The sequence below is a fragment of the Pelophylax lessonae genome (assembly GCF_965119305.1).
Source record: "Pelophylax lessonae genome assembly, chromosome: 13".
Taxonomy (NCBI): Eukaryota; Metazoa; Chordata; class Amphibia; order Anura; family Ranidae; genus Pelophylax; species Pelophylax lessonae.
In genome coordinates this window covers 4,456,083-4,582,299 of record NC_138780.1, presented here as the reverse complement: position 1 = coordinate 4,582,299, position 126,217 = coordinate 4,456,083, and the positions used below count along the sequence as shown (strand labels likewise).

Here is a 126,217-nt window from a genome sequence, read left to right as displayed (position 1 = left end):
TTTTTAAATCAAAAAAAAAAATGTAAAATGATATATACACTGTGCACACTTGTCCAAATGTGTTCACTTTTCAAGTCCCTTAAGTATATATATATATAGAATTGTTTTTTTTTTTTTTCTAAATCAATAAAAAGAAAAAACATATCTATAAAAAATATAAAATAAAATACAATGGTGTGGGGAAATCTGGACACATGCATGTTGCAACCTCCGTGTTAAAAAGTGCAACAGCGCAAATAGGCCCTAAAAGGAACACGCACATTACCGCACGCATTACCACAGCGCAGGGTAATGCGCAGTACATGTGTTGACTCGGCGCTGCGATTTGGAGTTGAGTGCAGAGGATGATGGGAGAGCGTCTCTGAGTGATGGCCAATCGGGGATGGCGGATTAACCATCTTCAATAGACATCATGCATTTAAACCTGGAATTACGGAGATCAATTAGCAGGAGGAGGAATCGATGGCAGAGGATCTGTATTTACACATTCTATTGTCTGCCGGAGATCCTCCGATCTATACCGGTAATGCAGTGCCGGGACTTCATACAGGCCATCTGTCAAGAACCTTCACTCCGACCCCACTCCGGAAGTTAAATCCTCCCTCCATCCTCTAGGTGTACCGCCTCCCCCCCCCTGGACTGAAATCCTCCCTCCATCCTCTGGGTGTACAGGCTCCTCCCCCTGGACTGAAATCCTCCCTCCATACTCCAGGTGTACCGGCTCCTCCCCCTGGACTGAAATCCTCCCTCCATCCTCTAGGTGTACCGCCTCCCCCCCCCTGGACTGAAATCCTCCCTCCATCCTCTAGGTGTACCGCCTCCCCCCCCCTGGACTGAAATCCTCCCTCCATCCTCTGGGTGTACCGGCTTCTCCTCATGGACTGAAATCCTCCCTCCATCCTCCGGGTGTACCGGCTCCTCCTCCTGGACTGAGATCCTCCCTCCATCCTCTGGGTGTACCGCCTCCCCCCCCTGGACTGAAATCATTCCTCCATCCTCTGGGTGTACCGGCTCCTCCCCCTGGACTGAAATCCTCCCTCCATACTCCGGGTGTCTTGGCTCCTCCCCTGGACTGAAATCCTCCCTCCATCCTCAGGTGTACCTGCTCCTCCCCCTGGACTGAAATCCTCCCTCCATCCTTCGGGTGTACCGCCTCCACCCCCTGGACTGAAATCCTCCCTCCATCCTCAGGTGTACCTGCTCCTCCCCCTGGACTGAAATCCTCCCTCCATCCTCAGGGTGTATCGGCTCCACCCCCTGGACTGAAATCCTCCCTCCATCCTCAGGTGTACCGGCTCCTCCCCTTGGACTGAAATCCTCCCTCCATCCTCTGGGTGTACCGCCTCCTCCCCCTGGACTGAAATCCTCCCTCCATCCTCAGGTGTACAGGCTCCTCCCCCTGGACTGAAATCCTCCCTCCATCCTCAGGGTGTATCGGCTCCACCCCCTGGACTGAAATCCTCCCTCCATCCTCAGGTGTACCGGCTCCTCCCCTTGGACTGAAATCCTCCCTCCATCCTCTGGGTGTACCGCCTCCTCCCCCTGGACTGAAATCCTCCCTCCATCCTCTGGGTGTCCTGGCTCCTCCCCTTGGACTAAAATGTCTTCCTCTGATTTCACCGCACACTGCAAGCTTCCCATAATGTGCATCAAAAACTGCAGCAGAGCCCCGCCCCATTTTCTGACTGGAGAATGTCCAGCCCCTGGCTCCACCCCCTTTCATTCATTGGATTTCAGTGCAGTCATGAAGTCATCACATGTGGGCATTACCTATGCGCATACAGCCCACCTAGGAACGCCCACTCCTCCAGACTGACTCCTGCCAATCAAGGCATTTTGATATTTGCATAACTCCTCCCACTGCTTGCAACAAGCTGCGAGCTCTTCCTTTTCAGTCATTGGATTTCAGTTCTTCCAATCATGGAGGCTCAGTATAGAATGTGGGCTTTACCTATGCAAATACACGCCCACTCCTGCTTTAAAAAAAATACACGCCCACTCCTCCAGACTAACACCCGCCCATCAAGGCATTATGATATTTGCATAACTCCTCCTCCTGCTGGCATCAGGACTGAGGGCTCTTGAGAGGAGTACTGAGGCGGGGTGCTGTGATGTTTTCAGTAAGCTATGTACTGCCCCCTGCTGGCTCCTCCCACCATCCCATGATCTGCCTGCATTGCATAGAGAAGCACAGGGATCCAGTGATGACCTCACCGGGTATAAAATAAGACGTGTAATTAAAACAGGTTTTATTTAAAAATGTTATTAACATGTTGATGAGGGGGGGAGGGGGAACCAGGGAAGGCAACATACAAACAATATGCATTGTGTGGAGCAACCAACCAGATTTGGGGAAATGGCGGGCCCTGGGTATTATCAATGATCCGGATTTACACCCGATAGAGTTCAGAGGTCACACATCTAGAACACACAGCACACCTCGGGTGCACTCGTGTGAACGGGCCCGACACGCCGGGTGTCGCTCGGCCTTTCCATCCCCCGAAGTGAGCGTTATATTCTACAAACATCAGAAGTCTCCACGTTCGGCTTCATCTTCTGGTTTGGGGGGGGGGGGGTCATCTGGTTTGGGGGGGGGTCATCGTCTGGTTGGGGGCGGCTCATCTGGTTGGGGGCGGCTCATCTTCTGGTTGGGGGCGGCTCATCTACTGGTTTGGGGGGGGGGGTCATCTTCTGGTTGGGGGCGGCTCATCTACTGGTTTGGGGGGGGGTCATCTTCTGGTTGGGGGCGGCTCATCTACTGGTTTGGGGGGGGTCATCTTCTGGTTGGGGGCGGCTCATCTGGTTGGGGGCGGCTCATCTGGTTGGGGGCGGCTCATCTTCTGGTTGGGGGCTGCTCATCTGGTTGGGGGCGGCTCATCTTCTGGTTGGGGGCGGCTCATCTACTGGTTTGGGGGGGGGGGGTCATCTTCTGGTTGGGGGCAGCTCATCTACTGGTTTGGGGGGGGGGGTCATCTTCTGGTTGGGGGCGGTTCATCTTCTGGTTGGGGGCGGTTCATCTTCTGGTTGGGGGCGGCTCATCTTCTGGTTGGGGGCGGCTCATCTGGTTGGGGGCGGCTCATCTACTGATTTGGGGGGGGGGGTCATCTTCTGGTTGGGGGCGGCTCATCTTCTCCCGGATCGTCGCTGCCAACGTCGGGTCTGTGAAATAATCTGAAAAGCAAAATCATTGGTCAGCGCTCTCTGTGCTCCGCCTAAATCCCGCCCCCTGCTAAAGTGGACCACTGAACAAATAAATTCCCGACATAATATACATCTCCCAAAAAATGTCAGTGACTCCGCCCAGGCTGAGATGATGTCATCAGTCTGCTGCAGGCAGGAGGCGGCATTTCCTCAGTCTCCCCTCCCCCAGTGATCAGACTGTACATTGTAACTTTGTAGAAGGGGGAGGAGGCATTTCCTCAGTCTCCCCTCCCCCAGTGATCAGACTGTACATTGTAACCTTGTAGGAGGAGGAGGCATTTCCTCAGTCTCTCCTCCCCCGGTGATCAGACTGTACATTGTAACCTTGTAGGAGGAGGAGGCATTTCCTCAGTCTCCCCTCCCCCAGTGATCAGACTGTGCATTGTAACTTTGTAGAAGGAGGGGAGGCATTTCCTCAGTCTCCCCTCCCCCAGTGATCAGACTGTACATTGTAACCTTGTAGAAGGGGGAGGAGACATTTCCTCAGTCTCCCCTCCCCCAGTGATCAGACTGTACATTGTAACTTTGTAGAAGGGGGAGGAGGCATTTCCTCAGTCTCCCCTCCCCCAGTGATCAGACTGTACATTGTAACTTTGTAGAAGGGGGAGGAGGCATTTCCTCAGTCTCCCCTCCCCCAGTGATCAGACTGTACATTGTAACTTTGTAGAAGGGGGAGGAGGCATTTCCTCAGTCTCCCCTCCCCCAGTGATCAGACTGTACATTGTAACTTTGTAGCAAGTCACAAGGCGAGAGGCTTCATGTTATAGGCATGGGTGAATTTTGCCCGCTCTCTGGCAGGCTGGGGGTTAACATCATGTAATATGGATGAAAAGGGTGAGGGGCGTTCTGTGGAAGAGACGGGTGAAGTGCCGTTTGACATTTATGGAGTGAACAGGTAGAAATGGGACTAATACCCCCCATGCCTGGCTCACACGGGGTTAATGCCTCCTTGTACCCGCACCGATGGGGGTGAATGCCACCTGGACTCTGGTGCTTGCAGGGTTACTGCCGGCTGCTCCCTGGTACAGCTGGGGTTAACGTTGGGTGCTGGGAAAGGCGCTCTCTTCTCGCTCTCGTCGCCATGGTAACAGGTGCCTGTGCGTTCCCATATAACCGCATTACATGCCTATAATATGATTTAATAAGGGGCCCCTATTGGATCTTCTGGGGCCGTCTGGTTTCTGTCAGCAGGCGCAGCTCGTCACCAGCTGGAGTCACCCTTGGTCGGGGGGGGGGGGGGGGGGTCGGTCAGATACGGCCTGAGGAAAGACCCCGGCTGCGGTCAGGACCTCCCAGAAAGGTGATTTACTGACGCCTGTAACACGCAACGTCAGTTATTTCCTTCGTAGGTCTCCAGGGACAATTATCCAGATGCAACGACCACTCCCCCCCATCCCCCCACCCGCGCTCTGTACAGTGTGCCAGTGCAGTCACCCCCAAATTTGATGGGAGCATGTGATCGTCATCATTAGTATTAATTCTAGTCATGTGACCCATCCCCCATCTCTCTATAATTGGCACATTATCTAACACCATGTTCCAAATATAAAGCCATTCACGTCACCTTCTCTCCTTCTGCGTTCCTAATCTTTTTTAATGACCATCCTTTCAGGATTTGCTCGCATCCTTCCAGCCCCGCCCTCTTTTCAATTTTTTTTATAGGGTCTGACAGCACCACTCTTGTCTGTCCAGGGACTCATACCATTGGATCTAATGCCTCTTTACATTGGAGCAAATAGGACTATTGGACTATCTACAGCCCTGACAAAAGTGGATATCTGACCACAAAACATGTCGGCTTCCTCTCCTAATTTTTTGTCACGTCCTGATAGTCTTACCTACAGCCCTGACGAAGGGGGATATCTGACCCTGAAACATGTCGGTTCTTTCTTTTAATTTTTTGTCACATCCTTATAGTCTTACCTACAGCCCTGACGAAGGGGGATATCTAACCCCGAAACATGTTGGCTCCCTCTTTTAATTTTTTGTCACATCCTGATAGTCTTACCTACAGCCCTGACGAAGGGGGATATCTGACCCAAAAACATGTCAGCTTCCTTTCCTAAATTTTTGGTCACATTCCAATAGCCTTATCTACAGCCTTGACAAAGAGGGATATCTGACCCTGAAACATGTCAGCCTCCTCTCCTAATTTTTTGTCACCTCCTGATATTCTTACCTACTGCCCTGACAAAGGGGGATATCTGACCCCGAAACATGTTGGCTCCCTCTCCTAATTTTTTGTCACGCCCTGATAGTCTTACCTACTACCCTGACAAAGGGGGATATCTGACCCTGAAACATGTCAGCTTCCTCTCCTAATTTTTTTGTCACGTCCTGATAGTCTTACCTACTGCCCTGACGAAGGCGGGATATGTAACCCCAAAAAATTTTAGATTCCTCTCCTAATTTTTTGTCACGTTCCGATAGTCTTACCTACAGTCCTGATGAAGGGAGATATCTGACCCTGAAACAGGTCTGCTTCTTCTCCTAATTTTTTCTCACATTCCAATAGTCTTATATGCAACCCTGATGAAAGGGGATATCTAACCTTGAAACATGTCGGTCTCCTCTCCTAATTTTTTGTCTCGTCCTGATAGTCTTACCTACTGCCCTAACGAAGGGGGCTATCTGACCCCAAACATGTCGGATTCCTCTCCTAATTTTTTGTCACGTTCTGATAGTCTTACCTACAGCCCTGATGAAGGGGGATATCTGACCCCGAAACATGTCGGATTCCTCTCCTAATTTTATGTCACATTCCGATAGTCTTACCTACTGCCTTGACGAAGGGAGATATCTGACCCTGAAACATGTCGACTTCCTCTCCTAATTCCTTGTCACTTGCAATTAAGACTTGAGTGGGGTGCTTTCATCCTTATTTCCATTTTTTCAGACTACTCCAGGGACCCCCAAGGTGCCCTGGTTGATAGAGCGCTGCCTATACAGTTTTGATTTTAGGCCCCCTCTGAGAACCCAATCCCTGACAAAAGGGGGTGTCTGACCCCGAAACATGTTCGCTTCTACCCATTTCTTGCCACATACAAAAAAAGATTTGAGGAGCGCTCTCATCTTTCTTTACATTCTTCATACCATTCCTGGGACCCCAAAGGCACCCTGGTTGACAGCGCTGCTTATACAATTTTCGTTTTAGACCCCCATATATAATAATCTGAGCCCTAATGATCTACAGCCTTGACGAAGGGAGATATCTGACCCCAAAACGTGTCGGCTTCTCATTTCTTGTCAGAAGCAGTAATGACTGGAGGGGCACTGTTATCCTTGTTTATATTCTTCCGGGCACTCCAGGGCTCCCCTAAAGTACCCCAGTTGTCCAAGCGCTGCCTATACAGTTCTGATTTTAGGTCCCCTCTGAGAATCTCAGCCTTGAAGAAAGGCGGTGTCTGACCCCGAAACACGTCAGCTTCTCCTAATTTAATGTCAGATGCAGTAACAACCTGAGGGGCGCTCTCATTCTTGTTTACATTCTTCAAACCAGTCCAGTGCCCCCCCCCCTCCCCCAAGGTACCCTGCCTATAGTGAGCTCATGGATGAGATTGCCCCTACCTGATAAGCCGTGCACAGTTCAGTCTACAGCAACCTCAGGGAAACTGAGTCATATTAGGAAGGAAATAATTGAGACATGAGGTGTAGATGCCTAGAAGGTCTATGGAAGAACTAAGAAGAGCACCCAATGATCTCCAAATGGGCCTGGCTGCTATTGAACCCGGCCTGCTACTCCATCAATGGCCGACGGGCACACTGTCTGAGCGTCGAACCAGGAAGATGGGCGATTGCCCAATTTTTCAGGAACAGCAGACCCCCCCCCCCCCACCTCCCAGTCATAATTCCTGTGTTATTAGACAGCAAAGGGCAATCAATATTTACCCAGCAGCTACTCCATTCCAAGCAATCCTGACTGACGATGAAAAAGGAGCTGCTACACCAAACACATAGCGGGTTCTAGCCGGACAAATCACTGCCATTCCTTTTCCCGCTTCTTCTTCTGGCTCCGAATGTTCTCCGGATCTAGGAAAAGTTGAAGCACGATGGCGGAAAGCAGACAAATGACCAAAAAGAGGAAAAAACTGAATTACGCCAAGTTACCACCATTACCCCAATGCTGCCCTCCACTGGAGCTTTCTTCTTCTGGGTCACAACCCCAGGACTTCTCCCATGCTGCACTTCTCTGGAGCTCTCCTCTTCTGGGTCACCACGTCCCAGTCACAACCCCAGGACTTCTCCCATGCTGCACTTCTCTGGAGCTCTCTTCTTCTGGGTCACCACTTCCCAGTCACAACCCCAGGACTTCTCCCATGCTGCACTTCTCTGGAGCTCTCCTCTTCTGGGTCACCACTTCCCAGTCACAACCCCAGGACTTCTCCCATGCTGCACTTCTCTGGAGCTCTCCTCTTCTGAGTCACCACTTCCCAGTCACAACCCCATGCTGCCCTTCACTGGTTCCTTCTTTTCCGCAGGTCAACACTTCCCAATCACACCTCCAGGACTTCTCCCATGTTGCACTCCTCCAGATGTCTCTCTCTCACCCCAAGGACGTCTCCTTAGCCGCCTTTCTTCTTTGGATCTCTCTTTCTCCAGGTCACCTTTTCCTAACTACAACCTCAGGACGTCTCTCATGCTGCCCTCCTTTTCTGGATTTCTCTTCCTCTAGGTCGCCAATTCCCAATTCACACCTCCAGGATTTCCCCCATACTGCACCCCTCTAGATTTGTCTTTCTCTGGGTCACCATTTAACAATTACCCCCCCAAGGATGTCTCCCATGCTGCTCTCCTTCTCTGGATCTCTCTTCCTTTGGGTTACCACTCCCCAGTGACACCTCCAGACTTCTCCCAATCTGCACCCCTCTAGATTTGTCTTCCTCCGGGTCACCATTTAACAATTACCCCCCGAAGGATGTCTCCCATGCTACTCTCCTCTGGATCTCTCTTCCTCTGGGTTACCACTCCCCAGTGACACCTCCAGACTTCTCCCAATCTGCACCCCTCTAGATTTGTCTTCCTCCGGGTCACCATTTAACAATTACCCCCCAAGGATGTCTCTCATGCTACTCTCCTTCTCTGGATCTCTCTTCCTCTGGGTTACCACTCCCCAGTGACACCTCCAGACTTCTCCCATGCTGCCCCCTCTAGATTTGTCTTTCTCTGGGACACCATTTAACAATTACCCCCCAAGGATGTCTCCCATGCTGCTCTCCTTCTCTGGATCTCTCGTCCTCTGGGCTACCACTCCCAAGTCACACCTCCAGACTTTTCCCATGCTGCACTCCTCCAGATTGCTCTTCTTATGGGTCACAATTTCCCAACCACACCCCAAGGACATCTCCAATGCCTCCTTCCTTCTCTAGATCCTCCTTCCTCCAAGTCACCACTTTCCAATCACAACCCCAGGACTTCTCCCATGCTGCTCTCATCTGAATCTCTCTTCCTCCAGGTCACCCCTTCTTAATTACAACCCAAGGACTTCTCCCATGCTGTCCTCCTCTGGATCTCTCTTCCTCCAGGTAACAAATTCCCAATCACAACTCCAAGGACTTCTCTATTGCTGCTCTCCTCTGGATCTCACTTCCTGCAGGTCATCACTTCCTAATTACAACCTCAAGACTTCTCCCATGCTGCCCTTTTCTAAATCTGTCTTCTTCTGGTTCACCATTTCCAAATCATACCCCAAGGACTTCTCAATAGCTGCCCTCCTCTTAATCACTCTTCCTTCAGGTCACCACTTCCCAATCACAACCCTACAACTTCTCCCATGCTGCTCTCCTCTGGATCTCTCTTCCTCCAGGTCACCACTTCCCAATCACAACCCTAGAACTTCTCCCATGCTGCTCTCCTCTGGATCTCTCTTCCTCCAGGTAACAAATTCCCAATCACAACCCCAGAACTTCTCTCATGCTGTTCTCCTCTGGATCTCTCTTCCTCCAGGTCACCACTTCCCAATCACAACTCCAAGGACTTCTCTATTGCTGCTCTCCTCTGGATCTCACTTCCTCCATGTCACCCCTTCCCAATTACAACCTCAGGACTTCTCCCATGCTGCTCTCCTCTGGATCTCTCTTTCCAGTCACACCTCCAAGACTTTTGCAATGCTGCTTCCTTCTCTGGGACTTTTCCCCTCAGGTTACTATTTCTCATTCACACCTCCATACTTCTCCTATACGGCTTCTTTTACCTCGTACTTCTCACTGACCTCGGAATTTGGCACTCACACGCCCATAGTTTCACGGCCACAAAACTACTCCAGTCATGTCGTACCTCTAGCACTCATCACCATTCCATTTAGACTGTAAGCTCTTGGGGCAGGACTCACATCAGTACCTTCTTAATTCTCATTCCCTATCCCAGTCTTATAGTTTTGCTGGCACTATTTATCCTCCAGACATGGAGAAGGCCATACACACTCCAGTCAGTCAGTGTCCACGCTGGGATCTGACTCTGGGACCCCAATGCAGAACCGCATGGCTCTCCTGGATGTGCGCCTGCACACGCCCACCGGACGCCGTGTTTATCCTGCCCGCCGTCTCCTACACAGAGCCCAGAGCTGTGTTCTGCCAGTAATTGAATTCATTAAGGTTAACATCCGCCTTCCTCGCCGGGCTCAGACGGAGAGATGTCTATTTTTTCCACTCGCCGGCCTTCCCTGCGGACGTGAATATAATACCCACCCAGCGCCCATGTCTCCTAGCCGGGAGGACTTAACTGTGTCTCTGCCAGGGAGGTCCTTGGGCTGTGTAAGGTCATCTGCAAGGAAATTGGTCACGGCTGGGCTTCTGGAGGAACCTTACCGGTAAATTAGACTCAACCTGGATCACCAATATTTCTAATAAGCTTGAATGTCATTTTCAGTCCCTTTTTCTTAATATAATGCCTGGTGATTCGTCATGAAGGTCCTTGCTCCTGTTATAGGGTGACAACGCTCTGTCCCTGACTCCCATTGTGCTTCAGGGTTGTCACACGGGCTTCCAAATGGAGCTCTTTCAACACACATTGCACAGACATGGTCCACTGTTGTCACAGCCAGGAAACCGCCCTGAGAAATGCCATGCAGCCGTCACTGACAATGCCGGGACAAGATCATCTAGAGCCCAGGGCGAACACGCCAACCTGAGCCCCGCCCCCAAGATGTATGATAACCATGTGTCAGCACAAATCCCCCCACAAAACCATGGAGCACTAATCTGCATGATTACCCCCGAAGCATAAATTCCCCCTCCTCCCATAGTGGATAAATGTCTTTTTATGACTGACACCTTAAGAATTCCCTTCAATGTAACTAAGGGGCCAAGCCAAACCCCCTGGAAAACACCCCCACACCACAATCCCCCCCCAACCCAATGATTTGGACCAGTGCACAAAGCAAGGTCTATAAAGACATGAATGAGTGAGTTTGGGGTGGAGGAACTTGACTGTCCTGACCTCAACCCCATAGAACACCTTTGGGATGAATTAGAGCAGAGACTGCGAGTCAGGACTTCTCATCCAACATCAGTGCCTGACCTCACAAATGCATTTCTGGAAGAATGGTGAAACATTCCCATAGACACTCCTAAACCTTGTGGACGGCCTTCCCAGAAGAGTTGAAGCTGTTATAGCTGCAAAGAGCGGAGCCAACTCAATATTGAACCCTACGGACTAAGACTGGGATGCCATTAAAGTTCATGTGTGTGTAAAGGCCGGCGTCCCAATACTTTTGGTAATATATATATATCATTTTTTTTTTACTAGCCACTTGCTGACCGGCCCATAGTAAAAATACATCCTTACTTTGACGTTAAATCCCAGGGTATGGCAGCTGCCAAAACCCTGGTATTATTTTTGACTATGGCCGGTTTTCTTTTTTAATAAATTTCTGGTCCCGGGGGGGCGGATCACTTCTAGAAGCGGTGGGATGCCCCTCTCACCACTTCACGGTCGTTCCCGGGCTTACGTGACCCATCGGTAAAGCCTGGGAGCGATCCGATGCAGCCGTTAGCTGGGTATGAGTAAGGCCAAGATGGCCGCCACTCATCTCTATGCCCTTGGAGGACTGGAGCGACGTCTGACCTCACTTCTGGTTCCTGGGCCATAGTAAATATTTTTTTTGTTAAAGCATTTTTTTTTTGTGATCTTTTGCTTTAAAAAGGTAAATGAGAGATTTGGGGTCTTTTTGACCCCAGATCTCTCCTTAAAGGGGACCTGTCATCTTTTTTTCTATTATAAGAGATGTTTTCATTCCTTATACGCCACTCGTCTCTTAGACGCCACTCATCTCTATGCCCTTGGAGGACCGGAGCGATGTCTGACCTCACTTCTGGTTCCTGGGCCATAGTACATTTTTTTTTTTTTTGTTAAAGCGACAGTTCAAAAAACTTTTTTTTTATCTTTTTCTATTAAAAGGTAAATGAGAGATTTGGGGTCTTTTTGACCCCAAGATCTCTCCTTAAAGGGGACCTTTCATCCTTATTTCTATTATAAGGGATATTTACATTCCTTATACGCCACTCGTCTCTTAGACGCCACTCATCTCTATGCCCTTGGAGGACTGGAGCGACATCTGACCTCATAGTAAATATTTTTTTTGTTAAAGCATTTTTTTTTTTTTTGTGATCTTTTGCTTTTAAAAAGGTAAATGAGAGATTTGGGGTCTTTTTGACCCCCAGATCTCTCCTTAAAGGGGTCCTGTAATACTTTTTTCTATTATAAGGGATATTTACATTGCTTATACGCCAATCGTCTCTTAGACGCCACTCATCTCTATACCCTTGGAGGACTGGAGCGACTTCTGACCTCACTTCTGGCTCCTGGGCCATAGTAAATATTTTGTTTGTTAAAGCATTTTTTTTTTTTTTGTAATCTTTTGCTTTTAAAAGGTAAATGAGAGATTTGGGGTCTTCTTTGACCCCAGATCTCTCCTTAAAGGGGGCCTGTCATCCTTATTTCTATTATAAGGGATGTTTACATTCCTTATAATAGGAATAAAAGTGATTAAAAAATAAATAAATAAAAGAGACAGTGTAAAAATAAAATGTAAAATAAATAAGATAAAAAAAATGTAAAGCGCCCCGTCCCTCCGCGCTCGCGCGCAGAAGCGAACGCATACTTAAGTCGCACACCCATATGTAAACCACACATGTGAGGTATCGCAGCGATCGTTAGAGCGTGAGCAATAATTCCAGCACTAGAACTCCTCTGTAACTCTATGCTGGTAACATGTAAAAAAAATGTAAAATGTCGCCTATGGAGATGTTTAAGTGCCGTAATTTGTTGCCACGAGTGTGCGCAATTTTAAAGTGTGACATGTTAGGTATCTATTTACTCGCCGTAATATCATCTTTTATATGTTACCAAAAAAATTGGGATAAATATTGTGTTTAGTTTAATTGATTAAAGTGTGTTTTTAAAAAAAAGAAATTGCGCAAATACGGTGCAACATAAAATATTGCAGCAATCTCCATTTTATTCTCTAGGGTCTCTGCTAAATAAAAAACAATGATAATTGGGGGTTCCAAGTAATTTTCTAGCAAAAAAATACAGATTTAAACTTTTAAAGAAAAAGTTCCAGAAAGGGCGTGGTCAGCAAGCGGTAGAACTGTAATGATGTAAGACGGACTCTTCAGATTCTTGCCTAGGCCCAGCCATGACCGGTTCTCTTGAACCCGCCGTTGACACAGATGATAACCCCCTCGCTCACAGCTCTAACTTACATTCTGATGAAATATCAGCACACACTTGTCAGCGAGATTAATTTCCCAGACGTCTCCCATTTCTTAATTACTTTTTGTTTGCGATCTTAATAAACTTTTCATTCCTGCCGGGGACGAGCGCGCCTTCTGTGACTCCGATTCCGAGCAGAGCCTTAGTTAAGACTGAGATTGGATGGAGGGAACTTTCCGACGAATGCTGTTTGTAGTGGAAACAATTTAATGTGCCGTTATTAGAAAGGTTTACTCTTGTTTCCTGTCCCGGTGACACCAGGATAACAGAGGATGTGGGTGTCACCAGAACAGGAAGACAAGGTGAGCATTTAAATCCTGAGGGATGTTCTAAACCTTCCCCTGATGTGATTTTTTGCTGTCTCTGTCCCCATCAGAGGGATATCCAGTCTCCTCCTGTTCTTGTGACACCCTGTCATTGGGACAGGAAGTGAGGGAAAGTCTCCCCAATGAACAGTCAAGCAGAGTGCTGGAGACCAGTGAATGATGGTGGAGAGTTCTGAAGACCAGTGAATGATGGTGGAGAGTTCTGGAGACCAGTGAATGATAGTGGAGTGTTTGGAACCCAGCGAATGATGGTGGAGAGTTCTGGAGAGCAGTGAATGATGGTGGAGACTTCTGGGGACCAGTGAATGATAGTGGAGTGTTTGGAACCCAGCGAATGATGGTGGAGAGTTCTGGAGAGCAGTGAACAATTGGTAAGAATGCTGGAGACCAGCGAATGAAGGTGGAGAGTTCTGGAGACCACCGAATGATGGTGGAGAGTTCTGGAGACCAGCGAATGATGGTGGAGAGTTCTGGAGACCAGCGAATGATAGTGGAGTGTTTGGAACCCAGCGAATGATGGTGGAGAGTTCTGGAGAGCAGTGAATGATGGTGGAGACTTCTGGGGACCAGTGAATGATAGTGGAGTGTTTGGAACCCAGCGAATGATGGTGGAGAGTTCTGGAGAGCAGTGAATGATGGTGGAGACTTCTGGGGACCAGTGAATGATAGTGGAGTGTTTGGAACCCAGCGAATGATGGTGGAGAGTTCTGGAGAGCAGTGAACAATTGGTAAGAATGCTGGAGACCAGCGAATGAAGGTGGAGAGTTCTGGAGACCAACGAATGATGGTGGAGAGTTCTGGAGACCAGCGAATGATGGTGGAGAGTTCTGGAGACCAGCGAATGATAGTGGAGTGTTTGGAACCCAGCGAATGATGGTGGAGAGTTCTGGAGAGCAGTGAATGATGGTGGAGACTTCTGGGGACCAGTGAATGATAGTGGAGTGTTTGGAACCCAGCGAATGATGGTGGAGAGTTTTGGAGAGCAGTGAACAATTGGTAAGAATGCTGGAGACCAGCGAATGAAGGTGGAGAGTTCTGGAGACCAACGAATGATGGTGGAGAGTTCTGGAGATCAACGAATGATGGTGGAGAGTTCTGGAGACCAACGAATGATGGTGGAGAGTTCTGGAGAGCAGTGAATGATGGTGGAGACTTCTGGGGACCAGTGAATGATAGTGGAGTGTTTGGAACCCAGCGAATGATGGTGGAGAGTTCTGGAGAGCAGTGAACAATTGGTAAGAATGCTGGAGACCAGCGAATGAAGGTGGAGAGTTCTGGAGACCAACGAATGATGGTGGAGAGTTCTGGAGACCAGCGAATGATGGTGGAGAGTTCTGGAGACCAGCGAATGATAGTGGAGTGTTTGGAACCCAGCGAATGATGGTGGAGAGTTCTGGAGAGCAGTGAATGATGGTGGAGACTTCTGGGGACCAGTGAATGATAGTGGAGTGTTTGGAACCCAGCGAATGATGGTGGAGAGTTCTGGAGAGCAGTGAACAATTGGTAAGAATGCTGGAGACCAGCGAATGAAGGTGGAGAGTTCTGGAGACCAACGAATGATGGTGGAGAGTTCTGGAGATCAACGAATGATGGTGGAGAGTTCTGGAGACCAACGAATGATGGTGGAGAGTTCTGGAGACCAGCGAATGATGGTGGAGAGTTCTGGAGACCAGCGAATGATGGTGGAGAGTTCTGGAGACCAGCGAATGATGGTGGAGAGTTCTGGAGACCAGCGAATGATGGTTGAGAGTTCTGGAGACCAGCGAATGATGGTGGAGAGTTCTGGAGACCAGCGAATGATGGTGGAGAGTGCTAGGAACCAGTGGAGGATCCAAGAGAGTGCAGGAGGCAGGAACGATCAGGGAGAGTGCTGGAGAACAGAGAACAATCAAAGAATGAACAGTCGGGGAGAGTACTGCACACTAATGAAGAATCAGGGAGAGTGCTGCACACTAATGAATGGTCAGGGAGAGTGCTGCACACCAATGAACATTCGGACAGAGTGCTGCACACCAATGAGCGGTCAGAGAGAGTGCTGCACACCAATAAATGGTCGGGGAGAGTTCTACACACGAATGAACGGTCAGGGAGAGTGCTGCACACTAATGAACGGTCTGGGTGAGCGCTGCACACAAATGAACAGTCTGGGAGAGCGCTGCACACCAACGAACGGTCTGGGAGAGCGCTGCACACCAACGAACGGTCTGGGAGAGACTGCTGCACACCAACGAACGGTCTGGGAGAGTGGTGCACACCAACGAACGGTCTGGGAGAGTGCTGCACACCAACGAACGGTCTGGGAGAGTGCTGCACACCAACGAACGGTCTGGGAGAGTGTTGCACACCAACGAACGGTCTGGGAGAGTGTTGCACACCAACGAACGGTCTGGGAGAGTGCTGCACACCAACGAACGGTCTGGGAGAGTGCTGCACACCAACGAACGGTCTGGGAGAGTGCTGCACACCAACGAACGGTCTGGGTGAGCGCTGCACACCAACGAACGGTCTGGGAGAGCGCTGCACACCAACGAATGGTCTTGGAGAGTGCTGCACCCCAATGAACAGTTGGGGAGAGTGAGCGCACCAATGAAGAATCAGGGAGAGTGCTGCACACCAATAAAGAATCAGCGAGAGTGCTGCACACCAATGAACAGTCCGAGAGAGTGCTGCACACCACTGAACAGTGGGGGAGAGTTCTGCAGACCAATGAACGGTTAAGGAGGGTGCTACACACCAATGAATATTTAGGGAAAGTGCTGCACACAAATGAACAGTTGGAGAGACTGCTGCGGACCAATATACAGTCAGGGAGAGTGCTGCAGATTAATAAACTCTTGAGGAGAGTGCTGCAGACCAATTAATGGTCGGGGAGAGTGCTGCAGACCAATTACCTCTTAGTGAGTGTGCTGAAGACCAATTACCTCTTGAAGAGAGTGCTGCAGACCAGTGAACAGACAGAGAGAGTGCTGCAGACCTATGAACAGTTGGGGAGAGTGCTGCAGACCAATGAATGGTCGGGGAAAGTGCTGTAAACCATTGAACTGTCGAGGAGAGTGCTGCAGACCAATGAACAGTTGGAGACAGTTGTGCAGATCTATGAACAGTCGGAGAGAGTTGTGCAGACCTCTGAACAGTTGGGAAGAGTGCTGCAGACCAATGAATGGTTGGAGAGAGCGCTGCAGACCATTGAATGGTCGAGAAGAGTGCTGCAGACCAATGAACGGTCACAACCAATGACTGTGCAGGGAAAGTCCTGGAAACCAATGAACAATCAGGGAGAGGTCTGAAGACCAATGAGTGTGTGGGGAGAGATCAGGAAACCAATGAATGATCAGGCCGAGTGCTGGAAACCACTGAATAGTTGGAGAGAGCTCTGGATTCCAAGGAGAGCGCTGCTGACCAATGAGCGATTGACGAGAATGCTGAAAACCAATAAATGATCAAAGAGAGATCTAGAGACCAGTGAACGTTCTGGAAAGCCCTGGAGACCCAAACAATTTTTTGGCTGGCATTTGGCTATAAGCTCAACTGACGCTGGAGAGAAGCCGGGAATCGGGTTTGCTTCCTTGGTGGTTTATGAACGCCGACGTTCGTAGCGCAGACCAGAAGGACATTTGTGTCCCTGCGTTAAATACAATTCCTGAAAATTACAAGGCCCCCGGGGAACGCAGGAAACGCATTCTCCTCCGTCTCTCCCGGGATCAATATGGACAGACGTCTCCCTAATCCATGAGGATCCACATTATTCCTGCTATTTGTCTTGACAGCTTTACGATACAAAGTATCCGTCATTGACGCGCCGCTGCGAGCGTGATGGACGAGGTGTGAGCGGAGATAATGTGTTTCTGTCCTGTCGTTCCGCGTCCTTCCGAGTGATGAAGTGCCTCTACCCCCCTCCTAATCTCGAGGACGGTACGTCCCTCCCTCCGCGTCCTTATTAACGGGAGCGCAAACGTATGCGGGGACTGGTCTACCTGGCAAAAGATTCATAACGCAATAAGCGCCGTCTTGTGATTGGCTGAACCCTTTCTGTGCTATAGAGAAGTGGAGGTCAACGTACTAGATATAAGGGGGGCTCTACTGCGGCCCCTGACATCCCCACGGGAGATACACATAATATTCAGTCTATGTTGTGCTATAAAAGATTGTCAGAGACTGATGTCATATTACAGGAGACAGTCAGAGACTGCAAACATCCTACAGGAGATGGTCATTGGTCAGAGACTGCAAATATACAACAGGAGATGGTCAGAGACTGCAAACATCCTACAGGAGATGGTCAGAGACTGCAAATATACAACAGGAGACGGTCAGAGACTGTAGGTGGCATACTACAGGAGATGCTTAGAAACTACTCACATACTACAAGAGAGTAGGAGAGACTGCTGTCATACTACAGGTGACTGTCAGAGACTGCTGACCCACTACAAGAGAAAGTCAGAGACTGAGCACAAGCGTTGGTGGAGACTGGAGCAAGACGTAGACATTGTTTCATAAAACTGCCAGCACAGGCCTTTTACCAGTAAATGGTCACAACCCCCCCCCCCCCCCCCGTACCCACTGCTGGGGCCGTCCGCCACACAGTAAGTACCAAGGAGCTACTTGCAACCCAGGGGAAGAGTGCTGACAACCAATGAATGATTGGGGTGAGTGCTGAAAACCAATCAGTGATCAGGGTGAGTGCCAGAGACCAATGAATAACTGAGGAGGGTGTTGGAGATCACTAAACAGTCAGGAAGAGTGTTGTAGACCTTTGACTCATCTGGGAGATTGTTGTAGTCCAGTGACTGATCAGGAAGAGTGCCGCAGACCAATGAATGATTGGGAAGAATGCTGAAGACCAATGAACAATTTGGGAGAGTTCTGGAGAGAGTCAGAATGATCAGAGAGAGTGTTGGAGACCAATGAAGGATCAGGGAAAATGCTAGAAACCAATGAACGATCGAGAATAATGCTGGAGACCAATGAACGATCGAGAATAATGCTGGAGACCAATGAACGATCGAGAATAATGCTGGAGACCAATGAAGGATCAAGAAGAATGCTGGAGACCAATGAACGATCGAGAAGAATGCTGGAGACCAATGAAGGATCAAGAAGAATGCTGGAGACCAATGAAGGATCAAGAAGAATGCTGGAGACCAATGAAGGATCGAGAAGAATGCTGAAGACCAATGAACGATTGGGGAGAGTCCTGGAGACCAATGAAGAATCAGGGAAATTTTTGGAGATGGATGAAGGATTACGTAGAATGCTAGAGGCCAATGAAGAATCAAGAATAATATTGAAGACCAATGAACGGTTGGGGAGAGTGCTGGAGACCAATGAACAGTCGGGGAGAGTGCTGGAGACCAATGAAGGATCAGGGCAATTGTTAGACGGGGATGAAGGATCAGGAAGAGTGCAGGAGACCAACAAAGGATTGAGAAGAATGCTGGAGACCAATGAACAGCTGGGGAGAGTGCTGGAGACCAATGAAGGATCAAGAAGAATGCTGGAGACCAATGAATGATGAGGGAAATTGTTGGAGATGGATGAAGGATAGAGAAGAATGCTGGAGACCAATGAATGATCGAGAAGAGTTGTGGAGACCAATAAAGTTTAAACAGAGTGCTGGAAACCAATTAACAATTGGGGAGAATGCTGGAAACCAATGAATGATCAGAGAGAGTGTAGGAGACCAATGAATGATCAGAGCCATTGTTAGAGATGGGTGAAGGATCAGGGAGAATGCTGGAGACCAATGATTGATGAGGGAGAATGCTGCAGACCAATGAATGATCAGGGAGAGTGTAGGAGACCAATGATTGGTCAGGGAGAGTGTTGGAGATGGATGAAGAATAAGGGAGAACGCTGGAGACCAATGATTGATCAGGGAGAATGCTGCACACCAATGAATGATCAGAAAGAGTGCCGCAGACCAATGAATGATCAGAAAGAGTGCCGCAGAACAATGAATGATTGGGAAGAATGCTGAAGACCAATGAACAATTTGGGAGAATTCTGGAGAGAGTCAGAATCGTCAGAGTGTTGGAGACCAATGAAGGATCAGGGAAAATGCTAGAGACCAAGGAATGATCAAGAATAACGCTGGAGACCAATAAACGATTAGGGAGAATGCTGGAGACCAATAAACGATTGAGAAGAATGCTGGAGACCAATGAACAATTGGGGAGAGTCCTGGAGACCAATGAAGAATCAGAGAGAATGCTGGAGACTAATAGAGAATCAAAGAGGGTGCTGGAGACCAATAAATGATTACGTAGAATGCTAGAGACAAATGAAGGATTGAGAAGAACACTGGAGATCAATGAACGGTTGGGAAGAGTGCTGGAGACCAATAAAGGATCAGGACAATTGTTAGACATGGATGAAGGATCAGGAAAAGTGCAGGAGACCAACGAAAGATCAAGAAGAATTTTTTTTTTTTTCTTTAAAGCCCGTGGTGTGTGAAACACACTCAAAAGACTTAACACCCGGTGCATAAAAAAGTGCACACACGCAAACGTGGACACACAAAAAGTGCACAAGGCGTACACACATGGCCCTCCTCCGAAGAGGAAGGGCCCTGACCCTGATCCCCCGGGGCGCGAAGCTCCTGACAGGGACTGAGGTACTCACTTAGGTCCACCCAGCCGAAACCGGGCGGACCCCATTCTTCAGGGGGACTGCCGAAACAGCCCACCCCGAGTACTAGGTAGGGCTCCCCCGAAGGGAGACCCCATGGGAGAGGGCGAACTAAGCCAAAAGGCCATATCCACCCCCTCCCAAGACTTACAGGGCAGGCCCGAGGACCTACGCCATCAAAGTCGTGCAAAGTGCTCAACCAAAAAAAGGGACAAACGTGACACACAACAAAGAAAAACAGAGTGGGGAAAGGGGAAGTGGAGAAGTGCAGGGTAGTGCCAAAGTGAAAAACCTTGGCAGGCCCCCCGGCCAGGAATAAAAAATTCCTCTGGTGTTGGCCAAAAGGCCCACCCCAAGAGGCAGGTGCTTGAAAAAGTGTGATGGTGCAGTGACCAAGGTGCCACAAAACTCAGGTGAGCTGCCCCTCACCAGTGAGATTGAGGCACCCCTGGGCTGCCACCCCAGGGGCACGTACACCACAGGCTTTTTCGGTCTCAGCCCCCGGCCAGACCCAGTGTAGCCCTATCCCATCAGGAGGCATCAGAACTTTAGACAGCTTAGGGTGAGCCTGCCTTCAACTGGGGACAAGCCTTTTGCAAGGCCAGATTCAACCCAGGAGGAAAGGTTCCCCCACCACCATCCGCCATTCCTTACCAATCACATCCAGGAGCAGTACTAACCGTGGTCGCCCGGCTTTCCCACTCCCTTCAAACTGACAGGGGCGGACCCATTCAAATCAGAAGGCAACAGACCCATCCGGCTTTCTCTGACAGTGCCTACTTCCCGGTCCTCCAGTGACGTCCAGAGCGCCCCGGTTCATTTCAGCCCCTGCCGATACTAACCCTCAGGGTCCATACCAACTGATAAGAACAGATACTACACTTGATCTTAGCCAAAAGGCCGAGAAGCGAAAGATCAAGAAGAATGCTGGAGATCAATAAAGGATCAGGGAAATTATTGGAGGAGACGAATGAAGGATCAGGGAGAATGCTGGACACAATGAAGAATCAGAGAGAGTGCTGGAGACCAATGAAGGATCAGGGAAATTGTTGGAGATGGATGAAGGATAGAGAAGAATGCTGGAGACCAATAAACAGTTGGGGAGTGTATTGGAGACCAATGAATGATAAGGACAACTGTTGGAGAGGAATGAAGGATCAGGGAGAATGCTGGACACAGTGAAGAATCAGAGAGAATGCTGGAGACCAATGAAGGATTGAGAAAAGTTCTGGAGACCAATAAAGGATCGAGAAGAGTGCTGGAGACCAATGAACAATTGGGGAGAATGCTGGAGACCAATGAATGATCATAGAGAGTGTAGGAGACCAATGAATGACCAGGGCGATTGTTAGAGTTGCGTGAAGGATCAGGGAGAATGCTGGAGACCAATGATTGATCAGGGAAAGTGTTGGAGACTAATGATTGATCAGGGAGAGTGTAGGAGACCAATGATTGATCAGGGAGAATGCTGGAGACCAATGATTGATGAGGGAGAATGCTGGAGACCAATGATTGATCAGGGAGAGTGTAGGAGACCAATGATTGATGAGGGAGAATGCTGGAGACCAATGATTGATCAGGGAGAATGCTGGAGACCAATGATTGATGAGGGAGAATGCTGGAGACCAATGATTGATGAGGGAGAATGCTGCAGACCAATGAATGATGAGGGAGAATGCTGCAGACCAATGAATGAGCAACGAGTGTAGGAGACCAATGATTGATCAGGGAGAGTGTTGGAGACCAATGATTGATGAGGGAGAATGCTGGAGACCAATGATTGATCAGGGAGAGTGTTGGAGACCAATGATTGATCAGGGAGAGTGTAGGAGACCAATGATTGATCAGGGAGAGTGTTGGAGACCAATGATTGATCAGGGAGAGTGTAGGAGACCAATGATTGATCAGGGAGAGTGTTGGAGACTAATGATTGATCAGGGAGAATGTAGGAGACCAATGATTGATCAGGGAGAGTGTTGGAGACCAATGATTGATGAGGGAGAATGTAGGAGACCAATGATTGATCAGGGAGAGTGTTGGAGACCAATGATTGATCAGGGAGAGTGTTGGAGACCAATGATTGATCGGGGAGAATGTAGGAGACCAATGATTGATCAGGGAGAGTGTTGGAGACTAATGATTAATCAGGGAGAATGTAGGAGACCAATGATTGATCAGGGAGAATGTAGGAGACCAATGATTGATCAGGGAGAGTGTTGGAGACCAATGATTGATGAGGGAGAATGCTGGAGACCAATGATTGATCAGGGAGAGTGTTGGAGACTAATGATTGATCAGGGAGAATGTAGGAGACCAATGATTGATCAGGGAGAGTGTTGGAGACCAATGATTGATCAGGGAGAGTGTAGGAGACCAATGATTGATCAGGGAGAGTGTTGGAGACTAATGATTGATCAGGGAGAATGTAGGAGACCAATGATTGATCAGGGAGAGTGTTGGAGACCAATGATTGATGAGGGAGAATGCTGGAGACCAATGATTGATCAGGGAGAGTGTTGGAGACCAATGATTGATGAGGGAGAATGCTGGAGACCAATGATTGATCAGGGAGAGTGTTGGAGACTAATGAACAACCATGGAGAGTCCCAGGGACCAATGAACAATCGATGAAAGAAGCATGCTTCCCATTCCCCACCCCCTGTAATCACAGTGATGTCAGTCTTACCTGCTGCAAACTCCCGGATGTTCTCAGGACGGTGGAGCAGAACCTCCCTAGAGAGACACAGAGAGATGTGATTGGTTGGGGCCCTGGTGTTATCAGACTGTGTATGGGGCAGATGTCGGTGTTGATGGAATTATAATCACCGTATAAATGCAGACAGGAGAAGGCGCACTTCCTGGTGGCTTCGGAGGTAGCTCTCATTACTGATCCGGGTCTGGATCTGCGGGAGGAGAGATCACATACATAGGGATCAGAGATCCAACCAATGACAGGAGACTACAGATGTCACCATAAACCACCGATCAAAACATGACCATGGGAAACAACCAATCACATATCAGTGACGTCAGATGGCTTGTTTTAGATGACTGATTGATCAGATCATGGGGGGGGATCAATGGGTATATTAGAGATGACTGATCAGATCTGTCTGCATTATTGGAGGGGACGATGGTTATATTGGTTGATTGATTGATTGATCAGATCTCTCCAAGTTACGGGGGTGGGGGGGATCAATGGGTATATTAGATGATTGATTGATCAGATCTGTCTAGATTATTGGCAGGGACAATGGTTATATTGGTTTATTGATTGATCAAACCTTTCTGAGTCATGGGGGGGGGATCAATGGTTATATTAGATGATTAATTGATCAGATCTGTCTAGATTATTGGCGGGGACGATGATTATATAGGTTGATTGATTTATCAGATCTCTCCGAGTCATTGGGGGGGATCAATGAGTATATTAGATGGTTGACTGATCAGATCTGTCTCGATCATTGGAGGGGACGATGGTTATATTGGTTGATTGATTGATCAGACCTCTCCGAGTCATTGGGGGGGGGGCGGGGGGGGGAATCAATGGTTATATTAGATGATTGATTTATCAGATCTGAGTCAATAGGGGGGGCAATGGTTATATTAGATGATTGGGGGAGATGTATATTAAATGATTGATTGATCAGATCCCTATAAGTCACTGGGGAGGAGGGGTATATTAAATGACTGAACAGATCTCCCCGAGTCATTGGGGGAGGGGGGGGGGTCATATTGGGTAATTGTATTGTGGGGTGTATAGCCGGCATTATACAGGAATTGGGGTCTCTCTGCACTCAGCTGCTGACTGGTAGGCGTGTCTCCACCAATCAGGGGCTCAGGAGTGCAGAACACACAGCTGGTGGGGGTTTCTGCATTGCACAGACCCCTCCCCCCTATCCTGGGCATAAACCCCTCCCCCCCGGGGGCTGAAACAGGAAATCTTATATATAACAAATTGCAATTAATTTCATGGGGACACCACAACTCTCAGCATGCTCAGTGATCAGTCAGGTGACACTACAACTCCCAGCATGCTCAGTGATCAGTCAGGTGACACTACAACTCCCAGCATGCTCAGTGATCAGTCAGGTGACACCACAACTCCCAGCATGCTCAGTCAGGTGACACTACAACTCCCAGCATGCTCTGTGGTTAGTCAGGTGACACCACAACTCCCAGCATGCTCAGTCAGGTGACACCACAACTCCCAGCATGCTCAGTGACCAGTCAGGTGACACCACAACTCCCAGCATGCTCTGTGGTTCCCCTCTCACCCTCCAGGCCCCCAGTTGGATCTCCTGTTCGGGGTTCAGGGCCCCCGGATCCGCCTCCGCCATCTTCCTCTCCTCTCAGGGACGCTTTCCTGGTTGCTAGGGGCGGGGAGTCACGTGACTGGGTGAGGCCCCGCCCTGTTCTCGGTGAGAATGTTACCATGGAGACGGCCGAGCCAAGGGGAGCCCCGCGTGTGACGTCAGTAACAGGTATGTGGGCGGAGCCTGACTATCGGCGCCTTGTCCTGGGACAGCCAATCAGGATTGTCCTTCAGATGAATGTGGTTACCAGGGGCAACAGAGGAGGAAACTCAGCCGTCTCCATGGTGACACCACAGAATCCGGTCACATGATTGTAGTGTCCCCTCCCCCTATACATTATATGCTGTGCTGTCCCCTCCCCCTATACATTATATACTGTGCTCTCCCCTCCCCCTATACATTATATACAGTGCTGTTCCCTCCCCCTATACATTATATACTGTGCTCTCCCCTCCCCCTATACATTATATACTGTGCTGTCCCCTCCCCCTATACATTATATACTGTGCTCTCCCCTCCCCCTATACATTATATACTGTGCTCTCCCCTCCCCCTATACATTATATACTGTGCTGTCCCCTCCCCCTATACATTATATACTGTGCTCTCCCCTCCCCCTATACTTTATATACTGTGCTATCCCCTCCCCCTATACATTATATACTGTGCTGTCCCCTCCCCCTATACATTATATACTGTGCTCTCCCCTCCCCCTATACATTATACACTGTGCTGTCCCCTCCCCCTATACATTATATACAGTGCTATCCCCTCCCCCTATACATTATATACAGTGCTCTCCCCTCCCCCTATACATTATATACACTGCTGTCCCCTCCCCCTATACATTATATACAGTGCTCTCCCCTCCCCCTATACATTATATACACTGCTGTACCCTCACCCTATACATTATACACACTGCTGTCCCCTCCCCCTATATATTATATACTGTGCTGTCCCCTCCCCCTATACATTATATACAGTGCTGTCCCCTCCCCTATACATTATATACAGTGCTGTCCCCTCCCCCTATACATTATACACAGTGCTGTCCCCTCCCCCTATACATTATATACTGTGCTCTCCCCTCCCCCTATACATTATATACTGTGCTGTCCCCTCCCCCTATACATTATATACTGTGCTGTCCCCTCCCCCTATACATTATATACACTGCTGTCCCCCTCCACCTATACATTATACACTGTGCTGTCCCCTCCCCCTATACATTATATACTGTGCTCTCCCCTCCCCCTATATATTATATACAGTGCTGTCCCCTCCCCCTATACATTATATACAGTGCTGTTCCCTCCCCCTATACATTATATACAGTGCTCTCCCCTCCCCTATACATTATATGCTGTGCTGTTCCTTCCTCCTATACATTATACACTGTGCTGTCCCTTCCCCCTATACATTATATACTGTGCTGTCCCCTCCCCCTATACATTATATACTCAGCTGTCCCCTCCCCTATACATTATATACTCAGCTGTCCCCTCCCCCTATACATTATATACTGTGCTGTCCCCTCCCCCTATACTTTATATACTGTGCTATCCCCTCCCCCTATACATTATATAATGTGCTATCCCCTCCCCCTATACATCATATACTGTGCTCTCCCCCTATACATTATATACTGTGCTGTCCCCTCCCCTATACATTATATACAGTGCTGTCCCCTCCCCTATACATTATACACTGTGCTGTCCCCTCCCCCTATACATTATATACTGTGCTCTCCCCTATAAATTATATACTGTGCTGTCCCCTCCCCCTATACATTATATACAGTGCTGTCCCCTCCCCCTATACATTATATACTGTGCTGCCCCTCCCCCTATACATTATATACTGTGCTGTCCCCTCCCCTATACATTATATACTGTGCTGTCCCCTCCCCCTATACATTATATACTGTGCTGCCCCTCCCCCTATACATTATATACTGTGCTCTCCCCTCCCCCTATACATTATATACTGTGCTGTCCCCTCCCCCTATACATTATATACTGTGCTGTCCCCTCCCCCTATACATTATATACTGTGCTGACCCCCTCCCCCTATACATTATATACACTGCTGTCCCCCTCCCCCTATACATTATATACAGTGCTGTCCCCCTCCCCCTATACATTATATACTGTGCTCTCCCCTCCCCCTATACATTATATACTGTGCTGACCCCCTCCCCCTATACATTATATACACTGCTGTCCCCCTCCCCCTATACATTATATACTGTGCTGTCCCCCTCCCCCTATACATTATATACTGTGCTCTCTCCTCCCCCTATACATTATATACTGTGCTCTCCCCTCCCCAATACATTATATACTGTGCTGTCCCCTACCCTATACATTATATACTGTGCTCTCCCCTCCCCCTATACATTATATACTGTGCTGTCCCCTCCCCCTATACATTATATACTGTGCTGTCCCCTCCCCCTATACATTATATACTGTTCTGTCCCCTCCCCCTATACATTATATACTGTGCTCTCCCCTCCCCCTATACATTATATACTGTGCTGTGCCCTCCCCCTATACATTATATACTGTGCTCTCCCCTCCCCCTATACATTATATACTGTGCTCTCCCCTCCCCTATACATTATATACACTGCTGTCCCCCTCCCCTATACATTATATACTGTGCTGTCCCCCTACCCCCTATACATTATATACTGTGCTTTCCCCTCCCCCTATACATTATACACTGTGCTCTCCCCTCCCCCTATACATTATATACCGTGCTCTCCCCTCCCCCTATACATTATATACCGTGCTCTCCCCTCCCCCTATACATTATATACTGTGTTGTCCCCTCCCCCTATACATTATATACTGTGCTGTCCCCTCCCCCTATACATTATATACAGTGCTGTCCCCTCCCCCTATACATTATATACTGTGCTGTCCCCCTCCCCCTATACATTATATACTGTGATGTCCCCCTCCCCCTATACATTATATACAGTGCTGTCCCCTCCCCCTATACATTATATACTGTGATGTCCCCTCCCCCTATACATTATACACTGAGGTGTCCCCTCCCCCTATACATTACATTCAGTGGCGTCCCATTCACCTATACATTATATACTAATGTGTCCCCTCCCCCTATACATTATATACGTGATACATTGTGTCCCCATATGTTGTGTCCCCATACGTTGTGTCCCCATGCGTGGTGTCCCCATACATTGTGTCCCCATACGTTGTGTCCCCATACATTGTGTCCCCATACGTGGTGTCCCCATACATTGTGTCCCCATACGTGGTGTCCCCATACTTTGTGTCCCCATACGTGGTATCCCCATACATTGTGTCCCCATACGTAGTGTCCCCATACGTGGTGTCCCCATACATTGTGTCCCCATACGTGGTGTCCCCATACGTGGTGTCCCCATACGTTGTGTCCCCATACATTGTGTCCCCATACGTGGTGTCCCCATACATTGTGTCCCCATACGTGGTGTCCCCATGCATTGTGTCCCCATACATGGTGTCCCCATACATTGTGTCCCCATACATTGTGTCCCCATACATTTTGTCCCCATACGTTGTGTCCCCATACTTTGTGTCCCCATACGTGGTGTCCCCATACGTAGTGTACCCATACGTGTTGTCCCCATACATTGTGTCCCCATACATTGTGTCCCCATACTTTGTGTCCCCATACGTGGTGTCCCCATACATTGTGTCCCCATACGTTGTGTCCTCATACATTGTGTCCCCATACTTTGTGTCCCCATACGTGGTGTCCCCATACATTGTGTCCCCATATGTTGTGTCCCCATACATTGTGTCCCCATACGTTGTGTCCCCATATGTGTTGTCCCCATACATTGTGTCCCCATACATTGTGTCCCCATACGTTGTGTCCCCATACATTGTGTCCCCATACGTTGTGTCCCCATACGTGTTGTCCCCATACATTGTGTCCCCATACGTGGTGTCCCCATACTTTGTGTCCCCATACGTGGTGTCCCCATACATTGTGTCCCCATACGTAGTGTCCCCATACGTGTTGTCCCCATACATTGTGTCCCCATACTTTGTGTCCCCATACGTGGTGTCCCCATACATTGTGTCCCCATACATTGTGTCCCCATACATTGTGTCCCCATACGTTGTGTCCCCATACGTTGTGTCCCCATACTTTGTGTCCCTATACGTAGTGTCCCCATACGTAGTGTCCCCATACGTGTTGTCCCCATACATTGTGTCCCCATACATTGTGTCCCCATACGTTGTGTCCCCATACGTTTTGTCCCCATACATTGTGTCCCCATACATTGTGTCCCCATACGTGGTGTCCCCATACATTGTGTCCCCATACATTGTGTCCCCATACATTGTGTCCCCATACATGCTGTTATTGTGTTTCCTCTGTTGTCACCACACTGAGTCTGACATAACAATGGAGGCCGATCCTTTGTCCGGGTTGATAATACTTTTGTCCCCTTGTCACCATGTCCCCAGTTGACCCCACAATCCCCCTCCCCCCCCCCCCACAATCAGCAGCTGGGGTCTCTTTGTAGGAACATTTCCTCCCCCCTCCTCCACCTGCCTTCAGTGTTAACCCTCTCTGCCCCAGGACAGGGCTACTACGGGTGCAATTAATGAACTGGCACTCTCAATTAGAGACAATTTATGGCAGCTATATTATCCCCCCTCCCCCCCTCGCCGTCCTGTCCCCTCCGCCATGTCTGCTGCGCCAGGGACGGTGTATCGGTAGGGGGGGAGGGGGTGGTTTGTTCTCCGGTTGTGACCCTCATATCTTCATTGTGTTCCCATATGTGATGTCCCCATATGTGGTGTCCCCATACGTTGTGTCACCATATGTGGTGTCCCCATACATTGTGTCCCCATTCGTAGTGTCACCATATGTGGTGTCCCCATACATTGTGTCCCCATTTGCAGTGTCACCATATGTGGTGTCCCCATACATTGTGTCCCCATTTGTAGTGTCACCATATGTGGTGTCCCCATACATTGTGTCCCCTTTTGTGGTGTCACCATATGTGGTGTCCCCATACGTTTTGTCCCCATACATTGTGTCCCCATTTGTGATGTCACCATATGTGGTGTCCCCATACATTGTGTCCCCATTTGCAGTGTCACCATATGTGGTGTCCCCATACATTGTGTCCCCATTTGTAGTGTCACCATATGTGGTGTCCCCATACATTGTGTCCCCTTTTGTAGTGTCACCATATGTGGTGTCCCCATACATTGTGTCCCCTTTTGTGGTGTCACCATATGTGGTGTCCCCATACGTTTTGTCCCCATACATTGTGTCCCCATTTGTGATGTCACCATATGTGGTGTCCCCATACATTGTGTCCCCATTTGTAGTGTCACCATATGTGGTGTCCCCATACATTGTGTCCCCTTTTGTGGTGTCACCATATGTGGTGTCTCCATACATTGTGTCCCCATTCGTGGTGTCACCATATGTGGTGTCCCCATACGCTTTGTCCCCATACATTGTGTCCCCATTTGTGGTGTCACCATATGTTGTGTCCCCATGCATTGCGTCCTCATATGTGGGACCCTTTAGGGGTGTTGTAGGAACACAAACATGAATATTTTTATTACTGCAACGCGCATGCGCTGCAACGCATAATAACACAATATAGGAAGAGTTCTACACCACGTACGTATTTTTGTTGCGTCAGAACCTGATTTATTTCAACGGGCCGCGCATTACAGTGTGACGTAACGTACGTTGCATAAGAAGCAAATTTATTTCAATAGACCGTTCATTACTGTGCGACGTAACGTGTGTTGCGTCAGAAGCTGATTTATTTCAAATGTCTTGCGTGTTACGGGTGTGACGTAACGCACGTTGCGTAAGAAGCCGATTTATTTAAACATGCTGCGCATTACAGTACGACGTAACACGCGTTGCGTAAAAGGCTGATTTTTTTTTAAATGGCCGCGCATTAGAGTGCAATGTAAAGCACGTTGCGTAAGAAGCCAATTAATTTAAATGGCCCGCGCACTACAGTGGGAGGTAACGCACGTTGCGAAAGAAGCCAATTAATTTAAATGGCCGCGCATTAGGGTGCGACGTAACGCACGTTGCATGAGAAGCCAATTAATTTAAATGGGCCACGCATTACGGTGCGACGTAACGTTCGTTGCGTAAGAAGCCGATTTATTTAAACGGGCCGCGCATTACAGTGCAATGTAACGCACGTTGCGTAAGAAGCCGATTAATTTAGACGGCAGCGCATTAGAGTGTGACGTAACGCACGTTGCATAAAAAGCCAATTTATTTAAACAGGCTGCGCATTACAGTGCGACGTAACGCATGGTGCGTCAGAAGCCAATTTTTTAAATGGGCCGCTCATTACAGTGCAACGTAATGCACGTTGCGTAAGAAGTCGATTTATTTAAATGGGCGGCGCATTACACTGCGACGTAACGCACATTGCGTAAGAAGCTGATTTTTTTTATAAACGGCCGCGCATCAGAGTGTGACATAACGCACGTTGCGTCAGAAGCCGATTTATTTAAACAGGCCGCGCATTACAGTGTGACGTAACGCACGTTGCGTAAGAAGCCGATTTATTTAAACAGCCGCTCATTACAGTGCGATGTAACGCATCTTGCATAAGAAGCCGATGTATTTAAATGGCCGCGCATCACACTGCGACGTAACGCACGTTGCGTAAGAAGCTGATTTATTTAAACGGGTTGCGCATTACACTGCGACGTAACGCACGTTGCGTAAGAAGCCAATTAATTTAGACGGCAACGTATTAGAGTGCAACGTAATGCACGTTGCGTAAGAACCCAATTCATTTTAACGGCAGCGCATTAGAGTGCGACGTAACGCGCGTTGCGTAAAAAGCTGATTTATTTCAACGGGCTGTGCGTTACAGTGTGACGTAACGCTCGTTGCATAAGAAGCCGATTTCTTTCAACATGCCATGCGTTACAATGTGAAGTAAAGTGCGTTGCGTCAGAAGCCGACTTCTTTCAACGGGCTGCACATTATAGTGCGACGTAACGCGCGTTGCGCCACAAGTCATTTCATTTTAATTGTCTTGCGTGTTTTAATGTGACGTAACGCACGTTGCATCAGAAGCTGATTTCTTTCAACGGGGCTGCACAATATAGTGAGACGTAACGCACGTTGTGCCACAAGTCGATTAATTTTGCGTTACATCGCGTTGCGTCAGAAGCACATTTATTTTAACGAAGACTGAGATGTAACACACGTTTCTTGAAAAGCCGATTTCTTTCCTTGGGCTACGCGTTTCAATGTGACGCAACACGCGTTACTACATGCCGAAAAACATAAGTGACCCCTTAACGCACCGCAAAAGAGAACACTCAAATTGGTCGGGAACGATCACATCTGTCGTCTATACACGCCGTGACTTTATCCCTTCCCAAAGCGTCCCCAGACGGCGCCAGCGATGAAGCGGTCGGTCGGGATCGCTATTTATTTTCAGGATCTCTGACTCCAGCCGCGCGCGTTTGTACAACACGAGGAAAAAAAAATCTTTTGCGTAATAAATTTGCCTATAATGGCGTTCAGGCGCCAATTTTTTTTTTTTTACGCCTCTTTGTGCGGCCGTCCCGTTCCCTGGTTGCGTGTTTGCCTTCGGCCCTCTTATCAGGCGCTGTGTGTGTACCGATCTCTTGTCATCCTAAATGTGTGATCAGAGCGGACGGGGGGGAAGGGCCGGCAGGTGTGCACAGGCCCCGCTCGCTCCTGCTCGCTCTCCCCACTCAGTAAACACAAGTGTTCTTGGGGGATGGAAAACAGCAGATGGCTTCTAATCTGCCATCACGTAGCAACCATCATCCAGCATCATCATCGGGCTCCGGGTACCATCCGCTCCGCCGTGTCCATTATACGCCGCATACCGCCGCACAGAGACTTAGCGGAGACCACCCTCCCCCCCACCCCCTTCCACATCACAATTATCCACTGCTGGGCAATTAGAGGTCTGTTTTCACTGCGGGGTCACCTAATATCGCCCGCTGACGAGTGACCTGCGCAGAATAGGGCCCATTATTTCTTCCGTCTCTGGCTTATTATATGAAAATGAACTCGACGTGGGGGGCGGGGCTATAGAGGTACAATGTATAGAGGGAGATGCAAATCATTCATCTTAAAGGGGAGATCCACCCCAAAATGAAACATCAGCAACCAGGAGCTCAGTCACCTTTTATTTTCTAAGAATGTTGTAGGACTTCAATCTCACAGTAGTTTGTGTCTCCACCCCTCCCACAATGCTAAGATTTGCTATAGTATTTTGTGTCTCTGCCCCTCCCACAATGACGAGATTTCCTCCCAGTAGTTTGTGTCTTTGCCCTCCCACAATGCTATAATTTCCCTGTAGTAGTTTTTGACTCTACCCCTCCCACAATGGTGAGATTTCCCTCCAGTAGTTTGTGTCTCTGCCCCTCCCACAATGGGGAGATTTCCTGTAGTAGTTTGTGTCTCTGCCCCTCCCACAATTAAAAGATTTTCTATAGTAGATTATCTCCCTGCCCCTCCCACAATAGTAACATTTTCCCTATTAGTTTGTGTCTCTGCCCCTCCCACAATGCTAAGATTTCCCCTGCAGTAGTTGTGTCTCTGCCCCTCCCACAATGCTGAGATTTCCTATAGTTGTTTGTGTCTCTGCCCCTCCCACAATGCGGAGATTTCCTCCAGTAGTTTTTGTCCCTGTCCCTCCCACAGTGGTGAGAGTTCCCTGCAGTAGTTTGTGTCTCTGCCCCGCCCACAATGGTGAGATTTCCCCCAGTAGTGTCTCTGCCCCTCCCACAATGAGGAGATTTTCTGCAGTAGTTTGTGTCTCTGCCCCTCCCACAATGGTGAGATTTCCCTAGTAGTTTGTGCCTCTGCCCCTCCCACAATGGTGAGATTTCCTCCAGTAGTTTGTGTCTCTGCCCCTCCCACAATGGTGAGATTTCCTCCAATAGTTTGTGTCTCTGCCCCTCCCACAATGGTGAGATTTCCTCCTATAGTTTGTGTCTCTGCCCCTCCCACAATGATGAGATTTCCTCCAGTAGTTTGTGTCTCTGCCCCTCCCACAATGATGAGATTTCCTCCAATAGTTTGTGTCTCTGCCCCTCCCACAATGGTGAGATTTCCTCCAATAGTTTGTGTCTCTGCCCCTCCCACAATGAGAAGGTTTCCCTTCACACTGATCTCTCCCGCCTGAAATGTCTCCTCCTATAATTAGCGGATCATAACAAAAAAAATCTTTTTTTTACAGAGAGAACTTTTTGTGATCACATTTTTAGCGACCAATCAGATCCCTCCGATCGCCAAATACTTCCGCTGTGGCCAATCACAATTGGGTTAAAAAGAGATCATCAGATGGCGTTTTGGGTCTTCATAAACCAACCAACCAAACCAACCAAAGATCGAACGATCTCCTCTGAAGGCCCCTGGATGACTTCCAATTTCTGAGTCTGAAGTCTTCTCTCTATAAAGTCACAAATCTGCCTCCAGGCTTTTACCTGAACTCTGCCTGACCTCTGTGTGCAGACCAATCACCAACACTGATACCTGGGGAGGAATTGGCAGCGTCCTGAGAGCTTCTACAGTCCAATGGAGACTCATAATGGGCACAGCGGGGGTACAGACCCGGGAACTCAGCACAGGGATGGTGGGAACCCCTCATAATGAGCACAGGGATGGTGGGAACCCCTCATAATGGGCACAGCGGTGTACAGACCCAGGAACTCAGCACAGGGATGGTGGGAACCCCTCATAATGAGCACAGCGGGTGGTGGGAACCCCTCGTAATGAGCACAGGGATGGTGGGAACCCCTCGTAATGAGCATAGGGATGGTGGAAACGCCTCGTAATGGGCACAGGGATGGTGTGAACCCCTCATAATGGGCACAGGGATGGTGGGAACCCCTCATAATGGGCACAGGGATGGTGGGAAGCCCTCATAATGGGCACAGGGATGGAGGGAACCCATCATAATGGGCACAGGGATGGAGGGAACCCCTCATAATGGGCACAGGGATGGTGGGAACCCCTCATAATGGGCACAGGGATGGTGGGAACCCCTCATAATGGGCACAGGGATGGTGGGAACCCCTCGTAATGGGCACAGGGATGGTGGAAGCCCCGCCTAATGGCCACAGGGATGGTGGGATCCCCTCATAATGAGCACAGGGATGGTGGGAACCCCTCATAATGGGCACAGGGATGGTGTGAACCCCTCATAATGGGCACAGGGATGGAGGGAACCCTTCATAATGGGCACAGGGATGGAGGGAACCCCTCATAATGGGCACAGGGATGGAGGGAACCCCTCATAATGGGCACAGGGATGGTGGGAACCCCTCATAATGGGCACAGGGATGGAGGGAACCCCTCATAATGGGCACAGGAAAAGAGGGAACCCCTCATAATGGGCACAGGGATGGAGGGAACCCCTCATAATGGGCACAGGGATGGTGGGAACCCCTCATAATGAGCACAGGGATGGTGGGAACCCCTCATAATGAGCACAGGGATGGTGGGAATCCCTCATAATGGGCACAGGGATGGTGGGAACCCCTCATAATGGGCACAGGGATTGTGGGAACTCCTCGTAATGGGCACAGGGATGGTGGGAACCCCTCGTAATTGGCTCAGGGATGGTGGAAACCCCTCATAACAAACACAGGGATGGTGGGAACCCCTCATAATGGGCACAGGGATGGTGGGAACCCCTCATAATGGGCACAGGGATGGAGGGAACCCCTCATAATGGGCACAGGGATGGTGGGAACCCCTCATAATGGGCACAGGGATGGTGGGAACCCCTCATAATGGGCACAGGGATTGTGGGAACTCCTCGTAATGGGCACAGGGATGGTGGGAACCCCTCATAATGGGCACAGGGATGGAGGGAACCCCTCATAATGGGCATAGGGATGGTGGGAACCCCTCATAATGGGCACAGGGATGGTGGGAACCCCTCATAATGGGCACAGGGATGGAGGGAACCCCTCATAATGGGCACAGGGATGGTGGGAACCCCTCATAATGGGCACAGGGATGATGGGAACCCCTCATAATGGGCACAGGGATTGTGGGAACTCCTCGTAATGGGCACAGGGATGGTGGGAACCCCTCATAATGGGCACAGGGATGGAGGGAACCCCTCATAATGGGCACAGGGATGGGGGAACCCCTCATAATGGGCACAGGGATGGTGGGAACCCCTCATAATGGGCACAGGGATGGGGGAACCCCTCATAATGGGCACAGGGATGGTGGGAACCCCTCATAATGGGCACAGGGATGGAGGGAACCCCTCATAATGGGCACAGGGATGGTGGGAACCCCTCATAATGGGCACAGGGATGGTGGGAACCCCTGATACGTTTGATCGATGGTCACACTGATATTGAGAGTCACCCAGGGATGCCCCTCTCCTCTTGCACCCCCATGGTTGGGAAATTCGCCATGCGTTAGGGGGAACGCACAGTTGGGTGCCATCTTGAGCAATACTGGTCAGCGTCTGGCGTTGGGATAGGAAGGCGTCTCGCGTTAATTAATTGATCCGGTAATTAAAAACATGTTTCCGACCAGCTGCAGTTACCCCCTGCCCCGGACAGAGTTTTGAGGGTTTTTGCACATTCTCTAAAAGGAAAGCGAACGCACTTTCCCTCAGATTGTGGCCGGCGATTTAGTGAGAGATGTGGGGGGGGGTTGTATCTCTAGGGGTCCGAGCGTTCGGTGTCACTTCATATCCGTCAGAGCTGACGGCTGTAATTGCCGATAATGACAGTTGTCCAGCTGTCTCCCCGGACTGTAAAGGCCCCCCTCCCCCGCACGCCAGAAAGAGACCCTCCGCGCCACTGAGCTATTAATATCTCATCCCCCCTTCCCCCGGGACCCCTCTAAGCCTTAATACTACACATTGAACTTGAATTAGCGCTTGTCACGGCGGAGCGGTGACGGCAGGAAGGGCCGCGTCCGGGAGGAATATTTTATTTTTATTGCCACCATCCACCCCAAAAAGATCGAGGGCCGGTGCTGAACCCCATTCCAAGAAGATTGGGGGCCGGCGCTGAACCCCATTCCAAGAAGATCGGGGGCCGGCGCTGAACCCCATTCCAAGAACATCTGGGGCCGGCGCTAAACCCCATTTCAAGAAGATCGAGGGCCGGCGGTGAACCCCATTCCAAGAAGATCGAGGGCCGGCGCTGAACCCCATTCCAAGAAGATCGGGGGTCGGCGGTGAACCCCATTCCAAGAAGATCGAGGGCCGGCACTGAACCCCATTCCAAGAAGATCGGGGGCCGGCGCTGAACCCCATTCCAAGAAGATCGGGGGGCGGCGCTGAACCCCATTCCAAGAAGATTGGGGGCCGGCACTGAACCCCATTCCAAGAAGATCGGGGGACGGCACTGAACCCCATTCCAAGAAGATTGGGGGACGGCGTTGAACCCCATTCCAAGAAGATCGGGGGCCGATGGTGAACCCCATTCCAAGAAGATCGGGGGCCGGCGGTGAACCCCATTCCAAAAAAACGCTCATCGCTATTAAATTTCTAAAATGATATAAATATCTAATAAAATTCAAAACTGCGAATGTTCCAGATCTTCGCTGGCGGTCTGACGGCGGTGAAATAGTGACAGCGCGATTATCGATCGGGTTCCCTGTGCAGGCTCGTGAAGTTTTTTTCTGTTGGAGAGTGCCGGGCGTAGGCCAACTTTCCGTAAACGAAAGTTTATAAAAATGCACATCGCCGGTCCCACCGGTTCATTAGCTCTGATAATATTAGTAAAAATGTAACTGTATGGAGGTGCGGAGAGCCGCACCTGTTACAATGTACGAAGGGATGTGATTGGATGATACTACAGTACATAAACTTTACAACAGCGCCGATCCATCATTCAACCAATCACTCTGATCACAGACGGCCACCCATATTGGGGCACTCTTTTGCAAACAGGTTTTTTTTTTGTTTTGTTTTTTTTAATCACAGCTGTGAGACCGGTCCTCTATAGTGCACAAGATATTCAACTGAATCAGGAAAGTAGCAAATAAAAAGTACATATATATATATATATAGATCGATAGATATTTATTAATTAATTAATTAAATTTAGATATACTTCAAAATTTCCTTCCTATGGAATGTAATTAAATAAATATATTTCATCATTTCAGTGTAATCTATGAAGAAAAATGGTGGTTCTGATCACAGCGGAGCAGACCCAAGCATTTTTTTTTTACATTTTATATATATATATATGTTATTATTATTATTCAGGATTTATATAGCGCTAGCAGTTTACGTAGCGCTTTACAATATAAAAGGGAAACAATACAGTTACAATACAATAAAATACAAGAGGATTAAGGGGGCCCTGCTGGGAAGATCAAAAGAGCTTACAATTACAAAATAATGGGGTGGAAATATATATATATATATATATATATATATATATAATTTTTTTTATTATTATTTTCTTTTTTAATTTTTACAGATAGATAGCTATACTGTGTGTCTGTGTGTGTATATGTATATATTATTTATTTCTATTTTGTTAAATTGTCATCCTCCACTCCACAATGTTTTTCCTATAAAATGTAGTTCAATGAATATATTTGATCATTTCAGTGTAATCTTTGAAGAAAATTGGTGGTTCTGAGCACCGCGGAGCAGACCACAGAATTTCTTTTATATATATATATATACATACATATATATAATTTTATTATTATTATTTTCTTTCTTCATTTACATTATATTTTTACAAATAGATAGCTAGCTATATATAGATTTTTTTTTTTGTTTAAATAAATTATTATATTAACTATAGTAAATTGTAATTTTATTTTAAATAATGAGTAAAATTATGAGGAAAAAAGTTTATTCAAATAGTATCTAGTTACATAGTTAGTCAGGTTTAAAAAACGATTTAAAAAACGAAAAAACAAATCTATCTAGTTTAACTGATAGAAAAAAAATAAATAAATAGAAAGTTATATAAACAAAAATAAATATATTTTTTAAAAAAAGGTTATATTTTCTCACCAAGATTGTTTTTTTTTTTGTTTGTTTATTATTATTATTATTAAGTTTTTCAAACAAAAAAAAAACAACTTATTTTCAATCTCTCACAGGATGTTTTTAAATACAATGAACAGAGCTGAAGATCAATATAAAAATATATATACAGTATATTAAGAGATTTTTATATATATATCTCTATATATATATATATATACATGTACAGTGTATGTATGTATATCTGTGTATGTATGTATATATACAGTATATATATATATATATAGAGATATATATATATATATATATATATATATATATTTATATATATACATACATACATACACTATAATATCCACAGTCCAGCGTGGGAGTTGAAGGGTTAAGGGGAGGCATTGTCCTGAGCAGGACCCTCTCTCCTCTCTGGCCTGGTGCTTCATTGATGAGAGATTAAACCTTTGCATGAATGAATCCCCCCCCCCCCCCCCCCCACACCCAGCAGATGGTGACCCTGGAGAATTTTGGACCCTCACCATGTGCGTAATTAATGTCAGTGCCTTCCAATTCTGAAGTGGCCCCCAGTATGCAAATGACCCCCAATTAGTGTAGGGGGTGAGGAGACGGCTGTGTTCTGGGGGGGCTCTAAGCAGCTCAGAGTCTGCAGACGTTTCTGTTGGCTGTCAATAAACATGAAAGGAATTTGTCTGTCTATGTGTGACACCTTATACCTTATTATACATTTTTTTTACTATGCGGCATATATATATATATATATATAATATTTTAGATTCCATATGCTTTATGTTATTTTTTTAGGTTATTTACTTTTGTATTATTTATTTCATCATTATTTTGTTTTAGGGCATTTTTTTAAATTATATTATGATATTTATTATTTTTTTTTAATTATTTAAATTATTAAATTATTTTTTTAAGGTGTTTGTTTGTTTATGTGCGACATGTTATACCTTATTATATATTTTTTTATATTAGAATAAATATGCTTTATTTTTAATTTATTTAGGTTATTTATTTTTGTTTTTTATTTCATTATTTATTGTTTTAGGGCACTTTTTAAATTATAATATTATATTTATTATATTTTTAAATTATTTTTTAAGGTATTTATTTGTCTATGTGCGACATGTTATATTTTATTATATATTTTTCATTATATAAATATATGTACACTGTGTGTGTGTGTGTGTGTATATACTGTATATATATATGCAGCATGTAATACCTTATGATATATTTTTTCATTATATATATATATATATATATATATATATATATATATATATAATATATATATATATATATACACTGTATGTATACAAATATATATGTATGTATGCTCTACAAAGTTACAATGTACAGTCTAATCACTGGGGAGGGGAGACTGAGGAAATGCCTCCTACAAAGTTACAATGTACAGTCTAATCACTGGGGAGGGGAGACTGAGGAAATGCCTCCTCCCCCTTCTACAAAGTTACCATGTACAGTCTGATCACTGGGGGAGGGGAGACTGAGGAAATGCCTCCTCCTCCTTCTACAAAGTTACAATGTACAGTCTGATCACTGGGGGAGGGGAGACTGAGGAAATGCCTCCTCCTCCTTCTACAAAGTTACAATGTACAGTCTGATCACTGGGGGAGGGGAGACTGAGGAAATGCCTCCTCCCCCCTTCTACAAAGTTACAATGTACAGTCTGATCACTGGGGGAGGGGAGACCGAGGAAATGTCTCCTCCTCCTTCTACAAAGTTACACTGTACAGTCTGATCACTGGGGGAGGGGAGACTGAGGAAATGCCTCCTCCTGCCTGCAGCAGACTGATGACCTCCATAGAGGAAGTCACTGATTGGAAAGTAAGGTGGAATTTGGGTCCCGGTGGATCTGGTATAATGGGGGGGGGGGGGGTATTTATCAGTGGATTGGGGAGACGGCTTTGGTGGCGCCGATTCCCCGGAAAGGTTTCTGCCATGTTGGCGTGGATGGCGGCGCGCGGTGACACAGTAATGTCTGCACAGCTTGTGAGCTCAGCCGTCTCTGGTAAGGTGGCGTCCCCGAGCCCCAGGCACAGCGCTGTCACTCCCCCCCCCCTCCCCCTCCCCCCACACGCGGCTGCGTGCCGGATTATTGCTTCCTAATCTTTCATTTTGATGCAGGCCGGCATCCTCGGGTCTGGGGACCATCCTTCAAATGTCATGTTTATAAGTGTTTGTCAATGTCACACAGCCGGTCCCCGGGGGGCGCCACTCGCAGGACGCACAGCTGGTGGAGAAGGCCGCGGCGCCCCCCCCCCCCCCCCCCGTAACCTTTACATTCATAGATCTCCCCCCAGCACTGCATCACCTGGGGTTAAATAAAATCCCACCCCAACCCCCCAACCCTATACGTAGAAAATATTCACTGATTTTCCTCATCATTCCCAGCACCCCAAAACTTGCTCATCCTTACAATAATATCCGGGTGATCCCCGATAATGAAATGGAATACACTGATTGGGTAACACACTCACCTGTCCTCGGGTAGCTCAACTGTCCTCGGGTACCCCAATACCAGCTCATCGTAGTCCTAAAATTCAGGGGATCCCAGAATACAAAATAGAATGAACATATTGGGTAGTACCCAAATTCTTGGTCTGTCCCGAGAACCCCCAAACTGCCCTTGAGTACCCCAAAACTATTTAATCAGGGTAATCCCAGACTATAGAATTCATTTATTGGGTAGATACCCAAAATTTTCAGGCTCCATGAGAACCCCCCAACTGCCCTCAAGTACCCCAAAACTAGTAAATCAGGGTGATCCCAGACAAAAGAATTCATTCATTGGGTAGATACCCAAATTCTCTGTCCTTCCTAAAATCTCCCAAACTGTCCTTGGGTACCCCAATACCGGCTCATCGTAGTCATAAAATTCAGGGGATCCCAGAATACAAAATAGAATGAACTTATTGGGTAATACCTAAATCCTTGTTCTCCCAAACTGCCCTTGAGTACCCCAAACCTAGTAAATCAGGGTAATCCAAGACAATGGAATTAATTTATTGGGTAAATACCCAAATTCTCAGTCTTCCCTAGGAACTCCCAAACTGCCTTTGAGTAACCCAAAACTAGTATATCAAGGTGATCCCAGACAATAGAATTAATTTATTGGGTAAATAACCAAATTCTTCACTAAGAACCCACAAACTCTCCTTGAGTACCCTAAAACTGACTGATCTTAGTAATAAAATTTGGGTGATCCCAGATAACGAAACAGAATTAACTTTTTGGGTAATACCCGAATTCTCAGTCTTCCCGAAGAACTCCCATACTACATTTGAGTACCCCAAAACTAGTAATAACAGGGTGATGCCAGACAACGGAATTAATTTATTGAGTAAATACCCAAATTCTCTGTCTTCCCTAAGAACTCCCAAACTCTCCTTGAGTACACCAAAACTGGCTCATCGAAGTCATAAAATTCGGGTAATCCCAGATAACTAAATAGAATTAACTAATTGGGTAATACCCAAATTCTCTGTCTTCCCTAAGAACTCGCAAACTTCCCTTGAGTACCCTAAAACTAGTAAATCAGGGTGATCCTAAGCAATAGAATAAATTTATTAGGCAATACCCAAATTCTCTGACCTCAATGAGAACTCTCAAACTTCCCTTGAGTACCCCAAAACTAGCTTATCATAGTAATAAAATTCGGGTGATCCCAGATAACAAAATTGAAATAACTTTTTGGGTAATACCAAAATTCTCAGTCTTCCCTGAGAACTCCCAAACTGCCCTCAAGTACCTCAAAACTAGTAAATCAGGGTAATCCCAGACAATAGAGTTAATTTATGGGGTAAATACCCAAATTCTCTATCTCCCCTAGGAATTCCCAAACTGTCTTTGGGTACCCCGAAACTGGCTCATTGTAGTAATACAATTTGGGTGATCCCAGACAATGAAATAGAATTAACTTATTGGGTAATACCCAAATTCTCAGTCTTCCCTAAGAACTCGCAAACTGCCCTTGAGTACCCCAAAACTAGCTTACCGTATTAATAAAATTCGGGTGATCCCAGGTAACAAAATAGAAATAACTTTTTGGGTAATACCCAAATTCTCAGTCTTCCCTGAGAACTACCAAACTGCCCTCAAGTACCTCAAAACTAGTAAATCAGGGTAATCCCAGACAATAGAGTTAACTATCTTCCCTAGGAATTCCCAAACTGTCTTTGGGTACCCCGAAACTGGCTCATTGTAGTAATAAAATTTGGGTGATCCTAAACAATGAAATAGAATTAACTTATTGGGTAATACCCAAATTCTCAGTCTTCCCTAAGTACTCCCAAACTGCCCTCAAGTACCCCAAAACTAGTAATAACAGGGTGATCCAAGATCATTTATTATCTACATATTTATTGGGTAGATACCCAAATTCTCCATAAGAACTCCAGAATTGTCCTTATGTACCTTAAAACTGGTATTTCAATAATATTTGTCTGATTAAATACATGGTTTTCTAGGGTAAAAAGATACCTTAACCCAACATTTCTACTGTCATCTACCTGTACCCCCAAATTGTCCTCAAGTCAAGGTTACGGATAGGGTTAATTATGGGGTTATGGTTAGGGTTGATGTTGGGGCTAGAGTTAAGGTTATGGTTAGGGTCAATGTTGGGGTTAGACTTACTGTTACAGCTAGGTTTAATGTTGGGGTTAGACTTAAGGTTACGGCTAAGGTTGATGTTGGGGTTAGAGTTATGGTTAGGGTTGATGTTGAGGTTAGAGTTAAGGTTATGGGCTGGGTTGATGTTGGGGTTAGAGTTAAGTTTATGGCTAGGGTTGATGTTGGGGTTATAGTTAGGTTTATGACTAGGGTTGATGTTGGGGTTAGAGTTAGGGTTATGGCTAGGGTTGATGTTTGGGTTAGAGTTAGGGTTGTGGCTAGGGTTGATGTTGGGGTTAGAGTTAGGTTTATGACTAGGGTTGATGTTGGGGCTTATAGTTAAGGTTACAGCTACGTTTAATGTTGGGGTTAGAGTCAAGGTTACAGCTAGGGTTGATGTTGGGGTTAGAGTTAAGGTTATGGTTAGGGTTGATGTTGGGGTTAGAGTTAGGTTTATGACTAGGGTTGATGTTGGGGTTATAGTTAAGGTTATGGTTAGGGTTGATGTTGGGGTTATAGTTAGGTTTATGACTTGGGTTGATGTTGGGGTTAGAGTTAGGGTTGTGGCTAGGGCTGATGTTGGGGTTATAGTTAAGGTTATGGCTAGGGTTGAAGTTGGGGTTAGATTTAAGGTTATGGCTAGGGTTGATGTTGGGTTAGAATTAAGGTTACAGCTAGAGTTGATGTTGGGGTTAGAGTTAAGGGTATGGCTAGGGTTAATGTTGGGATTAGAATTAAGGTTATGGGTTGGGTTGATGTTGGGGTTAGAGATAAGTTTATGGCTAGGGTTGATTTTGAGGTTACTGTTAGGATCAAAGTTGGGGATCAAGTTAAGGTTAGAGTTAGGGTTATTGTTGGGGTTAGAGTTAAGGTTATGACTAGGGTTGATGTTGGGGTTTGAGTTAAGGGTATGGCTAGGGTGATATTGGGGTTAGACTTAAGGTTATGGGACGGGTTGATTTTGGGGTTAGAGATAAGGTTATATTTAGGGTTAATATTGAGGTTAGAGTTAAGGTAATGCCTAGGGTTGATGTTGAGGTTACTGTTAGGGCCAAAGTAGGGGTTAGGGTTAAGGTTATATTTAGGGTTAATGTTGAGGTTGGAGTTAAAGTTATGGCTGGGGTTGATATTGGGGTTAGAGTTAAGGTTATGGCTAGGGTTGGTGTTGGGTTAGAATTAAGGTTACAGCTAGAGTTGATGTTGGGGTTAGAGTTAAGGGTATGGCTAGGGTTAATGTTGGGATTAGAACTAAGGTTATGGGTTGGGTTAATGTTGGGATTAGAGATAAGTTTATGGCTAGGGTTGATTTTGAGGTTACTGTTAGGGTCAAAGTTCGGGATCGAGTTAAGGTTACAGTTAGGGTTAATGTTCAGGTTAGAGTTAGGGTTATTGTTGGGGTTTGAGTCAAAGTTATGGCTAGGGTTGATGGGGTTAGAGTTTGGGGTATGACTAGGGTTGATGTTGGGGTTAGAGTTTGGGGTATGACTAGGGTTGATGTTGGGGTAATAGTTGTTCCAAAAATAAGAGAACAAATGTTTTCCCCCTCAAAAATTGGAGTTTGCAGAAGAAGAGGGTGCAGCGAGGGTCTGGAGATCAAATGCTGGGCAGATTTTTGGATGTTCCCTCATTACAAAATTTCTGCATGGCCAGAATTTTATTCCGCTACCTCCCTTCCACCCCCCTCCAGTTACGCAGGTAATTGCATGGCTGTCATCCAGCACAGTTATTAGCTCCCTCCAGTAAAAAACTGATTTGCGCTTATGAAATATTAAAAGCATTTCCCTCCCCCCTCATCCTTCAGGTACCTGTTCCCCCCCCCCCCCCAACAGGGGGCTATTACTCGGGCTGTTTATTAAGTTCAAATATGGTATGTAACACAGGAATATTGACATAGAGGGCACAGATAAGACGAAGGTGCCTAGGACTTTTATCCCAAGAACTTGCAATCTAGGGCAGTGCTGGGACATAGTCATTGGGAGCCCAGAGTGAACATGCCAAACTGCCCCCCCCCCCAAGATGTATGAGTATTATGTGCCCCCCCCCCCACACACACACACACACACAAAAACATTGAGCACAAATCTGCATGCTTACCCCCTAAGCATAAATTCTTCCTCCCAGTACAAATCACCCCCCCTGCTGAAATCCCCCTAGGTCAAATGCCCCCCCCCCCCCACCACACACACTTCAAACCTCCATCCCAGCGCAAATTCCCCTTCCTAGCAAAAATCTATGCCCCCCATCCCCCATATCCCCCCAGTTTAAATGCCCCCCCCCCAAAAAAAATTTCTACACCTCCTAGCACAAATTCTCAACCCCTAAAATGTCCCGTCTCCCCCCCCCCCCATCAAAAGAAATCCCCATCTCCCCTCTGAGCACAAATCATTGTCCTCCCCCTGTTCCCCAAATTCCTTCAACTTAAAATTCCCCCCCCCCAAAAAAAAAAAAAAAATCACCCTCATAGTACAAATCCTCTACCCCTGAAATATCCCCTCTTAGTACACATCTCCCCTACCAAGTTCAAATCCCCCCTCCCAGCACAAATTCCCCCCAAATCCCCCCTCCTAGAACAAATCTTCTCCCCCCCTCCCAACACAAATCCGCCTAAATCACCACTTCCCGGCATCCCCCCTCCCCAAATTTCCTCTCCTAAAATAATACCGCCCCCCCAAATTCCCTCTTCCAACACAAATCCCCTCCCCCCAATCTCTTTGTCATAGACCCCCCCCCCCCTCACTGCACATGATACCACAGTGCCCAGCCGCCCCTCCTGTCCACCACTTTTCCCAGCCAAGATCTAGTGATATAAGAGGTCCTTGTCCCCAGAAGCTTACAGTCTAGCAATATAAGACAACCTTGTTCCAAGGAGCTTGCAATCTGAGAGGACCCTGACCCCCAGAAGTGTACAGTGTAGGTGTATAATTTAACCCCATCCCCAGGAGATTGCAATATAATAGTGTCTGCCCCCCCCCCCCCCAGGAGCTTACAATTTAGGGGTCAAAAAAGTCTCTTGCCTCAGGAGCTTGCAGTTTAGGGGTGTAATGAGTCCCTCGCCCCTGGAGCTTACAGGCTAGTGTTATAATGGGTCCCTGACCCAAGGAGCTGGCAATCTAGTGCTATGGTACATTAGTTGTTCCCAGGAGCTTACAATCTAGTATAGTATAATTTACAGTTTTGTGATTTAATGGCAAAGCTCACGGTAATTAGGTTTACAGTCTGTTAATGAGTGGCTCAATAAACCACCCTCTTATAACTGCCACAGAAAGGTTACGATGTATTCTACGACAAGCCTGTCTGAGAAGCCTTCCAGCCTGGCTGGTTTCACCGATTTGCCAAACGCCAATTTTATACATGGGATTGCATTTCTGGTTTGTAGCTATGTCATAGTCTTACATGAGTCCTTAGTTCTAAAAGACTCCAGCTGGACGCCAGACAGAGCTCTCGGTGTAATGACAGGTCCTCATTCTCAACAGACCCCAACTGGACCATGGGCAGAGCTGTGGGTGTGGTGATAGGTCCTCATTCCCAAAAGACGCCAACTGGACCCTTAACAGAGCACTGGGTGCAGTGGCAGGTCCTCAACTCAAGCAGACCCCATCTGGATTCTGGACAGAGCTCTGGGTGTAATGACAGGTCCTTATTCTCAACAGACCCCAACTGGACCATGGGTAGAGCTCTGGGTGTGGTGATAGGTCCTCATTTCCAAAAGACTCCAACTGGACCCTTAACAGAGCACTGGGTGCAGTGGCAGGTCCTCAAGTCAAGCAGACCCCATCTGGATTCTGGACAGAGCTCTCGGTGTAATGACAGGTCCTCGTTCTTAACAGACCCCAACTGGACCATGGGCAGAGCTGTGTTACATAGTTACATAGTTAGTGAGGTTGAAAAAAGACATCAGTCCATCCAGTTCAACCCATGATGCGTGTGTGTGTTTGCTTTTAACCGTACATTGTATACCCCTGTATGTTGTACATTGTATACCCCTGTATGTTGTACATTGTATACCCCTGTATGTTGTACATTGTATACCCCCTGTATGTTGTACATTGTATACCCCCTGTATGTTGTACATTGTATACCCCTGTATGTTGTACATTGTATACCCCTGTATGTTGTACATTGTATACCCCTGTATGTTGTACATTGTATACCCCCTGTATGTTGTACATTGTATACCCCTGTATGTTGTACATTGTATACCCCCTGTATGTTGTACATTGTATACCCCCTGTATGTTGTACATTGTATACTCCTGTATGTTGTGGTCTTTAAGGTGTCCATCTAATAGTTTTTTGAAACTATCAATGCTCCCTGCTGATACGACTGCTTGTGGAAGAGAATTCCACATCCTTACCGCTCTTACAGTGAAGAACCCCTTACGCATTTTAAGGTTAAACCGCCTTTCCTCTAGTTTTAGTGAGTGGCCCCGTGTCTTATTGTATCCCCTTTCTCTGAATAGTTTGTTCCTTATGCTAGGTTCGCCAGTACAGTATTTGTACATTGATATCATATCCCCCCTCAATCGTCTCTTCTCCAGAGAGAATAGGTTCAGTGCTTGTAGTCTTTCCTCATAGCTGATGTCCTCCATTCCCCTAATTATTTTTGTTGCCCTTCTCTGGACTCTTTCCAATTCCAGCACATCCTTCCTGAGGACCGGTGCCCAGAACTGGACAGCATACTCCAGATGTGGCCGGACCAGAGTCTTGTAGAGCGGGAGAATAATCTCTTTATTTCTGGAGTGAATCCCCTTTTTTATACATCCCAGTATTCTGTTGGCTTTGCTTGCAGCGGCTTGGCATTGCATGCCACTGCCAAGCCTGTTGTCTACCAGTACCCCCAGGTCCTTTTCCATCCTAGACTCACCCAGAGGTTCCCCCCCTAATGAGTAGCTTGCTTTCTGGTTTCTGGCCCCCAAGTGCATTACTTTACATTTTTCAACATTAAATCTCATCTGCCATGTAGTTGCCCACCCCGTTATTTTGTTCAGGTCCGCTTGTAAGGTTTCCACATCCTGCATAGAAGATATTGGCATGCCTAGTTTAGTATCATCCGCAAATACAGAGATTGTGCTGGATATCCCCTCCTCTAGATCATTTATGAATAAATTAAACAGGATTGGTCCCAGGACAGAACCCTGGGGGACCCCACTTTCCACACCCGCCCAATCCGAGTACTCCCCATTAATCACCACCCTCTGGACTCTCCCCTGGAGTCAGTTCTCTATCCAGGTACTCACCTTATGGTCCATACCTACCTTCCTTAGTTTGTACAGTAAGCGTTTGTGGGGAACGGTGTCAAAGGCCTTTGCAAAGTCCAGATACACCACATCCACAGGCTTTCCTTTGTCTAGGTGGCAGCTCACTTCATCGTAGAAGGTTAATAGATTGGTTTGGCAAGAACGATTTTTCATGAATCCATGCTGATTACTACTTATAATACCGTTTTCATTACTAAAGTCTTGTATGTGGTCCCTTAACATCCCCTCCAAAATTTTGCAGACTACTGATGTTAGGCTGACCGGCCTATAGTTACCCGGGATATATCTCAGCCCCTTTTTAAATATTGGTACCACGTTGGCTTTTTTCCAATCAGCTGGCACCATACCCGTCTGTAAACTATCCTTAACTGTGGGTGTGGTTATAGGTCCTTATTCCCAAAAGACCCCCCAACTGGACTCTTAACAGAGCACTGGGTGCAGTGACAGGTCCTCAACTCAAGCAGACCCCATCTGGATTCTGGACAGAGCTCTGGGTGTAATGACAGGTCCTATTTCTCAACAGACCCCAACTGGACCATGGGCAGAGCTGTGGGCATGGTAATAGGTCCTCATTCCCAGAAGACCCCAACCAGACTCTTAACAGAGCACTGGGTGACAGGTCCTTAACTCAAGAAGACCCCACCTGGATTCTGGAAAGAGCTCTGGGTGTAATGACAGGTCCTCATTTATATCAGACCCTACCTGGACCCTTAAGAGAGATTAGGGTGTTATAACAGGTCTTCACTTCTAGCAGACCCTACCTGGACCCTTAAGGGAGATCATAATGTAATGACAGGTCTTCATTCCCAACAGACCCCACATGGACCCTGGACAGAGCTCTGGATGTAATGACAGGTCCTCATTCCCAACTGACCCCACCTGGACCCTGGACAGAGCTCTATATGTAATGGCAGGTTCTCATTCCCAAAATACCCCAACTTGACCCATTATAGAGCAATGGATGGTAGTGACAGGTCCTCACTTCCAGCAGACCTCATCTGGATTCTGGCAGAGCTCTGGGTGTAATGACAGGTCCTCATTTTTTGAGAACCCACCTGGACCCAGCACAGAGCTCTGAATATGACAGGTCCTCCTTCCCAACAGACCCCGTCTGGACCCTGGACGGTGCTCTAGATATAATGACAGGCCCTCCTCTCCAGCATACCCCACATGGACCCTGCACAGAGCTCTGGGTGCAAAGACAGGTCATTTTTATGAGACCCCACCTAGACCCTGCACAGAGCTCTTGGTGTAAAGACAGGTCCTCATTTTTTTGAGACCCCATCTGGACCCTGCACAGAGCTCTGGGTGCCATGACAGGTCTTATTTTCTAGCAGACCCAATCTGGACCCTGGACAGAGCTCTAAGTGTATTGACAGGTCCTCGCCTCCAGCAGACACCACCTGGACCCTGGACAGAGCTGTAGAGTTATTGACAGGTCCTCATTCCCAGCATTCTCCACCTGAACCCTGGACAAAAGATTGGGTGTAGTGACAAGTCCTCATCTCTAGTAGGCGCCATCTGGATTGAACTTTGGATACATTGGCAGGTCCTCAATTACCGCAGACCCAACCTGGACAGAACTCTGGGTGTAATGACAGGTCCTCCTTCCCAACACAACCCATCTGGACCATGAACAGAGCTTGGGGTGTAATGACAGGTCCTCATTTTTATGAGACCCCCACCTGGACCCTGCACAGATCTCTGGGTGTAATGACAGGTCCTCATTCCCAACATTTCCCACCTGGACCCTGCACAGATCTCTGGGTGTAATGACAGGTCCTCATTCCCAACATTGCCCACCTGAACCCTGCACAGATCTCTGTGTGTAATGACAGGTTCTCATTCCCAACATTGCCCACCCGAACCCTGCACAGATCTCTGGGTGTAATGACAGGTCCTCATTCCCAACATTGCCCACCCGAACCCTGCACAGATCTCTGGGTGTAATGACAGGTCCTCATTCCCAACATTGCCCACCTGAACCCTGCACAGATCTCTGGGTGTAATGACAGGTCCTCATTCCCAACATTGCCCACCTGAACCCTGCACAGATCACTGGGTGTAATGACAGGTTCTCATTCCCAACATTGCCCACCTGAACCCTGCACAGATCTCTGGGTGTAATGACAGGTTCTCATTCCCAACATTGCCCACCTGAACCCTGCACAGATCTCTGGGTGTAATGACAGGTTCTCATTCCCAACATTGCCCACCTGAACCCTGCACAGATCTCTGGGTGTAATGACAGGTTCTCCTTCCCAACATTGCCCACCTGAACCCTGCACAGATCTCTGGGTGTAATGACAGGTTCTCACTCCCAACATTGCCCACCTGAACCCTGCACAGATCTCTGGGTGTAATGACAGGTTCTCCTTCCCAACATTGCCCACCTGGACCCTGCACAGATCTCTGGGTGTAATGACAGGTTCTCCTTCCCAACATTGCCCACCTGGACCCTGCACAGATCTCTGGGTGTAATGACAGGTCCTCATTCCCAACATTTCCCACCTGGACCCTGCACAGATCTCTGGGTGTAATGACAGGTCCTCATTCCCAACATTGCCCACCTGAACCCTGCACAGATCTCTGGGTGTAATGACAGGTTCTCACTCCCAACATTGCCCACCTGAACCCTGCACAGATCTCTGGGTGTAATGACAGGTTCTCATTCCCAACATTGCCCACCTGAACCCTGCACAGATCTCTGGGTGTAATGACAGGTTCTCATTCCCAACATTGCCCACCTGAACCCTGCACAGATCTCTGGGTGTAATGACAGGTTCTCATTCCCAACATTGCCCACCTGGACCCTGCACAGATCTCTGGGTGTAATGACAGGTTCTCACTCCCAACATTGCCCACCTGAACCCTGCACAGATCTCTGGGTGTAATGACAGGTTCTCCTTCCCAACATTGCCCACCTGGACCCTGCACAGATCTCTGGGTGTAATGACAGGTTCTCCTTCCCAACATTGCCCACCTGGACCCTGCACAGATCTCTGGGTGTAATGACAGGTTCTCCTTCCCAACATTGCCCACCTGGACCCTGCACAGATCTCTGGGTGTAATGACAGGTCCTCATTCCCAACATTTCCCACCTGGACCCTGCACAGATCTCTGGGTGTAATGACAGGTCCTCATTCCCAACATTGCCCACCTGAACCCTGCACAGATCTCTGGGTGTAATGACAGGTTCTCACTCCCAACATTGCCCACCTGAACCCTGCACAGATCTCTGGGTGTAATGACAGGTTCTCATTCCCAACATTGCCCACCTAAACCCTGCACAGATCTCTGGGTGTAATGACAGGTTCTCATTCCCAACATTGCCCACCTGAACCCTGCACAGATCTCTGGGTGTAATGACAGGTTCTCATTCCCAACATTGCCCACCTGGACCCTGCACAGATCTCTGGGTGTAATGACAGGTTCTCCTTCCCAACATTGCCCACCTGGACCCTGCACAGATCTCTGGGTGTAATGACAGGTTCTCCTTCCCAACATTGCCCACCTGGACCCTGCACAGATCTCTGGGTGTAATGACAGGTTCTCATTCCCAACATTGCCCACCTGGACCCTGCACAGATCTCTGGGTGTAATGACAGGTTCTCATTCCCAACATTGCCCACCTGAACCCTGCACAGATCTCTGGGTGTAATGACAGGTTCTCATTCCCAACATTGCCCACCTGGACCCTGCACAGATCTCTGGGTGTAATGAGAGGTCCCCAGTTTTATGAGACCCAACCTGGACCCTGCGCAGATCTTTGGGTATAATGACAGGTCCTCACCTCCAGCAGATCCCACCTGGACCCTGGACAGCGCTTAATCTAGAAGAGCCCCCTCCCCCCCATCCCATCCCATCCCTGCTCCACCTGTCTGTGTACTCATCAGCTGCTCTCGGCACACAAAGGGTTCATTAACTCTTGCAAATCCCACTTCTATTCAATTGCAATGTTCTCCCCCTCCTCCTCCTTCTGAGACCCCCCTCCAGGCTTGTCATCCTTTGGACCCCCCTCTTGATTTTTGCATTACACACCTTGCCCCCCCTCCTCTGTGCCTTCCCTGCCCTCCCCTCCCCCAGCTAGATAGCTTCAGCACCAAGGATAGCTCAGAACAATGGCCCAGCCAGGGAGCGTGTGCAAAGTCTCCTCTCCCACAGCAGGAGCAGCTCTCTCTTCCTCTCTGTGGCCCCTCAGCTGGTGTGCATTGTGGCCCCCCCTCCTTTCCCATCCCAACAATGCAGCCCTGGGGGGGGGGGGCAGTGTGCAGGCTCTGTCCCTATCCTCTACAATCTGGGACACAAAACCTATCCCCTACTGAGCTCAGAGCAAGCAAGATGCTCCCTACAATCCCCTGCTAAACATTTAATAGAGAGAATGCTGATGGACAATCCCAGAGAGCCTGTAAAACCGTCATAGGGGTCCCAGGGAGCCATCTGTCCTCTATATGTGTTTAACAGCAGGAAGGGTCCATCCAGAAAGAGCGAGTTGCGTGCCATTGGTTGGCAGCCCCTTGGCAGAGGAAGGGTTAAAGGACCTGTTTAGTCTCCCTGCATGGGGCACAGCTGCTGCCATCCAATGGGTAGACTGTCAGAATCCCTTTAATCTACCCCCCCCCCTCTCCACCTCCTTTCATCCAGCCTTGTGTACGTTTGTGGGCGTGTGTGTCTTTTTATCCCCGGCCCCTCACTCTGACATCATTGAGAGTCAGGTTGGGGCGGGCATTGGGCACCCAGGGAGGGGGCATCTGTTGGGAAAGAAAAGATTTTGAATCAGACCTCAAGATTCACTAAAGGAAGAAGGAGCATCTGGGTCTACAGGAGGGGAGGGGGTGAGGGTACCGACCGCTGTCCCCCCCAAAAAAAAAAAAAAAAAAGAAGAAGAAGAAGAGGGGAAGAAGACTTGAAGTGACCGCCCCCCCCTCCAGGCTCTGGGATCGATACTCTAACTGCATCACACAGGAGCACAGGGGCACTTCTTCAGCTGGCCTGGCATTCATCAAGTCCTCGGAGTGGCACCGGTGGCACAAGGCGAAGAGGAACCCCCCCCTTCCCCCCCCCTCCCAGTCCACCCCAAAGAAAACACCCCTGTTGGACAGGTTGAGCCGGGTGGCACCTTCGAGGGGGGAACTCCACACCTTGGCCGTCGAGTCTTGGTTATTTCGGGGCACAAGTGCCTTCTGCCACCCTCCCCTTTCCCCTCTACCCACCTCCTCGCCCCAATGAAGGAGCCGGATGCCATTAAACTCTTCATTGGGCAGATCCCCAGGAACCTCGAGGAGAAGGACCTCAAGCCCATCTTCGAGCAGTTTGGCAAAATCTATGAACTCACGGTCATCAAAGACAAATTCACCGGGGTGCATAAAGGTAAGGCCAAGAGGGTTCTACATTGAGGTGGGTACGAAGAGTTTGGGGGAGCTGGGGCTGGGGGGGGGGGCATGGACTACTCCTTTATTTTATTTTTAGGGTCCTACAAAACCATCCACCCTACTTTCAGATCTTGGTTCACGGTGGCACCCAACAGCACCCTTCAAATGCCACCAGTTGCAGAGTTGGGTTGCCAAGGCTGGTAGTTGAGTTTTTAAGAACCGGGGGGGGGGGTATGGAAAAGGTGGTCATGTCTAAATGGGGTTCCAAAGATAAATGTTCCCTCAACACCTTCTAGAAGAAGAACTCTATCCAACTGTCTGACCAGGTCGAAGGATGACAGCTGCCGCCTCATCTCATGGTGCCTCCAGGAAGGTCAGGCAGAGAGGGGAGAGGTTCCCAAGGTGAAGAGGAAGCAGGCAGGCAGGGGAACAAAGAAAAATCCTGAGATCCAGGAGAGGGAGAGGAGATGTTGAATTCCCAGATGTCATGAGTGATAATAACAGCACACTGGATGGGGAATAGCTGGAGAGACTCGGGAGCAGACAAAGGGATGGAGAGCTTAGCTGCTTGGAGAACAATGGGGGCTGACTGACATTGAATACAGGAGATGTAGGGCAGCAATGGGGGTAAAAATGACCCCTTTTTTCACATGGCAAATCGGAGAAACCGGGCTTCGGGGGTTTGCTGGTGACGTTGGGGGCAGGGTGATGTGTGATATTTGTGGAAGATGGTGTGACAGATGGCAGTGGGGAGGGAGGGGGGGGGGGTTGTTGGTGGGTGGGAGATCAAGGGACACTTAATGAAGCGACACTGGTTAAGCTGAGCCGGGGGAGGGAGGTTCACATCCCTGGAACTGGGGGCATGACAAGGGGGGCCTAAACCTCCGAGAGGGCCCTCAAACCCAACCAACCCACCTGTCCCAACTCCAAGGTCCACCTAGAATTATCCCAGATAACCCCCTTGTCCTCCCACAGTATTCCAGAAAGGACGACCATTTTCCAGGCTTGTTTTGTCTGTAGATTGCATGCTCTTGGGGCAAACCCCTATTGTAAGATCAATATCTATGTCTAGATTGCAAGCTTTTCGAGCAAGGCGTTTTATAACATTACCAAAAAAAAAATCTTATCAGCTTTTTCGGGATGCTACAAAATTTGAGAGCCTGTGACAATGTCTCTAGATTGCAAGCTTTTCAAGCAAGGCTTTTTATAACATGACCAAAAAAAAAAATCTTATCAGCTTTTTCGGGATGCTACAAAATTTGAGAGCCTGTGACAATGTCTCTAGATTGCAAGCTTCTTGGGCAAAGCCTTTAAACATGTTTTAAAATGGTTAGCTGGGTAAGGGATACAGTTAAAGAGTCAGCCCCTCGGACAAGCCCAATGCCTATAGGTAATAAGCCTGCTTAGTTTGTGCTGTCGCTACTCGCTAGAGTGCAAGCTTCTTGCGCAAGCGCCTCCCTTTATTCATAATAATGTCAAGTTAGCCCTTAGTGCTAGAGTGTAAGCTTCTTGCCCAAGCACCTCCCTTTATTCATAATAATGTCAAGTTAGCCCTCAGCACTAGAGTGCAAGCTTCTTGCCCAAGCACCTCCCTTTATTCATGATAATATCAAATGAATCCTCGGCACTAGAGTGCAAGCTTCTTGCTCAAGCTCCTCCCTTTATTCACGATAATATCAAATGAATCCTCAGCACTAAAGTGCGAGCTTCTTGCCCAAGCACCTCCCTTTATTAATATTAATGTATAGTGAATCCTTAGCGCTAGAGTGCAAGCTTCTTGCGCAAGCGCCTCCCTTTATTCATAATAATGTCAAGTTAGCCCTTAGTGCTAGAGTGTAAGCTTCTTGCCCAAGCACCTCCCTTTATTCATAATAATGTCAAGTTAGCCCTCAGCACTAGAGTGCAAGCTTCTTGCCCAAGAACCTCCCTTTATTCATGATAATATCAAATGAATCCTCAGCACTAGAGTGCAAGCTTCTTGCTCAAGCTCCTCCCTTTATTCACGATAATATCAAATGAATCCTCAGCACTAAAGTGCGAGCTTCTTGGCAAAGCACCTCCCTTTATTAATAATAATGTATAGTGCAAGCTTCTTGCACAAGTGCCTTAATTTTCTCACGATAATGTCAAGTGAATCCTCAGTGCTAGAGTGCAAGCTTCTTGCACAAGTGCCTTCATTTTCTCACGATAATGTCAAGTGAATCCTCAGTGCTAGAGTGCAAGCTTCTTGCCCAAGCACCTCCCTTTATTCATAAACATTTCAAATGAATCCTCAGCACTAGAGTGCAAGCTTCTTGCACAAGCGCCTCCCGTTATTCATAATGTCAAGTGAATCCTCAACGCTAGAGTGCAAGCCGTTTTGCGCAAACACCACCCTTTATTCATGATAATGTCAAGTGAATCCAGAGTGTAAGCTCCTTGCACAAGCGTCTTCATTTTCTCACGATTATATCAAGTGAATCTTCAGCGCTAGAGTGCAAGCTTCTTGCGCAAGCCCCTGCCGTTATTCATAATGTCAAGTGGATCCTCAGCGCTAGAGTGCAAGCTTCTTGCGCAAGCGCCTCCCTTTATTCTTGATATTGTCAAGTGAATCCAGAGTGTAAGCTCCTTGCACAAGTGTCTCCATTTTCTCACAATAATGTCAAGTGAATCCTCATCGCTAGAGTGCAAGCTTCTTGCGCAAGCGCCTCCCTTTATTTGCGATAATGTCAAATGAATCCTCAGTGCTAGAGTGCAAGCTTCTTGCACAAGCGCCTCCCTTTATTATTGATAATGTTCAGTGAATCCTCAGCGCTAGAGTGCAAGCTTCTTGCGCAAGCCCCTGCCGTTATTTATAATGTCAAGTGGATCCTCAGCGCTAGAGTGCAAGCTTCTTGCACAAGCACCTCCCTTTTTTTTCATGATAATGTCAAGTGAATCCAGAGTGTAAGCTCCTTGCACAAGTGCCTCCATTTTCTCACGATAATGTCAAGTGAATCCTCAGCGCTAGAGTGCAAGCTTCTTGCACAAGCGCCTCCCTTTTTTTTCATGATAATGTCAAGTGAATCCAGAGTGCAAGCTTCTTGCACAAGTGCCTCCATTTTCTCACGATAATGTCAAGTGAATCCTCAGTGCTAGAGTGCAAGCTTCTTGCACAAGCGCCTCCCTTTATTCGCGATAATGTCAAGTGAATCCTCAGTGCTAGAGTGCAAGCTTCTTGCGCAAGCGCCTCCCTTTATTCATGATCGTGTCAAGTGAATCCAGAGTGTAAGCTCCTTGCACAAGCGCCTCCATTTTCTCACGGTAATGTCAAGTGAATCCAGAGTGCAAGCTTCTTGCACAAGCGCCTCCCTTTATTATTGATAATGTTGAGTGAATCATCAGCGCTAGAGTGCAAGCTTCTTGCGCAAGCGCCTCCCTTTATTCATGATAGTGTCAAGTGAATCCAGAGTGTAAGCTCCTTGCACAAGTGCCTCCATTTTCTCACGATAATGTCAAGTGAATCCTCAGCGCTAGAGTGCAAGCTTCTTGCACAAGCGCCACCCTTTATTCGTGATAATGTCAAGTGAATCCAGAGTGTGCTCCTTGCACAAGCGCCTCCCTTTATTCGTGATAATATCAAGTGAATCCTCAGTGCTAGAGTGCAAGCTTCTTGCGCAAGCGCCTCCCTTTATTCATGATAATGTCAAGTGAATACAGAGTGTAAGCTTCTTGCACAAGTGCCTTCATTTTTTGTCACGATAATCTCAAGTGAACCCTCAGCGCTAGAGTGCAAGCTTCTTGCACAAGCGCCTCCCGTTATTCATAACGTCAACTGAACCCTCAGCACTAAAGGGTAAGCTTCTTGCACGGGTGTCTCCCTTTTATCACGTTAGAGTGTAAGCTTCTGGGGGGAGTTGGTGACTTTTAAATGTATACAATGTATCTATAGTAATTCTTTTTTTCAGCCCTTACCCTTCGAGTGCAAGCTCTTGTGGACCTGTGTCCTGCTGCTTCGGCTGGTAGATTGTAAGCTGCTCGTCACACTGGGTCATCGCCCCCCAATCACAAAGCTCCCCACAAATGAGAGCACCCGACCAAGCAATTATTTTATAATCACATAAAACAGCTGACGCGTTTCGGAGGCCAACTTTCACCTTCATCAGGGCTTCAGAATTTTTATTAGAGAGCCAAGTGTGGCCCCCCCATAACAGTCAGCCAGTTTCACGCTTGAGGCAGGCGGTGGGTTGCTGATCAGTTGCCATGGTTACTGTGCCTTGCATGTCCTCGCCGCCTTTCGCCCGTGGCTTGCAATGTTGTACACTACGCCCATATGGGTCTCCTTGGCAGATGTACCTTCAGGAACCTTAAAAAAATCTATAGATCTATTTAAAAGTGCCATAGATTGAGGGACTACAAGCCTCAACATGACCTGACCGGGGTGAGGCCTGCTGGGACTTGTAGTTCTTTGCCCGCTCTCCAGGTGGTCGCCTGCCTCTTCCACTTCATCCTTTCGGATTTTCACTTTTTTTTTTTGTAGGCTAAAGCCGATCTCCGAAATGGATTGTGGATTTTGTAATTGGCTTTAGGCTTAACTCATCAGTGCCTGAAGGTGCATACATCGACTGGAGGAGGAGGGGGGGGGGGTAGATACATGGGGCCACCTGAAAGGAAGAAGAGGGTTACTGAGGGGTGCCGGAACTCGGCCAGGTGTGAAGGGTGTTTCTGGCCCCCCTTGTCAGGTGCTTGGGCCCTCGACATTGAATCTCAGGTGAGGTGAAATAAGAGAACCCATCGTGTCTTCCAAAGGTCTGAAAAGCTCATGAATTATTCCGTTCCGTCATTGTCTTCTCACTGACAGCGCCCCACCAGTGTCACACCTTACAGCCCGCCACCAGGCCCGCTAGAGCGCAGATATTCTAAACCTTACTCCCCCCCCCCCACCACCACCATCACCCCCTCCAAACTACTACATTTTTGTAGCCCTCGCTGTTTTATGATTTCGCCCATGACATGCCCAACTTTGGCCAAAAAAAAGGAAGAATTTCGTAGTGGGAAACAAAAGGAAAGTGGTGGCAAGTTCTAAATTTCCTAACACAAAATTTAAGGGGCGGTTCCAGGATGGCCGCCGGTGTTCCACGACGTTGGCGGTCGGAGATCTTTAGCCGTAATGCACTGGGAGAGCCGAAATGTCAATGGCAAGATGGCTTCCGACAAAACAGGTTTTTGTATGTTGAACCGTGTCAGGGGGATGCTGGGAGTATCCAGGGAAGACGGACGCGGCTCGTCAGAGTGACATCTTCCCGAGTCTGATCAACACCAAAAACACGTTCATGTCCATTCTCCGAATCTGTGACTGAATTACTAATAGAACATTCCGTCACCAGATATTACCGCGATCTTAACTTCTCTATCTATCTATCTATCTATCTATCTATCTATCTATCTATCTATCTATCTATCTATCTATAATCTATCTATCTATCTATCTATCTATCTATCTATCTATCTATCTATCTATCATCTATCTGTCTATCTATCTATCTATCTATCTATCTATCTATCTATCTATCTATCTATCTATCTATCTATCTATCTATCTATCTTTCTTTCTTACTAATTATCTCAGTTTTGGCCTCCCTATCAATGATGGATAGACCTCCAGTCTTGGAGAACTGTGGGCGGAGTGTTTGGTTGGGGGTGTCCTAGTCTGTCTATCTGTCTGTCTGTCTATCTATCTATCTATCTATCTATCTATCTATCTATCTATCTATCTATCTATCTATCTATCTATCTATCTATCTATCTAATTATCTCAGTTTTGGCCTCCCTACCTCCAATCTTGGTAAATTGTGAGTGGAGTATCTGGATGGGGTGGCCTAGTCTGTATATCTATCTATCTATTGATCGATCTATCTACTCATCTAATTTTATTCTATCTTTCTTTCTTTCTTTCTTTCTTTCTAATTATCTCAGTTTTGGCCTCCCTACCAATGGTGGATAGACCTCCAGTCTTGGTGAATTGTGGATGAGGTGTCTGCTTGGGGTATCCTAGTCTTTCTTTCTTTCTTTCTTTCTTTCTTTCTTTCTTTCTTTCTTTCTTTCTTTCTTTCTTTCTTTCTTTCTTTCTTTCTTCTATTCTGTCTATCTGTGTGTCTATCTATCTTATTTATATTCTTTCATTCTATCTTTCTTTCTAATTATCTCAGTTATTGGCTTCTCTATCAATGATAATTAGACCTCCAGTCTTAGTGAATTGTGAGTTGTGAGTGGAGTATCTGGTTGGGGGTGCTCCTTTCTATCTATCTATCTATCTATCTATCTGTCTGTCTGTCTGTCTGTCTGTCTGTCTGTCTGTCTTTCTTTTTATCTCAGTTATTTCAGTTATTGGCTTCTTTATCAATGATAATTGAATCTCCAGCCTTGGTGAATTGTGGGTTGAGTATCTGGTTGTGGGAAATCCTAGTCTGTCTGTCTGTCTATCTATCTATTTTCTTTGTTTCTTTCGAAACGTTCTCAGCTCTTGACCTGTCCATCAATAATGACTAGACCTCCAGTCTTGGCCTCCCTATCAATGGTGGTTATCCCTCTAGTTTTGGAGAACTGTGGGTGGAGTGTCTGGTTGGGGTGCTCCTAGTCTGTCTGTCTGTCTATCTATCTATCTATCTATCTATCTATCTATCTATCTATCTATCTATCTATCTATCTATCTATCTATCTATCCTCTTTGTTTCTTTCTAAATGTTCTCAGCTCTTCACCTGTCCATCAATAATGACTAGACCTCCAGTCTTGGCCTCCCTATCAATGGCGGTTATCCCTCTAGTTTCGGGGAATTGTGGGTGGAGTATCTGGTTGGGGGTGCCCTGGCTATTGTCGGTGTCAGGTTGTATGTGTGTGTCAGCCTTTGTGTCAAGGTGAGATGACTCATCCCGGGCGATGCTGTCGGATCACATAGACGGGAGGGATGTGAATAATTTAGTAATAATAAACACGGCGGTACAATCACACTATGGGGGGAGGGGGAATAATTTCCTTTAAAGGGGACTTTGCCCTGGGGGGACACATCAGAAGAAATATAAATATTCCTCTCACGTCCCGTGTAGTCATAAAATAATCATTTGATGTTTATGTTGTAGATGTTTTACGGTTATCCTTTTTTTTGTTTTTTTTTCCTATAATAATAATAATTTCATAACTAATAATTATAATTAATAATAAGATAATCAATATATTGTTCCGCTCAGTTCTATGTCTCTACATCGTTTTAGACAATTACTGGACAATCTTTGGCGGATGGTGAGAATTTGTTCTTCTCTCATTTAGAATGCCAATTGCCAGTGGCGGGAGGTTATGGGACACATCCAGTGGCCGGAGGTTATGAAATGCATCCAGTGGTAGGAGGTTATGGGACACATCCAGTGGTGGAAGGTTATGGGACACATCCAGTGGTGGAAGGTTATGCGACGCATCCAGTGGTAGGAGGTTATGGGACACATCCATCGGTGGAAGGTTATGGGACGCATCCAGTGGTGGAAGGTTATGGGACGCATCCAGTGGTAGGAGGTTATGGGACGCATCCAGTGGCAGGAGGTTATGGGACGCATCCAGTGGTGGAAAGTTATGGGACACATCCATTGGTGGAAGGTTATGGGACGCATCCAGTGGTGGAAGGTTATGGGACACATCCATTGGTGGAAGGTTATGGGACGCATCCAGTGGTGGAAGGTTATGGGACGCATCCAGTGGTAGGAGGTTATGGGACGCATCCAGTGGCAGGAGGTTATGGGGTGCATCCAGTGGTGGAAAGTTATGGGATGCACCCCATGTTGGGAGTTTATGGGATGCATCCTGTGATGGAAGGTTATGGGTTGTATGCAGTGGTGAAAGGTTATGGGATGTATCCAGTGGTGGACACATCCAGTGGTGGAAGGTTATAGGACGCATCTATTGGTGGAAGGTTATGGGACGCATCCAGTTGTGGGAGGTTATTGGACGCATCCAGTGGTGGGAGGTTATGAGAAGCATCCAGTCGTGGGAGGTTATTGGACGCATCCAGTGGTGGGAGGTTATTGAACGCATACAGTGGTGGGAGGTTATGGGACGCATCCAGTGGTGGGAAGTTATGGGACGCATCGCATGGTGGGAGGTTTTGGGACGCATCCAGTGGCGGAAGGTTATGGGATGCATCTGGTGGCAGGAGGTTATGGGATGCATCCAGTGGCAGGAGGTTATAGGACGCATCCAATGGCGGGGGTTATGAGATGCATCCAGTGGTGGAAGGTTATAGGATGCATCCAGTGGTTGGAAAGTTATGGGACACATCCCGTGGCGGGAGCTTATGGGATGCATCCAGTGGCGGGAGGTTATGGGATGCATCTAGTGGCGGGAGGTTATGAGACGCATCCCATGGCGGGAGGTTATGAAATGCATCCAATGGTGGGAAGTTTTGGGATTCATCCAGTGATGGGAGGTTATGGGGTGCATCCAGTGGAGGGAGGTCATGGGATGCATCCAGTGGCAGGAGGTTATTAAACAAATCTTGTGGCAGGAGGTTATGAAACGCATCCCATGGTGAGCGGTTAGGGGATGCATCCAGTGGTGGGAGGTCATGGGACACATCTCATAGCACAAGGTTATGGGACACATCCGGTCGTGGAAGGTTATAGGACGCATTCAGTGGCGGAAGGTTATGGGACGCATCCAGTGGCGGGAGGTTATGGGACGCATCCAGTGGAAGCATCCAATGATGGGAGATTAGGGAAAGCCACCAGTGGTGAAAGGTTATGGGATGTAACCAGCGATGGGAGGTTATGGAAAGCATCCAATGATGGAAGATTAGGGAAAGCAGCCAGTGGTGGGAGGTTATGGGAAGCATCCAATGGTGGGAGATTAAAGAATGCAACCAGCAGTGGGAGGCTATGGGATGCATCAAATGACGGGAGGTTATGGGATGCAACCAACGGTGGGAGGTTTTGGGATGCAACCAGCATTCGGAGGTCATAGGGGACATCCAACAGCAAGAGATTATGGAAAGCATCCAAAGGTTGGATGCTATTGGGTGCATTCAATGGCGGGAGGTTATGGGATGCAACCAATGGCAGGAGGTCATGGGAAGTAGCCAATGGTGGGAGGTCATGGGATGCATCCATCGGTGAGAAGTAATGGGATACATCCAACTGTGGGAGGTTATAGGATGCAACCAGCGGCAGGAGGTCATGGGAATTAGCCAATGGTCGGAGGTTATGGGATGCATCCAGTGGTGGGAAGTAATGGGATACATCCAACTATGGTAGGTTATTGGATAAATCCAACAGTGGAAGGTTATGGGACGCATCCAGTGGTAGGAAGTATTGGGATACATCCTACTGTGGGAGGTTATAGGAAACATCTAACAGTGGAAGGTGGTTATGGGACGCATCCAACGGTAGGAGGTTATGGGAAGCATCCAGCAGCAGGAGGTCATGAGAAGTAGCCAATGGCAGGAGGTAAGGGGATGCATCCAACGGTGTGAGGATATAGGAAGCATCTAAAAGTGGAAGGTTATTGGTTTATTAAAGGGAGGTCAAGAATTATGGTGAGGCATCTAAAGGCAACCATAGACATTGGAGGCCAGCTAGAACGTTAATCGGCTTTAGACATAAACATGAACATTTTGATATTTGCATAACTCCTCCTCCTACTTGCATCAGGGCTGAGGGCTCCTGAGAGGAGAACTGAGGAAGGGTGCTGTGATGTTTTTAGGAAGCTCCTTCAGCTGTCGGAGTCACAGGCCTGTAACAAATATACAAACACAGATATCTTCTTCCAAGTCCCCCCCCCCCCGAGCCGAAGACCTCATCCAGAGGATCAACATGACAGCCAGATGGGTAGCATTTTGCAGGAAGGAGGAGTCAGCAAGGACGGCCTACACAGTCCTCTCGGGGCCCAGCAGATGAGCTGAGACAAATTATCGGCTTCAGCGAACGATTCAAAGAATCGGCCAGCGGGTTTTGCTGGGTTCTGCATTAGAAATTCTGAGAGGTCGGGGAAGGGAAATGAAATCCCCTCCCAAAAAAATAAAAAAATAAATAAGTAGTAGATATTAGATAAGAAAAAAGAATAATAATTGGTTATTAAATAATATATTTAAAAAATAAATAACAATTTAAAATATTTATTTATTAATAATAGCAACAATAATATTGCTAAAATAGTAAGTTATTATTATTTTTATTGTTACCACTATTATTATTATTAATATTACTACTATTATTATTATATTAATTGTTTAATAAATAATATATATATATATACAGTATCTGACAAAAGTAAGTACACTCCTCACATGTTTGTAAATATTTTATTCTATCTTTTCATGTGACAACACTGAAGAAATGAGACTTTGCTACAATGTAAAGTAGTGAGTGTACAGCTTGTATAACAGCGTAAATTTACTGTCCCCTCAAAATAACTCAACACACAGCCATTAATGTCTAAACCAACAAAAGTCAGTACACCCCTAAGTGACAATCTCCAAATTGGGCCCTTAGTGTGAATATTTTGTGTGGCCGCCATTATTTTCCAGCACTGCCTTGACCCGCTTGGGCATGGAGTTCACCAGAGCTTCACAGGTTGTCACTGGAGTCCTCTTCCCCTCCTCCATGATGACATCACAGAGCTGGTGGATGTTAGAGACCTTCCCCTCCTCCACCTTCTGTTTGAGGATCCCCCACAGATTCTCAATAGGGTTTAGGTCTGGAGACATGCTTGGCCAGTCCATCACCTTTACCCTCAGCTTCTTTAGCAAGACAGTGGTAATCTTGGAGGTGTTTGGGGTCGTTATGTTGGAATATTGCCCTGCGCCCCAGTCTCTGAAGGGAGGGGATCATGCTCTGCTTCAGTATGTCACAGTACATGTTGGCATTCATGGTTCCCTCAATGATCTGTAGCTCCCCAGTGCCGGCAGCACTCATGCAGCCCCAGACCATGACACTCCCACCACCATGCCTGACTGTAGGAAGACACACTTGTCTTTGTACTCCTCACCTGGTTGCCCCCACACACGCCTGACACCATCTGACACCAAATAAGTTTATCTTGGTCTCATCAGAGCACAGGAGATGGTTCCAGTAATCCATGTCCTTAGTCTGCTTGTCTTCAGCAAACTGTTTGCAGGCTTTCTTGTCCATCATCTTTAGAAGAGGCTTCCTTCTGGGACGACAGCCATGCAGACCAATTTGATGCAGTGTGCGGCGTATGGTCTGAGCACTGACAGGCTGACCCCTCCCCCACCCCTTCAACCTCTGCAGCAATGCTGGCAGCACTCATACGTCTATTTCCCAAAGACAACCTCTGGATATGACGCTGAGCACGGCACTCAACTTCTTTGGTGGACCATGGTGAGGCCTGTTCTGAGTGGAACCTTTCCTGTTATACCGCTGTATGGTCTTGGCCACCGTGCTGCAGCTCAGTTTCAGGGTCTTGGCAATCTTCTTATAGCCTAGGCCATCTTTATGTAGAGCAACAATTCTTTTTCTCAGATCCTCAGAGAGTTCTTTGCCATGAGGTGCCATGTTGAACTTCCAGTGACCAGTATGAGAGAGTGAGAGCGATAACACCAAATGTAACACACCTGCCCCCCATTCACACCTGAGACCTTGTAACCCTAACGAGTCACATGACACCGGGGGGAGGGAAAATGGCTAATTGGGCCCAATTTGGAGATTGTCACTTAGGGGTGTACTGACTTTTGTTGCCAGCGGTTTAGACATTAATGGCTGTGTGTTGAGTTATTTTGAGGGGACAGTAAATTTACACTGTTATACAAGCTGTACACTCACTACTTTACATTGTAGCAAAGTCTCATTTCTTCAGTGTTGTCACATGGGAGGGGTGTACTTACTTTTGTCAGATACTGAATGTATATATAAATATCGGCATGACACATCCATATTTCAATATCCTGAAGACTATTCCACCACTGACCCCCCCCCCCCCCCCAACCCCTGCCCTGGAGATCTGCAGAACATCGCTCTGTCCCATCCCCATGGCATGGTGCATTTCCTCAGTCTCCCCTCCCCCAGTGATCAGACTGTACATTGTAACTTGTTGCATATTACACGGTGATCTGTGTCAGACATTTGTGCACAGACTCCAGGATTTACATGATTGGGTCATTTCTGAGCCAGTGTCTCAGTCCAGGAAGTAGATGGTGACTCTGGATGATGCCTAAATAAAGATGTTGCTGTCATTCTGGACAGAGAAGCAGATGAAGGCACGGCCAGGGGGAGTGCTGGGATCCTTATTCCAAAATGGATTCAATTTATTATTTTCCTCAAAATTCTACAAACAATCGCCCATAATGACAACGTGAGAGAAGTTTGTTTGAAATCTTTGCAAAGTTATTAAAAATAAAAAACAACGAAAAAAATCCCATGTACATAAGTATTCACACCCTTTGCCATGTACATAAGTATTCACACCCCTTGCTCAATACTTTGGTGAAGCTCCTTTGGCACCAATTCCAGCCTCCAGTATTTCTGAGTATGATGCTACAAGCTTGGCACTCCTATTTTTGGGCAGTTTCTCCCATTCTTCTTTGCAGGACCTCTCAAGCTTCATCAGGTTGGATGGGGGAGGGTCGGTGCACAGCCATTTTCAGATCTCTCCAGAGATGTCCAATCGGGTTCAAGTCTGGGCTCTGGCTGGGACATTCACAGAGTTGTCCCGTAGCCGCTCCTTTGTTATCTTGGCTGTGTGCTTAGGGTCGTTGTCCTGTTGGAAGATGAACCTTCACCCCAGTCTGAGGTCCAGAGCGCTCTGGAGAAGGTTTTCATCAATGATGTCTCTGTACATTGCTGCATTCATCTTTCCCTCCATCCTGACTAGTCTCCCAGTTCCTGCCTCTGAAAAACATCCCCACACCATGACGCTGCCACCACCATGCTTCACTGTAGGGATGGTATTGGCCAGGTGATGAGCGGTTCCTGTATATACAGCTTACCCGTGCTTAGAGGTTCTGTGCTGAGTTCCCAGGTCTGTACACCCGCTGTGCCCATTATGAGGAGTTCCCACCATCCCTGTGCTGAGTTCCCAGGTCTGTACACCCGCTGTGCCCATTATGAGGGGTTCCCACCATCCCTGTGCTGAGTTCCCGGCTCTGTACACCCGCTGTGCCCATTATGAGGAGTTCCCACCATCCCTGTGCTGAGTTCCCGGGTCTGTACACCCGCTGTGCCCATTATGAGGGGTTCCCACCATCCCTGTGCTGAGTTCCCGTGTCTGTACACCCGCTGTGCCCATTATGAGGAGTTCCCACCATCCCTGTGCTGAGTTCCCGGGTCTGTACACCTGCTGTGCCCATTATGAGGGGTTCCCACCATCCCTGTGCTGAGTTCCCGGGTCTGTACACCCGCTGTGCCCATTATGAGGGGTTCCCATCATCCCTGTGCTGAGTTCCCAGGTCTGTACACCCGCTGTGCCCATTATGAGGAGCTCCCACCATCCCTGTGCTGAGTTCCCGGGTCTGTACACCCGCTGTGCCCATTATGAGGAGTTCCCACCATCCCTGTGCTGAGTTCCCGGGTCTGTACACCCGCTGTGCCCATTATGAGGGGTTCCCACCATCCCTGTGCTGAGTTCCTGGGTCTGTACACCCCCTGTGCCCATTATGAGGGGTTCCCACCATCCCTGTGCTGAGTTCCCGGGTCTGTACACCCGCTGTGCCCATTATGAGGAGTTCCCACCATCCCTGTGCTGAGTTCCCGGGTCTGTACACCCGCTGTGCCCATTATGAGGGGTTCCCACCATCCCTGTGCTGAGTTCCTGGGTCTGTACACCCCCTGTGCCCATTATGAGGGGTTCCATCATCCTTTCTGGGTTTTTATGAATTTATTGGTATGAAGAATTGAACAGCTGAGTAATTCTCGGTATCTGTTCTTATTCTGTATGTATGGACTCTGCACAGTACTACTTCTCCTGTCCTGTATGCCGGGTGTAATTCTCAGTATCTGTTCTTATTCTGTATGTATGGACTCTGCACAGTACTACTTCTCCTGTCCTGTATGCCGGGTGTAATTCTCAGTATCTGTTCTTATTCTGTATGTATGGACTCTGCACAGTACCACTTCTCCTGTCCTGTATGCCGGGTGTAATTCTCAGTATCTGTTCTTATTCTGTATGTATGGACTCTGCACAGTACCACTTCTCCTGTCCTGTATGTTGGGTGTAATTCTCGGTATCTGTTCTTATTCTGTATGTATGGACTCTGCACAGTACCACTTCTCTTGTCCTGTATGCCGGGTGTAATTCTCGGTATCTCTTCTCTCTTGCAGGATGCGCCTTCCTGACGTACTGCGCCCGGGAGTCGGCGCTGAAAGCTCAGAGCGCTCTCCATGAACAGAAGACGTTGCCGGGGGTAAGTGTCTTTGGGAGGGGGTGGGGTAAGTGTCTGCGGCGGGGGGGGAGGGGGTGAGTCATGTGACCGCGCGCCCCGCGCTCTATAAATAGCCGGTTATAATTAACGCTCCTGTGGAAGTGTCAGCGGGGTGGGGGGAGGGGGGAGGCTTTTGTAGAGATGCGTCAAGTTCACGGATAATATCTCCCCCCCCCCCCAATCGCTCTCTGGAGAGGTTCCTAGATGCCCCGCCCTTTTCCCTAGACGGATTCTTAGTGCATAGGGAGTTCTGGATGGGGGGGGAGGGAGAGGTATTGTTGCCTCCAACAGGATGTTTATGTGACGGCTTCACTATATATAGCGCAATACTCTGCAGGATCCTGGAAAGAATAATTATAGGATATGTGAAGTCACGCCCCCTTTTATTTAAAGGGTGACAACATTTGTCGTATTCCTTCGATTCCACGGACTCCGTGTCACAGCTCTGCCTCCTGCCTGCCCTTTTGGACATGTAGTCACCTTGCCATGCTGGTGACGTCCCTCTAGTACGTCCCTCCATTTCTTTCCCAAATTGTCGATTTGATAAGATGCAAAACTCTAAAATGATAAAATATTTGATTGGAGAGGAGGGGTACATTTAGAAGGTGCGGGGCCCCGGGCCCCTTTCAGCTTTCGAGGGTCCTGCTCTGCACTTTTGTAAACGCCCATTTATATAGATAGTTCTGCTTTGGAGACAGGTACTCTTTAGATGGGGGGCAGTAGTCAGAGCTTTCCATACAGCACAGGGGGCCCCTTGTAAATTCTCCTCCCAGCTCTATGGGCCCCGTGCCTTTTCATTACACCTCTGGCTGCGTAGGGAGGTGGGCAGGAGAGGCAATAGTTAATGAGGGCAGGAATATGGGGGTGGGGGGGGGCAGGAGGGCAGCTTTAGGAGGGTCATGCAGTAGTCAGTTCAGGAAAGGACAGAAGAATGGCAGAGGTTTGAGTAGAGAGGACACTGAGGAGACCACGAGGAGGCTGGCATTAGGAAAGGTACAGCAGTATAGCCAATAAAAGTGAGGTAGGGGCTGGAGATGGATTATGGAGACTGGAGTTAGGGAGTTTGGTGGAGAAGGCAGGAGTAGGGTGGTAGGAATGGGTGTTGGTGGGGGAGAGTGGTAGGGATGGGTGTTGGTAGAGAAGGCAGGAGTAGGGTGGTGGAGACGTTGATAGAGAAGGCAGGAGGAGGGTGGTAGGGATGGGTATTGGTAAAGAAGGCAGGAGGAGGGTGGCAGGGATAAGAGTTGGGCAGAGAAGGCAGGAAGCTGGTGGCTGGAAGGAGGGTGGTAGGGATATAGCATTGGGCAAATAAGCCAGTAGGTGGATGCCAGGGGCAGGAGTTGGGCAGGGAAAGCAGGAGAAGGATATTAGGGAAAACAGTTGGGCAGAGAAGGCAGGATGAAGATGGTAGGGAAAGGAGTTGGGCAGAGGAGGCAGGAGAAAGATGGTAGGGAAAGGAGTTGGGCAGAGAAGGCTAGAGGAAGATGGTAAGGAAAGGAGTTGGGCAGAGAAGGCAGGAGAAGGATATTAGGGAAAACAGTTGGGCAGAGAGGGCAGGATGAAGATGGTAGGGAAAGGAGTTGGGCAGAGAAGGCAGGATGAAGATGGTAGGGAAAGGAGTTGGGCAGAGAAGGCAGGATGAAGATGGTAGGGAAAGGAGTTGGGTAGAAAAGGCAGCAGGAAGATATTAAGGAAATGAGTTAGGCAGAAAAGGCAGGAGGAAGATGGTGGGCTAAAGGAGTTGGACAGAGAAAGCAAGAGGAGGATGGTAGGCCAAATGAGTTGGTCAAAGAAGGCGGGAAAGGGATGTTAGGGAAAGGAGTTGGAAGAGAAGGCAGAAGGAGAATTTTGGGGACATGAATTCAGCAGAGAGGGCAATATGGGGGTTCTAGAAAGTACATGAGGATGGTGGTGGGGATATGAGTTAGGTGGATAGAAGAATGATGGTGGTAGGGCAGAAAAGACAGGAGGAGACTGGTTGGGTGGAGAGGGAAGAATAGGGATGGTGGGGACCAGAGTTGGATAGAGAACTGAAGAAGGGAGGTGGGGAAAGGTGTTGGGTGTAGAGGGATGGATAGAAAGAATAGGATGGTAGGGACAGGAGTTGGGTAGAGAGGAAAGGAGTTGTGTAGAGAGGGGAGAGTGGAAGAAATAGGGTTTTGGTAGAGAAGGTAGGATGGTAGAAAAAGGAGTTTGTTATAAAGGGGTGGATGGTGGGTACAGAAGTTGGGTAGAGAGGACAGGAGGAGGTTGGTGGAGACAGGAGTTGGTTATAGACGGGAGCATGGTTGGGACAGAAGTTGAGAGAAGGATAGTAGGGAGAGGAGTTGGGTAGAGAGGTGGTAGGGACGGAAGTTAAGTGGATAGGACAGGAGGAAGTTGGTAAGAACAGAAGTTGGGTAGAAAAGGGAGGAAGGTAGGAACGGGAGTTGGGTAGAGAGGACTACAGCAGGCTATTAGGGACAGGAATTTTGTAGAAAAGGGAAGCTGGTAGGGACAGAGGTTGGGTAGAGGGGACAGGAGGAGGGTAGTAGAGACAGGAGTTGGATAGAGAAGGGAGGGTGGTAGGAACAGGAGTTGAAAAAAAGGGGAGAATGGTAGGGACCAGACCTGGGTAAGGAAGGGTAATAGAAACAAATGTTGGGTAGAGAGGACAGCAGGAGGGTGGCAATGACTAAGTCAAAGAATTGAAAGGAGGATGATAGGGACAGGAGTTGGGTAGAGAGGACAGGAGGAAGTTAGTGGAGACAGGAGTTGGGTAGAAAAGAGAGGATGGTCAGACAGGGGTTGAGAGGAGGATAGTAGGAAGAGGAGTTGGGTAGAGAAGAGAGGATGGTCGGACAGGGGTTGAGGGGAGGATAGTAGGGAGAGGAGTTGGGTAGAGAGGAAAGGATGGTAGGAACATGAGCTGAGTAGAGAAGGGAGGAGGGTGGTGACAGGAGTTGGATACAGAATGTAGAATAGTTGGGTAGAAAATGGGGGAGGCTGGTAGGGACAGGGGTCGGGTACAGAAGGAATGGTGGTAGGGACAGGAGTTGGGTATAGAGGGGAGGATGATAGGGACTGGAGATGGGTAGAAAAGGGAGAATGATAGGGACGGGAGTTGAGTAGAGAGGGCAGGAGATGGGTAAGGACAGGAGGAGGTTGGAAGGAACAGGAGTAGGGTAGAGAAGGAAGACTGTTAGGAGTTGGATAGAGAGGGGAGGATAGTAGGAAGAGGATGGGGGTAAAGAAGGGAACGTGGTAGTGACATACGTTTGGTAGAGAAGGGAGTATGGTAGAGACAGGAGTTGGGTAGAGAGGATAGGATGAAGGTTGGTAGAGATAGGAGTTGGATAGAGAAGGGAGGATGGTAGGATTAGGAGTTGGGTGCAGAGTACAAGAGGATGGTAGGAACAAGAATTTGATTGAGAGGGAAGGATAGTAGGAAGAGGAAGGTGGTAGAGAAGGGAGATCAAGAGTGACATGAGTTTGGTAGAGAAGGGAGTATGATAGGGACAGGAGTATGGTAGAGAGGACAGGATGAGGTTGGTAGTGACAGGAGTATGGTAGAGAGGACAGGATGAGGTTGGTAGGGACAAGAGTTTAGTAAAGAGGGAAGGATGGTAGAAAAGGAGTTGGGTAGAGAGGACAGGATGAGGTTTGTAGGGACAGGAGTTGGGTAGAGAGAACAGAATGAGGTTGGTAGGGACAGGAGTTGGGTAGAGAGGACAGGATGAGGTTGGTAGGGACAGGAGTTGGGTATAGAGTACAGGATGAGGTTGGTAGGGACAGGAGTTGGGTAGAGAGGACAGGATGAGGTTGGTAGGGACAGGAGTTGGGTAGAGAGGACAGGATGAGGTTGGTAGGGACAGGAGTTGGGTAGAGAGGACAGGATGAGGTTGGTAGGGACAGGAGTTGGGTATAGAGTACAGGATGAGGTTGGTAGGGACAGGAGTTGGGTAGAGAGGACAGGATGAGGTTGGTAGGGACAGGAGTTGGGTAGAGAGGACAGGATGAGGTTGGTAGGGACAGGAGTTGGGTAGAGAGGATAAGGTGAGGTTGGTAGGGACAGGAGTTGGGTAGAGAGAACAGGATGAGGTTGGTAGGGACAGGAGTTGGGTAGAGAGGACAGGATGAGGTTGGTAGGGACAGGAGTTGGGTAGAGAGAACAGGATGAGGTTGGTAGGGACAGGAGTTGGGTAGAGAGGACAGGATGAGGTTGGTAGGGACAGGAGTTGGGTAGAGAGGACAGGATGAGGTTGGTAGGGACAGGAGTTGGGTAGAGAGGATAAGGTAAGGCTGGTAGGGGCAGGAGTTGGGTAGAGAGGACGGGATGAGGTTGGTAGGGACAGGAGTTGGGTAGAGAGGATAAGGTAAGGCTGGTAGGGACAGGAGTTGGGTAGAGAGGATAAGGTGAGGTTGGTAAAGACAGGAGTTTGGTAGGGAGGAGAGGATGAGGTTGGTAGGGACAGGAGTTGGGTAGAGAGAACAGGATGAGGTTAGTAGGGACAGGAATTGGGTAGAGAGGATAAGGTGAGGTTGGTAGGGACAGCAGTTTGGTAAGGAGGAGAGGATGAGGTTGGTAGGGACAGGAGTTTGGTAGAGAGGACAGGATGAGGTTGGTAGGGACAGGAGTTGGGTAGAGAGGATAAGGTGAGGTTGGTAAAGACAGGAGTTTGGCAGGGAGGAGAGGATAAGGTCGGTAGGGACAGGAGTTGGGTAGAGAGGATAAGGTGAGGTTGGTAAAGACAGGAGTTTGGCAGGGAGGAGAGGATGAGGTTGGTAGGGACAGGAGTTGGGTAGAGAGGACAGGACGAGGTTGGTAGGGACAGGAGTTGGGTAGTGAGAACAGGGTGAGGTTGGTAGGGACAGGAGTTGGGTAGAGAGGACAGGACGAGGTTGGTAGGGACAGGAGTAGGGTAGTGAGAACAGGGTGAGGTTGGTAGGTACAGGAGTTAGGTAGAGAGGACAATAGGAGGATGGTGGTAAATATCAGAGTTGGTTGGCATTGTCAGGTACCAGACTGGCACCATGGCCTACAGGTCAGGGATGGGAGGTGGTCCCACTCTCTCTCTCTCTCTCTCTGTCTCTGCAGCTTCTCTCCGCTAATTGATATAAAAAGCTTATCTGTCCGTCATCCCATAATCCTCTCAGAATCTGAAGCCGCCCTGCGCCTGCTCTTTTCCCTGCAGAGGGAAGACGTGTGTGCCCGTGTGTGTGTGTATGCGTGTTTTGTGCTGTGTTGTCCGTGCACTGATAAGTGTGACACAGCAATGACATAGGTGGTGACGTTGTCTAACCCTCACCCCCGTCTCTCTGATCCTCTCACACTCAGGCCTCCCGCGCGTGGCGTCCACGCTCCCGTTTGTGAGTTGTGTCTAATTTTTTTGGGTTTTTTCTTCTATTTGTACCTCTTGATGATGTGCGCGGTGTTGTACTGTCGTGCCTAGAGCTCTCTGTGATGTTCTTGCCGTACGTGCGTGTGTGTAGCTGTGTAGTGCCGCCTTCGTATCACACTGGACTTGAGTTTGCTGCACAGCAATTGGTCAGGTGGGAGCCACCTGAGATGGCTGGAGCCTATAATGACACAGGTGTGAGTCACCTGAGATAGGTGGAGCCACCTGAGATGGTTGGAGCCTATAAAGACACAGGTGTGAGTCACCTGAGATAGGTGGAGCCACCTGAGATGGTTGGAGCTTATAATGACACAGGTGTGAGTCACCTGAGATAGGTGGAGCCATCTGAGATGGTTGGAGCCTATAATGACACAGGTGTGAGTCACCTGAGATAGGTGGAGCCACCTGAGATGGTTGGAGCCTATAATGACACAGGTGTGAGTCACCTGAGATAGGTGGAGCCACCTGAGATGGTTGGAGCCTATAATGACACAGGTGTGAGTCACCTGAGATAGGTGGAGCCATCTGAGATGGTTGGAGCCTATAATGACACAGGTGTGAGTCACCTGAGATAGGTGGAGCCACCTGAGATGGTTGGAGCCTATAATGACACAGGTGTGAGTCACCTGAGATAGGTGGAGCCACCTGAGATGGTTGGAGCCTATAATGACACAGGTGTGAGTCACCTGAGATAGGTGGAGCCACCTGAGATGGTTGGAGCCTATAATGACACAGGTGTGAGTCACCTGAGATAGGTGGAGCCATCGTGGCTCGGCGGCACAAATAATGTTTTTCGATTTTTTGGCAGTTAGTTGCCTTCACTTAGAACCTGAAGCTTCAGCTTGAGAGTCAGAGGTCCCCTGAAGTCTGACAGTTGACAGGGCAGCACATGTCAGACTTCAGGTGACCTCTGACTCCCAAGCTGAAGTGTCAAGAGTCAGGCAAACTAAGGGGACCTATAAATCTGCTCCACCTACCAAGCCATTCAAACCCTTCCTGAAGCCCCCCTGTATAACCCCCTACCCCAGCCTGTCCTCGGTCCTCGGACATCTCTGCACTCCTCATGTATAACAAATCGTTACAATGTTACAAACAGAAGATACATAATACAATCCTGCACCACCTGACCTTCATCATTGTATATACACGTCCCAATGGCATTCTATTCCTCCACCAGTGGTCTCCAAACTGAGGCCCCAGGGAGAGATATGGCCCTTTGGTTGCCTTCATCTGCCCCTTGGGGCACTATTCCTGCCACTGACACCAATGATGGGGCACTATTCCTCCCACTGACACCAATGATGGGGCACTATTCCTCCCACTGACACCAATGATGGGGCACTATTCCTCCCACTGACACCAATGATGGGACACTATTCCTCCCACTGACACCAATGACGGGACACTATTCCCCCCACTGACACCAATGATGGGGCACTATACCTCCCACTGACACCAATGATGGGGCACTATTCCTCCCACTGACACCAATGATGGGGCACTATACCTCCCACTGACACCAATGATGGGGCACTATTCCACTGACACCAATAATGGGACACTATTCCTCCCACTGACACCAATAATGGGGCACTATTCCTCCCACTGACACCAATGATGGGGCACTATTCCTCCCACTGACACCAATGATGGGGCACTATTCCTCCCACTGACACCAATGATGGGGCATTATTCCTCCCACTGATACCAATGATGGGGCACTATTCCTCCCACTGACACCAATGATGGGGCATTATTCCTCCCACTGACACCAATGATGGGACACTATTCCTCCCACTGACACCAGCGATGGGGCATTGTTTACTGCCACTGATGTTGGGGCATTTTCTGCTCCCACTGGCCACAGTCTGGCCCCCCTAAAGCCTGAAGGACAATAAACTGTCCCTTTGCTTAGAAAAGTTGAATACCCCGGATCTATGTAATCAGCCATACCAGGCTCAGCAGAGGCCACATGGACTGTCCCTGTAATGGATCACTAGGCAGGAAGTGAGGGGTGTGCAGGGAAACGTCTTCCTCCTAGGAAACATTGTTTATGCTGGGTACCTTAATTTCTTTAGAGATAATATCTGGAAGTAATAATAGTTGTCTTTTAATGCTGATCAGGTCGGGTTTGTCAGTGTTACGAAGGAAATATCTTTTATGTGAAACATCAATTAGCCGAGGGCGCAGCAACAGGTCTGCTTTATGTCTGTAAGTAGCCTAAGAGTGGAATCGCAGCAGGCTAAAAGTGATAGAAATATATTTATTATTATTTTAGTTATTATTAAAAATATTACAAATAATATTAATAATAACAACACACACACATATATATATATTTATAAATAATATTAATAATAATAATATATATATATATATATTTATTTATTTATTTATTATTTTAGATAGTAATAAAATTATACTAAAAATAACAGTTAAAAAAAAAAAATATATATATATATATATACAGTGCCTTGAAAAAGTATTCACACCCCTTGAAATTTCCCACATTTTCTCATGTTACAGCCAAAAATGTAAATGTATTTTATTGGGATTTTATGTGATAGACCGACACAAAGTGGCCATAATTGTGAAGTGGAAGGAAAATGATAAATGATACAAATAAATCTGTGAAAAGTGTGGCTGCATTTGTATTCACCCCCCGGAGTCAATACTTTGTAGAAGCGCCTTTCTCTGCAATTACAGCTGGGAGTCTTTTTGGGGACGTCTCTACCAGCTTTGCACATCTAGAGAGGACATTTCTGCCCATTCTTCTTTGCAGAATATCTCATCTCTGTCAGATTGGATGGAGAGCGTCTGTGAGCAGCAATTTTCAAGTCTTGCCACAGATTCTCAATGTGATTTAGGTCTGGACTGTGACTGGGCCATTCTAACACATGAAACCATTCCATTGTAGATCTGGCTGGATGTTTTGGGTCGTTGTCCTGCTGGAAGGTGAACCTCTGCCCCAGTCTCAGGTCTTTTCTTCTAAGATTGTCCTGTATTTGTCTCCATCCATCTTCCTATCAACTCTGACCAGCTTCCCTGTCCCTGCTGAAGAAAAGCATCCCCACACCATGATGCTGCCACCACCATGTTTTACAGTGGGGATGGTGTGTTCAGGGTGATGTGCAGTGTTAGTTTTCCCCCACACATAGCGTTTTGGTTCAATTTTGGTCTCCTCTGAGCAGAACTCCTTCTTCCACATGTTTGCTGTGTCCCCCACATGGCTTCTCCCAAACTGCAAACAGGACTTCTTATGGCTTTCTTCCACCAATGGCTTTCTTCTTCTCACTCTTCCATAAAGGGCAGATTTGTGGAGCGCACGACTAATAGTTGTCCTGTGGACAGATTCTCCCACCTGAGCTGTGGATCTCTGCAGCTCCTCCAGAGTTCCCATAGGCCTCTTGGCTGCTTCTCTGATGAATGCTCTCCTTGCCCGGCCGGTCAGTTTAGGTGGACGGCCATGTCTTGGTAGGGGCCCGGCTGATCAGTTTAGGTGGACGGCCATGTCTTGGTAGGGGCCCGGCTGATCAGTTTAGGTGGACGGCCATGTCTTGCTAGGGGCCCGGCTGGTCAGTTTAGGTGGACGGCCATGTCTTGGTAGGGGCCAGGCCGGTCAGTTTAGGTGGACGGCCATGTCTTGGTAGGGGCCCAGCCGGTCAGTTTAGGTGGACAGCCATGTCTTGGTAGGGTTGCAGTTGTGCCATACTCTTTCCATTTTCCCATGATGGATTGAACAGCGCTCCGTGAGATGGTCAAAGCTTGGGAGATCTTTTTATAACCTAACCCTGCTTTACACTTCTCCACAACTTTATCCCTGACCTGTCTGGTGTGTTCCTTGGCCTTCATGGTGCTGTTTGTTGACTAAAATTCTCTAACAACCCTCTGAGGGCTTCACAGAACAGCTGAATTTATATGAGATTAAATGACACACAGGTGGACTCTATTTACTAATTAGGTGACTTCTGAAGGCAATTGCTTCCACTAGATTTTAGTTAGGGGTATCAGAGTAAAGGGGGGTGAATACAAATGCAGCCACACTTTTCACAGATTTATTTGTATAATTTATCATTTTCCTTCCACTTCACAATTATGGCCACTTTGTGTCGGTCTATCACATAAAATCCCAATAAAATACATTTACGGTTTCGGTTGTAACATGAGAAAATGTGGGAAATTTCAAGGGGTGTGAATACTTTTTCAAGGCACTGTATATATATATATATATATATATATATATATATATATATATATTTATTTATTTATTTATTCCTATAATAGAAATTATATAATAGAAATTATAATATAATATATTATAATAGAAATGATAATTGAAATATATATATATATATATATATATATATATATATATATATATAATATTTTAGTTTTAGTTATTATTTATTATTATTATCAACGACAAATTAAAAATAATGATAACATTATATATCTATCTATCTATATATAATATTATCTTAATATTATTCTAGTACGGTATTTATTATTACTAATAATAACAACAATGTCAAACAACAATAAATAAAAAAATAATAATGATGATAAAAATAGTAGTAATCATTCAATATACATGCATAACATCTCATTAATTTTTAGCGCTGCATCTTTTTGTTTGTGCTTTTTTTTTTTTTTTAAAGTCCTCTTTACATTATAATCGATGGCAATGCACAAAAAAAAACACATTCAAAACATAAAATGTGCATTTTTTGTAAGTTGCGTGTCATATCTCCAACAAACACAGCCCACAAAATGGAGTCAGGAGATAAACATAAAAAGGAAGATAAGAAATGTGTAAACAGCATATAAAGGGTGTATTTCACTCTCATTACACGTTACCACAACGCATTAAAAAAAAAAGAGGCAAAAATGCAAGTGCCATTTTTTTTACCACGACGGAGTGAGCGGCTGTGAAAGTCATGCTGGGATTTGCAGTTCCATGGGTTGGGGAGAGGGGGGGGAGGGGATTAGACTTTGATATTTGGGTCGCTTGTGTGTCGCCGCAGCCGGTTCAAACGTTTTCCCCCGACTTTAATCTTTATTCCCAGGCAGTCATGTGACTCGCGGAGTGGAATGATGGGTTGCTAAGCAACCTGTCGCTTGGATGGATCAGAAAATCACGGCTGCGAGCAAAAATTAACACCTATTATATACAGGATCTGACAGAAGTAAGTACACCCCTCACATCTCTGTAAATATTTTATTCTATCTTTTCATGTGACAACACTGAAGAAATGACACTCTGCTACAATGTAAAGTAGTGAGTGTACAGCTTGTATAACAGTGTAAATTTACTGTCCCCTCAAAATAACTCAACACACAGCCATTAATGTCTAAACCGCTGGCAACAAAAGTCAGTACACCCCTAAGTGACAATGTCCACATTGGGCCCAAAGTGTCAATATTTTGTGTGGCCGCCATTATTTTCCAGCACTGCCTTAACCCTCTTGGGCATGGAGTTCACCAGAGCTTCACAGGTTGTCACTGGAGTTCTCTTCCCCTCCTCCATGATGACATCACAGAGCTGGTGGATGTTAGAGACCTTCCCCTCCTCCACCTTCTGTTTGAGGATGTCCCACAGATGCTCAATAGGGTTTAGGTCTGGAGACGCTTGGCCAGTCCATCACCTTTACCCTCAGCTTCTTTAGCAAGGCAGTGGTCATCTTGGAGGTGTTTGGGGTCGTTATGTTGGAATACTGCCCTGCCCCCCAGTCTCTGAAGGGAGGGGATCATGCTCTGCTTCAGTATGTCACAGTACATGTTGGCATTCATGGTTCCCTCAATGATCTGTAGCTCCCCAGTGCCGGCAGCCCCAGACCATGACACTCCCACCACCATGCCTGACTGTAGGAAGACACACTTGTCTTTGTACTCCTCACCTGGTTGCCCTCACACACGCCTGACACCTTCTGACACCAAATAAGTTTATCTTGGTCTCATCAGAGCACAGGAGATGGTTCCAGTAATCCATGTCCTTAGTCTGCTTGTCTTCAGCAAACTGTTTGCAGACTTTCTTGTCCATCATCTTTAGAAGAGGCTTCCTTCTGGGACGACAGCCATGCAGAGCAATTTGATGCAGTGTGCGGTGTATGGTCTGAGCACTGACAGGCTGACCCCTCCCCCACCCCTTCAACCTCTGCAGCAATGCTGGCAGCACTCATACGTCTATTTCCCAAAGACAACCTCTGGATAGGACGCTGAGCACGGCACTCAACTTCTTTGATCGACCATGGCGAGACCTGTTCTGAGTGGAACCTGTCCTGGTAAACCGCTGTATGGTCTTGGCCACCATGCTGCAGCTCAGTTTTAGGGTCTTGGCAATCTTCTTATAGCCTAGGCCATCTTTATGTAGAGCAACAATTCTTTTTTTCAGATCCTCAGAGAGTTCTTTGCCATGAGGTGCCATGTTGAACTTCCAGTGATCAGTATGAGAGAGTGAGAGCGATAACACCAAATGTAACACACCTGCCCCCCATTCACACCTGAGACCTTGTAACACTAACGAGTCACATGACACCGGGGGAGGGAAAATGGCTAATTGGGCCCAATTTGGAGATTTTCCCTTAGGGGTGTACTGACTTTTGTTGCCAGCGGTTTAGACATTAATGGCTGTGTGTTGAGTTATTTTGAGGGGACAGTAAATTTACACTGTTATACAAGCTGTACACTCACTACTTTACATTGTAGCAAAGTCTCATTTCTTCAGTGTTGTCACATGAAAAGATAGAATGTGAGGGGTGTACTTACTTTTGTCAGATACTGTGTGTATATATATATATATATATATACACACACACATTTATTTAATTTTTTTTCACAATTATTAAAGCGAGATGCTTTTTTTAAACAACATTTAGGTGTGACAAGAGAGGGTGGGGCTTGAATAGAATGGGTGTGGCATTTATTTTTATTAATGTAGGACTGTATGGTGATGCTACGCAGGCAGCAGACCGCCAGCGTTCGTGCGTTTAGTATAGGTAAAAAATAAAATTACTAATAAAAAAATACACAACTTGTTGTCGTGCGCGGCGTGGCCTTAGGCATCAGCCTGCGTTGCCTGGCAGCCTCCCGGACAGGGCGATCATCTCTGATATAGTTCACCGCGAGGCCTGAACTGGTAATCTACGGAAGCACATGGCATGCTGGGACGCACGGAGATTACGACGTGATTGGATAATCCCAGGATTAGCGCTGGCTCTCGGGATTTTATGCAGGAGATTATACAAAGAGATCAGTACACAGGTGGCTTCTGATCTGGAGGTTCCTCCATCTTCACCACCGACCCCCCCAGCCTGAGAACCCCCCCACCCCCACCCCCATTCTGGTTTGTTTTTATTACCATTAATATTAATAATAATAAAGGTGGGAGGGGACGGAGCGATGTTCTGCAGATCTCTAGAGGGGTCAGTGATGGAATAATCTGCAGAATATATCAGGAGGGGGATGGGAGGGAGCGATGTTCTGCAGATCTCTAGAGAGGTCAGTGATGGAATAATCTGGAGAATATATCAGGAGGGGGATGGGAGGGAGCGATGTTCTGCAGATCTCTAGAGAAGTCAGTGGTGGAATAATCTGCAGAATATAATAATATGGAGGGGCAGGGGACATAGCGATGTTCTGCAGATTCCTAGAGAGGGTCAATGGTGGAATATTCTGCAGAATATGTCAATATGAATCTGTCAGGAGGGGGATGGGGGGAGCGATGATCTGCAGATCTCTAGAGAGGTCAGTGGTGAAATAATCTGAAGAATATAATAATATGGAGGGGCAGGGGACATAGCGATGTTCTGCAGGTCCCTAGAGAGGGTCAATGGTGGAATATTCTGCAGAATATATCAATATGAATCTGTCAGGAGGGGGATGGGGGGAGCGATGATCTGCAGATCTGTACAGTGGTGGAATAATCTGCAGAATATATCAATATGGATCTGTCTGGAGGGTGATGGGAGGAAGCAATGTTCTGCAGATCTCTAGGGCAGGGGGTTGGGGGTGGGGGTCAGTGGTGGAATAGTCTGCAGGATATTGGAATACGAATGTTCATACCGATATCATATATACACTGTATCTTACAAAAGTAAGGACACCCTTGAATGGATGGGTGAACAGATGGATGGATGAAAGGAGGGATGAATGGATGGATGAATAGAGGGATGAATGGATGGATGGATAGAGGGATGAATGGATGGATAGACAGAGGAATGGATGGATTGGATGGACAGATGGATGGTTGAAAGGATAAATGAGTAATAAATGGACGGACAGGTGGATGGATGGATGGATGGATGGAGATGGACAGAGAATTATAATGTGGGGATTCAGCTCATGTGTGGCGCCTCCTCAGTCCATTCAGTGAATTACATATTGGGGCTTTCTGACACTTTTATGCACAGAGTGGCACAGGTTCCCTTCGGAGGGATTTCAGGGTCACGATGACAATATTGGGACTCCGGAGACCCTGAGCCCCGGCCTCCATCACCATCACCAATAGACCCCCCCAGCTTGGTGTACACAGGCTGCTCCCTACTCACATGCAGCCTCTGTGCCTCTCAGGTCACCTCTCATAGAGGCTCAGTGCCCAGTGTTCAGTGCCCAGTGCCCAGTGTTCAGAGCGCAGTGTTCAGTGCCCAGTGCTCAGTGTTTAGTGCCCAGTGCTCAGTGCTCAGTGCCCAGTGTTCAGTGCCCAGTGTTCAGTGCCCAGTGCTCAGTGTTTAGTGCCCAGTGCTCAGTGCCCAGTGCTCAGTGCTCAGTGCCCAGTGCCCAGTGTTCAGTGCCCAGTGTTCAGTGCCCAGTGCTCAGTGTTTAGTGCCCAGTGCTCAGTGCCCAGTGCTCAGTGCCCAGTGCCCAGTGCTCAGTGTTTAGTGCCCAGTGCTCAGTGCCCAGTGTTCAGTGCCCAGTGCTCAGTGTTTAGTGCCCAGTGCCCAGTGTTCAGTGCCCAGTGTTCAGAGCGCAGTGTTCAGTGTTTAGTGCCCAGTGCCCAGTGTTCAGTGTTCAGTGCCCAGTGTTCAGTGCTCAGTGTTCAGAGCGCAGTGTTCAGTGCTCAGTGTTCAGAGCGCAGTGCTCAGTGCCCAGTGCCCAGTGTTCAGTGTTCAGTGCCCAGTGTTCAGTGCTCAGTGTTCAGAGCGCAGTGTTCAGTGCTCAGAGCGCAGTGCTCAGTGCCCAGTGTTCAGTGCCCAGTGTTCAGTGCTCAGTGTTCAGAGCGCAGTGTTCAGAGCGCAGTGCTCAGTGCCCAGTGTTCAGTGCCCAGTGTTCAGAGCGCAGTGCTCAGTGCCCAGTGTTCAGTGCCCAGTGTTCAGTGCCCAGTGCTCAGTGCTCAGTGCCCAGTGCTCAGTGCCCAGTGCTCAGTGCCCAGTGCTCAGTGTTCAGTGCCCAGTGTTCAGAGCGCAGTGTTCAGTGCCCAGTGCTCAGTGTTCTGTGTTTAGTGCCCAGTGTTCAGTGCCCAGTGTTCAGTGCTCAGTGTTCAGAGCGCAGTGTTCAGTGCCCAGTGTTCAGAGCGCAGTGCTCAGTGCCCAGTGTTCAGTGCCCAGTGCTCAGTGTTCAGTGCCCAGTGTTCAGTGCCAAGTGCTCAGTGTTCAGTGCCCAGTGCTCAGTGCCCAGCATTCAGTGCCCAGTGGTCAGTGCCCAGTGTTCAGTGCCCAGTGTTCGGTGCCCAGTTTTCAGTGCCCAGTGCTCAGTGTTTAGTGCCCATTGCTCAGTGTTCAGTGCCCAGTGTTCAGTGCTCAGTACCCAGTGTTCAGTGCCAAGTGTTCAGTGCTCAGTGTTCAGAGCGCAGTGCTCAGTGCCCAGTGCTCAGTGTTCAGTGCTCAGTGCCCAGTGCTCAGTGCCCAGTGTTCAGTGCTCAGTGTTCAGTGCCCAGTGTTCAGTGCCCAGTGTTCAGTGTTCAGTGCCCAGTGTTCAGTGCCCAGTGTTCAGTGCCCAGTGCCCAGTGTTTAGTGCTCAGTGTTCAGTGCCCAAGTGTTCAGTGCCCAGTGCTCAGTGCCTAGTGTTCAGTGCCCAGTGCTCAGTGTTCAGTGCCCAGTGTTCATTGCCCAGTGCTCAGAGCGCAGTGTTCAGTGCCCAGTGCTCAGTGTTCAGTGCCCAGTGCTCAGTGTTTAGTTCCCAGTGCTCAGCTCAATGTTCAGTGCCCAGTGCTCAGTGTTCAGTGCCCAGTGTTCAGTGATCCAGTGTTCAGTGCCCAGTGCTCAGTGTTCAGTACCCAGTGTTCATTGCCCAGTGCTCAGAGCGCAGTGCTCAGTGCCCAGTGTTCAGTGCCCAGTGTTTAGTCCCCAGTGTTCAGCTCAATGTTCAGTGATCCAGTGTTCAGTGCCAAGTGCTCAGTGTTTAGTGCCCAGTGTTCAGTGCCAAGTGCTCAGTGTTCAGTGTTCAGTGCCCAGTGTTCAGTGCCCAGTGCCCAGTGCTCAGTGTTCAGTGCCCAGTGCTCAGTGCTCAGTGTTCAGTGTTCAGTGCTCAGTGTTCAGTGCCCAGTGTTCAGTGCCCAGTGCCAAGTGCTCAGTGCCGAGTGCCAAGTGCTAAGTGCCCAGTGTTCAGTGCCCAGTGCTCAGTGTTCAGTGCCAAGTGTTCAGTGCCCAGTGTTCAGTGCACAGTGCCCAGTGTTCAGTGCTCAGTGTTCAGTGCTCAGTGTTCAGTGCCCAGTGCTCAGTGTTCAGTGCCCAGTGTTCAGTGCACAGTGCCCAGTGCTCAGTGTTCAGTGCCCAGTGCTCAGTGTTCAGTGCCCAGTGCACAGTGCTCAGTGTTCAGTGCCCAGTGCTCAGTGTTCAGTGCACAGTGCCCAGTGCTCAGTGTTCAGTGCCCAGTGCTCAGTGCTCAGTGCCCAGTGCTCAGTGTTCAGTGCCCAGTGTTCAGTGTTCAGTGCCCACTGCTCAGTGTTCAGTGCCCAGTGCTCAGTGCCCACTGCTCAGTGTTCAGTGCCCAGTGTTCAGTGCCCAGTGCCCAGTGCTCAGTGTTCAGTGCCCAGTGCTCAGTGCTCAGTGTTCAGTGCCCAGTGTTCAGTGCCCAGTGCTCAGTGCTCAGTGTTCAGTGCCCAGTGCCCAGTGCTCAGTGCTCAGTGCTCAGTGTTCAGTGTTCAGTGCCCAGTGCTCAGTGCTCAGTGCTCAGTGTTCAGTGCCCAGTGCTCAGTGCCCAGTGTTCAGTGCCCAGTGCCCAGTGCCCAGTGTTCAGTGCCCAGTGCTCAGTGTTCAGTGCTCAGTGCGCAGAGCTCAGTGCTCAGTGTTCAGTGCCCAGTGCTCAGTGCTCAGTGCTCAGTGCTCAGTGTTCAGTGCCCAGTGCTCAGTGCTCAGTGCTCAGTGTTCAGTGCCCAGTGCTCAGTGCTCAGTGTTCAGTGCTCAGTGCTCAGTGTTCAGTGCCCAGTGCTCAGTGCTCAGTGTTCAGTGCTCAGTGTTCAGTGCTCAGTGTTCAGTGCTCAGTGCTCAGTGTTCAGTGCCCAGTGCTCAGTGCTCAGTGTTCAGTGCTCAGTGCTCAGTGTTCAGTGCCCAGTGCTCAGTGCTCAGTGCTCAGTGCTCAGTGCTCAGTGCTCAGTGTTCAGTGTTCAGTGCTCGGTGTTCAGGGCACATTGACCAATGCTCAGGGCTCAGTGCCAGTCACACTTTTTTTTTTTTTTATTAGATTGTTTTTGTTACATTTTTGGTACAGAACAAAATAAAGAGAAAAAAGAAAACAATAGAAAGGAAATGCAATGTAATAAAGGTAGGATATAAAAGGGAGGAGTAGGATGATTCTGATTGGATGAATAGACAGCGCACACTCCCTTCTTATCAGCATGTCGCATATTACACAATAACGCAGGAATGAAAACACTTCACCAAAGAAAGTTATAGGTCACACCCCTTTCCTGTTCCCCAACAATAAGGAGAAAAAAGAAAAGGAGTGGGAAAAAAAGAAGAGAGGAATCTCCTAAACAAAGACGGTCACACATGTCGCTCGTGCAGCAGCTTCTCTCCAGGTGAAGAGCCCTGAAACACGGGCAGCCCCTGGACAGACCTGAGCCGGTACAATGGGGACCCGGAGTTAGAGGCTTCATCCCTCACAAGTCTCTACAAAGTCTCCGGGCTCCTGAACCCAATCCGGGGGGTCCCTAGTCCTGGGGAAAACTTCAACAACTGAGACATTCCAGAGCCCCAGAACCCGGGGGGGCCACAGCCAACCCTTCCAAACTATAGATATAGGAGAGAGATATAGGAATGGTCAGATGGCCGGCTGGATGGATGGGTGGGTGGTAAGATGGACGGATGGATGAATGGATTGATGGTCAGATGGGTGGGTGGGTGGTAAGATGGACGGATGGATGAATGGATTGATGGTCAGATGGATGGGTCGGAAGATGGATAGATGGAGGGACAGATGGACGGATGGATGGTCAGATGGATGGGTGGTAAGATGGACAGATGGATGGAGGGACAAATGGGTGGCTGAATAAAAGGATGGATAGATAGATAGATAGATAGATAGATAGATAGATAGATAGATAGATAGATAGATAGATAGATACAGTATCTCACAAAAGTAAGTACACCCCTCACATTCTATCTTTTCATGTGACAACACTGAATAAATGACACTTTGGGGGTTATTTACTAAAACTGGAGAGTGCAAAATCTGGTGCAGCTCTGCATAGAAACCAATCAGCTTCCAGGTTTTATTGCCAAAGCTTAATTGAACAAGCTGAAGTTAGAAGCTGATTGGCTACCATGCACAGCTGCATCAGATTCTGAGTGCTCCAGTTTTAGTAAATCTCCCCCTTTGTTACAATGTAAAGTAGTGAGTGTACAGATTGTATAACAGTGTAAATTTGCTGTCCCCTCAAAATAACTCAACACACAGCCATTAATGTCTAAACCGCTGGCAACAAAAGTCAGTACACCCCTAAGTGACAATCTCCAAATTGGGCCCAAAGTGTCAATATTTTGTGTGGCCGCCATTATTTTCCAGCACTGCCTTAACCCTCTTGGGCATGGAGTTCACCAGAGCTTCACAGGTTGTCACTGGAGTCCTCTTCCCCTCCCCCATGATGACATCACAGAGCTGGTGGATGTTAGAGACCTTGCGCTCCTCCACCTTCTGTTTGAGGATCCCCCACAGATACTCAATAGGGTTTAGGTCTGGAGACGCTTGGCCAGTCCATCACCTTTACCCTCAGCTTCTTTAGCAAGGCAGTGGTCGTCTTGGAGGTGTTTGGGGTCGTTATGTTGGAATACTGCCCTGCCCCCCAGTCTCTGAAGGGAGGGGATCATGCTCTGCTTCAGTATGTCACAGTACATGTTGGCATTCATGGTTCCCTCAATGATCTGTGGCTCCCCAGTGCTGGCAGCACTCATGCAGCCCCCAGACTATGACACCCACTACTTTACATTGTAGCAAAGTCTCATTTCTTCAGTGTTGTCACATGAAAAGATAGAATAAAATATTTCCAAACATGTGAGGGGTGTACTTACTTTTATGAGAATAGATAGATAGATAGACAGACAGACAGACAGACAGACAGACAGACAGACAGACAGACAGACAGACAGACAGATAGATAGATAGATAGATAGATAGATAGATAGATAGATAGAAGATTGAATGGATAAGGGTGGATAATTGGATGGATGAACAAACAGACAGACAGATGTTTAGTTGGATGGGTGATTGGATAGAAGGATGGAATGGTAGATGGATGGGTGGATGAATAGAAGGGTGGATGGATGGATGGAAGGACAGACAGATGGTTGAATGAGTGATCAGATCAAAGAAAGGATTAATGGTTGGATGGATGGAAAGGTGGATGGATAGATAGATGGATGGATGGACAGGCGAGTGGACAGATGGATGGATAGATAGATGAATAGAAGGGTGGGTAGATGGATGGATAGACAGTGAAAAGGATGGATGGAAGGAAGGGAAGAAGAAGGAAGGATAGATAGATAGATAGATAGATAGATAGATAGATAGATAGATAGATAGATAGATAGATAGATAGATAGATAGATAGATAGATAGATAGAATGGATTGAAGAATGGATATGGAGTGGGATGGATGGATGGATATAAAGAGATATGAATGGAAGAATATAGAGAGGGATGGATGGAAGGAAGGATGGATGGATAGATGGATGTAGAGAGGGATGGAAGGATGGATGGATATAGAGAGGGATGGATGGAAGGATGGATATAGAGAGGGATGGATGGAAGGATGGATGGATAAAGAGAGGGATGGATGGAAGGAAGGATGGATGGATATAGAGAGGGATGGATGGAAGGAAGGATGGATGGATATAGAGAGGGGTGGAAGGATGGATATAGAGAGGGATGGATGGATATAGAGAAGGGTGGAAGGATATAGGGATGGATGGAAGGAAGGAAGGATGGATATAGAGAGGGATGGATGGATGGAAGGAAGGATGGATGGGTATAGAGAGGGATGGATGGAAGGAAGGATGGATGGATATAGAGAGGGATGGATGGATGGAAGGAAGGATGGATGGATATAGAGAGGGATGGATGGATATAGAGAGGGATGGATGAAAGGAAGGATGGATGGATATAGAGAGGGATGGATGGAAGGAAGGATGGATGGATGGATGGATATAGAGAGGGATGGATGCTTTGTGTAGTGATCTGTCAGAATTCCAAGCATGACTTTGATGGATGGATGGAGAGAGGGATGGATGGATAGATGTAGAGGGGTTGTAGTAAATTCTGGAATGACCCAGAATTGGATGGATGTAGAGGGGGGTGGATGAGGAGGGGGATGGATGGATGGATGGAGTGGGGGATCAATGGATGGAGGGGGCGTGGAGAGGGGGGATGGGTGGATGGATAGATGGAGTGGGGGATGGATGGATGGAGAGGGGGATGGATGGAGAGGGGGATGGATGGAGAGTGGGATGGATGGATAAGGAGGGGGTGGAGAGGGGGATGGATGGATGGGTGGAGAGGGGGATGGATGGAGTGGGGAATGGATGGGGAGGGGGATGGATAGATGGAGAGGGGGGATGGGTGGATGGATGGATGGAGAGGGTTATGGATGGGGAGGGGGATGGAGAGGGGGGATGGATGGATGGAGAGTGGGATGGATGAATAAGGAGGGGGTGGAGAGGGGGATGGATGGAGTGGGGGATGGATGGGGAGGGGGGTGAAGAGGATGGATGGATGGATAGATGGGTGGATGGAGGGGGATGGATGGATGAAGAGGGGGAGGGATGGATGGAGAGAGGAATGGATGGATGGAGAGGGGATAGATGGATAGATGGGTGGATGGATGATGGAGGGGGATGGATGGATGAAGAGGGGGAGTGATGGATGGAGAGGGGAATGGATGGATGGAGAGGGGGAGGGATGGGTGGATGGATGATGGAGGGGGATGGATGGATGGAGAGGGGGATGGATGGGGAGGGGGGTGAAGAGGATGGATGGATGGATAGATGGGTGGATGGATGATGGAGAGGGGGAGGGATGGATGGAGAGGGGGAGGGATGGGTGGATGGATGATGGAGGGGGATGGATGGATGAAGAGGGGGAGGGATGGATGGAGAGGGGAATGGATGGATGGATGATGGAGAGGAATGGATGGATGGATGATGGAGGGGGATGGATGGATGTAGTAAATTCTGGAATGACCCGGATTTGTGGCTCCGTCTGTATTAAGTCTCCAGCAATTCTTCATTACCCCCCCTCCCCCCCTCCCATCATTCCCAGTGCCCCCCCCCCCCCATCATTCCCAGTGCCCCCCCTCCCCCTCCTTCTATTGTTTACATGGAGAAGTGATGATGTCACTGTGGTTACCCGGCAACCTTACGGATAGATCTGGGCGAGTGGGTGGTTGCCAGGGAACGTGTTCTGGGGTTTCCATGGTAACTGAGCATCTGGCTCTGTGTGAATGATCCGCTGGAAGCTTCTCTGTGGAAGAAGGGAGGGGGGGGAGGCTACGGGGCACAGACAGGACGGGGGGGGAGGGGGGAGTTATGAAAATGTCCTTCCTTCTGCCAAATTATACCCCAAAACCATCCCTGCCCCCCATCCTGCCAGCCAGCTTCTGATCCCCAGCCTGGCATGCCGTACCGGGGGTATCGCCCGTCTCCTAGCAACTGCAAGGACTGGATGTAGAGCTGGTCACCATGGCAACTTTCCATCCTCCAGCATCAGGACCACAGTGTAACCCTGACAGTGCCAGAGAAATCCCCCGCCCCCCTCCTAGCATGGGCAACGATGAGGGGTACCATGAACTCCATAGTGAACTGTGTGTGGGGGAGGGGAGGGGGGGGGGTCCTCTGAAATGGTCACAGGCTGGCAATATTCATTACACATGCAGACAGAAATAGGACAATCGTAGGAGGTGACATCACAAAGCCACACCCTCCTGACACAATGTATCAATCCAGCACACCGAGGCCCTGATATACAATGTAACATCCCGTACATATCGCGTCATGTGACTCCGATATACAGCGCCTTGAAAAAGTATTCACACCCCCTGAAATCTTCCACATTTTCTCATGTTACAACCAGAAACGTAAATGTATTTTATTGGGATTTTATGTGATAGACGACACAAAGTGACCATAATTGTGAAGTGGAAGGAAAATGATAAATGATACAAATAAATCTGTGAAAAGTGTGTGGGTGGGGGGGGGATTTGTATTCACCCCCCTTTTAATCTGATACCCCTAACTAAAATCTAGTGCAACCAATTGCCTTCAGAAGTCCCCTAATTAGCAAATAGAGTCCCCCTGTGTGTCATGTAATCTCAGTATAAATACAGCTGTTCTGTGAAGCCCTCAGAGGTTTGGGCTAAGTGTCAGGCCGGGTGTTGGGCTGAATGTTGGGTTGCGTTTCAGGCCAGGTGTTGGATTGAGTGTCGGGCCGGGTGTTGGATTGAGTGTCGGGCCGGGTGTTGGGTTGAATGTCAGGCCAGGTGTTGGGTTGAATGTCAGGCCAGGTGTTGGGTTGAGTGTCGGGCCGGGTGTTGGATTGAGTGTCGGGCCGGGTGTTGGGTTGAATGTCAGGCCAGGTGTTGGGTTGAGTGTCAGGCCGGGTGTTGGATTGAGTGTCAGGCCGGGTGTTGGGCTGAATGTTGGTCTGAGTGTCAGGCCAGGTGTTGGGCTGAATGTTGGTCTGAGTGTCAGGCCAGGTGTTGGATTGAGTGTCAGGCCGGGAATTGGGCTGAATGTTGGTCTGAGTGTCAGGCCGGGTGTTGGGCTGAGTGTCAGACCAGGTGTTGGGTTGAGTGTCAGGCCAGGTGTTGGGCTGAGTGTCAGGCCAGTTGTTGGGTTGAGTGTCAGGCCAGGTGTTGGATTGAGTGTCAGGCCAGGTGTTGGATTGAGTGTCAGGCCAGGTGTTGGGCTGAGTGTCAGGCCAGGTGTTGGATTGAGTGTCAGGCCAGGTGTTGGGCTGAGTGTCAGGCCAGGTGTTGGATTGAGTGTCAGACCAGGTGTTGGATTGAGTGTCAGGCCAGGTGTTGGGCTGAGTGTCAGGCCAGGTGTTGGGCTGAGTGTCAGGCCAGGTGTTGGGCTGAGTGTCAGGCCAGGTGTTGGATTGAGTGTCAGGCCAGGTGTTGGATTGAGTGTCAGACCAGGTGTTGGGCTGAGTGTCAGACCAGGTGTTGGATTGAGTGTCAGGCCGGGTGTTGGGCTGAATGTTGGTCTGAGTGTCAGGCCAGGTGTTGGGCTGAGTGTCAGACCAGGTGTTGGATTGAGTGTCAGGCCGGGAATTGGGCTGAATGTTGGTCTGAGTGTCAGGCCAGGTGTTGGGTTGAGTGTCAGGCCAGTTGTTGGGTTGAGTGTCAGGCCAGGTGTTGGATTGAGTGTCAGGCCGGGTGTTGGATTGAGTGTCAGGCCAGGTGTTGGATTGAGTGTCAGGCCAGGTGTTGTATTGAGTGTCAGGCCAGGTGTTGGATTGAGTGTCAGGCCAGGTGTTGGATTGAGTGTCAGGCCAGGTGTTGGGCTGAGTGTCAGGCCAGTTGTTGGGTTGAGTGTCAGGCCAGGTGTTGGATTGAGTGTCAGGCCAGGTGTTGGATTGAGTGTCAGGCCAGGTGTTGGATTGAGTGTCAGGCCAGGTGTTGGGCTGAGTGTCAGGCCAGGTGTTGGATTGAGTGTCAGGCCAGGTGTTGGGCTGAGTGTCAGGCCAGGTGTTGGATTGAGTGTCAGACCAGGTGTTGGATTGAGTGTCAGGCCAGGTGTTGGGCTGAGTGTCAGGCCAGGTGTTGGGCTGAGTGTCAGGCCAGGTGTTGGATTGAGTGTCAGGCCAGGTGTTGGATTGAGTGTCAGACCAGGTGTTGGGCTGAGTGTCAGACCAGGTGTTGGATTGAGTGTCAGGCCGGGTGTTGGGCTGAATGTTGGTCTGAGTGTCAGGCCAGGTGTTGGGCTGAATGTTGGTCTGAGTGTCAGGCCAGGTGTTGGGCTGAGTGTCAGACCAGGTGTTGGATTGAGTGTCAGGCCGGGTATTGGGCTGAATGTTGGTCTGAGTGTCAGGCCAGGTGTTGGGTTGAGTGTCAGGCCAGTTGTTGGGTTGAGTGTCAGGCCAGGTGTTGGATTGAGTGTCAGGCCAGGTGTTGGATTGAGTGTCAGGCCAGGTGTTGGATTGAGTGTCAGGCCAGGTGTTGGATTGAGTGTCAGGCCAGGTGTTGGATTGAGTGTCAGGCCAGGTGTTGGGCTGAGTGTCAGGCCAGTTGTTGGGTTGAGTGTCAGGCCAGGTGTTGGGTTGAGTGTCAGGCCAGGTGTTGGGTTGAGTGTCAGGCCAGGTGTTGGATTGAGTGTCAGACCAGGTGTTGGATTGAGTGTCAGGCCAGGTGTTGGGTTGAGTGTCAGGCCAGGTGTTGGGTTGAGTGTCAGGCCAGGTGTTGGATTGAGTGTCAGGCCGGGTGTTGGATTGAGTGTCAGGCCGGGTGTTGGATTGAGTGTCAGGCCAGGTGTTGGGCTGAGTGTCAGACCAGGTGTTGGATTGAGTGTCAGGCCAGGTGTTGGGTTGAGTGTCAGGCCAGGTGTTGGGTTGAGTGTCAGGCAGGGTGTTTAGGCTGAATGTTGGGCTGAGTGTCAGGCCAGGTGTTGGGTTGAAAGTCAAGCCAGGTGTTGGGTTGAAAGTCAGGCCGGGTGTTGGGTTGAATGTCAGGCCAGGTGTTGGGTTGAATGTCAGGTTGAGTGTTATGCCAGGTGTCAGGTTGAGTGTTATGCCAGGTGTCAGGCTGAGGGTGGAGGGTTGGGCTGTGAGGCCGTCCTATCACCTGTCTGCGCTCACTGCTGTTAAGGGGCACTAAAGAAGCCGTCACATAACAGAGACCTCAGGTAGTGATGAGCTCTGGTGTGTTTGCAGTAAGATCCGAGCCCATGTGTACAAGCCCGCCAGGGGGCTGTCACTGGCACTGACCAATCATGTACAGCTGGAGAATTCCTACAGTGCCAGCTTCCTGGCAGGCCGGCAAACACGGGATAGGACTCTAGTTTGAATGTGTCAAGGCTCATCTCTGGTTACAGGGAAGTGCTAAAGGCGTTTGCTGTGTTGCAAGAGACTGTAAGAGGCAGTTGCATTTTTATAAAAGACTGCTACAGATGGTGACAGTGTTACAAGGGACTGTTAGAGATGGTTAGTGTTACAAGGAACTACTAGAAATTATTGCGGTGTTGCAAGGGACTGTTAGAGATGGTTACGGTGTTACAAGGGACTGCTAGAGATGGTTACGGTGTTACAAGGGACTGCTACAGATGGTTACGGTGTTACAAGGGATTGTTAGAACCTGTTGCTGTGTTATAGTTCACTGATAGAGATGGTTACAGTGTTACAAGGGACTATTAGAGATGATTACGGTGTTACAAGGGACTGCTAGAGATGGTTACGGTCAGAGATGGTTACGGTGTTACAAGGGACTATTAGAGATGATTACGGTGTTACAAGGGACTGCTAGAGATGGGTACAGTGTTACAAGGGACTGTTAGAGATGGTTACGGTGTTACAAGGTACTGCTAGAGATGGTTACGGTGTTACAAGGGACTGTTAGAGATGGTTACGGTGTTACAAGGTACTGCTAGAGATGGTTACGGTGTTACAAGGGACTGTTAGAGATGGTTACGTTGTTACAAGGGACTGTTAAAACATTTTGCAGTGTTATAGATGACTGATAGAGATGGTTACTGCCAGCCCACTGTGGTCTGGTCCCACAACCCAACCCCCGCCACTGTTTATCTTCCTCCACCTGGTACCCCTCCCCCACAGTCAATGTCCATGTCAGACCTCCTATTGATAAGAGCAGCAACACCCACACCGGGCACCTACCATCCCCCCGCCTGCTTATACTTAGCTCCGCCTACATTGCCGGCCGATGTCTCCATGTACGATCCTCATCCTGATGATTTACAATGGAGCGCAGTCTACATTTAGATTACCAAGCCGCCCTCCTCGGGGCCCAATCAGACGTAAGCGCTCCAGCGGTGTGTGTTTATGTGTGCTGTGTTAGGGCAGCCCAGTCACTATCAACAGTCAGCTAACGTACTGCAAAGAATGAACGCACTTCAACCCCAACCTTACAACGCACTACAACCCCAACCGTACAACACACTACAACCCCGTACCCTACAACGCACTACAACCCCCGAACCCTACAACGCACTACAACCCCAACCGTACAACCCACTACATGTACAACGCACTACAACCCAAACAGTACAACACACTACAACCCCAACCCACTACAACCCCAACCGTACAACACACTACAACCCGAGCCACTACAACCCCAACCGTACAACACACTACAACCCGAGCCACTACAACCCCAACCGTACAACACACTACAACCTGAGCCACTACAACCCCAACCGTACAACACACTACAACCTGAGCCACTACAACCCCAACCGTACAACAAACTACAACCCCAACCGTACAACACACTACAACCCCGAACCCTACAACCCCAACAGTACAACACACTACAACCCCAACCGTACAACGCACGTACAATGCACTACAACCCCAACCCTACAACGCACGGTAACATGTACAGCGCACTACAATCCCAACAGTACAACACACTACAACCCCGAACCTTACAATGCACTACAACCCCGAGTCACTACAACCCCAACCATACAACACACTACAACCCCGAGCCACTACAATACCAACCGTACAACGCACTACAACCCCAACCATACAACACACTACAACCCCGAACCTTACAACGCACTACAACCCTGAGCCACTACAACCCCAACCATACAACACACTACAACCCTGAGCCACTACAATACCAACTGTACAACACACTACAACCCCAACCGTACAACACACTACAACACACAACCGTACAACACACTACAACCACAACCGTACAACGCAAACTACATGTACAATGCACTACAACCCCAACCCTACAATGCACGGTAACATGTACAACGCACTACAACCCCAACCCTACAACGCACTACAACCCCAACCCTACAACACACAGTACATGTACAACGCACAGTACATGTACAACGCATGGTAAATGTGTTGAGCATTGCTGCGTTGTAATTAGGCTGTACTAAATAAAGCATTGTGGTGCCGTTGACAATGAATGACACCACAGTGCATCATATGGGGAGGTGTATGGCTTTGTATCGATGGTAAACGCATGGCCCAAAGCCTCGTGGTAACGCACATGAATTTGTGCGTTTTCACGCTTATTACCACAAAACACGCGTGTGAATGGGCCCTGATGGGGTATATCATCCACAGCTCTTGTGCTCCCACCTGCGGGACCCCGGCGGGCGATGTCACCCCACAGACACAGAATATCTTTCTATTCGCTACTCAGGAATTCTATCCACGCCGACATTAATTTTCTGTCTTTCTTCTAGATGAATCGACCGATCCAAGTGAAACCCGCTGACAGCGAGAGCCGAGGAGGTAGGTGACCCCCCCCCCCCACAACCAATCAGAATCTTTCCACTTCCCACAAGGCCCCCTGTGCACCCCTCCCCTGTCATGTGTTCAATGAACACTTTCCGGTCTCCTTCCGAGCATTTTTCACTCTCCCCCTCCCCCACCCCCACCAACATTATAATGACATTTTGTAAATAAAGCTTTTTGATTTTCATTCCATCCCTTATAATATATCCGGTGATGTCATCACTGGATCTCTGTGCTTCTCTATGCAATGCAGGCAGATCATGGGATGATGGGAGGGGCCAGCAGGGGGCTGTACATAGCTTACTGAAAACACCACAGCACCCAGCCTCAGACCCGATGCAAGCAGTGGGAGGAGTTATGCAAATATCAAAATTCCTTGATGGGTGGGGAACAGTCTGGAGGAGTGGGCGTTCCTAGGCAGGCTGTATTTGCATAGGTAACGCCCACATTCGATAATAAGCCTCCATGATTGGAAGAACTGAAATCCAATGAGTAGAAAGCGAAAGCCCTCATCCGTGATGCAAGCAGTGGGAGGAGTTATGCAAATATCAAAATTTCTGGATGTGTGGGGAACAGTCTGGAGGAGTGGGTGTTCCTAGGCAGGCTGTATTTGCATAGGTAATGCCCACATTTTATACTGATCCTCCATGATTGGAAGAACTGAAATCCAATGAGTAGAAAGGGAAAGCCCTCATCCGTGATGCAAGCAGTGGGAGGAGTTATGCAAATATCAAAATTCCTTGATGGGTGGGGAACAGTCTGGAGGTGTGGGCGTTCCTAGGCAGGCTGGATTTGCATAGGTAACACCCACATTTGATACTGATACTCCATGATTGGAGAACTGAAATCCAATGAATGAAAAGGAAGAGCACTCAGCGCTGATGCAAGCAGTGGGAGGAGTTATACAAATATCAAAAATGCCTTGATGGGTGGGGAACAGTCTGGAGGAGTGGTCGTTTATTTGCATAGGTAACACCCACATTCGATAACAAGCCTCCATGATTGGAACTGAAATCCAATGAGTAAAAAGGGAAAGCCCTCATCCGTGATGCAAGCAGTGGGAGGGGTTATGCAAATATCAAAACACCATGATGGGTGGATGAGTCTGGGCATTCCTAGGCAGGCTGTATTTGCATAGGTAACGCCCACATTCAATAATAAGCCTCCATGAATGGAAGAACTGAAATTCAATGATTATAAAGGAAAAGCCCTCAGTCCTGATGCAAGCAGTGGGAGGAGTTATGCAAATATCAAAAACGCCTTGATGGGTGGGGGAACAGTCTGGAGGAGTGGTCGTTTATTTGCATAGGTAACTCCCATTTCGATAATAAGCCTCCACGATTGGAAGAACCGAAATCCAATGAGTAAAAAGGGAAATCCCTCACCCATGATGCAAGCAGTGGGAGGGGTTATGCAAATATCTAAAACGCCTTGATGGGTGAGTGTCAGTCTGGCTAGGCAACGCCCACATGTGATGCTGAGCCTCCACGATTGACAGAGCTGAAGTCCAATGAATGAAAGGGGCGTGGCCAGTCAGGCTGGGGGAGGAAAGGCTAGATGTTGCTGAATGTCCTCCAGCTCGGAAATGAGGCGGGGCTCTATCTGACTTGTCTAAAGTCACCAGTACAATCCCATGATGCTCCAGTGCAGTTATGTGCGCCATGACGTCACGTCACATAAGTGAACTTGCAGTGTCGGTTGGGGGGGTGTGACCTTTGCAAGAGGCGACCCCCCCCAACCCCCACTCGGCTGAATCTTTAACAGAGACACTTTACAGCATCTGGAAGATGTAGGGAAGCAATTGGTGGGGGGGGTCATGTGACTCATTAATTGGACTTCCTCCTCGAACCTCCCCTCCTCTTTTCTCTCTCCGCTACCTAGAGGACCGCAAGCTGTTTGTGGGCATGCTGGGAAAGCAGCAGACAGACGAGGACGTCCGCAGGATGTTTGAACCCTTCGGGAACATAGACGAGTGTACGGTCCTCCGGGGGCCGGACGGGACCAGCAAAGGTAAGGCCTGGGGTGTGGTCTTCAAATTTAAAGGGCAACTCCAGGCAAATCTCAAACCCCGCCCCTTTATGGCGCCAACAATGCAAAAGCAAGCCTTTTTTCTGCATTTGCCTGGAATTCCTCCTTATCAGTCACCTAAAGTGGAGCGGCCATTTTTTTTATTTGGCCCACGTTCCATCTCCCTGTTAATAGCAGTTTTTGGGCGGTGCTTTATTACCCTACTGCCCCGCCCATAGGGGAGGTAGCCCACATGTGACGTGGTTTCGGCCATTCTGTTGTGTGATCTTTGTGCTGCGGTGCTGCCCCCTTGTGTCGTATAGTAATGTGGTATCTCCCGCGCTTAGGTTGTGCATTTGTGAAGTATCAGACACATTCAGAGGCGCAGGCGGCCATCAACGCGCTCCACGGGAGTCGGACACTGCCGGTAAGACGATTAGTGACTCCACCAACCCCCTCATGTAGATGTGTGCTTACTTTGTGGAGGTTGCGGGTGTGTGTGGATGCGGCAGCCATGACGGTCCAGCCAGTTTATCCTCCTACAGGGTAGTCACGTGACCCATTTAGGTGTGCGTCACGTCACGTGCGCTAACACCAGTCTGCCCTCTAATTTCTGCAGGGAGCCTCCTCCAGCCTGGTGGTGAAATTCGCCGACACGGAGAAAGAACGGGGGCTGCGTCGGATGCAGCAAGTGGCCAATCAGCTCGGCATGTTCAGCCCCATTGCCCTCCAGTTCGGGGCGTACAGCGCGTACACACAGGCAGTAAGTGACCAGGTGAATTCAGTGCCCTTTTCTTTACCAAATTTTTCTATGTGTGTAATGCATGACCGTGTCGCTGTGACATCATCATCCCCTTTTCGGAGTTACCCTCGTGACACCGCATGCTCCTCCCCCCCCACACCAAAGCAGAATGGATGTCACCTTCCATGTTGACCTTTGTCCCCACAAAAATCAAACCCCTGATTGCTCCTGTTTTGACTTATAATTTGAGGAAATTTTCAGTCCTCAGAATCCCGGTTCTGGAGTGACCCTGGAGGTCATATGTGGTTCGGGAGAAGGATGGTTTCCATCTCATGCCTCTATAAAATTTTCCAAAATTGCCTTTCAAACCATTAATAAATTCAAAATGTGGCAACATTGTAATGGCAAAACAAAAATGTTATAGCCCAATTTTGTAAATTTTGTAGCACCTAAAGGTCTCCAATGCTGACAATTTTGGATACATATCCAGGTGACATTCATCTCAATTCAAGTTTTGATGATCGTTATCAGACGTCACCATCATTATTTTTAGCAGCAACAGTCACATTCAAAATGTGGCAACATTTAAAAGGCAAAAGAAAATTTTGTAGCCCAATTTTGTAAATTATCTACCACCTAATGGTCTCCAACATCAACGTTGACAATTTTGAGTACATATCCAGGTGACATTCATCTCAATTCAAGTTTTACTGATTGTTATCAGGTGTCACTATTGATATTTTTAGCAGCAACAGTCTCATTCAAATTGTGGCAAAATTTAGGAGGCAAAAAAAAAAAAACATTTGTAGCCCAATTTTGTAAATTATCTACCACCTAATGGTCTCCAACATCAATGCTGACAATGTTGGATACATATCCAGGTGACATTCATCTCAATTCAGGTTTTGATGGTTGTTATCAGAGGTCACCATCGTTATTTTTAGCAGCAACAGTCTCATTCAAGATGTGGCAAAATTTAGGAGGCAAAAAAAAAATGTTGTAGCCCAATTTTATAAATTTTGTAACACTTACAGTTTCCAACATCAAAGTTGACAACTTTGTCTAAATTTCTGGGTGACATTCCTCTCAATTCAAGTTTTGGTGATCATTATCTGACGTCACCATCGTTATTTTTAACAGTCACTTTCAAAATGTGGCAACATTTAAAAGGAAAAAGAAAAAGTTTGTAGCCCAATTTTGTAAATTATCTACCAATAAATGGTCTCCAACATCCACGTTGACAATTTTGGATACATATCCAGGTGACATTCATCTCAATTCAAGTTTTGATGGTCTTTATCAGACGTCACCATCGTTATTTTTAGCAGCAACAGTCACATTCAAAATGTGGCAACATTTAGGAGGCAAAAAAAAAAAAATGTGAAGCCCAATTTTACAAATTTTGTAGCATTTTGGTTTCCGACATCAACCTTGACAACTTTGTCTACATTTCTGGGTGACATTCATGTCAATTCAAGTTCTGATGATTATTATCAGACGTCATCATCGTTATTTTTAATCAAATCAAATTCGAAATGTGGAGATATTTAAGAGGCAAAAAAATTAAAAAATATGTAGCCCAATTTTGTAAATTTTGTACCACTTAATGGTCTCCAACTTCAACGTTGGCAATTTTGGATACATATCCAGGTGACATTCATCTCAATTCAAGTTTTGATGGTCGTTATCTGATGTCACCATCGTTATTTTTAGCAGCAACAGTCGCATTCAAAATGTGGGAACATTGAGGAGGCAAATAAAAATTTTGTAGCCCAATTTTATAAATTTTGTAGCACTTACTGTTTCTAACATCAAAGTTGACAACTTTGTCTAAATTTCTGGGTGACATTCATCTCAATTCAAGTTCTGATGATCATCATCAGACGTCACCATCGTTATTTTTAATAACATCAAATTTGAAATGTGGAAATATTTAAAAGGCAAAAAAAATAAAAAATTTGTAGCCCAATTTTGTACATTTTGTACCACTTAATGGTCTCCAACATCAACGTTGACAATTTTGGATACATATCCGGGTGACATTCATCTCAATTTAAGTGTTATAGATCGTTATTGACCTTGACTAGACATGTGCAATGCAAAAATTTCTTTCGTTTCGATTTATTTAAAAAATTTAGTTTAATTACATTTGTTCAGTTATTTTTCAGAATTCATTTAGTTTTGTTTATTTGTATTCAAATTCAACTGAATTGAATAGTATTGAATCAGCATTCCAATTCAAATCTATTCTATTCTAAACTAATTTCGGAAGACAGTTCTTTTCTTTCTATTTTTTTCTATTCTATTCCATTGTATTCTACTCTTTTCTATTCTATTAAAATCTTTTCTATTTTATTCATTTATTTATTTCATTTTCTATTCAATTCTTTTATATTTTATTCTATTCTTTTCAAAATTCAAATTTTGGTAGACAGATTTTATTTTATTCTATTGTTTTTTTTCTATTCTATTCTATTATTTTATATTCTATTTTATTCTATTCTTTTATTTTCTATTCTATTTTGTACTGTTCTTTTATTTTGTATTCTATTTTATTCTATTCCTTTTTTCTTTTATTATTCTATTTTTTCTATTCTATTTGTTTATTTTCTATTCTATTTTGTTCTATTCTATCCCCTTATTGTATTCTTTATTTTCTATTATTTTCTATTCTATTCCTTTATTATCTATTCTATTCATATTCTATTCTGTTTTTATTCCACTCTTTTCGAAAATTCGAATTTCGGAAGACGACTATTTTCCAACACTCAGGCATAGTCAGCAATATGTTTATATTTTGAATTTGTTTATTAATCCAATCTTGTATTATTTTCGAATTCCATTAGAATTCAAATTTCCTCCGAAATTTAGTTTAGTTATTTTGGATTTGTTTAAATTCATTACTACTGTAATTCGAAAATTCGGATACATCAAAATGTTTGAATAATGAAAAATTCATCCGAATTTCGATTCGGAAAGAGACAAACCGCACATGTCTAGACTTGACCATCGTTATTTTTAGCAGCAACAGTCACATGGCTGAAAATAGGAAATGTTATGGCAACATCATTAAACGTTACCCAGTGACATCACTTCCTGCTTGTGACATCATCACCCAACTCACCTTTCATTTTGTGTGACATCTGTATTGCCCCCCCCCCATGTTGTCCTATTCTCCAATGGTCTTGGAACGTGACGTCTCAATCCATTCTTCATCTTGTGTTGTTGCGCCCATCGCTCGTCTTTCTGTCGTTTTACAACGGTTTGTTTTTTCATCCCCCCGCAGCTTATGCAGCAGCAGGCCGCCCTGGTGGCCGCGCACAGTGCTTACCTCAACCCCATGGCCACCATGGCCGCCGTCCAGATGCAGCAAATGGCGACAATCAACCCCAACGGGATCATAGCCACTCCCATCACCCCAATTACCCCCATCACATCCTCTTCAGGTGAGACCAGGCTCTGACTGCTGTGACTCAGGAAAGGACCTCTGGGAGTACAGGTGACACAGGTCTTCAAATTGCAGACTGGGGGCCGGATGTGGCTCTTTACATGACTTTATTCCGCCCTTGGGAACACTATTCCTGCCACTGGCATTACCAGTGGGGCATAATTCCTGCCACTGACCCCAGTGATTGAGGATTACTCCCCCCACTGACACCAACAATGGGGCACTATTCCTCCCACTGATACCAATGATGGGGCAATATTCCTCCCACTGACACCAATGATGGGGCACTATTCCCCCCACTGATACCAACAATGGGGCACTATTCCTCCCCCTGATACCAACAATGGGGCATTATTCCTCCCACTGACACCAATGATGGGGCACTATTCCTCCCACTGACACCAATGATGGGGCACTATTCCCCCCACTGATACCAACAATGGGGCACTATTCCTCCCACTGATACCAACAATGGGGCACTATTCCTCCCACTGATACCAACAATGGGGCACTATTCCTCCCACTAATACCAACAATGGGGCACTATTCCTCCCACTGATACCAACAATGGGGCACTATTCCTCCCACTGATACCAACAATAGGGCACTATTCCTCCCACTGATACCAACAATGGGGCACTATTCCTCCCACTGACACCAATGATGGGGCACTATTCCTCCCACTGACACCAATGATGAAGCAGTATTCCTCCCACTGACACCAATGATGGGGCACTACTCCTTCCACTGACACCAATGATGGATACTATTCCTTCAACTGACACCAACAATGGGACACTTTTCTTCCCACTGACACCAATGATGGTGCCTTAATGCCGATGCCAGGACATTTTCTACTGGCCACAATTCGGCCCTTCTAAAGTCTGAAGGATAGTGAATTGGCCCTTTGGTAAGCAAGTTTGGAGACTGCTGGTATAGAGCACAAATTTTCAGACGTTCAGAAAGGAGACCATTAGAAATATGTTAGTTCCAGTGCTGCCAATAATGAAATATTTCTTTATGGAGAGTAGAGAAATTTGGTAGTACAGACAGAAGAACCTTCTCGGTTGGGGATTTTGGAAGCGTAGGCCATGGAAAATTTCTCTTTAGAAAGTAGAAAAACATTATAGAGTAAAATGTAAACAATGCAGACATTTCCTGAAATACAAATATTTCAAACCTTCTTTCCTGGTGAGTACCAAATTTTGAGACTTCTTTGAGAATGCCCAATGGATGGGAAATTCAGGAGATCCAGAAATCAGAACATTTTGGACGTAAGGAGTAGAACGTTCTGTGTGGGTAATTCTCTAAAGAACTCTTAAAAAAAAGTAGGAAAACCTATTTCTAAATTTGAACTTTGCACAAACTCACGTTTAGGTCTACAAACACCTCACCTGTCCAGAGTTTGTAGTGACTTTACATGAAAAATAAACCTTCTAAGTTGTGAGTTTTATTAGGGTAGGCCTTGGAAAAATTCATGTAAAATTTAGACATTTCCTGAAACACAAATGTTTCAAAGCTACTTACAAGTGAGTTCCAAATTTTGAGATGTCTCCCAGAATTCTCAGTGGGTGGGCAAATCAGGAGATCCAGAAATGTGAAAGTTTGTCCTAGGAAAGAAAATTTTGGATGTAAGGAGAGTAGAATGTTCTCTGTGATTAATTCTTTAAAGGACCCTTTATAAAGTAGAAAACCCAATATCTAAATGTGAACTGAACACAAACCCAACTTTAGGCCTACAAACACCTCACCTGTCCAGAACCTATAGTGGACTTTACATTTAGAATAAAAATCTCAGTTGGGAATTTTAGGGTTGGCCCATGGAAAGTTTCACAATTCAAGTATAATATAAACAATGTAGACATTTCCTGAAATACAAATATTTCAAACCTTCTTTCCTGGTGAGTTGCAAATTTTCAGTTATCTTTGAGAAATCCCAATGGGTGGGCAATTCAGGAGATCCAGAAATCAGAAAGTTTTTCCCAGGAAAGCAAATTCTGGACGTAAGGAGAGTAGAATGTTCTCTGTGAATAATTCTTTAAAGGACCCTTTATAAATTAGAAAACCCAATATCTAAATTTTAACTGTGCACAAACCCAACTTTAGGCCTACAAACACCTCACCTGCCCAGAGCCTATAGTGGACTTTACATTTAGAATAAAAATCTCAGTTGGGAATTTTAGGGTTGGCCATGGAAAGTTTCAAAATTTAAGTAAAATGTAGACATTTCCTGAAATACAAATATTTCAAACCTTCTTTCCTGGTGAGTTCCAAATTTTCAGATTTATTTGAGAATTTCAAATGGGTGGGCAATTCAGGAGATCTAGAAATCAGAAAGTTTTTCCCTGGAAAGAAAATTTTGGACGTAAGGAGAGTAGAACGTAGAACCCACCTATAGGCCTACAAACACCTTGCCCATCCGGAGTCTATAGTGACTTTATGTCAAAAAACTAAAAGCAGAGGACACCATTACTAGACTTCGATGGATGGTTTCCACGCAATGCTATAACAATAAAATTGATATCAAATATCTAACAACACTATAATAGCAATGTCCCCATCTGAAGATAATTTATTGTACAAAAACATAAAATACTGAGGTATAACGACCCCCAATAATCCCACCCACCATATTCCCCAAAGAAGGAGTGCTCTCCTTTGCAATTTTGACAGTACTGTCAAGTAAGTCATCCTAACCGGTCAGTCACCACTGCTTTCCAGATAGAGGGGACATGTACACAATGTGTGCTATCAATATTGTACATCATGATGCAAAGAACATGTATCTGCATTGCATAATGTAGGCCTAAAAGTGGGTTTATTCAGGACTATTGGCCACTTAGACCCTTAAGCAGTACAGGAGGATCCTCATATGGTTCCTCATATGACTTTTACTGATGTAACCATATTGTCATATGAACATGTGGTGCCCCTAAAATTCTTCACTAAGCAAGGACTTCCAACTCCTCCTGGCTTAAACCTAAAGGCCGTCAGGGTCCAGAAATTGCCATGCATGCATGTGAGAACATCTCCCACAGTTGGACAATGATCTTTAGTTAATCCTACAATGCCTAAGTGTTCATTTCACATGATGTACAATTGGGCCTTAGGTGGAGGCCATGTATGCATGTGAGAACATCTCCCACAGTTGGGGAATGATGTTTAGTTAATCCTACAATGCCTAAGTGTTCATTTCACATGATGTACAATTGGGCCCTAAGTGGAGGTCTTTGGGTCTAAGCAGGAGGACTTAGAAGCTTGGTTCAGAGGAAGCTGAGCGGCCTTCACAAAGCCGTTCTTTAACCCCACTGAACAAGCCAAGAATTTTATTTTTTGGCACCCAACGGGAGGCTATACGTGTCAACAAGGTCTTCTCATCCAACGCCAAAACCTGCCCTCACAAATGTGCACTAATTCCCACAGATACTCCATAATCTTCTGGAAAGCCTTCCCAGAGGAGTGGAGGTATAATAGCCGCAAAAGGGGGGCAATTCCATATTAATGGCCATGGCTTTGGAATAGGATGTCCAACAAGCTTATATAGGTGTGATGGTCCATAACGTTTGGTCATATAAAATAGAAAGTTTCTTAGGGAAGTAGGGCATTCTGGGAGTTCAGATCATAGGAATTTTGTTTTTACTGGTATATCCGTGAAGGGTCTCATTTATCCAGGTCATGGTATAACTGGTAGTAGTCACATTCAGCTGGACCTGTTTTATAATGTTGAAGATGTTTTGCTGCTCATCCAAGCAGCTCCTTATACTCACTAAGACTGAAAAAGGTATTTGGATGAGCATCAAAACATTGAAGGAACAATCCAATTGAATGTGACTAACTACTATATTCGGTATTCGGAGGAGTCTAAGACCATATCCCTGGAATGGTTCGTGATCTGTAACATTACCTTGCCCTACCACAAGAGGCACAAATGGACACATTCTCATGTAACAGCAGCTCACCGCATCTTGGTTCTGTCTGCGCAGGTACCAGTACACCCCCCACTCTTGCAGCCACACCAGTATCAGCCATTCCTGCCACACTGGGAGTTAACGGCTATAGCGCAGTGCCCACACAGAGCAGCGTTCAGCCCAGCTCGGAGGCTATCTACACCAATGGCCTTCACCCGTACCCAGGTAATACTGGTATGTATGATGTTCTCCACGTTAGTCTACCTGCATTGCCTTGGCAAAAAAGTCTTCATGGAATGCTCTATTGTCTCACTCCTGCAGCCCAGAGTCCGGTGACCCAATTGGACCCTCTACAGCAAGCCTACGCCGGCATGCAGCACTACACAGGTAAACAGGTGTTATGTGAATGGGAATATTACAGGAGCTGGACTACATATTTTGGGGAGGGTGCTTGTGATGCCTCAGCAAATAGGGTTGAAACCAATAAGGAAAGGGAATGCCCCGCACCAGGGCAGGAATGTGGGGGAACACAGTCCTGGCACCTCCAGCACTGAATGTATGCAATGGCAAGCAGTGTTGGTCAACTGGAGAGTCTGTTGATTCTTGCTGAGGGGTCTATTGTTGTTGGGGGAGGGGTCTTATGTTGCTGGTGGGGTCAGTTGTTGAGGGGGATCTACTGTTGGGGGAGGGGTTTACTGATGTTTGAAAAACAACCAAAGAACAGGCCAGGGAACTTTCCAAATTTTGGAGTCTGGTATATTATCTCATTTTTGCATTCCTTTTGCAGCTGCCTATCCTGCAGCATATGGCCTGGTGAGCCCAGCTTTTACGCAGCCTCCGCCATTATTACCCCAGCAGCCCCCACAGCAGCAGCAACAAAGAGAGGGTGAGTATGCTTTCTCCCTTCCGACAAACCCCTCTTCAGAACATCTAATGATGATAGACCAAAATTTTGATACCCGGTTGCCTTTCTTTACCTCAGGTCCAGAGGGCTGCAACATCTTTATCTACCACCTGCCCCAAGAGTTCACAGATTCGGAGATCCTTCAGATGTTCCTGCCATTTGGTAACGTCATTTCCGCCAAAGTGTTTGTAGACAGAGCCACCAATCAGAGCAAGTGCTTCGGTGAGTGTGCCTTCAGTTGTTGGGAAACGTCGGATGGCTTATGCTGCGAATATCGATACTTAGTTTCCAAATCAGTTGGAAACCCCTTCTGATGTTATTCTCTTTGTCTCACTGTCGTCCCACCACAGGCTTTGTAAGTTTTGACAATCCCGGCAGTGCCCAAGCTGCCATTCAGGCCATGAACGGTTTCCAGATTGGCATGAAGAGACTCAAAGTACAACTAAAGAGACCAAAAGACGCCAACCGGCCATATTGAGGAGTTCAGGTGGGTACCATAAGGAGAGAGCCAACAAAAGCTCTTGAGAATCTCACCAAAGACTGTAGGTCAAACCCAGAAGGAGCTTTAGGTTAATTTTAACATGTGGAACCCTTAAACTTTATGAAACTCAAAAGCTAGTTTGTCCGGGGTCAACATTTACCACTGATCCGGGGAAAACTGGGAGGAAAAAGAAATTTAGAAGTAACTTTTGGGCCTTGTACGTAGCTCCACCATAAAGTGGGCGGTCATAGGCTTGTGGTAAGGGCCTGTTGAGTGTTATCTGGTGCCGTTTTGTGAGTCTGGTCCTCGTGCCTACTTCTGTCTCCTTTCCTGTTTGGAATAGTTTGTCTTTCCATGGTTTTATTTTCCGTTCATTATCGTTTTTAATTGCTGTTTCCAAGTAGTACGCAGCCCAGAGAGAAAAAAGGAAGATCTGATCCCAGTGGACCCTTGACATGGTGATGGAATGAGGTCATCACTGGGTGAGGAGCCTTCCAAGTATAATCTACTGATCACAACAAGGTTCATAAGCCAACAACCTTAATAGTGAACTTGCCTAAACCTTAGGTCCCAGAAGAACATGGTTCTAGAATCTTAGTGGGATCTAATGATCTCATTAGGGTTTTGAACCTACAGTTGATCTCTGGTAGAGGTACCACAATTTAGAGAATGGTAGAATGGAAAATGTGATAGAACATTTGATCTAGAAATAAAAAACTCTGGTCACGAGAAGTTTGTAGCGCCACTTGAAGCTAGAGGCTTCAGGAACTCCCTGCCGCTGCTCCGGTTAGTCCCCCTTGAAGCGTTTTGCTCCATCCACCGGGTCTTGGTCCCAGAGATCCTCTGTGATCGAGCCCCGGTGGGTTGGGTGAAACGCATCAAGGGGGTGTGGCCGGAGCTTTATGGCTAAGGCCATAAACCACAAGAACATTGGGTCGATTTGAGCGGTGTCTCATCTTCAGCTAGAAATGCAAAAATGTGGGGTTTGAGGTCTTCAGGAACGTTATTTAATATATTTTTTTTCGAAGCTACGAGCTACTCTGAGCCCAAGATCAAAACGCCCACCAATTTCTTGGGTTGCTGCAGTAATTTTCAATTTTTCTTTCTTGGTCTTGGTAACAATGTTTTCATTTATTATATTACAAATCTCATACATCGCCAATATAAAAAAAAATGTAATATGTTTCAAATTTTTCATTTTAAACTTTAGGCCAGATAGAATTTTTTTTTTTACCACAGGAGAATTTTTGCTAGTGAGTTAATTTCTGTGTGTCCAGATAATTATGAATAAAAATGAAAATAAATAAAAAAAAATATATAAAACAGAAGGAAAAGAAAAAAAAAAAGAAGAAAATAATATTTATTTTAACCACATGACCAAAACAAAACAGCTTCTCTTTTTCTGCCGCTTGAAACCCGCCCACCTTGTGCCAGGGTCCAATCAAAACATGAGATGACTCTGTCGCTCTGACGTATACCTAGCATCCATTGGCTGCCCTGGGACTCGTAGCACCGCCCCCTTGTAAGTTGCATCCACTGGAATGACCGTGTTGTATTTTAAGACCCTAACTACCTCACCCTCCTCCCTACTCTTCCTCCTCCAAAAGCCCCCGCCCCTGAGGAGTGGTTCCAAGGGAGGTCTCGGTGGTGTTTTAGGATGCATGGAGTGCTGTGAAGTTTTGGAGTTTATGTGCCGTGCAATACTGACTTGTTTTACTAGGCTGTACAGGGCGCACCGTAAGACCCAGCCGGTGACTTCCTTTTAAAAATGCATCCTCAGTATGTTTCCTAGTCACTTTTTTTTTTTGAGAATGTGGCCAATTGCGATTTAAAAACCGTATCTAAAACGACATCGTAGGAAACTTGTAAAATTAAGTATAATGGATCTAACAATTGTTCGAACAATTTCCTTTTGAAAAACTCTTGTTTTGATTTTTGAGAGTTCTCGGCCCTTCACCTAAACCTTGAGATGGGCATCGTTGGCCAATTTGGCACCTACAGCGGTCAAAACACCCAACTGAAAAATAAAGAATTTAGAGCGAATGGCAAAGTAGTAAAAACAAATAGCACAATTCTGTTGAAACATCCTTTGGGCTATCCATTTTACAAGGTGACCCACACATTGACCTACGTAAATGCCTTCCTAAAGACCAAAAAAGTTTTGGAGCTGGTGGAACCAAAGACCTTTTGATGTCAACCAAAATCTGTTGTCCTAGCCATTTTCTGTGGATGCATTTGCTAAAAAGAGGCACCTAAACTTTTTGACAAATATTTTTAAAAAATTGTTGGAACTTGTCTTATATTAATTAGCCTACTGACCCCCAACCCTTCCCCTCCCCCCACCCCCCTCCCCCTTTCCTTATGATCTGTAACTGTTTGGACCCCTCGCTGTGCTGATGCAACTGGCAATGCTAGCTGTGGACTGTGCTTTTGCTGTTTCCTGGAATTCTCTATTTTGTCTCTGCCTTTTCTCACCCTTACAGTAGGGGGCGCAATTCTTTTAGAGGGCTATATTCCTTTTTTTTTTTTTATTTATTTACTAATTTTTTTTGCATGTGCCTTAATTTTATGTCTTGTCCTGGTCTATAATCTTCTTCTTTCCCAGCAGAACATTTGGGGCCTACCATTTAGGTCAGTTTTGATTAGTTCAGGATGATACACTATATTGTCAAAAGGTTTGGGACGCCTACATTTACACACACACATGAACTTTAATGGCATCCCAGTCTTAGTCCGTAGGGTTCAATAATAAGTTGGCCCACCCTTTGCGGCTATAACAGCTTCAACTCTTCTGGGAAAGCTGTTAACAAAGTTTAGGAGTGTGTCTATGGCAGTGGTTCTCAACCAGGGTTCAGTGGATCCCTAGGGTTCCTCCAGAGGTTGCAAGGGGTTCTTTGAGCAATGGGCAATTTCTGCCTCTCAGATAAGTTCCCCCTGACACCAGTGATCTTTTTAGCTATCTGGAAGAAGGTAATTCTTCCCAGTGTCCACAAGTGTAAGGAGCATTCTTCCCACTGACCATCACACTAATGTATCATATGTTGCAAATATAGTAATTTTTCCTGAAAATTATTTCAAGGGTTCCTCTGTGGTTAAAAGGTTGAGAAAGGCTGTTCTATGGGAATGTTTGACCATTCTTCCAGAAGCACATTTGTGAGCTCAGGCACTGATGTTGGACAAGTAGGCCTGGCTCGCAGTCTCTGCTCTAATTCATCCCAAAGGTGTTCCATCGGGTTGAGGACTCTGTGAAGGCCAGTCGAGTTCCTCCACCCCAAACTCGCTCATCCATGTCTTTATGGACCTTGCTTTGTGCACTGGTGGGCAGTCATGTTGGAACAGGAAGGGGCCATCCCCAAACTGTTCCCACAAAGCTAGGAGCATGAAGATGTCCAAAATGCCTTGGTATACTCAAGCCTTAAGAGTTCAATGGAACTAAGGGGCCAAGCCCAACCCCTGAAAAACAACCCCACACCATAATCCCTCCTCCACCAAATGATTTGGACCAGTGTACAAAGAAAGGTCCATAAAGACATAGATGAGAGAGTTTGGGGTGGAGGAACTTGACTGGCCTGTAGAATCCTGACCTAAACCCGTTAGAACACCTTTGAGATGAATTAGAGCGGAGACTGCGAGCCAGGCCTTCTTATCCAACATCAGTTCCTGACCTCACAAATGCACTTTTGGAAGAATGGTCATACATCCCCATAGACACACTCCTAAACCTTGTGGACGGCCTTCCCAGAAGAGTTGAAGCTGTTATAGCTTTCCAAGGGGTGGGCCAACTCAAGTTTGAACCCTACAGACTAAGACTGGGATGCCATTAAAGTTCATGTGAGTGTAAAGGCAGGCGTCCCAATACTTTTGACAATATAGTGCATTTAAAGGGATGATGGGAAAGTTATGATGCTGTGTTTGGATAATTCCCATTGGGTTTAGAGATGAGCATGTGTTAGTTACCTGTTTACTAGTTCTTTATGTAAAAAAATATTTATCAATTAGAAAATTTGGTGGTGGTGTTAGCCAATAAACGAGTGATGAATACAAACAGTGTGAGATCCTACTTAACTATAATAAATGCATAAAATATACAATGGAATTTGGAAATTTTAGATTTTGTAAGGGTAAAGAGCCTTGATATGGGCCCATCATTACCTTCCATGTATAGTCTCCATTTTTGTGTCTAGTCCACCATCCACATTCGGTAATCCTTTGCATGTGCCATTGAGAAGTCTATTTATGTTGTTCTTTCCACCCCTTGATTCGCTATTGCCCCTTCTGCTTCCCTTTTGGGCTTTTCTGCTCCCCTACTAGAGTGCCTGAAATCTTGGCTGCGGTCTGGGATTTGGATGCAACCAAAAGTCTGTCTTGGTGATTGGCTTGGCCCCTTTGCGGCCTTGTTCGTACATTTGCTGTTCTGTGCTTTCATGGGGTGATATGGGAATTTGGGTTGGTCTGTGAAGTATTGATTTGAAAAAATGTGTTGAAACCCTTTGGATTCAAAAAAAAAAAAAAAAGAGGCCCTCCTAGAATATTTTTATAGTCTTGACTTGCCAGAACACTTTGAGAACAACGACAACAGAGCAATTGGTTTGTCGCTTTGTCCTAACCTACTGTGGTTTCCAAATTCACCGGTTTTCGTGAAACTTGATAAATTTCAAGCCAGGTCAACAAGTGTTTTCAAGTGTGTTGACGTCCATTTAAGATGGTGGCTCGCCCTTGGCGCTGTCAATTTTTCCATTCAATGTTTCCAAAATTCAATGATTCTATAAGCAGTTAGGTGCAAATTTCTCAAGTTTCATCTAAAAGTTCTGAAATTGTATTGAATCCCAGGGATTACGTTTAAGGGCTGAGGGGGGTCCATTGAGAAGTTTTGCTTCAGATGTTGGTTTATTACAGGAAAATGTTAGAACTTTTGGACCACCAGGATGCCGCTTCTAGACATGAGGAATGGCAATCAAGCCCCCTTCTGTCCAGTGTGGCTGCTCCAGGAGTATCTTCTGTGAATGAATGTGTGTCTGTTCCTGTGACTTTATCTCCTTGTCCATCTGGTCTTTTTTGAATCCTGGGTGAGATGACCATAAAAATCATGGACACCCATCTAAGAGCTCAAGTTTTAATGAACATCTCTTACCTAATTTGGTCTGTCTAAAAACAGAATGGTGCATGAAAAACATTGATAGGGCAGGATATTGCAGTTGTGATAGTCCATATCGCCTAAGAACTGAGCCAAGAAACAGCTCCATTCATGGTGATGGCACAGTATGGTTTTGAGATATCATGGTTTCTTCTGACATCGGCCAAGGATGACCACAATTGTACTCCAACTGAAAGCAGAAAATTGAGTCCAATTTTTGAGAGATCCTCTTGTCCTGGAGGGCAAGACCTTCGTAATCATTTACTGAAGACTACAGTACTCAACTTTTTGGTTTGCTTTGGGTCCTTTGTTCATTGTTTGGCCAATTTTTTCATAGCACTGACAATTTTTGAGGAATTCTTCTACTCTTCTAAGGAGTTTCTACATACCATTGGAATGATTTTCTTCCAAACTGTATTTCTTAAGTGATGGCACGGTATGGTTTGGAGATATCATAGTTTCTCCTGCCTTCAGCCAAGGATGACCACAATTGGACTCCAAGCGGACTGGCAAGGATGAACACAATTAGGCTCCAAGCAGATTGCCAACAATGACAACAATTGGATTCCAAGCGAAAGCAGAAAATTGAGTACTGGTACATCTTTCAGAAAAATTTCGAGAGACCGGCTTGCCCTGAAAAGGGGGGCAAGACCTTTGTAACATATCACTGATGACTACAGTACTCAACATTTTGGTTTTCTTTGGGGCCAATTGTTCATTGTTTGATACATTTTTAGAGAACTGACAATTTTTGAAGAATTCCTCTACTCTGCTAAGGATGTTCTACGTGCCACTGGAATTATTTTCCTTGAAACTGTATTTCTGAAGTGAGGGCACAGTAGGGTTTGGAGATATCATAGTTTCTTCTGACATCAGCTAACAATGACCACAATTGGACTCCAAGCAAAAGCAGAAAATTGAGTACATCTTTCTGAAAATTTTCGAGATCAGCTTTCCCTGAATAAGAGGACAATACCCTTGTAACATATCACTGACGAATACAGTACTCAACTTTTTGGTTTACTTTGGGTCCTTTGTTCATTGTTTGGCCAATTTTTTCATAGCACTGACAATCTTTGAGGAATTCTTTTACTCTTCTAAGGAGTTTCTACATACCACTGGAATGATTTTCTTCCAAACTGTATTTCTGAAATGATGGTACGGTAGGGATATCATAGTTTCTCCTGACTTCAGCCAAGGATGACCATAATTGGACTCCAAGTGGACTTCCCAGGATGACCACAATTCGACTCAAAGCGGGTTGCCAACAATGACAATTGGTCTCCAAGCGAAAGCAGAAATTTGAGTACATCTTTCAGAAAATTTTTAAGAAATCAGCTTGCCCTGAAATAGACCTTTGCAAACCTTTGTAACATATCACTGGTGACTACAGTACTCAACATTTTGGTTTTCTTTGGGGCCTATTGTTCATTGTTTGGACAATTTTTTTATAGAACTGACAATTTTTGAGGAATTCTTCTACTCTGCTAAGGATTTTCTACGTACCACTGGAATGATATTCCTTTCAAACTTTATTTCTGAAGTGAGGGCACAGTATGGTTTGGAGATATCAAAGTTTCTTCTGACATAAGCGAAGAATGACCACAATTGGAAATTGAAAATTGAGTACATCTTTCTGAAAATTTTCGAAATCAGCTTTCCCTGAAGACCTTTGTAACGTATCACTGGCGATTGCAGTACTGACGTTTTTGGTTTGCTTTGGGGCCTATTGTTCGGCCAATTTTTTATAGAACTGACAATTTTGAGAAATTCTTCTACTCTGCTAAGAAGTTTCTACTTACCACTGGGATGATTTCCCTTCCAAACTGTATTTCTGATCGGGCCAAATTTTTTTTTTGGAGAATTCCAATACTGATGATCAACTTTTTGATGTTTTCTTGCTACAAAAATCTAATTCTTAGACAATCAGTTGGAGATATCATAGTTTCGTCTGACATCAGCTAAGAATGACCACAATTGGACTCCAAATGAAAGCAGAAAATTGAGTACATCTTTCTGAAAATTTTCGAGATAAGCATTCCCTGAATAAAAGGGCAAGACCTTTGTAACGTATCACTGGCGACTACAGTACTGAACTTTTTGGTTTGCTTTGGAGCCTATTGTTCATTGTTTGGCCAATTTTTTTTATAGAACTGACAATTTATGAGGAATTCCTCTACTCTGCTAAGGAGTTTCTACTTACCATTTTAATGATTTTCCTTCCAAACTGTATTTCTGATCGGGCCAAATTTTTTTTTGAGAATTCCAATACTGATGCTCAACTTTTTGATGTTTTCTTCCTACAAAAATCTAATTCTTAGACAATCAGTTGGAGATATCATAGTTTCGTCTGACATCAGCTAAGAATGACCACAATTGGAATCCAAACGAAAGCAGAAAACTGAGTAAATCTTTCTGAAAATTTTCGAGATCAGCTTTCCCTGAAGACCTTTGTAACGTATCACTGGCGACTACAGTACTGAACTTTTAGGTTTGCTTTGGGGTCTATTGTTCGGCCAATTTTTTATAGAACTGACAATTTTGAGAAATTCTTCTACTCTGCTAGGAAGTTTCTACTTACCACAGGGATGATTTCCCTTCCAAACTGTATTTCTGATTGGGCCAAAATTTTTTTTAGCGAATTCCAATGCTGATGCTCAACTTTTTGATGTTTTCTTCTTACAAAAATCTCATTCTTAGACAATCAGTTGGAGATATCATAGTTTCGTCTGACATCAGCTAAGAATGACCATAGTTGGACTCCAAGCGAAAGCAGAAAATTGAGTAAATCTTTCTGAAAATTTTCGAGATAAGCATTCCCTGAATAAAAGGGCAAGACCTTTGTAACGTATCACTGGCGACTACAGTACTGAACTTTTTGGTTTGCTTTGGAGCCTATTGTTCATTGTTTGGCCAATTTTTTTTATAGAACTGACAATTTATGAGGAATTCCTCTACTCTGCTAAGGAGTTTCTACTTACCATTGGGATGATTTTCCTTCCAAACTGTATTTCTGATCGGGCCAAATTTTTTTTTTTTGAGAATTTCAATACTGATGATCAACTTTTTGATGTTTTCTTCCTACAAAAATCTAATTCTTAGACAATCAGTTGGAGATATCATAGTTTCGTCTGACATCAGCTAAGAATGACCACAATTGGAATCCAAACGAAAGCCGAAAATTGAGTAAATCTTTCTGAAAATGTTCGAGATCAGCTTTCCCTGAATAAGAGGGCAAGACCTTTGTAAAGTATCACTGCCGACTACATTACTGAACTTTTTGGTTTGCTTTGGAGCCTATTGTTCATTGTTTGGCCAATTAGTTTATAGAACTAAAAATGTATGAGGAATTCCTCTACTCTGCTAAGGAGTTTCTACGTACCATTGGGATGATTTTCCTTCCAAACTGTATTTCTGATTGGGCCAAAAATTTTTTTTGCAAATTCCAATGCTGATGCTCAACTTTTTGATGTTTTCTTCTTACAAAAATCTCATTCTTAGACAATCAGTTGCCTTTAGACCTTAGTAGAGGTGCACCTGAAGCAATAAATTGAAAATTTAATTAAATTTATAAAATTTTCTTAGTGGAGAGCTCAAAATAAACTGGAATCTCCACAGGATTCAAACCCAGAAAGAGGAGAGATGGTAGAAGGCATGTCCAAATGGTGATTTATGTCCTGAACTTATAAAATATGTGTTATTTTCCCTTAATAATTTAGTTTTTTTTTTTCTTCTTTCAGCAGGTGTACCTGATCTGGGGGGTCCTGCCCCTCCCCCTCCCATTTTCTTTCCACACCTCGCAGAGGACTCCAAAAAAAAATTCCTTTTACTGCTGCTGGACCAAGACAGACATTTTTCAGGGGAATTAAAAAAAAAAAATCTTAAAACTGTTAAATCCAGTCAGATCGCCCAATCTTTAACCAGCAAGGACCTCTGAACTCAAACCCACCGTTCTCACCCTTCCCCCCCCCCCCCTTTCCCCCCTTCGGAGAGGCGGCAACATGGAACATTCCTGGATCTGCACATACATACGCGTTACCGAAGCGGACAGGGTACGTTTCCGCTTCCAAGCTCCGCAAGCTGGGCGATGGATTTATTTTTTAAACGTTGAGCAAAAATTGGAAGGATGGAAAAACTGTAAAAAAAAATAAAAAAATTTAAAAATACCGCATTAAGGGAAAAAAAAAAAAATCAGCAGTGGGCGTCTCTGCTGCGGACTGATAATATGAGTAGTTGAAACGGCACAGGATCCATTTTTAGGAATAAGGTTCCTTTTTTTTTTTTTTTTTTTTTTTTATTTCTTTTTCCTCAGCGATTCTTGTAAAAAAAAAAAAAAATAGAGAAAAAATTAAACTCCCAAAACTTCACGGACATCCGCAGATTTCTAAGAATGCGTTAATGCAGGTAGAGCGATTATTTTACGAGAAGAGGGGGAAAAAAAAAACGGCTCTGATAAACTGGTTGTCAAGGAGAGTGCGGAGGCGGCCCCCCCCCTTTTTTCGCCCATCTCGTTCGTCAGGGCTGCTGTGTAAATAGTGATTGGACGGAGGTTGTGGGATTCAGTGCAATATCTCCTTATCGTTCACATCTCACGTTCTGGCTGATGTCGGGTTTTTTTAGCGCGGCCCCCCCCTTCCTGGATACCAATTCTCTCTCCCCCTTGCGTGAAGAACATCACCAGCAACCAACAGCGGAAATTTGGCTTGGTGGGCGGGGCAAGTTAAAGCATGAACCCAACTTTGTTTTAAAGGTCTACTCACTGGAAGATGATTAGGTTCAGCTTTGGATGGCCAATGGAGGGATGAATTTCTTACTGGTTTCTTATATTTCTCAGGAGGCTTCCCCCCCCCCAAGTAATTTGAATCTCTGCCCCTCCCACAATAGGAAGATTTTTTCGCAGTAGAGTGGTCATATTTCCCCACAGCAGTTTCTCTGCCCTTCCCACAACGGTGAGATTTCCCTGCGCTAGTTAGAGACTCTGCCCCTCCCACAATAGGAAGGTTTTCCTGATGTAGGGTGTGTCTGCCCCTCCCACAATGGGGAGATTTCCCTGCAGTAGTTTGTGTCTCTGCCCCTCCCACAATGATGAGAGTTCCCTGCACTAGTTTGTGTTTCTGCCCCTCCCACAATGTTAGACTTCTTTCATTAAAGTGTTCTGCCCCTCCCACAATGATGATATTTCCTGCAGTAGTTTGTGTTTCTGCCCCTCCCACAATGTTAGACTTCTCTTTCATTAAAGTGTTCTGCCCCTCCCACAATGATGATATTTCCTGCAGTAGTTTGTGTCTCTGCTCCTCCCACAATGGTGAGATTTCCCTGCAGTAGTGTCTCTGCCCCTCCCACAATGGTGAGATTTCCTTGCAGTAGGGTGTCTCTGCCCTTCCCACAACAGTGAGATTTCCCCACAGTAGTGTCTCTGCCCCTCCCACAATGGTAAGATTTCCCTCCAGTAGTTTGTGTCACTGCCCCTCCCACAATGGTGAGATTTCCCTGCAGTAGTGTCTCTGCTCCTCCCACAATGGTGAGATTTCCCTGCAGTAGTGTCTCTGCCCCTCCCACAATGGTGAGATTTCTCCACAGTAGTATGTCTCTCCTCCTCCCACAATAGTAGGGTGTCTCTGCTCCTCCCACAATGGTGAGATTTCGTCGCAGTAGGGTGTCTCTGCCCTCCCACAATGGTAAGATTTCCCCACAGTAGGGTGTCTCTGGCCTTCCCACAATGGTGAGATTTCCCAGCAGTAGTGTCTCTGCCCCTCCCACAATGGTGAGATTTCCCAGCAGTAGTGTCTCTGCCCCTCCCACAATGGTGAGATTTCCCCGCAGTAGAGTGTCTCTGGCCTTCCCACAATGGTGAGATTTCCCAGCAGTAGTGTCTCTGCCCCTCCCACAATGGTGAGATTTCCCAGCAGTAGAGTGTCTCTGCCCCTCCCACACAGCTAACCTTTATAGTTGGACTATCAAACTGCTTCTTCTACATTATAAGGAATCCATCAAGGAAGGGTGACACCATCACTGGCATGGTAATGGTGGCAGCAAGTGGACCAAACTAAGAATTTCCGGGGGGGGGGGGGTGTTTTGCTCCCAGAGATATAAGAAGCCAGCACGTCATTCAGCCATGCGAACTTGAAGTACCGGTTTAATGTGGACTTTTCCTTCAAACGTGGTATTGTGGAGCAGCATCAACTTTGTGAATAATATTTATTACTCGTTGGGCTCATAAAGTATTTAATATGCCCAGGGGGGGGGGGTAAAAAAACCATGGTTCCTCACGGCACCTCAAGCCTCAAGATCCTGCACCGGGATGTTGGAAGAAAACAAGTCATGAAATACTTATTTGCAATTCGAGGCGACAGTTGACGGGTTCTTTCTTCAGCTGCAAGATTTTGGAGGTTGCTTCTGAAAACAGGTGCAAGGGTTCCTCTGACCGCCATCTCCGGGATGCAGGTGTCACAACTGCCATTGCTATTGTTTGGTAAATGGCAGTCAGAAAGTGTTACTTTGGCGCCACCTGCTGGCCGAAAGAGGGAGATACAACCTGGAAAGGCAGTTCTAGAAAAGTCATCAACCGGCCTGGGGGGGAGGGGCCTCAGTCAATCGGCATCTCATTAAGCCTAACGGACCTATCGGTGAGCCAGATCCACGACTGTATTCTGCTTTAACCCTTTTTAAAAAGCCGCCCCCCCCCACCCCCGTTTTTTCTCTAAAACGCCATGGGACCGCACTCCTCTCGTATAACCGTAGGACATAGGATCGATTTTTTTTTTTTTGGTTTCTAGCAGGGAGAGTTGAAAACAAAAAAATTTAAAAATATATAAATATATATTTATGTCTTTAAATAATTTTGTTGCAATGGATGGTGGGGATGCGGCTGGAGTGAGCCCAAAAAAAAAAAAAAAACACTGCATATCAGAGGTCAGAGGTCGCAGCTGGCCAATCAATGGCTCACTTTTTTTTTCTTTTGCTCAGAAAGATGGAATATGTTTACAGTATCTATTAAAAAATAATAAAAAAAAAAACAAAAAAAAACTCCCCAGAACTGTACAGAACTTGTGCGTCTCCGACATTTTATCGTCAGACTCTAGGAAATGTTTTTTTTTTTTTTTTTCTGCGGGAGTGGGTTAAAGGGTATTTTAATATAAATGGGGAGGGAGGAGGAAAGTGGGGTATAAACAGACTAATTCCTGGTGATTATATAAGGCATAACTTATTTCTTATTTATTCATGTTTATTTTGAATTATTTAATTTTTTTTTTCTGTTTAAATGAAATAAATTTGATGACTAGTGAGTGCTTCTTGTGTCTATTGTCACCTTTCGGGGAGGAGGGGAGGCGGGGGGGGGGCTACACCTTGCGACATCACCAACTCTGCAATTTCTATTATTTATTTTTAATTTTTGTATTAGTTGTATTTCTGGTATTATCAATGCAATTGGCCAATTTTATTTTTAAAGTACATTTAAACCAACCAATTTTTTTTTTTTTTTAATTTTTGGATTATTTGCACTGCTGTTAATATCAACGAGATTAACCAATTTTGTTTCTAAAACACATTCCAGTTAACCAACTCTTTTTTTTTTAATTTTTGTATTTTTTTTTCTTTTACTTTTCTTACTATCAATGCAATTAACCATTTTTAAAAAACATTGCAATTAACCAAATCAATTTTTAATTATTTATTTTTTTTTTGACTTGTACTTCTATTAATATCATTGAAATCAACCAGTTTTTATTTTAAAGCAAATTGCAATTAACGCAATTCATTCTTTTGGCAAAGTTTTTGGATTCTTTGTACTTCTGTTAACATCAGTGCAATAAGCCAATTTTTTTTTTAATACACAATTTTCCTTTTTACTTTTGGACTTGTACTTTTAAAATAAAAATGGTTAATTGCAATGATATTTAAAGTACAAGTCCAAAAGTAAAAAGGAAAATTGTGTATTAAAAAAAAAATTGGCTAATTGCACTGATATTAACAGCAGTACAAAGAATCCCAAAATATTATTATGATTAATTTTATTATTATTAGGTTTGTTTCAATGTGTTTTAAAATAAAAAATGGTTAATTGCAATGATATTATTTAAACACATTGAAACTAACCTAATAATAATAAAATTAATCATAATAATAAAATTAATCCCATAATAATATTATTTTGGGATTCTTTGTACTGCTGTTAATATCAGTGCAATTAGCCAATTTTTCTTTTTAATTTTTGGACTTGTACTTTTATTAATATCATTGCAATTAACCATTTTTTATTTTAAAACACATTGAAACAAACCTATAAAATAATAGTAATCATAATAATAATATTTTGGGATTCTTTGTACTGCTGTTAATATCAGTGCAATTACCCAATTTTTTTTTAATACACAATTTTTCTTTTTAATTTTTGGACTTGTACTTTTATTAATATCATTGCAATTTACCATTTTTTATTTTAAAACACATTGAAACTAACCTAATAATAATAATAAAATTAATCATAATAATAATAATAATAATAATAATAATATTTTGGGATTCTTTGTACTGCTGTTAATATCAGTGCAATTACCCAATTTTTTTTAATACACAATTTTTATTTTTTCATTTTTGGACTTGTACTTTTATTAATATCATTGCAATTAACCTTTTTTTTTATTTTAAAACACATTGAAACAAACCTATAAAATAATAGTAATCATAATAATAATATTTTGGGATTCTTTGTACTGCTGTTAAAAAAAATTGGGTAATTGCACTGATATTAACAGCAGTACAAAGAATCCCAAAATATTATTATTATTATGATTCATTTTATTATTATTAGGTTAGTTTCAATGTGTTTTAAAATAAAAAAATAGTTAATTGCAATGATATTATTTAGTCCAAAAGGAAAAAGGAAAATTGTGTATTAAAAAAAATTGGCTAATTGCACTGATATTAATACACAATTTTTCTTTTTAATTTTTGGACTTCTACTTTTATTAATATCATTGCAATTAACCATTTTTTATTTTAAAACACATTGAAACTAACCTAATAATAATAAAATGAATCATAATAATAATAATATTTTGGGATTATTTGTACTGCTGTTAATATCAGTGCAATTACCCAATTTTTTTTTAATACACAATTTTTATTTTTTATTTTTGAACTTGTACTTTTAATAATATCATTGCAATTAACCATTTTTTTTATTTTAAAAAACATTGAAACTAACCTAATAATAATAAAATTAATCATAAATAATATTTTTGGATTCTTTGTACTGCTGTTAATATCAGTGCAATTAGCCAATTTTTTTTAATACACAATTTTTCTTTTTAATTTTTGGACTTGTACTTTTAATAATATCATTGAAATTAACCATTTGTTATTTTAAAACACATTGAAACTAACCTAATAATAATAAAAGTAATAATAATAATAATAATATGTTGGGATTCTTTGTACTGCTGTTAATATCAGTGCAATTAACCAATTTTGTTTTTTAAACACATTGCAATCAACCAACTTTTTTTAATTTTTCTTTTGCTGCACTTCTATTAATAGTATTGAAATTAGTAATTTTTTTTATTTAAAGCAAATTTCAATTAACCAAGTCATTTTTTTTTTAATTCTTTGCACATTAAAACTAACCAATTTTTTTAAAAAAAATTGCAAATTGCAATTACCAGGTCATTATTTTTTATTTTTTTTGCAAAGTGTTTGGATTCTTTGTACTTTGTACATTGAGACAATTGAGTACTGTCCGTGATACTTTTTTATTTGAACTAACATATATTTTTTTAGGACAAGCTTTCAGGGTATGTCCTCTTCATCAAGGTCCAAGCACTTTGTAAATTAAAACTAAAAATTTGTATTTATTTTTTATTTTTTGATTATTTTTAATGCTGTTAATATCAGTGCAATGAACCCATTTTATTTTTAAAATACATTACAATTAACCAACTCAATTTTTTATTTTTTTTTGGACTTGCTGTACTTTTTTTTATTCTTGCAATTAACCAATTTGTATTTTAAAACACATTGAAAGTAACCAATTTTTTTTTATATTTTTTGTATTGCAGTTAATAGTGCAATTAACCATTTTTTTTTAATACCTTGCAATTAACCAACACAATTTTTCTTTTTTAATTTTTGGACTTGTACTTTTATTAATAACATTGCAATTAACAATTTTTTTTTTTTAAACACATTGAAACTGACCTATTTTTATTATTATTATAATTATTATTGGATTATTTGTACTGTGCAATTAACCAATTTTGTTTTTTAAACACATTGCAATCAACCAACTAATTTTTTTTCTTTCATTTTGCTGCACTTCTATTAATAGTATTGAAATCACCCAATTTTTTATTTAAAGAAAATTGCAATTAAGTCATTTTCTTGCAAAGTTTTTGAACATTAAAACTTACCAATTCCTGAGAGGTGTGCAAACCTCATCGCATTGGCTCAGTGTGGGGGTCATAGCATGGCTCAGTGAGGTCATCGCATGGCTTAGCAGGGTCATCGCATTGGTTCAGTGGGGTCATCGCATGGGTCAGGGAGGTCATAGCATGGCTCGGGAAGGTCCTAGCATAGCTCAGTGAGGTCATAGCATGGCTCAGTGAGGTAATAGCATGGGTCAGTGGAGTCATAGCATGGCTCAGCAAGGTCATAGCATGGCTCAGCAAGGTCATCGTATGGCTCAGTGAGGTAATAGCATGGGTCAGTGGGGTCATCACATGGCTTAGCGGAGTCATAGCATGGCTTAGCAGGGTCATAGCATGGCTCAGTGAGGTCATAGCGATGGCTCAGTGGGTTCATAGCATGGCTTAGCAGGGTCATAGCATGGCTCAGTGAGGTCATAGCATGGCTCAGCGGGGTCAGAGCATGGCTTAGTGAGGTCATAGCATGTGTCAGTGGGGTCATCACATGGCTTAGCAGGGTCATCACGATGGCTCAGTGGGGTCAAAGCATGGCTCAGTGAGGTCATAGCATGGGTCAGTGGGGTCATTGCATGGCTTAGCAGAGTCATAGCATGGCTCAGTGGGGTCATAGCATGGCTTAGCGGGTTTATAGCATGGCTCAGTGAGGTCATAGCGATGGCTCAGCGGGCTCATAGCATGGCTCAGCGGGGTCATAGCGATGGCTCATGGAGGTCATCACATGGCTCAGCAGGGTCATAGCATGGCTCAGTGAGGTCATAGCATGGGTCAGTGGGGTCATCGCATGGCTTAGCAGAGTCATAGCATGGCTCAGTGGGGTCATAGCATGGCTTAGCGGGGTTATAGCATTGCTCAGTGAGGTCATAGCGATGGCTCAGCGGGCTCATAGCATGGCTCAGCGGGGTCATAGCGATGGCTCAGGGAGGTCATCGCATGGCTCAGCGAGGTCATAGCATGGCTTAGCAGGGTCAAATCGATGGTCATAGCATGGGTCAGTGGGGTCATAGCATGGGTCAGTGGGGACACCGCATGGCTCAGCGTGGTCTTAGCGATGGTTTAGCAAAGTCATAGCATGGCTCAGTGGGGTCATAGCATGGCTCAGCGAGGTCATAGCATGGGTCAGTGGGGACACCGCATGGCTCAGCGTGGTCTTAGCGATGGCTCATCAAGGTCATAGCATGGCTCAGTGGGGTCATAGCATGGCTCAGTGGGGTCATAGCATGGCTCAGTGAGGTCATAGCATGGGTCAGTGAGGTCAGAGCATGACTCAGCGAGGTCATAGCATGGGTCAGTGGGGACATCACATGGCTCAGCGGGGGTCATAGCGATGGCTCAGTGAAGTTATAGCGATAGCTCAGCAGGGTCACAGCAATGGCTCAGTGGGGTCATAGCATTGCTTAGTGGGGGTCATAGCGATGGCTCAGTGGGGTCATAGCATTGCTAAGTGTGGGTCATAGCATGGCTCAGTGGGCTCATAGCATGGCTCAGCGGGGTCATAGCATGGTTTAGAGAGGCCTTAGCGTTGGCTCAGGGAGGTCATAGCATGGCTCAGCGAGGTCATAGCATGGTTTAGAGAGGCCTTAGTGATGGCCCAGTGGGGTCATAGCCTAGACCAATCTAATTGTTGTGAAGTAGAAGGACACATCTGTCCATGTGTGAGAGGTGGGTGGCTTGGAGGTAAGTCCTCTGGCCAAATCCCTGATCTTCTGTTTACTTGAGTCACCTCAGGTCTCAAGGGTCTCAAGCATGCAAGCATGTGCTCCAACTCTTGGATGTGTACTGAAGAGTGTCTGGAACCTAAATATCTTCTTGAAACGTTCATTGTTTAAGAGCGGCAATCTACAAACTCTGTGACCCTGGGGGGAATTTCCTGTCCCTGACACCAACAATTGGGGCATTATTCCTGCCGCTGACACCACCAATGGGGTGGAATTTCTCCTACTGACACCAATGATCTTTTTAGCTATCTGTAAGGGGGTAGTTCTTCCCAATGACCCCAAGGTTACGGAACAGGCTCCACTAGAGGATCCTTGGCTTGATAAAGACTAACATCTCCTAAGGGTCCTAGGAATGGCCGGCTGAGTTTCATTAATTGCTCAAACCTGAACGAAGAGTGAGGCCTAGTCCAACGAAACATGTTTGGGGTATTTGATGTTCTTAAACCATAAACATTTCCAAAAAGACCTGATATGAACATTTGCACTAGGTACCCCTCAGTATACATCCAAGGGAACATCAAAGGCCCAGGACACCAGAGGTGATATGACCTGGCTAAAGCCAACAGGGGGGGGGGGGGGCTCACTCTGGGATTTGAGATCTTAGCTCCATGATACCTGCAACCCCACAGACCACCTTATCTTCTGAGCCATCTCCTGCCCTTGCAAACAAGGTGACCATCCTCCCGTTTCCCCGGGGGGCTAAATTAAACGAAGAGCCACCAGGAGCATTCCAACTCAAGGCTCTACAATTCACAAGAAGTAAAGAAGACCTCTGAGCCATTATGTTTCTTGACTACATAAACTTCCTTAAGGTTTCTTGGCTGTCGCTTGGCAACTCAAAGTTTCAGCTCCTCCATAAATGTTCTACAGGATAAGGTCTGGAGACCTTCATTTGCCTCTTCTTTAGCCACTCCTTTGTTGCCTTGGCGGTGAGTTTTGGGTCATTGTCATGCTGGAAAACCCATCCATGACCCATCTTCAGTGTTCAATGTGAGGGAAGAAGGTTCTCATCCAAGATTTTACAATACATGGCCCCATCCATTGGCCCCTCAATGTGGCAAAGTCCGACTGTACCTTTAGTAGAGAAACAGCCCTAAAGCCTCATGTTTCCACCTTCCTCCTCGACTGTGGGAATGGTGTTTTTAGGGTCATAGTGCGCATTTTTATTCCTCTCCTTAAGATGGCACATGTACAGTCATGCCAATGAACATCTAAATGATTCAGAGAAGGATTGGGAGAAAGTGCTGTGGTCAGATGAGACCAGAATTGAGCTCTTTGGCATTGACTCGACTGTTTCTCTGCTAAAGGTACAGGCTGACTTTGCTGCATTGAGGGGCCAATGGAGGAGGCCTTATATTGTAAAATCTTGGATGAGAACCGTCTTCCCTCAGCCACAACACTGAAGATCGGTCTTCCAGCATGACAATGACCCAAAATATACCGCCAAGGCAACAAAGGAGTGGCTCAAGAAGAAGCATATTAAGGTCATGGAGTGGCCTAGTTAGTCTCTAGACTAACTCTCTAGAGAGTTTGCATGGTGGTCTCTTCCATGAGACAGAGTCAAAAGAGTTGACATGGTGATCTCCTCTATGAGGCAGAATCAAAAGAATTGGCATGGTGGTTTCTTCCATGAGGCAGTCAGAAGAGTTGGCATAGTGGTCTTCTCCATGAGGCAAAGTCAAAAGAGATAGCTTGATGGTCTCCACCATAAGGCAGGGTCAGAAGAGTTGGCATAGTGGTCTCTTTCATTAGGCAGAGACAAAACAGTTGACATGGTGTTCTCCTCCATGAGGCAGAGTAAACAGTTGACATGGTGGTCTCCTCCATGAGGCAGAGTAAAAAGAGTTGACATGGTGGTCTTCTCTATAAAGGCAGAGTCAAAAGAATTGGCATGGTGGTCTCTTCCATGAGGCAGTCAGAAGAGTTGGCATAGTGGTCTCCTCCATGAGGCAAAGTCAAAAGAGTTGGCATGGTGGTCTCCACCATGAGGCAGGGTCAGAAGAATTGGCATATTGGTCTCTTCCATTAGGCAGAGTCAAAACAATTGACATGGTGGTCTCCTCCATGAGGCAGAGTCAAAAGAGTTTGCATGGTGGTTTCTTCCATAAGGCAGAGTCAGAAGAGTTGGCAAAGTGGTCTCCTCCACGAGGCAGAGTCAAAAGAGTTAGCATGGTGGTCTCCACCATGAGGCAGGGTCAGAAGAGTTGGCATGGTGGATTCCTCCATTAGCAAGAAACAATTAGATAAGGTGTACAAAACCAACCCATATAACCAGTCTCTTGGGTGGTGATTGGACCACTGATTGGTGACTGGTAGTGAACCATTGCTCCATGGTTACCTTTATTGCC

At 46.3% G+C, this 126,217-nt stretch overlaps 1 protein-coding gene and 1 long non-coding RNA gene across 10 annotated transcripts; both read left to right on the top strand.

The window, feature by feature from the left end:
* The first annotated feature begins 9,831 nt into the window (after nucleotides 1-9,831).
* On the top strand, nucleotides 9,832-115,865 carry CELF3 (CUGBP Elav-like family member 3). 6 transcript variants are annotated; one of them, XM_082275647.1, is made up of 13 exons: nucleotides 52,861-53,481; nucleotides 67,755-67,837; nucleotides 95,055-95,103; nucleotides 96,988-97,116; nucleotides 97,461-97,540; nucleotides 97,733-97,876; nucleotides 101,142-101,301; nucleotides 105,287-105,445; nucleotides 105,533-105,598; nucleotides 105,999-106,097; nucleotides 106,194-106,337; nucleotides 106,466-106,602; nucleotides 115,471-115,865. In XM_082275647.1, the coding sequence occupies exons 1-12, from the start codon at nucleotides 53,337-53,339 to the stop codon at nucleotides 106,591-106,593; spliced, it is 1,386 nt and encodes a 461-aa protein (XP_082131773.1). In that variant the 5' UTR covers nucleotides 52,861-53,336; the 3' UTR covers nucleotides 106,594-106,602; nucleotides 115,471-115,865. The 6 variants fall into 6 exon arrangements, with proteins under 6 accessions (XP_082131775.1, XP_082131773.1, XP_082131770.1 ...); XM_082275648.1 differs by having other exon boundaries at nucleotides 52,863-53,481; nucleotides 105,287-105,436; XM_082275645.1 differs by having other exon boundaries at nucleotides 52,864-53,481; nucleotides 97,733-97,888.
* On the top strand, nucleotides 32,617-117,972 carry LOC309569701. Of its 4 annotated transcripts, XR_014226088.1 has the most exons (4): nucleotides 32,617-32,657; nucleotides 117,053-117,140; nucleotides 117,512-117,596; nucleotides 117,640-117,972. It is a non-coding gene; the product is annotated as an uncharacterized lncRNA (long non-coding RNA). The 4 variants fall into 4 exon arrangements; XR_014226089.1 differs by lacking the exons at nucleotides 32,617-32,657; nucleotides 117,053-117,140 and adding an exon at nucleotides 33,069-33,104 and having other exon boundaries at nucleotides 117,470-117,596; XR_014226090.1 differs by lacking the exons at nucleotides 32,617-32,657; nucleotides 117,053-117,140 and adding an exon at nucleotides 33,070-33,104.
* The last annotated feature ends 8,245 nt before the right edge of the window (nucleotides 117,973-126,217 follow it).

Coding starts and splice junctions, on each gene's coding strand:
- CELF3 (XM_082275644.1), top strand. CDS start 53,337: ATGAAGGAGCCGGATGCCATTAAACTCTTCATTGGGCAGATCCCCAGG. Junction 97,117..97,460: donor GCCGGACGGGACCAGCAAAG/GTAAGGCCTGGG, acceptor TCCCGCGCTTAG/GTTGTGCATTTGTGAAGTAT. Junction 106,338..106,465: donor CAATCAGAGCAAGTGCTTCG/GTGAGTGTGCCT, acceptor GTCCCACCACAG/GCTTTGTAAGTTTTGACAAT.